The sequence below is a fragment of the Athene noctua genome, chromosome 6 (assembly GCF_965140245.1).
Source record: "Athene noctua chromosome 6, bAthNoc1.hap1.1, whole genome shotgun sequence".
In the NCBI taxonomy this organism is placed as follows: domain Eukaryota; kingdom Metazoa; phylum Chordata; class Aves; order Strigiformes; family Strigidae; genus Athene; species Athene noctua.
Genome location: NC_134042.1, coordinates 10,967,472 through 11,084,494, shown reverse-complemented (window position 1 = coordinate 11,084,494; position 117,023 = coordinate 10,967,472). Strand labels below are relative to the sequence as shown.

At 40.1% G+C, this 117,023-nt stretch overlaps 3 protein-coding genes across 14 annotated transcripts; 2 read left to right on the top strand and 1 right to left on the bottom strand.

The window, feature by feature from the left end:
- Positions 1 to 889: 889 nt before the first annotated feature.
- Positions 890 to 19,734, bottom strand: CHP1 (calcineurin like EF-hand protein 1). The gene is made up of 7 exons (XM_074909552.1): positions 19,494 to 19,734; positions 13,502 to 13,574; positions 5,890 to 5,970; positions 4,467 to 4,594; positions 3,693 to 3,754; positions 2,511 to 2,633; positions 890 to 1,265 (listed from the first exon to the last, which is right to left on the bottom strand). The coding sequence occupies exons 1-7, from the start codon at positions 19,558 to 19,560 to the stop codon at positions 1,212 to 1,214; spliced, it is 588 nt and encodes a 195-aa protein (XP_074765653.1). The 5' UTR covers positions 19,561 to 19,734; the 3' UTR covers positions 890 to 1,211.
- A 147-nt stretch (positions 19,735 to 19,881) lies between these two features.
- EXD1 (exonuclease 3'-5' domain containing 1) lies at positions 19,882 to 43,526 on the top strand. Of its 8 annotated transcripts, XR_012633851.1 has the most exons (12): positions 19,882 to 20,143; positions 20,713 to 20,781; positions 21,770 to 21,821; positions 23,316 to 23,446; positions 24,670 to 24,737; positions 25,931 to 26,017; positions 27,111 to 27,215; positions 27,341 to 27,421; positions 31,489 to 31,632; positions 34,360 to 34,551; positions 37,982 to 38,129; positions 41,560 to 41,674. XR_012633851.1 is itself a non-coding variant. In XM_074909544.1 (11 exons), exons 1-11 carry the CDS (start codon positions 20,017 to 20,019, stop codon positions 41,875 to 41,877), a joined length of 1,374 nt encoding a protein of 457 aa, XP_074765645.1. In that variant the 5' UTR covers positions 19,882 to 20,016; the 3' UTR covers positions 41,878 to 43,526. The 8 variants fall into 8 exon arrangements, 7 of the variants coding, with proteins under 7 accessions (XP_074765645.1, XP_074765646.1, XP_074765650.1 ...); XM_074909544.1 differs by lacking the exon at positions 37,982 to 38,129 and having other exon boundaries at positions 41,560 to 43,526; XM_074909545.1 differs by lacking the exon at positions 37,982 to 38,129 and having other exon boundaries at positions 23,316 to 23,451; positions 24,675 to 24,737; positions 41,560 to 43,526.
- A 1,825-nt stretch (positions 43,527 to 45,351) lies between these two features.
- On the top strand, positions 45,352 to 115,238 carry INO80 (INO80 complex ATPase subunit). 5 transcript variants are annotated; one of them, XM_074909540.1, is made up of 36 exons: positions 45,352 to 45,688; positions 53,727 to 53,912; positions 54,704 to 54,870; positions 54,966 to 55,033; positions 56,443 to 56,604; positions 58,431 to 58,551; positions 59,823 to 60,037; positions 61,721 to 61,774; positions 63,294 to 63,497; positions 65,498 to 65,693; positions 65,884 to 65,951; positions 66,266 to 66,475; positions 67,063 to 67,143; positions 68,286 to 68,381; positions 71,005 to 71,064; positions 71,671 to 71,813; positions 72,896 to 72,980; positions 73,501 to 73,618; positions 74,621 to 74,706; positions 75,689 to 75,856; positions 76,306 to 76,439; positions 77,246 to 77,313; positions 78,774 to 78,867; positions 79,983 to 80,160; positions 85,685 to 85,825; positions 90,787 to 91,012; positions 96,658 to 96,785; positions 101,232 to 101,326; positions 106,004 to 106,076; positions 107,728 to 107,886; positions 108,552 to 108,654; positions 109,212 to 109,300; positions 110,139 to 110,294; positions 111,387 to 111,546; positions 112,363 to 112,581; positions 113,206 to 115,238. In XM_074909540.1, the coding sequence occupies exons 2-36, from the start codon at positions 53,770 to 53,772 to the stop codon at positions 113,421 to 113,423; spliced, it is 4,686 nt and encodes a 1,561-aa protein (XP_074765641.1). In that variant the 5' UTR covers positions 45,352 to 45,688; positions 53,727 to 53,769; the 3' UTR covers positions 113,424 to 115,238. The 5 variants fall into 5 exon arrangements, with proteins under 5 accessions (XP_074765641.1, XP_074765642.1, XP_074765643.1 ...); XM_074909541.1 differs by lacking the exon at positions 45,352 to 45,688 and adding an exon at positions 46,196 to 46,704; XM_074909542.1 differs by lacking the exon at positions 45,352 to 45,688 and adding an exon at positions 46,196 to 49,568.
- The last annotated feature ends 1,785 nt before the right edge of the window (positions 115,239 to 117,023 follow it).

The window sequence follows — 117,023 nt, the reverse complement described above, 5'->3', positions numbered from 1 at the left end:
AGCTGATGGGTAAATGTACTGAATTGCATAGAAATACAGTCCGAAATATTTGGGAGAATACATACTTCCCCACATATTCTTATGCTAGAGCTTTCATAAATACAGCTACTACCCTCAACACAAGTCTAACCGACCAGGACTTCCATACTAGAAATTGAAAATAATTATCCAGGCCACTGGATTGATTATCCAGGCCCTATGATTAAAAAAAAAAAAATATCAGTACTTAGTGTCATGACACTATTACCAGGGGGCAGTAACAGAACTATAAATTCAGATTTTTGGCATGATTAGTTTCCTTGCATTATGTACACTCGTAAACAAGTTTATACTTTCAGAGGCAAAACCACCCTGATAAGAGGAGGGATCCTAGAGCAAAGCAAGCTGGAGAGGGCACTTCATGGTCCACTGGCTGTCAAGCCTGCAAACTATTCAAAGGAAAGTTTCTGCATCTGTTAGTGGAACAATTTAAGTGACTTAGTGCAGAATTCCTATTCCTTTTGAGGACACCACAGCCTGTCTCCACCACAGATTCTCCTATTGTCCCTGTGAATTCATCCCAAAGAATAAAATCTATTCACAGTACTTCAAAGTACTCTAGGCTATCATCATGCATTCAGTGCTAGTTGTACAATGAAGCCATAGAAATTGAGAAGTCCTCAAGTAAAAGGCAGATTTGGAAGCAGCAGTGAAACAAATCTGCATGTAAAGAGCCAAATGGGAAAGGGGGGGGGAAGCAGCTGTAATGTGATGTTGCTACTGGAAGCAGAAGTGAATCATTATCACCGCACCTAGTATTTGAGTAGGTGCTTGTCTCCAAAGTGTTTTCAGAGGGCGCTTCTGTGGCATGTTCCAGTTTTTCCATCCTCAGATTCAGAGCTCAGAAGAATCAGTTTGTAGATTAAACGGCAGTACATAAGGAGAGACATTTTTGCTGAAACAGCAGTGCAGGAAGGAGACAAGGGAGAGGGTAAAAAAAAAAACTGAGGGGAAAGATTTAAAAAAAATTTAAAATGCTCCTTTCCAAGTTGCATGGCAGCCATTTCCCTTTGTTCCTGATGCACAGGGAATGTTCACATTGGCAGAATAAATCAGGGAGAGGTTGGAGATGTATATGCACCAGCAGCAATGCTCTGGGGGAAGGTGCTAAGGAGAAAATGAAGTTCTATTCATTATATAGTAGGGGTAGAAAGGAATAGGTTCTCCATCCATCAGTGAAGAAATCGAATGCTCATTTTCTGCTCTACATCCACTTTCTCCAAAACCTGCAATAGAATTCAGAAACAGCTACTTAAGTTACTGTACATACTTCTCCTACAAGGTTTCTTACTCTAGTATAGAGGAAATGGGCAGGAACATGGGATGTCTTCAATTTGGCATGCCAGTCTTTCATCTAGAGACTGCTATTTTTCATTCCAGACTAAGGTCCTTCCAAGGAAAGAAACTTCAGCCATTAAAGCTGGAAGAAGGCATCAACCAAAACGTTAACTAATGCAGTTTCAGTCTGCCAACAGCCCAGAAAGGCTTGGATTCCCAAAATTAGAGTGTGTGGGAATGCACAGCCAGGAAACAGAAGGGAGAATGGAGTAGAGGAAGTGTCAGGAGCAGTCACTGAAGAGCTAAAAATCAAGACCACAGCATCACTAACACAGATAATTGTAAAACCGGGGTGGCAACTTCATTCACTGAACTACTATTAACACTGAGGTATGAAGACATTAAGCTGCTCCAGCCTGTTTCAGGCAGTAGACTTCACTGTTCCAAGATTAGAATAATTCCTATTTGAAGAGTCCTCTGGAGGTCTTTTAGTCCAACTCACAACTACAGGCTGCTCGGTGCCTTGTCTGGTTAAATCCCTCCAAGGAAGGAGGTTCTACATCTTCAGCAGCTATGATCACCCTCTTAGTTCAAACTTGTTTCTGTTGCCTCTTGTCCTGTCATTGTCCACTCCAGGATAAGCCTGATTCATCTTGTCACTACCATCTCATTAGGTAGTTTAAATTGTTCTACTATAGGACAACTTTCTCCACTGACTATGTAATGGCTCCTTACAGATACCCATTTCTGACTAACAAAAGATGTAGTTCAAAGGACTAGAGCTAGGAGCTTGAATACTGATATTAGTTGTGTCACTAAGATAAAAATCTACAACTGAAAACTGATCAGTGCAATGATAGCAAGCAAATTGCTGTGTTATAACTGTGCTAGTCAGGCTACTTGTGTAGCAAGTGGTTGCAAAGTAAAAAAAGTGAAAATTCTGCAGTATATTCAGTGCTGTAGCTTATGTAAGAGTATGAAGAAAATATGGACTAATTATTAGTACCCTGACAGTATAAAAAAAAGTCCTGATAAAGAAGGGAAGAAAAAGAACTAGCAGAAGGCTAGCTTTGCCCAAAGGCAGGCAAGACTATCTGAAAGACTTCCTCTCTGTTTCTATTTGCATTTAAGTCGGAATGACTTGCCCATTACTAAGCAGTTTCATTTAGTAAGTAGAAGTGTAGTTTACCAACCTTCACAAACTCTGCAAAGGAGATGGCACTATCTCCATCTTGATCAGCTTCCTGGATTGTCCTGTCAGCAATGCTGCCCAGCTGCTCATCTGAAATGTTGACACCAACCATCATCCGTAATACCTGTAACATACAAAAGTCCCTAGATTTATTTTTTTCAAAAACAAAATAACCATTATTGACATAGGAACAGAAGTATTCTTAGTGCTGTTTCTCATGTATACTGTCAAAATAACATCATACAAGAACAACCCTGGAGGATTTCCATGGAAGTAATTTCTAGACAGACTCCTATCTGTCCTTTGTACATCAAGGCTTTCAGGAAAGACAGCTTCCGTTTGTAGCCACCTCTGACAAAGAATCTTGCTTTTTTACTAGGCAGCAGGAAGAGGCAGAAGTATGAGAAAGCTTTTGGAACTAGGAATGAGTACCTTTTTTTCCAATGCTTTTGTCTATTTTTTCCCCCCACAAAACATACCAACATTCGATTGAGTATGTGCTGTTTGAGATACTTGCCTACAGGAATTTTGTAAGTGTATGGCCAAATTATAACTGCCACTACTCTCTACAGTTAGTGAAGCATTTTCTATGCAGATAGAAGAGGGCAGTTTCAGTCAAAAGGAAACCCTTGTCCTACATCAGGAACCACAAATTGCCATGTCTACTTCCCAGGATTAGTAGTATGTAATTACTCCCAGCTCAAGCCTAGTTTCATATATATGCAGTGTTGATGAACTTCGATTACCTTTGTTGCAATTTCAAGAATTTTATTCTATCGAGAGGATGCGCAGAGTATCAGGCAAACAACCTAAACCACCTCAAGGATTGTCCCTATGAAGTCCTGACAGAAGGACCTTTGAAAGTCATAGAAAGTACTCCTTAAGGGGCTTAGTGTATTTGTTGGATATTCAGGTATTGTTTCCAACAGGATCTGCTTAGCTTAGCACTATGCCTTAAATTTGATTCTAGCACTCCCCATGTGATAGAACAGCCTGTGCTACCAAGTGAGATTAAAGTCTCATACCATATCTAAAGTTTTAAAACAGATATAAGCAATTAACCACCAAATTCCTTCAGTTCTTTTGAGATGACTGTTGTTAACTACCCTCTTCATTCTAGATGGGTGCAAAGTCACAGAGAAAGTCATGATGGAGTCATTCAAAGAAGCCCTGTGCTACTTACCTGAAGAAGCTCATCCCTGGAAATCTTGTCATCTTTATCTAGATCATATAACCGAAAAGCAACTACAGGGAAGAAAAGAACGAACAGTTTGACTCAAGTGCCATTATTTTTCTTCATAACAATACATTTATCTAAAAAAAAAGCATTAATTATTGTCGGAGAATTAGCTTAGAGTTTTAATTCACCATTAAATTCATGTTACCACTACAATACATTTAATCCTTTAACTTCAGAGCTAATAATTTTTATATTACCATTCATTCCCTTTGACTATATTCTGGATGAGATACAACAGAAATTTTAGGTGCTCTGAGGACCTTTGCCAACTTTGATTAGTGAGCAGGAGCATTCCGCTCATATACTGTAGACAGACATCCAAATACTCAATAAAGTACTCAGCTGAAGGTGAAGAAAAAGCACTATATTATATAGAAGACTGGAGAAAGAAGCAGAAAAGACCATTCACATGTGGGATGTGGCTTCTAAATCTGAAATAACTTTGGATGCAAACCATTTTGAAACCCTTCTGTTATGATACATTTGGAAAAGCAGCTACATTACTTGAGATTCAATCAATTCCACCAAATTCCAGTACAAGAATGGGTCAACTGTTAACATTCTGAACAGGTAAGCTTGTATGTTAAAGAAAATCAGGTGTTAGAGGATATCGTCTACAGGGAATGACTGTACAGAAGATCCCAAGCCCCTTCACTCCCTTCCCAGAAAAACAGAAAAAAAAAAAATTGCTTCTATAGGAAGGTTCACATTTCTTACAATGGAGCTTGTTACTTCGGCTGTTGAGTGGTTCTGGTCCATTCTGGTCTTTGCTCTTTTCATTATCTTCTATGGGTCGGAAGTGGGCTAGTGTCCTCATGAATCCACGGAAATTCACCTGGTCCTCTCTGCATAAGCATTTCAGCAGGTCAGTTTTAGCACCGTTTATACAAGTTCTTTATTTCACTAAAGAAGAGTATGAATGTCTAAAAAGCATTAACACCATGCAGACTCTTCCAGTCCCACCTCCCCAGGGTTTGGCTGCCTATGCTCAAACCCAGCTCCCATACAGTGCAGCTGCAACTTTGGATCATGCTATTGTGAAGCATGATGTGTAAAAAAGGAAGCCATGAGAAGTCTTGTGGAGGGCTCTCCTCCCCCTGCCTGCTAACTCTATTTATGCTGAAGTTCTCACCCTTGGCCCTTGCCTGAGCTATTCTGCAGCTATGCCAGAGTCTGGTAATGTATTTTGCTGATCTGGACTCTGATTCCCTAGACACACCTAAGACTTGCTTTGCCACTGCTAACTTGTCTAGCAGCCACTGGACTGCTGGCTGATGTGACATCACTGGACCTGCTCTACATTTCCTGAAAGTTCAGGTGCTATGCCCTTTGTCAGCAAGTACATCACCCCTGCCAGCTTTGCTGTCACCTTTGCCTCCTGCTTGTGAGGCAGCCATTACCCACTGCTCTCTGACAAATAGCTCTCTTCTCTAAAGTTTGTGGGAACCAGCTACGTAAGTACTTTCTAGAACTCCTGTTCTCTATTCAGGAAACCCTGCCTGATATTAGCTGATATGACTTGATTAGACAATCCAGTCTTTGCCAATCAGTAATGACAAACGTGCTCAAGAACAGCACCAGATTCTATAGAACAATCTAGAGACGTATAACGAAGAGAGACAGTACTGAAAATTTGATCATCTCTTTGGATTTATGTTAGAAGTGCCATAAATTATATGCTAAATGTCATCAAGGACTAAACAAACAGAAAAAGCTGATCTAATAACAAATATACACTTAGACACTAAAAGGTGAAAAACAAGACTGAATTACTTAGCATAAAATAGTATTGCTATGAGTTTGCTCTAAGAACCAAAGTCCATACCTGCCCTTGACTTTCTTTAGAAGCATTCAGCAGCAGAGCAAAAAGAATGGAAAACTGTGACGTGACATGAAGTCTGAGTTTGTCAATGAATAAAGCACACAAAACTCTTGTAAGGTTGTGAAGTATTTCTCATTACAGAATGAAAACATGCTGAGGAAACAACGTACCCTCACACATTTCATAACAAGTTTGAGGTGTTCAGTTATTAGAAAATTCAAGTGCTGTGCTTTAATTATCAGCATTTCACTCCTATCAAAACTTCTGACTAACTACAAATTTTGTGCCTGCTGAAAAATTCAGTCTGTTGGAACTCACCCCTCTGGAAAGAAGGCATTGATAATTCTGTCTCCCAGTGGATTGATGGCAAGCTCTGGAATCCGCTGGAAGTCTTCACGGCTAAATAAAGCAAGAACACCAGTCTGCATAAAGTTGAAGTCAGAGGAGAAAGAGTTGCTTAAAAAGAATTCACAGTAAAACATCCGCTGGGTTCTATTTCTGCTGCAAGACACTTGGTGGTTTTTAAGATGTAGCTCTTTAAATCATGTTTTCCCTATGACTAATGGCACAAAACAAAACAAAAGACGACGCCAAGCCTGTATTACATTACAGACTAGCAGTGTTCATTTATCATGTTAACTGCACTTCTCAGATGCTAACATTGTTTGTGCTAGAAACCTTCCTGTAATGATGCCAACTAGTTTGCAATTTAAGGAAAGGAAAGCTTCTGAAATGGCTTAGAGGGGAAATATGGCTTCTAAATTATTATTTTTTAATAAACACATTTTAGATCAGTATGACATGAACATAGGGTTCTTTCTATTATTAGAGTTGCACTAATAGTTTTTTCTTTTAACCTATTACAATGTCACTAATGGGGAAGTGGGATAATCTTGGCCTGACCAAGGCAGACACACCAAGTGTGTCTTAGTGAACACTTTGGTCAACAGGTTTGGCTTTGGGTTGGGTTTTTATTTCTTCCCCACTACAACAGAACACAGCAATTTATCAGTTAGTACAAGATGTACTCCATAATCATTCAGGTTTTAAATTGCAAAGATAACAGCAATGGCATAAGGCTATAAAAAAAGAAAATCTCTCTGGATACGTAACTTGACATTTCTCACCCAATCTCCCAAAATACTGGCAATCTATTTCAAGTCAAATATAGTCCTACTGATTTTGAAATTTGGATCAAAATCTCCAACTTGGTTACTAAATGTTTGCTACTTTTGAAACCTGTGCTCACTAAATGAATCAGCAACAATTCATGATGTCATTACACCAAAAAACTGGCAGAGTAAAGGAAACACCAATGGACTTTGAGATTATTTAAATCTTTTAAATAGATTTAAACTCCTACTATGATCTTAAAGACACGGGAAAAAATGAAATAGCTAACCTTATTACTAGTCTAGCCTGGGAAAGGCACAGAAGCAAGACGTTCTAGTTTAAAATGCATTCTAAAGCACTCTTTGCACCCAGTCACACCACAGCACCATTAAAGAGTCTCAATTATAAATATGTCTGTTACAGCACAGTTAAACTCTTTGACCTTCTAATAGAACAACCTGACCATATTTTTAAGCTATCCCAGCAAACTTCTGCTCTGACCAGGTCTGAATTATTTTTAATAGGCAAAGTTAACATCTGTATAAAATCAGCTTGTCCCTTCAGGACTGCTGCACTTTAAGCTATAGCTGAAAGGCAAAGTATGCATTAGCAATTTAGACAGGAGACGCAGTGATGTGGAAAGCCTATGTCCTCATAACAAAATTTTAACAGGACTTCAGTGTCAATGCTACCATTTACAAGCTAAAAGCAGCAACTGCCCTCTCTTCCATTCAGAGAAAAATCCTAATGTTTCAGACTTTTTTTACTTGCATATCATTTTTTCTTAGTATTAACTCTCAATTTACACTCAGCATTTCAGTCTCCAGTTGTTCTGCCTTCTAACAGGAGATTAACAATTAACCACAAATAACTCTCCAGGTTTCAAATCTATTTGTCCTGTCATTATCAGAATTGCAATAGACCATTTTTGCTTATTAAGAGCACATTACTGAGTGACTGTTATAATTGAAATAGCTGCAACAGCCATAAAAGTAAATGAATGCATGATGCAGGTTATTCTCCACTTTATAAACTAAGGCTTCCTGCAGTCATTAGGGACCAACTTCACCTGGTTGAGGCTGGCACTCACAGGAAATTTGATGCCGTCTACTTCGTTCTACTGCGTTCATGTGCCGTAGCAACAAGGCTCTTTTAACATATCTTTCCAGGAACCTGGCTTCTGTTAAATCCTTGCTTAAACATAACCTTTAACTGCATGTCACCATTATGCAGGCCAACCATTTAATATATATGCCAGTGCACGCACACTTAGATGTACTTTGCAGTAAGGAATTTGTAGGTTCTAAGACAAGTATTTCTAAGCATGAGTACACCCTCCAAGGCACACAGCAGATCCCTACCATGAAGGTGGCTCTGCCTTACCCCAAAGGCTGCAAGAAACCTACTAGAGCTGGTTTTTCTTCCTTTATTTCTGGTTGTTCATCCTTCTTCTAGATAGTAGCAGAAAGTACTGTTCCCTCAACAGAGGTGAGGGGGGTAGGGATCGAGAGCTGAGAGAAGTAAAACAACAGAGAGAAAACAAACCATATGCAAAACAGAAGTGGTAGATGAAATCTATATCCTCTGGACATTTTTCATAACAAAAAATAACTTCTAAAGGAGAAATAATTAAAAGTAGTAAGGTGTATCATGCAAGATGGTCAAACAGATTTAACAGGTAACTGAAGAGGTTTCATTGCTCCCTTCCCTTGCTAACATCAGCTTTGTCATTCATCAAACCTTTTGGTGGTCTAAGTATCACATTAACCCCAAAAAAAGCGCCTTACCTTCCTCCTCTCCATCCTCCCAATTATCTTTCTGTTGAATTAGCAACTCAAAGTGGTTCAAAACACTTCAAGAATCTTAACAGCACCATGTCTGACAAAAAGGTCCCAGGAGACTGGAGAAATAACAGGGAAGAGGCTGGATATCCTCCTCTCACAGCTGTGTCAACCACCTCATCTAACTTCATCTTTACACATGCTCTACACAAATTTTAAACATTGCTTAATTATCAGAGAAGTAACTGGCTTATAAACATTAGGCTAAGTAGTACGCTAAAAGTAAAGGAAGGTGATCAGATGAGCAAGATGGGGGGGAAGCAGTGTGAACAAAGCATAGTCCAAGATGCAAGTATAGACGATTGCAGCACCCTATCATTCTCCAATCCAAACCCATATCCTGCCTATTTTGTCTGGTTTAGAGAAAGCTAAAAATCCTTTGCATTTTCTTAAGCAAAGATAGAGTCCACGTTCAGGGAGCTATGTTTTATTTTGAAATCTTGCAGTATCAGTTTGAACTAGTAAGAACAAGCCTGACACCATTCCAGACTGAGATGATTCAGTTCACTGGCAAGGACCAACAGATGGCCTGGCTAGCTTGTTACCCTTCTCTCAGGACCAGAGGCTTTCTGAAGGTCTCCAGGAGACACCATCTTGTGAACAGCTTTCATAAGCTTGAGATATGCACACACAGCTCAGTGCATCTATTCTCCTCACCTATCAGTTTTCAGAATACTTCCTTCTTACACACTCACCAGACCATACCAACTGCTGTACAGTAAAAAATACCTCTGAAATGCTTAACCTGTCATTTCCCCAGTGTAAAGGAATTACTGCATGTGGGAGGCTCCATGCAAAACTTACATGCACAAGGAGCAGTTTAGACAAGTATCTCCTTTTTATAGCTCTATTATGTGTCTGTCTAGAGGTACTTATACTAGTAGGTAAATTCTGGAGCAGATTTATTCTTGTGTGCTGTACACTTCAGTACCAGCCCAACAAGGAGACCCACCGAAGCAAGCACATAGTTATCTTGGTCATATGCTTCAATTTCCTCATCTTGAAAATCAGAATGTAAAGAAAACATGCACACTGGCTTTCTCCTAACCTATAGTTAGGATGTAGGCAAAACAAACATGCTTCCAGATTTTACAATGTAGATGTGGCTACAGATGTCCAGGGTACTAACCTTTTTTTCTGGCAACCCAGCACGTCACAATATTGAAATTAAAGATGACAAAAGAATTTTCAAAGGAACAGTGTTGTCCTGGCTTTTACAAGCGAGTTCCATTCAGATGGGGCAAGTCTGAGGGAGCTTAAACATTTTGTTTAGGAAAAGTGAAGCTAGGGAAAAATATAAATGCTTTAATAGCGTAGAAAAATGTTTTAAGAGATAAGGGAGAAAGGGGGAAGGCAAAACAAGGCACATTAAGTTTTGTCTCTAATACCCTTCTTACACCTCATTTATGTAACGTTATAAAAACAAAGTAGCTTGAAACTGCACACGGGTATACTGGTGTCCTCATTTGGGCTACGATAGAGATAATAGTTGGTACAGTGCTGTGTTTTGGATTTAGTGGGATAATAATGTTAGCAACAACATCAGTGTGTTAACAAGTAGGGCTTATCCCAATTTAACAATTTCTCAGCTTCCCCTGCTCTGCCAGCGAGCAGGCACACAAGAAGCTGGGAGGGAACGTGGCCAGGACAGCTAACACAAACTAGCCAAAAGGATATTCCATACCACAGAACATCATGCTCAGTGTATAAACTGGGGTGGGGTTGACCAGGAAGGGCAGATGGCTGCTTGGGCATCAGTCAGCAGGTGCTAAGCAACTGTGTTGTGCATCACTTGTCTTCTCTTGGGTTTTATTGCTCTCTGCCTTTTTAACTATATACCTTCTCATTACTATCATTATATTTTAGTCATTAAACCATTTTTATCTCAAACTGAGTTTTACTTTTTTTTTTCCAATTCTCCTCCCCCTCCCACTAGGAGGTAAGAGGAGTGAGCAGCTGAGTGGTGCTTAGTTGCCAGCTGAGGTTAAACCATGACAACAGAATAGAAACATCTGGCTAGGAAAGATTTCGGCTTTGGATTACAGTTTCAGAATAAACTACCTGTCTTCTCTAACCACCAGGATTAATCATCATCTCCCAGAACTTCTGTAGAAAATGCTCTTTACCTTGCCCATTTTTAATACATAGATAAGGACAACACAGCTTTTCCCCTTCAGAAGGGTGATACACATTTAAAGATTTAGTTCATGCCATAAAGAACTGCCTAACACTTTGCCTGATCATAGTCACATGAGTGATTTCTGCCATGTCTGATTTGCAAGTCAAAGGTCTAAGTCATCCTTACAGAAACAATCATTCATAGGAAACAAAGGGAAGACATGCCTTCTAAACTGCTTGGCAGTAGTAAGCAAGTGGTAATTTCATCTTGTCTCAAAGTAGCAAGTTCTCTTTAACCAGTATTTCAGAAACCAACATTTATGACCTTTTGAGCTGTAGTTCTTACTCTCTCCTCATTGTTTTTTTCAGGAAGTAGTTTTCATTACTTAATGGTTTTCACATATTGTGGGTGCCAGGACAGGTTTTAAATTTTGAACACCACTAAGTCTGCCACATTTGGGAGCAGGCTATGCTTAGAGGCCAAGACTGCAAGTTAATGGATCACAGCTTGCACAGTTGCTGGGATTTTCCAAATGAGCTTCACTTCCTTTCCCGAGTACCACATGATTATCAACAATGAAAGTCAAACTCCTCCTGGTACATAACACTATGAAACTAAGCATTGTGCAACAGACATTCATAGTATATTTAATTAATTATTCCTCTTACGTAAACCGAGTACAATCACTTTGAAGTTTATGAAAACTTTATGGACTCATTAGGTGAATTTAAAGTTGGAGGGAAGAGTTGAGGAAGAATGTGTGCTAGGTTCAAATTGTGCTAGACTGGCAGCCATCACCTGTATTCATCAGTGAAGACTAAATCCATGAGCAAAGTTTGAAAAGGCTGTTAGTGCTGTTTTTCAAGTAATATAATTTGGAGCCGTAAGTAGTATTAACCTTACCTACAATATCATCAGTTGATCTGTATGTCACAATTGCCAATTAGCCAATACCACAATTTATATGATACATAGGCTTCGGTGACAGAGCAGGCTTAAGAAGTTCCTGCCCATCCCATCCCAATTGTTTCCACACCCACAATCTGTTTTGTCATCCCTTCAGCTATGCAAGTCTGATATTTACAGTACAGCCACAGTCCAAATCACTGGAGTCCGTCAGCTTAAAAATATCTATACAAACCAAAAGGGGAGGGAGAGTATTTTTAACCAAAAATAATCACTCAGTAGTCCTGTTTACAGTACAACTCCACAACCAGTTACTTAAATGTTAACTGAGAAGTCAGCAATTTGTGGCACCAGAAGGAACTGCGTATTTCCTTCAGGAAAGGAAACGGCAGGAAGCCGGCAGTACTTCCAAAGACAGTGTATCTTACAACTTGTCACCTTCATCTTCTAAGCAGTGATTCTGGCTTTACAGTTAGGTTGGTTTATAGGTAAGTCTAGCTTTTATAGCACATCCTTAAAATCACATTTTGCAAGATCACATACAAAAACCTCAGATGATCACTGAATCCGTATTTACTGGGTTTCACTGGGATGGAGTCACTATGAAAAAAATTAACTCCCTCCCAGCCAGGGCCCATATACTATGCTACAATAAGGTCCCTTTCCCCTTCCTACTCTCTCCTGCATTCTCCCCAGCTTCCCTGTGCACTGGTTCTGGCATATGCAGCTATACAGTGAATGGGAAAAAATCCACCCCAAAACTGATCTGATTCCTTTTCTGTTGTTTTGCTTGGCAAGTTTTCAAAGCTGCAGGTTAGTTTCCAAAGATGAGCCCTAAGTACCAGCATCAACACAGAAAAGCAACGGACCTTCGTTGGCAGTATGGTCTTAGGCCAACTATGCTGGTCACAAAAATCACACCCCTGGTGCAATCATGAGCAGCTGCTCTTTGTCATACACTTGCATAATATTAATGTAATCTGTAGGCAACATCAAAAGAGAATAATAAGAAATCTAACACAATCAGAATTCATGATTAGTTCAGTACAATACCAACACAATATAACCAGAATGGGGAAGGCTAGAGAAGAAAGTAGGCAGAAACATATTTTAACAGGCAATCATCCAACTAGAGTTTACCTTTCAGTTGAGAATTTTCTTGCCAGCAGACTCAGTCCATTAAAGTGAAAAATGTTTTGCAGAAAGTTTAAACCTCATCTTTATTTCATCATAAGTTGAAAGAAACCAGTTCATGTCTGTAGCTTTCAAATTTAGACAGAAGACAAACACTTTAAAGGCCTTGGAATATCCTACCCTACTACTTTAAAGATTAAAATGTGCCTTTGTTTAGTCACAGTGACTCAGTTCCAGCTCTTTCTTTTTATTTCTGAGCATACTAATAGACATGGGTGTACAACAAGAGGTGAAGAGTTAAGTATAGTAAAGGGCTTGCAGATCAAAGTAGTGTTAGAAGACACTGAGTATCAAAAAACAGTGAAGAGCCCACACTCCCCCAAAAATAAATCATCTTTTTGTTATGAAAGCCAGGATGAAGACAACATAGTGGAACCATACTTTAATAATTATTAGAAGCAACATATAAAGAAAGGTAAGAATTAACAATCTAAAAAACATGGTTTCACATTTCTGAACATTTGTTGTAAGACCATGAATACCAAACCTGACCTTCCTTTTACTAAATGCTAGACCTTCAGCACTACAGTAAAGACAATTGGTATTTAGAGCACCTCAGTTAAACCACCAAACTTCTCCTGACCTTTCATAGAAGAGAACAAACTTGAATGTCCATGTAGACAGTAGGTATGAAAGAACCTGGTATAACAGCCTCACTGATTCACCAACCGAGGAAAACACGCAGGCATCCTGCAACAGCAAGCCACCATCACAGATATGTGTCAATGCAAGGACAACTGAACGAGTGGATACCCACCTAAGAGTGCCATTTTCTCCTTTGTCTAGGCTGGTGAAGCGACTGTACAAGCGGGTGATTTGACTGTGGGAGACTGAAGAGAAAAAACAAAGAAGAAACACAAATTAGCATGTCAATGATTTCTCATAGGGACAGACCTCATAACACTTAACTACTCTGTTGTCAGAAACTGTTCAAAAAAGATTACACAAAACAAGTTAATTTGGAAGAACATAGCAATCAGCAGTTTAGGGGCTCTGTGAGCTGTAAGTTGCATCTTAATATTCAGAAATCCACAAATAAGCCCATTCTTCAAAAATGTGGCTGCCTTCTACACATTTATATTTTTGGTCTCTAATATTCTTTGGTCATCTGGTTCAGTGAATGGCAATTAAAAATAAAACAATAGTTGATTCACAGTTCTACTGTATTTCCCTTACAGTTAGAAATGATCTGGACACAGCCAATTCCACTGATGACCTCTACATCATTCATGACACTGCAGACCTCTGCAGTAGTATCTTTCCCGCCCTCTTGCTTATCTCTACTCCTGTTGACTTTTTCCATCTAAAGATGGAAATTGCATTCAGTTTCTCTGCATACGGAAAGTAGTCGGAGAGACTTTACACCCGATCACTTTTCCTCCTTTACAGGACTGCCTGAATCTAAACAGTTTGTTCATTTTGGGGTTGGCTAAATTCCCGGGTTTCAAGGACAATGAGTTAAAAATGAAAAAGCTTATTTCTAAAGAAGTTCAGGAGGGAGTTGGGACACAAAGCAAACAGAAAGCTAATGCAGACTTTTAAAACCTGCAACTTGAAACAGAAATTCCAAAGCCAGTATTAAGCTTAGCATCATGCTGTCAACATTACCAAGATATTAGACAACCCAAGACACCAGACATCTAGATCTTCAAAACAGTCCATAATGGGAGCGGGCTAAACCTATCTAGAATAGCAACTCCTTTAACACTGAAAGAATGCCCTACAGAAGATCTTGGCTTTTCAGAGCCTCTTGAGATGAAGTTAATAAATACATGAAATAAGATTGAATTGAATTTTAACATTTACTCAGTAAAGGTGTCATTTTCTACACTGTTAAACTAGGACTTAGTGTCACTTTCAGATTCAGTTGTTTTAAAAGCCTTCACCAGGACATGTACAATGCTTTTGTTACTTGCTAAAACTTATTTGGGAACAGGTTGCACAGCAGTTGGCTGTTCTGTGACAACAGAGGCAGTATTTTTTTTTTCAGGTTTGTTCTTTGTCCATGCTATTTGTTTAGGTTAACTGTTCCCTCCTTTAGGATGACCTGCCAGCAACTGGCCTTTCTTTTCTTTCTCTCCTTGGCAACTTTCATTCTTTGTATAGGGTTGGGTAATTTGCTCAGTTCCACCTAAGAAACTTCTCTACAGTAAGACTGGGCAGCTTGCTCAATTTCAAGTTAAGCAACAAACACAGAGAAAGCAGGCACCAGTGCTTTACAGACTTTGAATTTCTGCATGTCTGATTTAGTGTTTTAGATATGATAGGCAATAACAACAACAACCAATGGTGAAAAAAGAATAGCCTGGAGTTACATATCCAGTGAGAAGCCCTGTACTCCCACTCCTGCTTGGAAAGAAAGAAGGTCATGAGAATTCTATTCAGTTACCATTTCCAAACTAGTATCAGCAACTCCATTTCTGAAACTCCTCCATAACAGCTAGTATGTAGCTATCAACAGAAGAGGTGTTTTTGTTACCATCATACTAGACAAAAAGCCTATCATAGCTGTACAGGAAAGGAAGATGATTTGGGTCCACCACTTTATTCTTTCATAATTTCCTTCTAGGCTCTCATCCCCCACAGAACCTGCATCACTAGATACTTTTCAGACCTTCTCATGCAAAATAAAGATTTTGATATTCCCTCCTGACCATTCAAGAGAACCAGAAACAAGATCTTCAATTTATGACTGCTTCTTAATATCAAAGGTTAAGGCTGAAAGCTAGATGAAATACGATTTTCCCTATGCTGCTGCCCACTAAGGTCCTTCTAAAAATTTAAGACAAGATTTCTAGAATACAAGCTGTAACCTCTATTTTACTTGTTATATTAGAAAGTTTTTTGCAATTAGACACTCAAACTCTTGTCTAAAACATTAGTATAGGCTCATATACATTTATATACTTAGAAAATACATAAATATCCATCAGAAAATCCATCACCATTTACCACTAAAATATTTTTTCTCCTAAAATACAATATGAGCATTAATTTACTATTAATCCTTAGGTAGACTGCTTCAAAGCATGGGAACAAAGGGTGTGACCCAAATAGTTTGAATACTGTTACATTCCAAAGGCTTTCCAAAAGCTTGCAACAGAATGCAGAGAAGCAACCTGGACCTCTCATCTGTTTCTTGTAGCTGTTACTGAAATACAAAAGCAATTAGGACTACTTGAAGGTTTTTTCAAACTCAAATTTTAAAATGTCGATATGCAAACGATTTCCATATATTATATAAGATTTAGGACTGTCAACTTGAGGCTTAGCACCTGTTCCTGAGAACCTGATGGAGACTTTCTGTCACTAAGCAGAGGGTTTTTTTAGCAGATGCGTTACTCCCCAGTTCTTGGAAATATTACATTTGCAGATGTTTCTGAACTTATTACAGTAAGAAGTGTTTTTCACCACAATATTAAAAAATTATAGAATTTTAATCCAAATTTAGATTTAATTCGAAATTAAATATCATTGTATGGCTTTTGAAAGACTACGCTTCAAGTCCCCTAAAAGATATCTTTATCTCTTCAGAGAAAGAACATTAACATGTGATTCATCACTCCCATTAGTATCATCAGCTATTCAGTTTTGTGCTATATAAAACTGAACAAGTTAAAAGTTGTATAATAATTCCATAGTTGCACTCAACTGAATTCGTTAAATGTTCTGTACTTCACACTTACCCCAGATGAGCTGAAGGAGTCATGTTTCACAGTTAGGAGGCCAAGAAAAGAATCCTTAGGAGCACTTACCAGAACATCAGTTCAAGGTGGACATGCAGTACTGCCAAATTTTTCCACCTCAGCAAAGTCCCTTTCTCATACTCATCAGCATCAAGTTTCTAACAAACCATGGGATACTCCGTTCAGTAACACTAACTTCACATTCTCCCCATGAACTCTGTTCCAGATAAACTAGTGTCCTGGGTTTTCCTTCCCCACCTTGTACCTTATATAAATATTTGAACCTATATGAAGTGCTAAGGGCTTGGTGGAATTTTCCATCTACCTAGAGAAGTTTAAAAGCAGAGGAAAAAAATCACATTCCTAGACTGTGTTACAGGCTGGGGAGGAGTTTGATAAAGTCAACGAGACATTCAAGCAAGCATGAGTCAGAAATTAGCAATGCTTGATTAACAGAGAGGCATAACTTATAAAATTGAGTAGCAAAAACACAAAGGAACTAAATTCTGGCCACAAAGCTTAAACCCACTGATGACAACCTTAGGCTCCTGTAGTGCTAGGGCCTGAATAATAGGCCCCGAAACAAAGTTGACCTCTAGATGAACCTCACAATCAAACGTTAGCCATTATTAATATCTGCTAATTAGCAAAATCTGTATTACCACTAGCATTTATTAATTAGTATCTGATCATTTACAAAATATGTATGCTCACTAGTGAAAGATGTAGCTTAGACAAAATGTAATTAGTAGTGAGGACGAAGTGCTGCGAGAGCATGTATCCAACTTCCCTTGTTGAAGGCTGAGAAGCCAAGTGTTTGGTTTCATTAGAAACTCTCTTGGTTCTCCCTCCCTGAGCCCTGGCCAAGTTTTGGGTGGAATCCAACAGTAGGATGAGCAGAAACATCTGGTTTCAAAGAAAAGTGCAGGTCATTCTGACTTGCTGATTTTTGATATGTAAGGCTGGACCCTCATGCCACGGCTTTGGAAACCTCACGTACGGGTGGATGCATCATGTCAGACTTCCTACTTGCAGGGAAAGGCTCTCCAAATCCTCACTGCAAGGAGGGGATCCCCAGCAACTGCAGACCGGGATGCTGGCAACATATGCAAGGGGTGATGTATCTTTCTTAATCACTATTCTCCCCTTCGTGTAGTAATGATTTGGTGCATTACCTTGTTTGTTCTTATTTTCTATAATTATTACTATCATGTCTGAGTTTAATCAGCATCCTCGATCAGCTAAACAGCTCCCCACTTTAAGACAGAAGAAAAGCTTTATTGCTTAGACTGCCTATATACTTAAATAAATACCATTAAGATGGCTATCATATAAGCAAAGTTCTAAGAATAAGGCATCACTGACAATAAATATTGTCATGAGGAAAAAAAAGTAAAACCTTTTAGAATAACATTCCAGATATGCAGTTTGGGTTTTGAGGCATCTTTATAAATAAGGTAAGGCTACCATTATTCTATGATCTTTGTGAATAAAAGAAAAAAAATAAAACACCAGTAAGTTCTTACTGGGTAAGTATACTTTGACATTCCTACTTGTTTATCATAGCCTTCCTGTAGGACATTCTCTTGACAGATGGAAAAAGGATCATGGAAACTATGTTAACTCACTCAGCTGTCCATTACTCCAGCCAGTACTGTCTTAATTTTCTTCCACTTCTTTCCTGTAGCCACTCATTTTCCTGACACAAATAAACTATCACCTAAAATTAACATATAACACCATTTATATTGGAAAGAAAACTGAGTAAAGTATTTGCATGTGGCAAGAAGAGATCAGCAAGCATAAGCAGGAAAAAAACATGATCTGGATAGACCTTGTTTACCTGAAGCTGGGGGGGACAGGGACAGCAGTAATACCTATCATGTTACGACCTCCCCTCTCCAAGTATTTGAGGACACCCTCCATTTACTATCATTCAGTATTTGCTAGAATTCTGAGACAAGCAACCAACCATTCTATCAGCCAAATTAATGCTGTGATCTACCTGCTCTAAGGTATTTTATCTTTATGGAGAACAACTCGATCAAATACTATAAAGTAGACATATATTATGGTCCAGTTTGAATAATGCTCTTCCATTCACTGGCTAGTACAGGAAATGCAACTTTAGTCAGATTACACAACTTCTCACATTACCTCCTTCATGTTTTAAATGCCCCTCAGCATTCATTCTGAACACCCTTAAGGCAACTTTAGCGATACCCTATGAAACAACATTTAGAAAAAATTTACTATACAAGGAGAGCTTTTTTTGGGCTAAAAACAGCTGCTGGAGAGAAACACCAGCACCAGAAACTAGATAGGCAACTCTTTGAAATCCAACTAGTTATCTCTGTGCGAATTCAATACTGCACACACCAAAAGCACCGCTCCTCTCTCTTCCCACCCAGGGCAGGGAGCGGCTTTCACTAGATGCCGTTGTACAGACGATCTTCGCCTCCTTAACCCAGAGTTAACGGCTCCCACGCGAGGTCTCTCCTGCAACCCTAGCGCGGCCAGGAGCCGAGGGCACTCGCAGATCCCGGCTCACCGGGTGACAGCTTTCGCTTTCTACTGTGCCAAGCAAGCACCAGCCCCCGCAGCTGCCCCTGTCGCGTCCCGGCCAGCCCAAAGCACAGCTCAGCTCCCAGCAGCTGTATTCACCGCCGGCGGCTGCTGCCAGCCCCGAGCGAGCGGGAGAACGGCAGAGCCCCGGCCCCCATCATCCCGGGGTCGCTCCTGCGCGGCAACCAGCGACGGGGCGGGGAGAGACACTCGGACACGGCGACGACGGCAACACGAACGAAGCGGCATTTCCCGGGTTTCCGCAGGCTTCCAGGGCATGTCCGCCCCCGGCAGCTGGGACCAGGCACTGCCCAGGCGGGAAGGCAGCGGCCGCCCTCACCCCCCGCCGCCGGAGCACGGCTCGGCGCGCAGACGCGAGGGGACAGGCGGCGGCGCGGGTGGCCGAAGCGCCTCGGCGGCCGGAGGGACAGGGCGCTGCCCCGCGCCCAGCCCCCACAGCGCTCCCCAGCCCGCCCCGCCTCAGGGCCCCGCACTCACAGCCCGTCTCCTTCTTGATCTCCTCGATCTCCTCGTCCCGCAGCAGCGTAGATGCCCGCGAACCCATCGCCGTCACTGGGCCCGAAGGGAGGGGAAGGGCCGCGCTCCGCACCGGAGAGAGCAACGCAGCTGAACGGCGACGGCGGCACCACAGCCACCCCCGGCACGGGCCCGACCGCGGCCGCCCAACCAGACTGAGGCGGAAGGCGAGCCCGCACCGGTTCTTATCGCCCGGCCCGGCCCGGCCCTGCCCCGGCCGCCCGCCTCACCCCTCCCCTCGCTGCTCGGCTGCCGCCGACCGACCCCGAGCCCGGCCGCGCATGCGCCGCCCCGCCGGCGGAGGCTGCTCCCAGCAGGCGGCGCGCAGGGCGGCGACGGCTGCCCTCCGGCTGCGGCCCTCCCTCCCGCACTCGGCTGCCCCTCCCTGATTGGGTGTGGGCTCCGCTGGTCCCGCCCCCCCGCGGTGTGGGCGGGGCCGCGGTGGCGCCTCAGCCGGGTCCGCGCGCTGTCCGGCGGGGTCGCCATGGCCCTCGGCAGTGGGCGCTTTGGGCCCCTGCTAGAGAAAACTCTGAAAATCACCTTAAAATGTGGCGTTTTCCAGGGGGTGTTGCATCACGTCAACCCCGACCGGAGCGTCCTCCTGCGGGCAGGTGAGGCCCGTCGCCGCCGAGGAGGCGGGCGGGGCCCTCAGGGCGCCCCGCACCGCCTCAGCGGGCGCGAGGGGAGGCGGAGGGGCGCAGGCGGGCCCCGCGCTGCCGGCCCGGTCGCTGAGGGAAGGGAGGGCGCTGGCGCAGGGGCGGCTGGCGCGGCAGCGGGCGCTGTGTGGCGGGTGGCGTGGGCAGCCTCCCGCGCCGAGCCTGCCTGCGGCGCCCCGCGGAGCGTCCCTGGGTGCTTCCCGGGAGCCCAGACGGGCACTGGGATGAATAAAACGTACACGAGGGTTAGAAGCTGGCCGCACCTGGCTGCGCTTTCAGCTGCGGGACCGTGTAGGTGTAGCAGCCCTGAGTCGTGTCCTGCTTGGTGCACAGCCCTCTTGGGGAAACCCTCTTCCGTAGAGGGAAAGAGCCGTCGCTTAAAACAACCCATTTGTTGATTATTTTTTCTGTAGTTAATAGTACTACCTTGTCCTGTGGTCTTGCTTTGTTTTGCAAATGATAAGCTTTCACTCCAAACGCTGGAACTTGATGTATGTCTGTATTTTTCCTCTCCCTCATTTCAGTGAAGAACTTGGAAACTGGCAGAAGCACTCCAGGAGTAAAGCTGTTTTTTGACCACGAAATAGTCAATGGTGAAGCTTTTCTCACTTTGGGGCACAGGGGTCATGCTTACTCTTCGTTCAGCACTTAAAATCCATTTTTTGGTCGCTCTGATGAATTCTTCAGTTGCACATCTTTATTTTAAAATCAGTAGGAATTAGAATATTGTATAAATCACGTGAGTTTTGTTCCTCAATTATCTATCAGTGAAATAATATTAATTCCCCACTTTGTGAAGGTCTTGCGACTGTACTGCATTAAAGCTTATTAGTTAAGTCCAATAACACCAGTAATGAAATAAATCAGAAAGTAATCAGTTGAGATAAATGTGCCTCCTGTTCACGTTCTGAAGGCAAGTTACATTCAGTGCATATGTGCAAGACTTTCACTAATTGACTCTCCTGGGAAGTTAAATTGCTTAAAGTTCTAGTTAACTTGGTTTTGCTTTTACTTGCATAGGCAAAAGCATCTCTGTTAAATGGTCTGAGCCTCTTTCCATCATACACTACTGATAAGAATATGAGATTATTTAAGAAAAGCATTTCTAGTGTATAAAGGTCTTGTGCATTTCTCTTGGCATTTGCTTTGCTTTGGGGACAAGGAGCAAAGCACTGAGGAGGGAATAGCTAAAAGGCAGCTACTGGATTTATCAAATGATAGTAACTGACTTCATTCTGCCTTTTTCCTTGCACCTGCTTTATATATAATAATCTGTAAAGTAATTAGTTGTAGTTTAATACTGACTTTGGTTTTGATGGGGTGCTAAGCCATTAGTCTTGTTTAAATGCTAGAGTTCAGAAATACACCTTATCTGCACTACCAGTGTAAGTTATTTTGTAGAGATTTGTCTATCAGAGTGGGTTTAAAAGTATTCAAACGATACTTTGAGTTCAGTTGCTTTTTTTTTTGCATGTATGGCCATGTCCATACAGTAACAGTTACGGTTCTCTTTTATGGGGGGGAGATGAGTGTCAAAAAGCTGTTGGTGCTAGAGTATAAATTGTTTTGTTTCTATTGCAGTGGAATTGCTGGATGAACCAGATTCAGGGAGGGGAACATCTATGCTCTCTGAGTACGTTAAAATGTTTCCTTTCTTTCACAGTAGGTGAAGGGATGGGATGCACTGGCTAGGGGAGCCACCACTTACATTCAGTGTAATACTGATGTTCAGGCTCAGCTGTGCCAACTTTGTATTTCTTTGCTCTAAAGAGGTGAACAAGGTGGTGAGCAGAAGACCTCCACTGTGTAAAAGGGTCTTTCAAGCCATTGCTTACAATTTCCCTCGCTCGCTTTTTTCCTTTTTTCCTTTGCACTAGTGCTCCTAGGTAGAAGAATTTGCTTGGTTTGTTTCCTTGTCAACTTGTGGTTTCAGGGGAGGTTTCCCATGAGTATTTCTTCTGTGGTGGAATAGTTCCAGGACAGTTGCACAGGGAAGATTAGGTTTATACGCATGCTATTAAAGCATATAAATGTGACTTTGGGAAGCTGGTAAAAATATGTTTCAAACTCCTGCAGACCCATGCTCCTAGATGGCTTTGCTTTGAGTCTTCTCACAAGACCACATTTAAATAGTTTATTCTTCCTCTTAAGAGAAGTAGGAATGAAGTGGTGTCTACTGAATAGTCCTTAAAATATAGTTAAGAAGCACCTAGAATTGTGATTAGCAGCAGTTGTCTTGCTTGCTGCAGTCTTGTCTTCTTTCTCCCTGTTAACTAATATGCTCACCTCGGTAGCAGATTCCTGTGTTAATCCTTTAAATATACCATATTTATATAAAAGATTCTTCAGCTACATCTAAAGGCTGATCAGAAAGGTTTTTTTTATGTTTTATTCTATTGAGATAGAGATGTAATGTACATGATGGGAGATATGTAATCATAATGGGATTTTCTATCAATACAAGAAAATTTATACTAATAAGTCATGTTTCCCAGTGAAGTATTCTTGACCTGTTGTAGAAATTAAGCATATGTGACATCTTTCAGTCAGGTGAATGTTTACTAACTATTTTTTTTTTCTTTTGTCCTGAGATGCTACCATTTTATATGATTTAATAACTTCCATTTGATTACAGTAAAGTTATAGTGGATATAACTGGTTTATGTATTGGTGATCTTGTAAAATTGCCCTCCAATTATAGTAACTAACTAATGAATCAAATATTACTGATTCAGTGTTCAGGCTTAGATATTTAAATTGCATGGTTCTTGGGCTCAGGTCAGGTACTCTATTCTTTGTACTTTGAACTCTTTCTTTCCTTGAAACCATTGCTGACCTTTGCAGTGAACAACTGCTTGGGTTCTGCTTTCACCTTTAAGAATAAGTATGAATTTTATCTGAAATAAAGGCCTTTTTGTGCAAAATAAACTTACTGTTGGGTAGCTTCAAGATCTTCTTTAAAAACCATGGACACTGGATTAGTAAGTTGCTTCACATCCAGCAGTTCATTGTTTGGACACAAGTAGATGGCATTGGATGAAATAATTTTCTCTATTAAAATGTCCATACTTGTGGAATGTGTACTGTTTTGAATTCTGTGCTATGTGTGGTTGCTTTGCTCGTGCAGGTGCACTTCAGCTATTGAAGGGAACAAACAAGCAGACACGGGACCAGAAGAATGTGGCCCCTGCAGTTCTCCTTGCATTTCCCTAGAGAGCCAGCTCAGATCCTCAGACACCTTAAAATATTCCCTCTCAGGTAACGTGGATATTAGTCGAGCAATGTAGTTAGTTTGTCAGACAGCACCTTTCCCAGAAGCTGTGATCAGGTTTGCCTGTATCAGAACAGGATGTATGCTGAAAGAAGAGTGGTCACAGAAAGATAGCTACAGAGCTCATTACCTGCAGATGTGCTCCTTGCCTGCAGATATGTACACAACATCAGAAGGAAACTCATGCTTTCTAGAATGTTTTTCCTGTAGCCCTCATCAGCTGTGAAAGTGGCTGAGCAGCACAACCAATCTTTTGGAGAAATCAAAGTGCTTCAGCCAGTGAGCATTCCTCTCTGGCGATTGTTTTAATCGTATACTTGTTCCTGAAATGCACGTGGCATGATAGATAACTCAGAGCTGAGTCAGACTTTGGTTCTGTGCTGGCTGTTACGTGCTTGCACTGATTTGGTTGTGTGGTTCCTGCTGTTTACATATACACAGGTACAGATCTAAAATGTGACGGGCTTGTTCTGTTCTTGTAGAGCCATGACAAGAGTGCAAGGCCTGTATAAGCTAAAGGAAGGTTAGCTGTGTTTACTTGGGTAGTGGGGGAGAAAATGAGCAAGGGTTCATGTGATCTGGGAGAACCTTTAAAAATTTGTTCTTACAGTCTTTCAGTTGACTGTTATTTTAGAGTTTAGAAGATTGTCTTCTGTTGTCATGGAAGCATATTATTAACATTTGCATCTTACTTGAAGAGAAGGGAGAATCTTTAAGGGAACCCTTCTTTACTTGTTCATTAGACGTTGTTAAACAAATGTTTAAAAATACTAAAATCTGGCTTAAATTCTCTTTGGCCCCTTGATCACTTAGCTGTCCATGTTCTGTTGTGTCACTTTTGTCTTTGTTATAATCATTTTCCTTCCTTGGACAAGCTTGGGAATTAGGGTGCTGCTTTTTTTTTTAATGGATGTAATTTTTTAAACTGAAACCTTTTTGTTTCTTTTATGCATCATAACAACAAAAAGTAATGTGGCAACTTGCTTTTAAACAGCCAGTTTTTCTGTTTAAGAACGGAATTTTGTGTCATGCTCTAGACTGTACACAACTGAATCAGACAGTTCAGCAATCAGTTTGGGTGTGTTCAGGAAATAGGGAAGAACTGTATAGCTAAACTAGAAGAGTAGAGTGATTGCACAACTAAAATACATATCTGTGCAAAGTTCATACAAGTAGAGGAAGTGTCTAATGACTTTTTTCTTCCTTTTAGAGGAGAAGGATGAAGAGGATGTGGAGTACACAGTTGTTGATAGTTTCCAGCAGAAATTTGACCCAGCAGTAAGTACTACAGAAAGCTTTTCTGCAGCATATGTGACTTCACAACGGCCTATGCTAGAAATCACTTTTACAAGACTGTCGTGAAATTTGAGTAATAGGTAGTAACTGACTTTTTTAATTCAAGTAGAAATGGTATCTCTGGTGGCATCAAAGTATATTTAAAGTGTGCATATATGCAGGGAAAGAGTGCAATGCACGTGAGTTTGCAGTGGGTGGATGTAAACCTGCATCAGTGTGTGTTGGTTGCTGTTTTCAGACTCCGCCACAGTAACTGAGGCGAAGGGTCAGTATTACTATTTAGTGAACATTGGTTTTTGTTTAGGAAGGGAACAACATGAGGATTTGTTGGCTTTTGGGGGGGGGAATTGATTGCGTTGGTTTTGTAGGTGTTTGGAAACTCCAGACATGCCTAGACCTTTTTCTCTTAAGTCATGTATAGTAACATAAGCAGACTTGGTAGAAAAGCTTTGTTTCAGACCTTGGAGTCAATGATAGATTTATTATTAAATTTAATAGCACTTTTTAGATCCTGAATTAGACCAGCAATACCATAGGTCCTCCATGCCATTTTGTTTTGCAGTAATATCAGTTGTGATTTGGACTCTTATGGTAAATGTATTGCACATACAGAGGAAAAAGCTTTTCCCCACAGGAAAAGATTTTGCTGCTTACAGAGGAATCTAAAGGTTACTTGAAAAAAAAGCTGTTTTTTTTTATTTCTGTTTATGCCCTCCTATGTTACATATGCACTACAGGTTACTTTGTGTTAATTGTGTGAACACTTTTTGTGTCTGAGAGCAACAGGTTTTTCTTTCTGCCTTAGAAAATGAGTTCTGCTTTTTATCTGAAAGGAACACCACCTTTATATGATCTTAAGGAAGTTCCTAAAACCTACTTAGGAGAATTTCTTGGGGAGAGATCAGGGGAGTCTATATTCTGTAGTTATCCATAATCTCTGCTAAACCTATCATTGATGTTTCTAGTTGTGGAATTTCCAGCTGTCTATTTTTAACTGGACTGATACTGTCTGTGTCTGTTCCTCTTGGATGAGTATATATCTGAGATTCATTGTGGTTTGGGTTGTATTTACCTTTTTAAACATGGATCATGACTAGAAAAATCACAGTTTACTATTTGTACTTCTGCCTATCATTCTCTGGCACTATTTCTTTTATCCTTATTTTTTCCATTAGGTGCTGCACCTAAGAGAGCAGCATGTTGTCAGTATAGCAGGAGAAGGTGTTAATTTGTGTCGTCATGGAAAACTCTCTTGGCTTGAGGTAAGAGGCAGATATTTCCCAAAATGTGCCACTAAACAGAGGCAGAACTGAGAAACATTTGGGGATTAGCCTATGTTTAAGACTCACTGATGTAACTGTTTTGGTAAGGGATATAATGTTCTTCAAGACAGATCGTAAAAGATCTGTTACAGAAAGAATTATGTCATTATAAGACAACATAATAATAATTACTGAACTTATATATAATGTATACATTTGTATATGACAATGTATTTGGTTTGACATCTTTATATACGTGTATATGGGTAGAGATACTATGCTTGTCAGCTGTTACCTATTGAAAAACTGCAAGACCTAATCACAATGCCAATATAACGGAAGGAGTAAAATCCATCTAAAGAAGATAGAGTTTCTTAATTAGCTGTGATATTATCAACATCTGAAAAGGAAGGGACAGAAAGGAGAATAGCTTAATATGTTAGCTCAAGATCATCTTAGTTAATTTTTAAATAGGTTTAGAAGTGAGTGTTTATCCGAAGCAAAAACTTGTGTGGGAGTTCATGCTTCAGTCCTAACTCACTTATGCAGAAGTAAGCGTCCACAAAATGTTTGCTTTGGTATGGCTAAATTGCTTTCAAATAACAGCTTTTGTTAAACCATAATGAATTTGAACATAGGCAAAACCTCAATTTTGTATCCTGTTTGAAATGCTAGGATGGAAAATTATGTCCTTTATTTCTTTGGTAGTAGTCCTTGACAGTGAAAGGAATGTCATGGACACAGGAATTTTGTTGGAAGTGGTTCTTTAAAAGTGGCACCATAATAAGTGTAGGAACTTATTTTAAGTACTGTGCATAGGGTTTGTTCTAGATATGTCTCAAAATCCTGTATTTAACAGTGTATAGTAGACTACTGGGTTGTTGTTTCTAATTATTGCAAGATTCTCTGAGCATCTCTGGGAAAAACAAGACTTTTTTATGAATTAGCATTAAGGAAGCTAAACCTGGTCTCCCCACCATAAGCCTGTATATAGGAGTTTATGGCTTGTGGGCAACACTGCACTCTCTCCTACTTTCAAGCCCTTTGTTCTTCTGCCCCTCACTCATTTTCTCTGCAACTGAATTTGTTGTAGATAGCAACGGAGCATCATATTTTTCTATTTGATATCTTCCTTCTGGGACCTCAGGCTTTCAAAAATGGATTACAAATGGTGCTGCAAGATAAAAACATTGTGAAGGTAAGGGTACAGGGTGTGTGTGAACATTTGTGGTGGCAGAGGTCATATACATATATAATGATCTACCTGCACAAAAAAAGCTGCAGTTGGACACAAATTTGTCTGACAGCTCTTGCTTGCTTCAGGTCATGCATGACTGCCGCTGGATCTCAGACTGCCTCTTTCACCAGTACGGTGTCCTTCTCACTAATGTCTTCGATACACAGGTACTCTTCAAATACTCTGGTTGGGACCAAAAGTTTCAACAAAAGAAACTTCAGCCTTGTTCAGGGTATTCTTTCAGAGAAGGTTTAACATTACTGGAATGTGACAGTTGTTGAATCATGTAGTGGTTTTGTTCTACCTAAAAAGAACCAGCAGGCAAGGCTGATAGTGTTCAGAGCCTTGTGTAGACTCATTTTAAAAGGTAGTAAACATCTAATATTAGAAGCAAGTTTAATGTGGTATTTTAAGATATATTAACTGGTCTTGATCAAACTTGGAACAACCTGAGGCTACTGTGACTTAAACAGTTGCCTGGGCTTTATATTCTTTGCTATTCTTTCTGCCCCTTTCACAAGTGTAGAAACAGATTCAGGCTACAGGTATCCAGCACTGGGAAGCACCTACTAATAAATGCAGTGGTGGAAATGAAAGAACAGGCCAGGTTACCACAAAAATCTGTTTTTGCTGGTGCTGGCCCAGGTAGTTGTGGTAGTTAATGTTGTGTGACTAGAAGGAGAATTAGAGCCTTTCGAGTGAGAAGAAAATAACACATTGGCTGTGATCTTTCATAATAGGCATGGATATGGTATGCATAGTTATGTATGACTTGTCCTTGCCTATATACTGACTTTTCATGTCAGATATAGACTGCCTATAGTAACTCTTCAAAGCCCTAATTTGGGTTAAGTAGTAAGTTTAATAGACAGAGGTTTCTCTCAGTCCCCTTCTGATCTTAGTTTAGCCTTTTCCTTCTAACAATTATGTTATTCCATTACAGGTCAAATGTCAGTGTTGTCTGACTTCATGCAGTCTTGACTGCATGAAAAACGTAGGGGTGAAAATTCCCACCAGTGCTCCAAACTGTACTGGCTAGAACGTGTAACTGATACAGTGGAAATAGCTAACCAGAACTATCCACCCTAGGGTCTGAGGTACACAGAATTGCACTCAACTGTTCTGTTGTCTTGGTATGAGCTGACATGCCTGCATTTCTTGCACTGATAGATCTCTGGGCTTAGATTTAATTACTCTGATTTATTGGCCTGAATCCTAGTTCTAATGTAAATAAACTGGTGAAGTAGTCTGGTTTTGGCTACCCTGTAGTGTACCTGATATTGCGGGATTAAGCTGTCTTGTATTGTATTGTCTATACTGCTGGAGCAAATAACTGCGAGATATCACTGAGCAAACTCCCATAGATGCTTTTTGTGAAGCACTTCTTAGACAGCTTCCCAGCGTTGTTAAAATTGGACCAGACCATGTGCACAAGTGCTTAAAAACACATCAATGGAATGAAGAACTCTGGCTGAGATGGGATCCCACCTGCATAATTTGGAAGGCATTACTTATCCCTGGTTTTGGCCAGTTGCTGCAACTGTTTATTCCTTGCAATAAGCAACCTAATATAATTAACACAACATGTAGAGGATGGCAGTGAAAGGTTCACTGTCTTCTCCGCTGATGTTCCTATAGTACTTAAACACCTGTTGAAGTAACCTTTAATGATAGTGTTTGTGGAAGTCTGGTACTGCTGTTTCACAACTGACTGTCTTGGGGGGACAGGGGGTGTCCCTGTTGGGCTATGGCAGCCTAAAAAGCTGTATAGTGAGTAGGCAGCTGGCTGTTGTCAGTGCTTACATCCCTGACATTGCCTTCTGGGACACTTCTGCATGCATCAGGAGGCTGGAGCATTCTCATGTTCTGAAATCCCTGCCTGCTGTAAAATGTTATCGATTGCGTATCTGTGTACTACCAAAAGAAGTAATACAATTCTTCCTAGAGGTGTGTGCTGAAAGAATAAAGAAGAATAACTGCTTGAGACTTTTCCATGAGACAGAGGTCTGTGCAAGGTTCAACCATAAAATGTTCAAGTGAAGAAGTCCCTGTTGCTGTCTGGTTCTACAGATCCATGCACATCCACTACTCTTTAGTGTGTTGCAGTTTTTCTGCCCTTGAATCCAAACCATTAGCATGCAGTGACTTTGGACAAAGATTTTCACACTGAAAACTAAAACATTGTTTTCCTTGTGGGCAAGTTTATGCTATAACTCCATTCAGACTAGACTCTTTATGAGTATTGATCACAAAGATGCTTTTATTTTTGTTTAAATATTTAAGTCTTCTCTCCTTGTTTGGAAAGCATTGCAGTTTTTTTTTTTTCGGGGAACTGCCTCTCTAGCCATCTAGAAGAATGGAATATATTTCCATAGATTTGAACATCATTCTTGTTTTGACTTTGAGTAAAAGTAACTGATTGCTTGAGAAGTTCTGTCCTGAGGTTCCACTTCATCTGCATTTGGCCACTGAGAGTGAAAAGCCAGAGAAAGTTTTAGTGGTCAGAAGTACAATACAAAGGACTGTTTAGTAATGAATGATGGGAACTTCCTCTTTACCTAGGCATTTGTGTCTATAATCTGGTGAAGGTCAGCTTTACCTGGATCTTCTCCATTTTCTTCAGTGAACTCATCAGTTTGAATTGTTGCAGTTCCTTTCTCCAGGTATGTTTCCTGCCACTTTGCAGCTGGTGGTTGTAGACTTCTTTGGACTGCAGCAAGGTAGTCAGCCTCGCAGAAGTACAGGCAGTCCTAGTTTCTCCATCTTGCTTCTGAGCATAGGAGGTCTGACATTTCTTTCCTTAGTTCAAGATTGCTTGGTTTACTTGTGCTCTAGCGTTTTGCATTTTCTTCATAATCTTTCTGTAATCTTTTATTCCTTGGAAATTCAGTAAATGGATTGGCTTGGCACTTTCTCCTGGTAGGCTTAGCAAATACATGGCTTCTGTCCCAGAGAAGGCTGCAGAGATTAGCTATTTAGCTGATGCCTTAGTGGCAGCCTTAGTCGTTAATAAATCATACCAGCTTGTTTGCCTTTGCTGTTGGTCAGGGAGAGATTTGGTTTTTTTCCCCAAAGACTTTATAGGGAAGTTAGGAATGGGGGTTTGGTCTTGGAATTTACCCTCACTATAAGAGGCCAGAAGAGGTCAGTTACAATTCTGTGGTCGCTATTGCAGGGGCTGAGCTGGTGCTGCCAAGCACTACGTGGTCTGGTCTGGGCAGCACACGGGCGGTGTGTAGCAGGACAGCTCCAACAGTGGCTTCAGCTGTAACCTTTGCAGTAAAATGGGCGGCCTGTAAGCTCATGGTTTTGTTGGTGGGATTGTGGATGCTTGTGTTGTGTGTGGCTCAGGGTTTCTCAGGAGGGAGTAGTAAGAATAAAAGAAGGGCTATGAGAGGTCAGTGGGGACTTCAGGGAACCAAAATGGGAATCTGTGCTTTTGAGTCGCAGAGGAAGTCTCAAAAGGGAAGAGAAGGGTAGGTTGTCTAATGACAGATAGCTCAGTCTCAGATTTGGAGTGTGTGGATGAAGGCTTTTTAGTTTTTCCTCTCTGTTATCCTGGTGAGTGGACTCTTTTCCAGGCTTCCCTGTTCCATGGTCTTCTCTCTGCACCTGTTGCAATAGTCCTTCTCATCTTTATGTTCCCTGGTTAGGGACAAGAGTCAGGGCTGTTCCAGCTCTTACTGTGAGAGGGATGAAACCAGGAGGAGGAATGAGCAAACACCATGCCACACGGTCACTGCTGGAGGCTGTTGTCTGCTTTCATTCTGGCTCTGTATGCTGTCAAAGATGACTCTTACCGGAAAAATCAGGTTTTAGGCACAAAGTCTTTGACAATTTACATATTCTTTTTCATGTTTTCCTTACATTGCATCACTGTTTGGGGTAAAAGGCAAAGCCATAAATATCCTGGGGAAGTATCACTGTATGTTTAGTCTCTTCTGATGCTGTTCCTAACCACCTGCTGTCTGGAGACAAGAGTACTGGGCTAAAAGGAACCTTAGCCTAACACAACGTATATAAGTCATGCTTAAAACTTAATTTAACCTTTTATGTAACTTAACAGCTTTATGGAGTCAGATTACTAGCTTTGCAACTGCATGCAGTCAAAATGAGGATTAATTTGTTTGCAGTGTACTTTACTTTTAATATGCGTTCCCACTGTCAAACCTCCACATTGTTTGCCTTGGGTTAACGGACGCTGGTCATGGCCTATCGATCCCTTCCATCACAGGTTGCTGATGCTCTGCAGTTCTCAATGGCAACAGGTGGCTTCCTTCCGCACCGTGTCTGCACGTTACAGGAGTGTTTGATGCAGCACTTGAAGATACCTTCCAAACGGGATGTCATCATGAAGCACGGGCAGCAGATGGCCTCAGTGAGTGATTCAGTGAGGCACCTTCTGAAGACTCTGTTGTGAGCTGTGCTTTGCCCATCTTGAGATGTTTCTACCAGGTTTTTTAAGAGCATGGCACTGTGCAGTCGTCAAATTCCTGTAGCTAAGGACATTTTGTAACACTGACTTGGGAAACAGATGCAAGCTTTGGTTGGCATCAGTGCTTGTCCTGGTATTTCCTAATAGCTCATTTGAAATTGGGGTTTTGAAGAACCATAAAGCTTGTACAAGAGAGGATATATATAACTCGGGTAAAAAATATTCCAGATATATTTGACTAATTCTGAAACCTAGTTCCAACGGAACAAGTTGGTTAAAATGAATTTTGAATCAAGTGGGGAAAGAGGAAACTTATTGCCAGCACTATTAGCATGAAAAAATGAGAGCAGCAATTTTTTTTTTCTTGCTTGTACAGCTCAGCAGCATTTGCCAAATCATTGTTCTCTATTGTCTTCAGTTTTGTTAATCTTTCAGATGGGGACAAGCAAGGGAAAACTTAATGGGCCAGGAGTTCCTAAAATCTGGGGAATATAAGCTTGATAAATAGATTAAGACTAGATTATTTCAGTTGCTAGGGACCTAAAATGATCATCTAGTCCAACTGCCTGACCACTTCAGGGCTGACCAAGTTAAAGCATGATATTAAGGGCATTGTCCAAGGTTTGACCACCCTCTTGGTAAAGAAATGGTTCCTGGTGTCCAGTCCAAACCTTTGAACCATTCCCGTGTGTCCTACCACTGGATCTGAGGGAGAAGAGCTCAGCACCTCCCTCTCCACTTCCCCTCCTCAGGAGGCTGTAGAGAGCCGTGAGGCCGCCCCTCAGCCTCCTTTTCTCCCAGGTAGACAAGCCCAATGTCCTTAGCGGCTCCTCACAGGACGTTCCTTCCAGCCCTTTCACCAGCTCTGTTGCCCTCCTCTGGAGCCATTCGAGGCCCTTCTTGAATTGCGGGGCCCAGCCCTGCACACAGGGCTCCAGGGGAGGCCGCGCCGCTGAATCCAGCGGGATAATCCCCACCGGGGACCGGGGGGTTCTACTGACTGTGTGTGACGCACCCCAGGGGCCTCTTTGTCCTCGTGGCTGCCGGGGCACACGGCTGCCTCCCAGTGAGCCTGCTGCCCACCAGCACCCCCAGGTCCCTTCTGCAGGGCTGCTCTCCAGCCACTCCTTTCCTAATTTATACTTGTGCCTGGTGTTACTCTGTCCCAGCTGCAGAATCTGGCATTTTATCTTGTTAAATTTCATCCTATTAATCGCAGCCCAATGCTCCAGTTTATCTAGGTCCCTCTGCAAGGTCTCTTCTCCCTTGAGAGAGTCAACAGCACCTCCCAGTTTGGTATCATCCGCAAACTTGCTAATGGTGCATCCAACTCCTGAACCCAGATTGTTGATAAATATATTGAACAGAGCTGGCCCTAGAATTGAACCCTGAGGAACACCACTGGTGACTGGTCACCGGCCAGGTGTAGCCCCATTCACTACAACCCTTTGAGCTCTACCCTTCAGCTCAGTCTTCACAGTGCGCCCCATGAACCCACTCATCCTACAGTAGGACAACTTGTCCAGAAGGTTGCTGTGAGGGACCATATCAGAAACCTTACTAAAATCCAGAAAAACTACATCCACTGCCTTCCCTTCATCCACTAGGCAGGTGACCTTATCATAGAAGGACATCAAATTATTTAAACAAATAATATATGAATATGCTAGTGCCAGTTGTGGCATATTTTTGCTGGGTTTTTAATCACCTGATTTTACTTTTTCAGGGGTGGGGGAAAAGACTTGCAAAGAAGCTATTAAATATGGGAACTAGATACTTAATGAGACCTCACTATATAGGCAGAATTTCACTACTGAATAAGAACAATCTCCTACCAGAGCATTTTCTTCTCCCTTCATACTGGTCTTATAACTTCCTGAGTAAATTTGAGTGGTTTTGCAGTGCCTGTTCATAGACTTAAAATCTTTCTCAAAAGCATGGATTAAATGTTACTTGATATTGCTATAATAGCTACTCAGTGAAACCTCTAATTTGAACACAGCTGTATTTTTATATAAGTTTTGGAATTCTAATAGTGTCTCTCAAAGTTTCAATTTAGAGAATTCTGTATGGCAAGTCTAAGCCAAGTGACACTATTCCTTCCTTAGTTTACCAGACGAAATCCTCTTGTCTGAAGACTAAAAGTAGAAAACAACTGTGTAATACGTATGTAGTAAGTATACCAGTGTAAGCCACTCTGTAGTGACAGTTTTGCTCAGGGTATCATGGTCATGCTGCTTAACTGGGGCTTATTTTCATGTTCTGGTTCCAGTTTTAATGGCTGAAGATGTTACTATTCCCAGCTGCTTCCCTGGCTCCTTTGATGGGAGGATTTTTTTCCCACTTCAGATCTTTCAGCTCAGCTGTTAAGAATCCAACCTAGTTTCAGGGATAGGTGAGAGAGAAAGTAGCATTAAATGCTGGAATAGGTGTGTGTTGGTTTTTGGTTTGTTTGGGCTTTTTGAAAATGCAGTTCCTCCTCCCAGACTCCTTCATCTTTAACATGCACGGGCTTATACACAAACGGCTTTGGAAGCTGCAAGCATTCAGTAGCACTAAAAATAGACATCAGCATTGGGAGGTATGTTGTAAACCATGGAAGAATGTGATTAAAAGCTTTGTTAACATTTTTGCTTAAATAACTGTTTTCATTTGCATTGGGATATACAGGAGAATCCTGACATATGGTTCTTGAGACCCTTTCCAGCTTCTCTGCTGAAAGCCTTTGCTCTGAAGGCTATGTATCTTCTGCTGCTCCGCCCGCCTCTAATGGATAAATTGATGTCTGACCTAACAGCTGTAGTAACTGATTATTTAAATGCTTATCAGACTAGGTCTGGAGATCACCTTGAGAGCACAAAGGTAGGTATGTCTTTGCTTGTTTTGCTGGTTAGTGATTGGATTGAAGGCTCTGATGGATAAACTCTGGAGAAGTTTATCAGCAGCTTCCTTTTCTGCAACTGTACACCCTGCTTGATGCCACGTACCTGGTTCCCTGTGTGCAGGAAGAGAAGTGTCTGTCTCTACCTGGCTGCATTTCATGTTAATCCATTAGCACAAACCCACCTCAAGCTAGTTTTGTGGATGGTGAGCTGCAGCTGTTAAGGCACAGGCACATGTGCCCTCTGTTCACTCTCATCTGAGACTGGGCTCAACAGGAGCTCTGTATGTGCAAGGGCACAAAGAGGGACAGGCAGTTGTGAAGTGTTGGTAGCTGGAGCTGCCAGAGTTGCTTTGTTTTGGTAAAAGCATTTAGTCTCCAAATCTTGTTTTATTTTTCTCCTGTCTTCACCACTGAGCTCCTTTGCATATACTGACTGTTTCCAAGTAATGTTGTCTCTTGTTGGCCAAAGATTTTTATTTCTGTAAAAGCATCTCTGAGTTAACTTATCTTCCTACGTAACAAAAAATAAATCAAGTAACATTTTTCACCTTTGCTTACACAGAATCAGTAGTATTGCATGCCCGGATATCTTGGAGTGTGGCTCTTGGATGGTGGATGCTTGTGTAATTGCTAGTTAATTTTTAAAGCAGGGGTGGGAAAATCAGATTTTTGGTTAAGGAGCTTGTCTTCCTCCAGTAGTGGAAAGAACATGTCCATTTAAATCAAACAAGCTGTGGTATTGGTGTGGTCTTTCTCTCTCTTCTCAATGAAAAAAAAACATAGGAGGGCTTGCAATAACTATGTAAGATACTGCTGGTATTTAATTCAGCTGAGAAGTGAATGGTCAAACATCTTCATCACAAAGAGACTGAACTAACATGGTTAAATCCTGTTACTGCTTTACTTTTGCAGTTGTAAATGTCTTGAAATATTTATTAGGAAAAGAAAATGCAGGTCTGTCTTCATGGAAGAAGTTGTCTTTTTCTTTGCCCTGATTTAACAAAGCACTCAAGCACAGAGTTGAATCCTTTGGGAATTACTTAAGGGCTCAGACCAGTAAATCCCATTATTGAGGATTTAGGAGATTAGTTTAGATAACCACAAGAGGTCATAGTTGCTTCACAGATGGAAGAAATGAGGTCATAGCTGAAAACCTTTTCTTTATAGAGGAGACCTGCCAAAAAAAAAGGTTGTTCGTAGTTCATGGAAAAAAAAAATGAGCTTGACTTCTGAATTTCCAGTGTGAAATGCATGTAAAGTAGGCATGACACAAAGGAAAAGAACATTCTGTTAAAGTGGAAAGAGTACAAATTCTGTTTTGCATTGGGCAATTTGTAGATTTTTATTTTTTTTTAAAGTGGTACTCAGTTTACTGAAGACAATCCTTTTGTAAATCCATTTATTCTGTAAGATTAGCCAAGGAATTAATTTGATCCTGAGCATTTCAAATGGCATTTTGAAGATTTAATATCTCATCTAATAATCATACTTCTGCATTTGCTTTAGAGATCTTGTAGTATGGACACTAAAAGTAGCTATTTTCATCATCATTTCACTGTTAATAATTTTTTATTGTTTCTATATCTTGCGAGAAGATCACACAAATGAAAGTTTCTTCTACTTTATTTAAAATTTGTTTGCAATGCATATTTAAACTCCAAATAAGTAGTTTGGTTTAGTTAAATCTGGTCTGTGACTTTGGTTTCTTCACTAAGTAAACAAAGTTAACTTTAAGGGAATCCTTTGCAAGTTGATGAGTTTCAGCTAAATCTGTATTAAGGAAAAAAAAGGCTAAAAAAATATCTTTGTGCAACTACTAGGCTTTCTGGCTAAGTCTATATTAATTCCCTGAACCAAAAAGCCTTTGTACAGATCTGATTCTCAGAATGAAGTAATAGTCAAGATACCACCCCCCCCCCCCCCCCCCCCATTTATTCTAGTGCTTTTTCATGGATATTCAGAAGTAAAATCTATCTATCACTAAGGTCTGTGTTATGCCTTCTGTGTACTTTGTGAAGCTACAGTTGAAAGTTACCTAGAAAATGCTTTTACTGGACTATTTTACTTTTTACACTGACCAGTTCCAATTTCCACTTGTATTCCACCTTTGGACCCTTGGTGAACAGCAATCTGGTACAACGGGCTTGAATTCATCTCAAAGCCAGTCTCCAACAGCTACACTGGAGTCCTGTGCTTGACAGCTGTGTTCTCCAGACAGGATCTGATGCACTTCCAACACCGCTTCAGCAGAAGTAATGGTTCTCCTTGGATTCTGAAGTAAATACATGTGACAAGGAAACATTTTGGAAACCTGAAATATGTTATCTACTGTGCTCTCTCCATGCTGGAGAACTGGAAGAGGTGCCTCTGTTGCTGAAGCAGGACTGCAGCAAAGCCAAAGACAATAAATGCTCCAGGGCTGGCTGTAAAGATACCTTGCACTACTTCCGCTTCTAAATTGGAAGGTGGACGTAATTCATGAGTGAACAGGAACCATCTGTGGTTCCTGAGTGAAGAGGAACCATCAAGCATTTACTTGAAAGTTGTGGGAGTTTCAAGTTTACTTGAAAGTTGTGGGAGTGAAAGTCACTAGACAAAGAGAGTCTTCAAGTTATCATGGCCTCTTTGATTTACAGGCACTTGGAGAAAGGTGACCTGATCTGGAAGCTGACTCACTTAGATCACTCCATGTAAGGAAGCCTCTTCTGGGCCCTACTCTGTTCTGTTTTAGTTCTTGGATTGTGCTCCCTGAACAGAACTGCCAGGTCTTCAGCCTTTTGACAAGGGAAAGTTAGTTATGCAGACATGCCTTCTGCAGTGCCTCTGGGCTACAGAGGTGTTTGAATATATCATACCTGACCAGAGCAATGAACAACGCCGTGCTTTCCTGGCTGCTCCTGTTTCCTCTGATCTTACTGAGTGACATCATGTCGCAGAAGAATGCTTTTTTTCCTTCTCTCATTCCCCCAAACTTACAGCAGTCCCATGTAAACTATACTTGCAGAACAAGTACACGGATACAGACAGTTTCAATCATGAGACTTCATTAAAAATGAAGTGCTGAAGCTGGATGGAATACATAGCCACATTCCTTCCCAGCTCCAGCTGTCACATGTTGAATCGCAGCTCCTGGATCAGGGTTTACAACACTGAACTTCAGCTTGGACTAGCACTAGTAACATCCTCCTGATCTTTCCTGGGTCTCTGCCACATTCAGAAGTTCATAGTGCTAATGGCTTTTGTGTGTAGTAACAGTATCAGGGTATACTTGGTGAAAAGATGCTTTGGCTTTCCAGTCCAAGGTTGCCTGTGGATTGAATAATGCTGAGTAATGACCAATAACGTTGAATAATGATTACTGGGTCAGTTAACTACTCTCTCATTCTCTTGTTGAATTGTGGAGTTCAGCCTCTGGGAGCAGATCCAGACCAGTATCTTCTCCTCTTGGAAACAGCAGCAAGAAAAAGTGAATACACATAATCATGGAGCAAAAGCCAAGCCTGTTTGCTTGACCTCATGGATCACTGCATCCACTGCGAGTTGAGGAAAGACAACTGTGAGTAAGGCTGATGAACGTAACTGTCGCCACCCTTCCTTGGGCTCTCTGTGCCCAGCTTCTGCAGTCAGTTTTCCATACACATCTCCTCTTCCTCAGTGAGAAGTTTCTGTGTGCTCTAGCAGGCCCCCATTAGTGGGAGAATACAGGAACCACTTTCTGCTGGCTAAATGCACAGCTCCTGCTAGGGTCATATCATCCATGCGGCCTTCAACATATTCAGAAATGCTTGATCTGAGATTTACGCATAATTACACGTGCCAGTGTCTAATTTTGCCTTGTTTGTTGAACATGCATGACTGGTGGGGGTTTTGATTTGTTCCATGGTTTTTCAACAGAAGCTTGTAGTTTCCCTTTACTTAAGACAAGTTTTCATAAATAATTTGATGGGAACAAAATCTTACGTTATCAGAGGCCATGGTTAAGCTGGCAGAAATGGAGATGAATGACAGTTCACTGCTTTCACAGCAATAAACTGGCAAGAGCTGAGCAAGCAGCAGTATTTTGTGCAAATAGTATGTTTGAGCCTTTGACTTAGATGTCATAGTTCTTGTGAGCAATTGCAGTGGTCACTAGTGGTAGTCCTGTTTTCACCTTTCAGCCATCTTTTCTTCCCCTTGATCCCTCTGAAATGGAAATGGCAAAGAAACATAGTCCTTGTGGTCACCCAGTGGGCAGCTCCTCCAGCAAGAGTTCGACCTTGCTTCTGGACAGCCAAACACATTCTTTTGTCATTTGGTAGTTGTTACAGCAGTAACAGAAGATGTACTGAGGAGCTGGCCCATGAGCTGGTACGCCAGGGAGACATGCTGTCAAGGTGGCATGATGCAACTCCATGGATTAGAGGTTCCTTCAGGAGAGGGTTGCGGCAAAGATGGGTATCATGCACCCTAGCAGTAAAGTATTGCCAGTGGTCCACAGCAGCCAAAAATTATAAAGCAACACCCTTGTTGACATAGTACTGGGAGAAGAGAATGGAGAAAAGGGTGGTGGTGGTGGTGGTAATGAAATAAAAAGAAAGGCTTCTCATCTACCTGACAGTTTTGGAAACGTATGCTGACACTTTCTGTTGTTTCTTGTGCCACTACCTGCAAGTAGTAGTTGAGTCTTCTGAATAGTGGACACTTCCTCTTAAGCAACTGGCTTTTTACCCACAAAGCAGATGCAAAACAGTAACTTCTGATCCCCAGCGCTTCATTATCAAAACCCTCAGCTTCCCTGTTCAGCATCTTTCTCAAACTGATCATCATCCTTACTGCTTTGAGGGAGAATTTGACACAAATTTCCCTCCCTGAATGTCTCTGCCGTTTCAGTGTTTTCAGCATAACTGTCTGCCAGGAGTAATTGTTCTTATGGATGCAGACATCAAGTAAAATAGGTTTCTGTGCTTCTGCAGCTCTGTCACGAGGAAGGAGCTAGTAAAGAAGCTGTATGTGCTAAATTTAAAACTCTCCTTGTAGATTCATATTGTGGTGGTGGTGGTATTGTGTTGCTAGGTACTTGGAAATGCAGCTGCGTTTTGACGTTTAGGACTTAAATTCAGAGAAGCAAGTGCAGCCTGGGAACCCATCAGTATAAAAAAGCAGATGTTCTCCTAGAAGCACAGTCCTTTCTTGTTTGGGTGGTGAGCGTTCACAAGCAGAGCTCTGCTACGGCAGGGGTGTTGCACACTCCTGTGCAGCAGAGTTGGTTTCCCAATGCACTTAAGGTAAAGGTGCAGTAGATAAGGTGCAGTGAGTGTATAATACCAGACAACGTGTTCAGGACATGTGATGGCATAACCACTGCTCTCTGTCTAAATACAACTGCATGCCTGAGCCAGAAGTTTTCCTAATTGGCAGGTGAGTTGGGACTGCACACAATGCGTATTAATCATTATGAACATACAGCCCAAATTTTCGTGCAGCTTCGCTTTAAATGGTTTAGGGTGTGGACTACCTCTCACTGTAGGATACGGTAGCAGTTAGGAAGCTGAATGTACGTTCTTCTGGTTAAACAGAACTGAAGGTAGGGTGTTTTGAAGTAAGTGCTTGCTCTGCTTTTTTTCTGTAATCCTGTCTGAATTATTTAGCCTTCCTCTGGATCTGTGCAAACTTTTAGATGTAGGTTTTTGAGGCATGGCTTCCCTTTACAGATTTCGTGGTAACTCTCTTCCAGTGCATCGCATCTGTATATCCTCTCATTCTATTCTTAGTGTTTCTACCAGTTTCTGCTCATACAGACATTTGACTTAGCAGCGTGTTCCTTCCTGTATCTTTCCTGGGACCTCCTTTAAACCATCTTCCAGTCCCTGGGTATCAAGGCAGGTTTTAAGCAAGATACTATAGTTCAGCTTTCTTCCACTGTTCAGGAATTTTGGGTCAAATCCATCTTGCTGTTTGTATTTCAAGTATTGGTATTAAGTATTTATGCAACAATCTGAAATACATTCTGGGTATATAATGAATGTTTTTGGTATGGGAATCTCCGCATTTTTTTCATGCTGAATGTAGAACAGAAAAAATGTGTAGTTTACAGTGCTGCTTTTGTATTCTGATCGCTTGGCCCTGCAGCATGGTCAACATTTTGTGCTCTTCTCATCTTTGAAATTTTTTTCTATTATTTCTGTTATATTTTTGATAAATACTAATAAAATTATTCTGGCATGCACTTTGTTTGTTCCGTAACTTCATCCTTACTGTTTTCTTCACTTGGATGTGTCTTTGCTTTCCTGAAGGATGCTTACTTCATAGTCTCTATCCCCCTAACCTGTAGTCCTGCCAATTTCCTTTCACCTTTCTGTGATCTTTTGCTGTTAAGTAATGTTTGCTCTATGCTGCTTGTATGTTGTCTTCATGCTACGTGCTAGGATTGAATTTGCTTGGCTGCCTCTTACTGCTTTCATCAAGCTTCCTTATTTGTGTATTTCTCCTTTCTACAGTTGAATGCAACTGTGGATTTTTTTGTGATGTTCCTACAAAGATGGTGGGCATTGCAGCCCCCTTTAAGGGACAGATCCTTGAATGTAGTATTTTGAACAATGTCCCATGCACTGCTCAGGACGAAATTAAGGAGTGTATCAACTTTCACATACTTCCAAAGCAACTGTTTCACTGATTTGTTAGCTATGTTGGCTTTTTCCATGTAAGTGGTTGTGGGGTTTTTTTAGCTATAAGATAGAATACCATGGTTTTAAATGAAAAGCTGTGAAAACTGCCTTTGAGTGGCTCCTACAAGCAACCATGAACTGGTTATCCCTCTTTTGGGAGTTTTCAACAACTTCATGGTGCAAAGGTTCCTCAGGAGACATCCATGAGATGATCCATGAGAGATGACTGTTCTGTTCCATTTGCTAATTACAGAGGGAGCTCTTACAAGCAAAGGTAGAGCATGTGTATACATATGTATTGATCTGATTTCTTTTCTGTTTCTTTTCTTTTTTCCTTATCAGCCCACTTGCATGGAGCTGCCACAGGAGCTGCGTCAGCTGGCAGACATCCAGAAGCTGCGAAGGGAGAAAGCAATCAAAGACTACAGAATGAATGAGGATGGTCTTCTGATCAGACCAGCCGTGGAATTAAAAGGGAGAAACGATCCACAGAAGGATGAAAACTACAGAGATAACAGGGACTGCCTTCCCACAAATAAAGCAGTGTCTCAAATGACAGCCTTCTACGATCGGGATGTAGTTCATCAAGAAAAGTCTGAAAATCAAAACCAAGTGCTGAATCTGTGGAAGAATCTTATACCAACCTCAAGCTGGCTGTAAGAATCTAATATCTGATACAGATGACTCGATAAGCTCATACTGGGTATCCAAATGAAAAAAGGGGCTATTGCCCATGCAGAAGTGTCAGACAAAAGCTCCTTTCTTTACAATAACAGGTAATCTCATTGTTGAATGGAAATAATGATGGTTTTTCTTTAGAAGGAAGTTCCTTCTGAGTCTGACTGTTCTTCTCGAGGTCTGTTTTTGAGATCCATGTTTTTCAAGAGCTATTTTTAATTTTAAAACAGTGACTGTTGTTCTTGCATCGTTATCAGACCAATGTCTTAAATTGTATTGGTTCTTTTGTTACCTGTTGCAGATACGCAAAACTCTTATTCAATATGTAAACAGGGGAGCTTATAAAATGCCTGTTCGTTGAGATTAGAACGGGTTTGCTTGGAAAAATTAATAAACCTGGCTAACCTGTATGGGCTTGGTTTATATACAGATAAGTCTCTTGGCATAGCTATACAAGTCTTTCATAGGAGAGTGAAAAAGATCACACCCTAATGAACCCCTATGCTCGCAAAAACAGCAAAGCAGTGTGCTAATAAAAAGGACTTTTCTGCCAAGTCAGAGTTACTTTAGGCTGAGAAAAGAAGCTTCCCGCTGAAAGTTGTTTGCTGCTGTTTGTCAGCACTGCTGTATCAAACTCGGGTAGCTAAGGCTGTAACACCGATGTGGTGTGTATATAGGCAAGGATGTATAAATGGGGGAAAAAACCCAGTTAAAATAGTTTAAAATGTGTATAGGAATCCTCCCACAAGCAAAATAAGATCTAAATGCAAAACCAGTTTATCTTCAGAATATGTGCTTTGGCTGATATTCACTGAAAGTAAAGCTCCTCCAACTGATAGTATTATTCTACCACATGACAAAATTAACGTAGGCCATGTCTGAGCCTTGGAACATTTTTTTTGGCCTATCTCTCTATTTAACTTGCAAGCAAAGGACTGTAGAAAATTCTTTGCTTTTGAAATTCTGAATTTGTTTCTTTAAATACATAAAAAATGCTGCATGTTTTGCCATTCAAATGCTTCAGACAGGGTGGGGAACACCTTAAGTCTATGGAAGGTTTTGTTCTCAGGGCTGTGGCTATGACTATTGGTAACTGCTGATGAACAACATGAAATAGGGAAGAATGGAAGAGATAACGGTCACTGTCCCAACCAGACTGCAGTCCAAGAACGATCTGGGCATCAGGCTGCATATTTAGTTAGTAGTAGTGTTAGTATGTGTTAGTAGTAATCCAGTAACACCACGTTGCAAGGGACAGGATGTCTCTGTGGCAGCAGGCACCAATACCTATTTGAGCTGGTTTTCTGTGGACGTAAATTGGTGTGAGTAGCTGCTTATGATTTATCTGTGTGTATTTCTTTTAAGTGGTGTTAGGGGAAATGTGCGTTGGTGTTTTGGAGTGTTTTTCCCACTCCACAAAGAGTACTAGACCAGCAGTATTTAAATAAGTCTCTTCTTTGAAACTACAGATGGGACTTGCTCGCTTCTGGGAGTGGCAGAAAAAAATCCAAGGTTTGCTCTTTGTCACTGCATTTTCTGCATTTTTTTTTTTAAACCCTTAACAGTCTTCTGTAATCAAACTGTATAGTTCCTTTTGTCTCCGTTCACTTTAGAAAAATAAAACAGGTTTGAAGCAAGTTTGTCTTACAACTTTTTATTTGGAAATGGAGCCTGTTTCATCTGGTCTGCTAGGAGATGCTGACAGCGGCCTGGGCTCCTCTCCAGCACTGGAGCTCGTGAAATTCATCGGGAGCAAGATTCTTCCAGGCAGTGATGTGTTATCAGAAATCCGTGAGGTACAATGTGGAACATGCAGGCTTTTCTAAGCCAGAGACAGCTCCAGAGTGCTTATGTTTTATTTCCACAACTGAAATAATTTGGGTCCATGCAGTTGAATTAGTAAAGGGAGAGAAAAAATGGTGCTATATCAGATCAGGGAAGGAAGGGGAGGTAGGAAGCAGAGACAATCAGGTCTCTCAGGTAGAAAGTGGTCTAGTGTCTCTCTGCAGGATATAAACTAATTGCTCAAGGCACCTTTCTCAGTAAGAGACTGAGCTGCATTCTCAGCCTCTTCTAAGAAGTAAATGTCTGGCTGGAACTGTATTACAAAGGAGTGACTATTTCCAGACAGAGACCTGACAGTGTAACTGCAGCTGTGCCACTATATTGCTTTAAGCAGCACAGCCTTCCTGGGTAAACACGGCTGCAGCTCTCCCCTCTTCTCTTTTGGGAACAGCATAAAGAAAGAAATAGATTGGAATGGAGTCATCACTCGCTGATGCTTAAGATTAAAAATGACAAATTTTTTAAAGGAGATAAAAAAGGGGTTTGTTCTTGTTTTTTATAATGGTCCGTAACACCTTGTCATGCACTTTTCCCTAAGTTTGGTAGTGATGAGTGACAAAATCCTGTACACTACTTAAACTGTGTAGTTGCTGGTTGTATTCAGGGATGCAAGGTACCGTAACTACTTAAGGAGAACTGGGTAGCAAAGTTTTACTGGGGCAGTAGCAATGGTCCTCTTTTTATTTCCTAGTAATTGCAGCACCTACTGTGTGTGGGGATGACACGGAGCTGAGTCACGAAGTGCAAATTTCTGTCTCTAGGCAATAGGTGATCTAGCTTAATCAGTCTTTAATCGTTTACCGTGAACGTACTACTTGATCTGGGAGACAGCTCATGGCCCCACCGTGTTTACATTGCAAAGTGTCTCCCCACGCTTAACTTTCAGGCCTATTTTGTCCCGAGCGCCTGTGATGCAATTCCTCCTGCCTGACAAAACCAATGTGGTAAAACGCACGTAGCTCCCAAGTACCCTCTTTTTGCCCGTAAAACAGCAAATTAACCGTGACGGTGTCCCGGTTCCCGCGCCGTCTGCGCCTCGACCCTCCCCGGGGGGCCGGGGTGGCCGGGCCGGGCCCGTGCTGCCCCCGGCGGGGTTTAGAAGGGAAGCCTCGACCAGCCGCGCCGCGCTCCGCGCCGGGGGGGGGGGGGGGGGGGGCGGCAGCTGCCTGCCTCCCCCCTCCTCCTCACACAGCGCGGGGGCCGAGAGGGGTCCGATCGCCCCCCGGCCAGGGGCGGCGGCTGGCTCGCACGGCGCGGGGGGAGCGGGAGGGCTCCGCGGCCGCCCCGCTGCCGGCGCCCCGCCGCCCTTCCGGCGGCTCAAGGGCGAGCGCGCGTCACTTCCGACACACATCCGCCTCCCGCGCGGCGCCGCGAGAGCCCGGCCCGCCTCGCGCGAGACTCGCCGGCTCACCCGGCCGCTTCGGCCGAGTCCCTTCGGCAATTTCCGTCACTGCCAGACTCTACCAATCGGCCTCGGGAGCGCATCGATGGGAGCGGGCCCCCCGCGGGCTGCGCGTGGGGACGGTGGCCGCGGTGCGGGCGCGGGGACCGTGCGGCGGCTGCGGCGACGCGAGCCGGGCGGCGGGGCCGAGGCGCGGGACCGGGGCGGCGGAGAGGTATGCGGGGCTCGATTGTTCAGGCCTGGCCATGGCGCCTCTCCTCCCCCCCGCCATGGCTCCCCGTGTCCCTGCTCCTCTCCTCTCAGTGAGCGAAAGTGGCCGCCGCCGCCGTCCCAGCGCCCGCAGCCGCCGCCTCCTCCTCAGCAGCAGCGCGGGCGCCATCTTGGCGAGGCAGGAGTCGAGAGCGCCCCGCGGCAGGACACAGGCAGCGCCAGCCCCGGCAACGCGGCGCCAGAGGCCGGGTGGAGCGAGCGGGGGAGCGAGCCCAGGAGACACCCCCAGCCCCGAACCGCCGCCGCCGCCGCGCCAGAGCCGGGCCCGCTACCCAGGTGAGCCACCGCGGCGACCGAGCAAGGACACGCTGGGCCGGGGCTACGAGAAGCGGTAGCGGGGCCCTGCCTGGGCAGGCCGCGGCTTCACCCCCACCCCCCCCGCTCCCCCGCTAAGCGGCGGCCGCAGCAGCCGGGCCTCTTCTTAAAGGGACAGGCCCCTTCCCCGCCCTGCCCGCCGGATGCGCCCCGATATACCGGCGCGGGATCCGCCTCCCCCCGCCCGCCGCGGAGCGGAGCGGCCGCCGGGCTAGACGCCGGGGGGGAGGCGGCGGCGGCGGGCCCGGGCCGGGGTTGGGGGGGTGGTGGTGGCGGCGGCGGCGGGGGGGTGTTGGCAGGGGTGCCGCCGCCGTGCACCTGCGGGCGCACGTGCGCGCGGGGGGCGGTGGCGCGTGCGCGGGGGGGGGGGGGGGGGCGCCGTGCCGCGCAGCGAGGGCGGCGGCGCGGGAGGGGCCGGGCCGGAGCCGCGTCCCGGGCAGCGCAGCCGCTTCGTGCGGGCCGGGCCGGGCCCCTCCGGCCTCCCGGGGGCGGCGCCGCCGCGCGGGTGCGGGGGCACCGTCCCCTCCCCGCCGGGGCCGGGTGTGGAGGTGTCAGGCTGCGGCCTGTAGCTGCCCCCGGCTGACAAGGGCAGGGCGGCGCGGGCAGCCCTCCGCGCCTCCCGGCCGCATGATGCAACGCTGCCCTTAGCCCGCGGAGGCTTCTCCTCGGAGCAGGCTGCTGCTTCCTGGCTGCGCCTGGCTTGGCGAGCGCCGGGGCCCGTCCCAGCAGCGACCAGCACCCGCGGGGAGGGGTCGGCGTGCCGACCCGGTGTTCTCCTTGGTGAAGAGTGTACATAAACCGTGGTTGAATGTTACGTTTGCACTGGTGTATACGTACGCTAGAAAATACCTCTTTAAAGCTGTGGCATAGTCTAATCCCGTTTCGCTGCAAATACATAGCCTAATAGAATTTCTGCTGTGAGTGGCATTATTTAACATTATCCCTTCTTTCTGTTACCCCGTTGCTGATCTTGTGTGGTAAGTTTCCCTCTCCGCAGTGTTGTAGATGATAATAAATTCCTTTAGGTTCTTTTCTTCGTTGTAGGAAGAAAATGGTGCAAGTCAAGTTCCTTTTTCGTAGTGAAATGTCTTTATGTTTGTTAATAGACTTTTAGTTTTCTTTCATACGGACAACTGTGCTGTATGGATTTGTACAGCATATCTGATATGCCTGTGTGCGACCAACTGTCAACTCTTAATTTACACGAATCGGAAATGGTATATTTGTGTTGTCATTCCTTTAACGTGTGTGTAGAAGAGTACCTCATGGCATCAGAGGTCCGTAAGATAGTGAGGGAAAAGTACAAGAAATAGGACTTTAGCTGTGAACCCTTTCCCAGTGTTTAAGGACATTTCCTGTAATTCTCTAGTCCATCTTTCACACATATATGGTTAAAGTTGCTTAAAATACTGCCTTGCGTTTCTTGATGGCTTAAATGAGCAAGTTTTGTTCCGTTTGGGTATAACGTAATAAGCTGTAAATTCTGTCATAAGCCTGCTATTTGACAAGCTAAATTACATGCTAGGAGTTGTTTTAGATGGCAAAAAGAAAAGGGTCCTCTTAGAGCTTTCTTGGACATAGTTCCCTTTTCGTGGTCTGGCTGGAGGGAGTAAAAACCAAACAAAACCAAAAACATGCATGCAGTTTGTATTTTGTGTACACAGAGAGAAGGGGTGAAGCAGCAGTGGCAATGTGTGAGGGTAACAGTTGGCGCTGTTTTGTAGAGTGGAGAGTATGGATGTGTCGTCAGAGGTGGCCATAAATACTGTTAACTGCCCTTTGGGACAAGACATACTCTAACTGAACAATTAAAGAGATTTGTTTTTCTGCTAGTTTAAACATGGAAGCAGAGCTGTGACATGCCAGCTTTTGTGTTTGCTGTGTTTTAAGGTGTTCTGGTTTCTACTTATGTACATGCTTGTAGAGCTGTATAGCTTTTTTTTATTTCTCATAATAAATTAGGCCCTATCTGTGACTATTATTTCAGCAACTCAAAAATTTGGAACCTATGCCCTACTGGTTCTTCTTCTCTGTATTTATAAGCAATTAAAAGGTGGAACAAAGATCAATGAAATGCTGTCTCATTCCTTGGAAAACAATATAAAACCTTACCACAAAAGCAAACCAGTGAAGTAAATTACTGTATATAGGACAGTATCTAGTTTTAGCTAGATTTCATTACTCAGAAAAAGTGGTCAGAATGGCTTCTTTTTAATTTCAAACTGAAATGATGTGAACTCATATTTCAGTTGTACATACCTGTCTTTTATTCAACTTGAGTGTAGTGGAGACTGAGGGCTTCAGGTTCGTATGAAAATCCTCCTATCTGCTTTTTAAAAAGCAATAATCTCTTCTGTGTCATTTATATTTAAGACAATGCCATTAAAAAGACTGTATGCAGATTATGTTTTGCTTTAAGACCTGGCATATAATGTACTCTGGAAATTGGTTGTCAGTGTAACTAACATTTATCAAAGCAAGCTAAAATTTGAGAGGGGAAAGAAGAGCGTGTAATTCTCCAAGCGAAATACCTCTTTAGGTTTTTTATGCCACCACAATTGTCTGTATTGGAGATTATATGCTTAGAAAGAAATCTGACAAAAATCTACCTGACTGGTACTACTGTACTAATGTAAGTTTTCCAAATACATTTTGACTTAATTTTCTGTGTGGATATGTATGTTTGTGTCAGGGGTTATTCTGAAGATGTTACTACAGGAAATTCTGACAGGATTCTGCTATTTTGATGAGTCGTATGTCTCAATTGTAAATTTCTTCAAGAAAAAAAAATATATTAGGTGTTTGTGTCACTTTGGAAAAGTCTCTCTTAATAAGTTGGTGCCAAAACTCAAAGCATGAAAAAAACATGTGTGGAAAAAACAGAAAACTGCTAAAATGGTGAGGGAACTAAGATAGCATAGAAGTTTGTATTCTTGCTCCCAGTTTTTAATCCTGCTTTATGGATAAAACTTTCAGTGCTGTAAATAGAGATAGGAGGAACACATACTTCCTGTGTGTCAACTGGGATTTCAGGTTTTTGTCCCCTTGAATGTTTTGTCAGTGTGCTTACACTGGTTGGATGGAGGAGAGGTAAGGACCTCTGCTTTTGTGGACTGAAACATTTGAACAAATAAGTGTGCTCACTTGTCAGCTGTAACACTTCATATACATGCACTTACTGTGTGCAGGTGAGACTGTTTGAATTAGTTTTGCCTCCCTGATTTGCCTTGCGTTTGTCATAGGCTAAGAGGAGGTACTGTGGATTAGCTGCTGTGTTGTACCTTTTACCTCCATGGCAGCTTGTGTTTGTGTGCGTGCCCTCAGCTAGGAGTGTAGTTGTTACCATTATTTACTATGATGTTAGGCATAAAGAAAAGAAAAAGTAATCCTCTGGGCCTTGCCTGAGGTGTAGAGATGCCAGCGACTGAAGGGGAAAAAAAGAAAAACAAGAAACTCCTGGAGGAAAAAGTACTGTTTCAATACAGCCATACAAAGCAAATCCTTTCTAGTTTGCAGCTAGGCACAAGTGCTGAACTGTGTGCTTGCCACTTATGGGGCTCCTGCTTTAGATTGGTATCGGTAGCAAAAACTTGTTGAACTTCATTCAGTAATAGCTACTGGCTATTTGATTAAACTGGGAGAATTTACTTTGAAAGCTAAACTGCTTCATGAGAGTGGTGTTTTTGCTGTGTGGTTGGTGCGGGTCTGTGGGTATAAAACTTAGAAACCTTGTTATAAAACATAACTCTACTCTCTGAGGACGTCCTTGGAGGATACTTCTCCAGTGCTGGGTGTTTACTTACTGACTAGACCTTGTAATGGGCAGACTTGAGAAAACAGAGTGAGTGAAGAAACCCCACCCCTACATTAACATTGAACTAAGCAATGTGATTTTAAACAGGATAAGGAAGGCTTCTTCAGAACTGAACTTAGCCCTTTAAAAATATGTATGTGATTATGAAGGTTATTTGTATGAAGTGTGTGTGTATATATATATATATAAAACCCTCTAAATTCAGATTCTGCTGATGGTATTTTATGTGTGCTTTTAATAATTCAGAGGGCCACATCGTTCAATTAAATGGCTTCAGTGTGGGCTTCTGATAAAGTAAGAATGTTACAGGGTTTAGAGAGCCAGCCAGGCAGTGCAGCAGCTATTTACTTCCAAATGCCAGTTTTCTAAACTGTTAAAACTCTAGGGGAGATGAAGGGAAAAAGCAAATAACTACTGAATTTGGTAGTGAAACAGCAAAAAATCGGAGCGTATCAGTAAGAAAGTCATGATGGCAGAAGGATTACTCTGTAGCATCCAGTCATTTTACCACCTGTAACACATGAGTAATTACCTAAATGTTACCATCAGTAAAGAAAACATTTCAAAAATGTGTATTTCTGCAATATTCCTTAAACTGAGTAGGCAGAAGGATAGATTTGTTTCAAAAATAGCAAAAAGTGGAATGAATGTAATCACCAAGTAAATCCACTGAAGCAGTGTCTTGGATTATGTCTCGAACACTGTCACCTGCTGTAGTGGATCAGGCTGTTGTGTGCCTCTCGCTTGTTCTTCTCTCACCTCTGTATTCAAGTGTTTTTTGCCATTGGAAGTCTTTATTTGTTAAAACAGAAAGTGGGAACAAAAGAATAAAGAAGTATCTGTCAGTTAGCTTTCTGTATTATTACTTTGATCAGCAGAGAAGCGCTGTGTGACTTTTAACATACAAATACATGAAAGGCTGAATTCAGTGGTTGAGCTCTTCTCTATTCAGTATGCCTGTGTAACACTTATTGAATTTGTTACATTTAAGAATATTGTTAAGCTCTCCTGTGTTTATTTGTTTATTCAGTAAGTGGGATGCAGACGAGTAACTGTTTGGAAGATGAGAGTAATTAACTTTATATGTACAGGAGCCTCATGGGACAACTGAAATAGGAAGACAAGCAAAAGCATGTAATTTTGTACAGGTGAAATGCAGAGTACTTACACTCTGTCAGCACAAGAAGGACTTTATTAAATGCAGAAATGTAAGGTTTCATGATCTGGGAAGTAATAGTTAAGAACATATACGTCTGAAACAAGTACGGATAAGACAGGTACTTAGCCTGTACACGGGCTAAATGTACACGCTTCGCGAAGTGTACACAGCAAGGGCAATTAATGTATTAAACTACGGGATGAAACCTCCTCTTCACAGTTACTGCAGTCATTGCACACAGAGGGTGTTATCACTTGTTTCCACATGGGCCTGGGAACTCTGTGCAGTAGCAATGAGCCACTTCTGCGAAAATGTCATAGTTTTTCGAACTGCTAAACACATCTGATAGCATCTTCTTTACATAGGGTCATATCTTACAAGTAAAGAAATAGTCTTCTGCTGAGTTCTCAGCAGAACTCAGAGCCAGACGAGCCCCCTTGCCTGTTGGGCAGGGGCGCTGCTCCGGTCTGGTGGATCCATGTAGACCAGCGCTTAGGCAGGTGTGTCTGGGCAGCTGGAAAAGTATCCAGTTACTCATTTTAGATCAGGAATACGATTGTGTTTGGTTTGTCTCTGGCCTGTTTGCTGTCCTGCAATTAAAAACTTGGCCTCAAATCGATCTTAATTCTTTCCCTTTTATTTTGTTGTTTAAGCTTGTATAGTTTTGTGAGGGCAAGGGTCACTGGGGTGCAAAAGAGGACATTTGGTTTGTTACCTTCCTTGGAGGCGGTGCATCCTGATAAAGTCCTGTGTGCTTCGTGCCCATTGGAGCACATTTCTTTCCTGCAGTGTCTCGAGAACAGACAGTGCCACTAAATGTTGTGTTTTGGGAAGGAGGTTTTCCACAAAGAGCAGACAGGTGCAAGATGCCTTGTGGTTGTGAGTAAAATCATTAAACGGTGGTTCCACATAACATTTTGCTTGGGAAAGTAAAATAATACCGCGTTAATGTAACACATGTTCTTGTTGACAGATACACTTTGAAATGGAGTGGTAAAAGGGATCACTGTACTTTTTCTGGCATGATACTAGGGATTGAATCTTACTCCTGTAATATAGATCATTTTTATTGGTGATCTGAAGGAAAACCACTTTCACCTTCTTGGTGTCCTTTTCTATCTCCTGAATGATTTCATTTCCTGAAGTTTCATGTTTCCTCTCATTTTCTAACCACTTTTACTTTCTTGGAAGACAGTTTTTGATTTTAGGGTGTTTTTTTTTCAGATGGCTGTTAAGCAATATGATGTATGTAAATGAAAGTTTTTTTGAAAAATTGAAATTTAATGCCCTTATCATAGGGAAAGCTTTCAGGTTCCTTGTTCTGTCTGTTAACTTCTGCTGGAAATGGGTATTCGGTAACAGAGGTCAATCATTCCATTGCTGTAAGGTGTATGAAGATCTAGCATATATAAAGTTGAATGTAGATAGCTTCAGTCTAAAAATAATTTTAAAATTAGGCCTGTTATCCCATCTAATGATTTCTGGCATGTTGTTTATTGTGTATGGGTAAAGATGTTAATTCAAGGCTAGGTGTTCCTTAAGAAATAATAAAATTTGTTCTTGTTCAAGCACAGCCGTTAGTCTCAAGGTGATGATCACTTATAGTTTTTTGTAACTTCAGAAGTTCTGAATCTGTTCTGTAATTTTTGAGGGTAAAAGACTTAGAAAAAGTTACCTCCTGGTTTTCGGACTGTATACGTGAAGAGAACAATCTGAAGACCAGATACTCAATCTGTGTTTTCACTTACATAAGCCTAAAACAATTCAGTCATTAACAATTTAATAATTGAACAAATATAAAATGTGTTGCAGTAAATTAATGAGAAGCTTGCTTCAGGTTTTGTAGTATTTTTAAGAAGTGATAGAAACCAGAGAATCCTTCAGCGGAACAGTTAGTCTAAGTCTTTTAAAAACTGACTGGTTTTATTTTTGTCCTCCACCAGAAGCAAAAGCTTTACGCATTTATTTATCAGTAAGTATTATCATATTCAGGGTATTAACAGCACTTCATACAGTGACAACTGTGGCTTTGGAAATAGTTTTAAATTATCTTTATAATTATAACAATGATGGCATCCTTTATAATCGAAGAAAAACAGAATTCCAGTTGACAGAGGTATGACTGTTACAGCTGTTAGGACATCTTTTGTAGTTGAAGGAAAATAAAATGGCAGTTGGCAGAACAATAAAATGTTTTGATAGCTTTGTTATTAAAGTACATATTAGGCAAATATTGGGGTTTTTTTTAAGAATGTAAATTCTGATAATATAATAAATTAAAATATTCTGATAATAAATTAAAATCAGGCAGGCTGTTTTTACTAGTTGAAAAAATCAAGCTAGACTATACTTTAAATTTGTAAATATAAAAAGTATCTAGATTGCTAATTATGTGTTACTTCTTCAATAAAGATAACGAATTTGAGAATGGAAGTGGTTTTGGTCAGGTGTTTGCAGCTTGTTTGTCAACAGGTAACAGTATGTCTGAGTGCTGTAAGAGTAGCATTGCTTTAAAGTAAATGAAAAGTCTTACAGCTATCCTGCAGACTACAGGTGGGAACTGAGTGGGAAGACCAGAATATTTTCAGGAGTTCTTCCTTCTTGGACTAAGTTTATATAGATGATTCAACTTAAGAATGATAATTTAATTATTTCCATTCAAGTTTCATGGTGCACAGCTGCCCTCTGTTCAGAGCTAAACATGTTATCTTTAGAGTTGAAATTACTTTAGATGTTCAAGGACTGGCTTCATTGTAGTTTGCATTTCTCTGTCATCACTTGGTTTATCATACTACGTCAGTGCAGTGCTCATTCCTATCAAACAGCATCCACCAAATCATAAAACAGAAAACCAAGCTATGGTAATATTTTGGTGTTTAGTGTGAATTTCTGTTTGTTTGTTTAATATACTTACTAACTGCAGCCTAAGCTTTTTGCCCAGAACTGCCTCAGTTACGTGTTCTGTGAAATAGTAACATTTGGTGTAGGGTGCCGATTTGGTGGTGACTGTTGTTTCTTTTTAACAGCTGTGTGTTCAGAGGCACCTGTGCATGAGGAGAAGTTTGTTCTATGGCCTCAGAGCTGGGTGCCAGGGAGGATGGCAGCTGCTCAGAGCTGGCAAAACCCCTTTATCTTCAATATCTGGAGAAAGCTCTGCAACTGGATCAGTTTCTACGACAGACATCTGCCATCTTTAACAGGAGTATATCCAGGTACCAAAACCTTTTCCATTTTCCCTTGAGAATGCAAAAAAAAGATGCATTTTTATTATGTTGTTCCCAGTCAACATCATATTAAGGATTTAGTAGCAACTTACTCATTGTAAACTGTTCTCTTCAGATTTTGGGCTGTGCTTCTCTTAGCTCACACTGAAAATTCAGTGTGTACACACAAATTAGCATGATGTTTGAAAGGTCTTTTTTGTAGCTGAGTGGCCAAAACTTTTTTTGTCTGTAAAAAGTAGAATGAAGAAGCATAAGTTGATTTTTTCAGGGATATAGTCAGTAAATTAAATGCAAAGATTGTTGTCAGATGCAGAATGTATATGTAAGTAAGGTGTAGCAATGAAAAGTGAGTCATCAAGGTCCATTTCTGTCCAAAACCAATTTGCATTTACTTTCATCAGTGTTTTGGAATTGTAGAGTTACAGAACTGATAACTGTATGGTTAATAGATAATACGTATATTTACAAGCATGTAGTAAGATCCACACAAGGTGTAGAAAATGTATAGCTTGTACATGCACGGTAGTGCTGAGGATGATGGTAATTTGCTTTAGTTTGACTTGATACTAGTTTCTTGCTTGGTTCATACTTCTCAGATACTTGCTGAGGAGTTAACAGGAAAGTATTAACAGCAATATTTCTACTGTGTAAAATTACATCTAAAGCTGTCTCAATTCTCAAACATTTAGGCAAATGACCACATGTAAGAAAGTTGCATGGGCATCTCCTCTTCCGAATATTTTAATTTCACCGTCACTATATTATGTATCTTCTTGCAGCGATGAAAGTGAAGATGGATTGGATGACAATCCTTTGCTGCCTCAGTCTGGGGATCCCCTGATGCAAGTTAAGGAAGAACCTCCAAACTCTTTGCTTGGGGAGTCTTCTGGAGCAGGGAATTCTGGGATGCTGAACACGCATTCCCTGAATGGAGTACTGGAGCCAGGTAGGCATGCGCTAGGTTGAATCTCTGCTTTCTTTGGGAAAAGCTGGAAAAAGTATTATTTCTTGAGAGGTTGTCTTTTTTTTTCTTCTAAACAGAACCAAAGTCTGAAAAAGGGAGCATGTATAACTTTTCCAAACTGAAGAAGAGCAGAAAGTGGCTGAAGGTAAGAATATTGGAAAGAAATACAGCCATTATGAAGTTCCATTAGATACCCTGTAGATGGTGGTGAGCGATTCCATCTTGTCATCTGGTGTAGATCATGGTGTAGAAACATGGAAGGAAGCGGGTGGCAAGAAGAAAATAAGTTGAGCGCCAGTCAGAGCATTATCACAAATTATCACAAATACAATTCCCAAATACACTGTTTACAGTAAATTTGTCATCTCAGTAGTCTTGTTTAATTCTGCTTTACGTGTACTACCGAAAGCTCAGAAAGCTAGACTATGTGTTTTAAGTGCTGCCCTAAATAATGTGATGCAATTTGATTGATACAAAATCTTACACTGAAAAAGAGACATAAGGTGATACAGAGATGTGGTAATATCTTGTGTTGCTGAAAAGAGGGCTCCAGATGAATCCTTCAGTCTTGTTCTATATTGGCTCGCTGTTTGCTGCACTTTTCTTTTGAGGTAACTTGAGCTAGTGTCCCTTGTGAAGAAGAAAAGGAATGGGGTTTTTTTGGGATTTTCTTTTTTGCATTAAGAAAAAACACTTAGCAGAGGAAAAAAAACACATTCTACAGAGGCTTCTCATCTTGGAAATGGAAAGAAGGAAGAGTATGTGATAGTTGATAATGAATATTATATTAGACTTTGGGTAGAATAAAGTAGAATTTTGTATCTTTCATTTTCATGTAGCAAAATGGACAAGTAGGTGTTTCAGTTTTGGTGAGCAGCAGCATTTTAGTTAAATTTCACAATTAATATACATTCAGAAACTTGAAGTAATTTTAGTACACTGTCCAAGTTAAAATGATGTATTATGAAATATATTAAATGGACATTTGGGTCTTAGCTGAAAATTTCTGTCTGAGCGCATTACAAGGTCCAAATGAGGATGGAAGGAGAGAGTGGAATGGTGGCTTTATGCCATCTTTGCATTTTTATTGTACTGTAGCTTTCTCTACTTAGTAAAAGCAGGTTGCCGAGAGGTCAGACGAGCCCAACCTGCTGCAGCTGATGCAAGTGGAAGTGGTAGAATAGCAGGATGAACTATAAATGGGATAGGAAAGCACCTGCAACCATACATCACAGAATTCCCCTGATGGTATCCTGGATTTTCTCACTGCTGGATTCCAAAGTGACTTAACTATCACCAAACTAACAGAAAACTGCCTCCTCCCAAATCAGAAAGCGTTTATTGCATTCAGTACTGCACAGCACTGTACCTCAGAAAACTTGTTTTCCATTTGAGGAGTTTCAGATGGAAGACACTTTGTAAATGCTAAGTATTGTAGTTGGGCCAGTCCCACAGTCCTTTAATAGGTAAAGGTTAAAGAGTGCTTTGAGCAAATAAGCAATTCAGTATAGGGACTTGAGATTGTTAAATGAGTTTCCATTTATTCTTGTTAAGAGTATCCTCCTGAGTGATGACTCCAGTGACACAGATTCGCCAAGTGATGAGGATGGAGAGGAGGAAGAAGAATTTTCTCTTTCAAGGGAGGAACTTCACAATATGCTGCGATTACACAAATATAAGAAACTGCATCAAAGTAAATATAGCAAAGACAAAGAGGTAAAAATCCAGAGTTTTTACATCACCGTAATTTTTATTCTTTCTTTTAACTCTCTTAACTGCTCTTCCATTTTTATCAAAAACCATAATATTTTGTGGACTCAAAAGTATTCTATTGTTTGGTAGACGTAGAACAATCTTAACATCAGTTTCAGACAAGGGTTACATAATTACATTCAGACTGAAAAGCTGTTGATGTGTAATGTTGAGAATCTGTCAATAATTTATGTAGCTGGTACTGGCACATGTGTTATATATGGCTTCCACAACACTGTCCCAGTCATTAGAGCAACTATAGGGTGCTAGAGTGCAAGATTTGGGTAATATATATGAAAAATAAGGTGCTGTGGATTAAATTCTAATACAGGCAGTAGCTGCTGTTTAAGACTAAAACTGTATTATTTAAACCTAAAGCAGTATATTTGCATCATCATTGAGGTGACAAGTAGTAAGATGATGTTTACTTCTTGAAAGTTCCTAGTTTTCTTCCTTGTCATTTTCTGTCATTCTTTGGGGTTTTACTTGACTTCCTTTTTTCCTTTCTTACCTTTCTTTTTTTTTTTTTAATTTTCTTCTAATCTCTTTTTTTTCCTTCTCATAAGAAAATAGTCTGCCACATTTCTGCATTTTTCTTAATGTTAGACCAAATTCAATTACTGTTTTGATTCTGCTAATAATATATTTCTTCAAATTATAAGGGATTTTGGAGAAATTTTCATTGCTGTTTTGAATTGTACCAGAAAGTAGTCTCAGATGAAGGAAGTCATCCTATTCTGCTATCAGAGGATGGGTCTGAAATTAAAATTTGTCTTCTTGTTTCATATGCCTTTGAAATTTCTCCAGAAGAGTGAAGAAATATTTTCGCACCCAGGTCTTTGCTTCTGTTCACTTCTTTCCTTTGTTTACTTGTTAGGTTCTAAACTGAGATTGTGTTAGCTTCTTGAAATATTACATAACTACACAAATATTCATACACCAAATTTTTTACACAGATCATAACTTCAGTTAGAATTTACACAAATATTTATTTTCAGACTAGTAAGAAATAATATCCAGTGAAAATAACCAGGGTATTGTCAGATCAGCAGTACACAGTTATGAGGGGGGAAACACATCTGTCCAAAAAAACTTGTTTATGCTGATGTTCTTACCTTTCAGAAATCTTTTATTAACTTATTAGTGTGCATAGGTTTTAAAAAGTTGATTTCTGCCCTGTACTATCTTTAATTTGCCTGTTTATACATAATCTGTATATAGTTCTTTAATATTTCAGTTGAATAATGCTTGGAATGTACTGACTTTTTTGGTAATTTGGGGAAAAAGTGCAGAGGCCGCTATATTTTTACTTGACAATCTGAATGTTCCAAGTTGTTTGTCCTTGTGGAAATCTTTTAAACGCCTTTTATCTAAACCCATCCTTTTACATCCTTTGGAATGATACGATAAAACACGCGTGTAATTTGGGAATGCAAGCAAAATAAATAGGAGGTCTGTAATTGGACCACTTCATGTAAAGCGCTGTCTGTCTGGGCAGCACCCCTATGGAAGAGATAGAGCAGTGTGTTTTGAAACTGTAAGCTTCACTGCCTGCTCTTCCCATCTTCCTTAACCAGGTGGGCTTGGCTCCCTGTGTAGAACTTGGAGGCCACCTCTGGGAGCAGTGGTTTCACTTTGGACGCTATGATCCTTAATAACTATGCTAAATATGGAGAAGTGCATGTTTTCTGATATCTTACTTATGATCAAGATCTGAACTTGTTTACTGCTATCTCTGTTATCTGCTCTCTCTGTTTTCCTGTACCTGTGCTCATTTGTGTCCACTCCAGTTGCAGCAGTATCAGTACTACAGTGCAGGACTGCTGTCTACACACGATCCTTACTACGAGCAGCAGCGCCACCTGCTAGGGCCCAAGAAAAAGAAGTTTAAAGAAGAGAAAAAATTAAAAGGTAAAGTCACTTGCCTTGTGTTTTTAAATGGCTGCTGTGATTAAACTTCTTTCCTACATTATTTCCTTTGAATAAACATAAATATTCAGAACTTTTGGGTTTTTCGTAGAAATACCCGGTTCTGTCAAAGAAAAAATCTTCAGAAAATATTGTGTTTTATCTTCTGGCTTCTAGAAAGCTAGAGTGAAAAAAAGGTGTGTGAATTGAGAGTTCGTGGCTTTAGATTTTCTTTGTGGACCTCTGAATCTAGAAGTTAGAGTTATGCAGTAAGTACCTTGTAGCTTTAATCATTGCTTCAGAATCCATAAATACCATTGCATATCATGGTCCATTTACTCGGAGTTTTTTGAAAACATGGTAGTTCCTTGAAAAATGTAAGAACTTGTCTGGTACCTGCTGCACTTAACTCCTGCATATGTAATTGTAGTGAACAAGAAATGATAGGGAGTGAAAATGTTTTCTGGAAATTAGAGTGAACTCAGAATTGATGTCCAATGTGAGTTAAAATAGAATTACTTCTGTAACCTCTCAGCTGGAGTTTCTCAGATGCATGTTTGCCAGGAAGTACAGTTTCCTTTCTTGATTGAGCTGGCAGCAGCTGTAAATCTGTAAGGAAGCAGGAAGAGAAGTGTATGAACTGTCAGCATAAGGTGAATTCTCTCTAGTGCAAGTACTTAAGTTTGAGCTGTGTTTTAAGGGGGCTATTTTGGGCTTCCTTCCTTCCTATCTTTCTGCAAGTTCCTTTAACAGTGTATTTTTTTTCTCCACTAATCTTGCAGCATCCATGATTTTGTGTACTCACAAAGAATATTTTTAATATCTGATACGAGTGTCAGTTTCCTCTGAAAGCTAGTATCTGTAATACATGATAATATGCCAATCTTTTTCAACTGCTGAGAAGTTTGGTTTGAGACTTACCCTACCAAATGCTAATGTAGTTACCTTTAAATGTCTTACCTTTACATGTCTTTAAGTAGATTTTTACCACAGAGCAACAAACATCACACCAAGTCCCAGACATTATAATTCCGAAGACATGTTTCCCTGGGTGGAAAAATTAAATAGGAAAATATTTCTGTTATAAAGTAATGAGGGAATATGTAAAATGATAAACAGGTGGTACCAGAACTGGCAAACATGGATGAGTTTGACTTTTTTGTTGGTTCCACACATAAATTGACTAGGATATTTTACTCAGGAAAGATACCTGACTAAATGTATCCCAAAAATAAAAAAATAAATTGACTTTTATTATCATTGTTGCCATGCAGGCAAGTTGAAAAAAGTAAAGAAAAAGAGGAGACGGGATGAAGAACTCTCTTCAGAGGAGTCACCACGACGCCACCATCACCAGACCAAAGTTTTTGCCAAGTTTTCTCATGATACACCACCACCTGGGTCCAAGAAAAAGCATTTGACTATTGAGCAACTTAATGCACGTCGGCGGAAAGTGTGGCTTAGCATTGTTAAAAAGGAGTTGCCAAAGGTGAGCTTGGTTAATAGCCCTGGATCTATGATGACAGCAAGAAAGTGAAATAGAAAATTAACTTGGTGGGGAGTTGACACTTGACAGAACATAGTGAAATAAGATTTTTCTGGTGGTCATTAACAACCAAACTGATATTATCAGAGAGGGACCTGGGGTGTTGACTGACAGCCAGCTGAACAGGAGCCAGCAGTGTGCCCAGGTGGCCGAGAAGGCCAATGGCATCCTGGCTTGTGTCAGCAATAGCGTGGCCAGCAGGGACAGGGAAGGGATCTGACCCCTGTACTCGGCACTGGTGAGGCCGCCCCTCGATTCCTGGGTTCAGTTTTGGGCCCCTCACTACAAAAAGGACATTGAATGACTCGAGCGTGTCCAGAGAAGGGCAACGGAGCTGGTGCAGGGTCTGGAGCACAGGTCGTACAGGGAGCGGCTGAGGGAACTGGGGGGGGTTTAGTCTGGAGAAGAGGAGGCTGAGGGGAGACCTCATCGCCCTCTACAGCTCCCTGACAGGAGGGTGCAGAGAGCTGGGGATGAGTCTCTTTAACCAAGTAACAAGCGAGAGGACAAGAGCTAATGGCCTCAAGTTGCACCAGGGCAGGTTTAGACTGGATATTAGGAAGCATTTCTTTACAGAAGGGGTTGTTGGGCTGCCCAGGGAGGTGGTAGGGTCCCTGCTCCTGGAGAGGTTTAAGAGTTGGGTCGACATAGTACTGAGGGATATGGTGTAGTTGGGAACTGTCAGTGTTAGGTTAATGGTTGGACAAGATGATCTTCAAGGTCTTTTACAACCTAGATGATTCTGTAATATTCTGTAATCTGTAAGTAAAGTGTAGGTTGAATTTCTTATCACCAGTGATATCTAAGTGGATCAGTGCAGTGCTTTGCCACTGTTTTCATTTGGCTATCCCACCCTTTTCTATGAATAGTACAGTAAACTCTAGCAGATACTCCTTCCAATCTACAGGATAACAATGCAGAGCAAACCAGTATCTAGGTTTTACATAAAGTTCAGGAAATGAGTGTTTCGATTATGATAGCATGTGTGTTTTTTGAAACATATTTCAGAAACTCTCTGGGGAAGCATGTTTGTATCATATAGAACGTTTGAAATAGGCAGCTGGGTTCACTGTTGCTAGTTTTCTGAGATGTGATCAGAGTGGACCTTACAACCTGCTTCGTGGAGTTCACAGTTAAGAGGTTTTGAATTCTAGGCAGTTCAATATGAGTGATGGCTGTATCATCCTTTATAAGCTTAAAAGCCAGGCAAAGAGTATGTGCAGTGTGATAAAAACTGTTTTGATCACATAAAGAACATGATCTACATTAATTCTTAACATTTTTGGGGAACAGTGGAAATTTTTGTTGTTCACTTCAGTGATAATAGTGGAATAGGAGAACCCTGCTTTGTGATAGTAGTAATTACAAGAAACAATCATGAAAAAGGAGTTGGTTTATATGCTTCCTTCGGGAGTTGGAATACATTTGTGTATGCCTTCAATAATTAAGGATGAAAAGCTGTTTTGGTCAAAATAAAAAATACTTACAAATACTTGTACCCAGTTATACAGTAGTGTGCATGACTGAAATTGGCACATGTATCTGCTGAGGACTGGACAGTGATCTTTTGAAGTACTGTGAAACCATTACCCTTGTAACTAATTTTAAGATAATATTCTTTTGTAGGCATATAAACAAAAAGCCTCGGCCCGCAACCTTTTCCTAACCAACAGCAAAAAGGTAAGTTGCTTTGTTTTACACTGTTAACGTGTCCTGGATGTAAATAAGTAAACTGTAACCTCTTTATGTTTCTTCTGTGTCTTACAATACTTGACTATGCTAGCAGGGTGGTATAGGAGAAGTAATTTGTGATTTAGTATAAGGCTTCTCATTTTTTAGATGTGTCATTTTGGTGTGTTTTATAAGGAACAGATGAGCGTCATGAACTTTTCTCGTGAGATCTTTTTGACTTTCGTAAGATTTAGTTTGTGTATTTTTAATTTACTGATCTTTGATACAATAAATTAATGACTTTGGTACACTTTGTTGGCTTTTGAACTGCCCATCTATCCACTAACTAGAATTTGCTGGTTTAAGCATCCTTGCTTAAATAAAGGAGCTCTTGGAATATTAAATGTGTTCATTTACATAAATATGTATAGGAGCTGAGATTGAAAATCTTTGTTTTCTGCTTAAGTGATTGAAAAAGGAGTTCATGTCATCAGAGTCTTCTCTAAGAAGTGCCATTGTCTCTACCTAGAAGGCTTTACTTTAGGAACAGGTGGTAATGGCTTTCTGAGCATTTTTTCAGGTGTTACGCTCAAGTGTCTAATTCATTTATAAGGTTAATGTAAAGGTAATAAGGTATAGGGCTTCATCAGAGACAAGGTGATGTAGGAAATTTTCCATTCTGTCTATGCATTATGAAGAAAGGGAGCATTTTCTGTGTAAGGAATGCAGTAAACAGGACCCACATTTATATATTTAAGAAACTTTGCTGTAGGTAGTTCTTTCCTGTGGTACTCCTTAGCTAGCAGAGACTGGATTTCTTTCTGATGTCTGGACAAATAGCCTGTGTTTACTGTGTTTGTAGGTATCACAAGTTGCATTTTAGCAAGTGAGTGATGCAGCAGACTTAGAGGTTTGGAAATTTTCTTTTTTTTTTGTTTTGATCATTTGAAATCTGTGTTAGAGTTGTTGACATGCAGATTTTAGTGGAGGAAAACAACCTGTCACAAACATCAAACACAGCAATTTTGACCGTTATGACAGTGGCATTAATATATTTATACTAGAATGAAAAAATTATGTTGTATTATCCTTCTTGAGATGGTAGAAAAATCATAGGATACTCCTTTGCTTTTCAGTGTATTTAACATGAATGGGACTGTGTTCCACCAATACTGCTATTGCAGCAGCCTTATTAAAGCAGTGAGTAAAGAACCCCAGAAAAGTGTCTAGAATAGGTGAATCAGAGCTGCAGTCTGGCCTTGAGCTGTGATCTCCTGAGTCCCTTTCAAGGATCTCCCCACCAGAGCAATGCTTTTAAGTACCATGCCATGCTGAAACTTTCTTCAGGTTTTGTCTTCACCATCTCAGGAGGTTTTTGGAAGTTCACATTCTATTACACCATTTCAGAAACATTACTGCTGAGTAAAGTTTTTCTTCTTCTGAAGGATCAGACTTGGTTATAATTAAATTTGGTGTTGTTTAAAATCTGCCATTTTACCACTGTTTCCAAAACCTTACTTCTCTCTAGCTTGCCCATCAGTGTATGAGGGAGGTCCGTCGAGCTGCTATCCAGGCCCAGAAAAACTGTAAGGAAACTCTACCACGGGCACGTCGTCTTACCAAGGAGATGCTTCTCTATTGGAAAAAGTATGAAAAAGTGGAGAAAGAACATCGCAAACGAGCTGAGAAGGAGGCTCTGGAGCAACGCAAGCTGGATGAGGAGATGAGAGAGGTACAGCAAAAACACAGATAGCTGATAATTAATCTGTTGAGGAGACACAGAAGTGACCAGATGAGTTTCTAAATCCAAGCCATGAAATTCAGTCATGTGTTCTGTTCCAGCAGTAATTCATGTCTTCCTTCTGCTATCTTAAAATTCTTTACGTAATTCTTCAAATGTTAGCTAGAGGTTATAAAAAAAGCCTTCAAACTGTGTGAATTGTTTATAAGTGACTAAAATGGAGGAAGGGCTTAGAGAAGCAGCATGTGTCTCAAAGACATAACTCAGTATTGATAAGGGCCAACCTTCTGTGATGGTTTGTACATTGTTCTCAGTCTAGAAGGCAAGCCACCTTTCCATTCATACTGAATTTTCCTCTTTTTCTTCCCCCCGCCTTCTTTTCCCCTGCTGTAAAAAGATATTGTATGTATGAGGCACAGAATTTTTCTGTGATTGCTTTTTTTGTTGGCCAAGTGACAGCTTCATGGACTCCCTTACAGAGTAATAGGGGTTGAATTTAAGAAAAAGCTTCCTTGTCAAAGCTCTGTAGTGGATTTGTGGTTGTTAACCTTACATGTGTGGTAATGAGCTAAGGTTGAATCTTTAGAATACCTTATGTTTAGCTTTATGCTTAAATTATGCTTTTGTTTATTGTGTCCCTCTCGTGGGTGGGCCCATATAAACCTCATGGAAGTTCAACAAGACCAAGTGCAAGGTCCTGCACATGGGTCAGGGCAATCCCAAGCACAAATAAAGGCTGGGTGATGTGTGGATTGAGAGCAGCTCTGGGGAGAAGGATTTGGGGGTATCAGTGGATGGAAAACTGACTGTGAGCCAGGAATGTGTGCTCACAGCCAGAAAGCCAACCATGTCCTGGGCAGCAGGTTGAGGGAGGGGATTTTTCCCCTCTACTCTGCTCTTGTGAGAACCCCCTGCAGTGCTGTGTCCAGCTCTGGGGGCCCCAATGTATAAAGGACACGGACCTACTCAGGCAGGTCCAGAGGAGGCCACAAACGTGATCAGGGGGCTGGAGCACCTCCCCTGTGAGGACAGGCTGAGATAGTTCGGGGGGTTCAGCCTGGAGAAGAGAAGGCTCTGGGGAGACCTTATAATGGCCTTCCAGTACTTAAAGGGGCTACAGGAAAGGTGGGGAGGGACTCTTGATCAGGGGGTATAGGGATAGGATGAGGGGTAACAGTTTTAAACTGACAGAGGGCAGATTTAGTGAGACACTGGCACAGGTTGCCCAGAGAAGCTGTGGCTGCCCCCTCCCTGGCAGTGTTCCAGGCCAGGTTGGACGGGGCTTTGGGCAACCTGGGCTAGTGGAAGGTGTCCCTGCCCGTGGCAGGGGGGTGGGACTAGATGATCTCTAAGGTCCCTTCCAACCCCAACGATTCTGTGATTCTGTAATTCTTGGAAATTCATAAGCATTTTGTGAAGGTTTTGGCTGACTTAGATTAATAGACAACTTAAAGCATTTTTTTAAACGAGAACCTAAAAATTAACAGAATTTCTCCAATGTCTTGCTGAATGCCAAACAGTATCTCAGCCGTATTACCTAGTGATGTATTTCACGTATTCTGCCATAATTCTCTTCACTAGTAAATAACAGAGCGTTGGAGTTAGGTAATTGCGAGAACGTTTTTGTAACTGTTCCGTGCTTTTACTGTAGATGACTAAAATCCTGTTTATTTTTTTCAACCTTTTAATTTTTTCACTGTAAACAAAACCTCTGAACTTTCTTTTATTAGATTATAGTGTTCTTTGCCATGATACCTGGATTTAAAAGAACTTTTAATTTACAACAATTTTATATTTTAATATAGAAGTTTATGGTCATGGTCAGTGTTCTTATGTGCAACTAATATTCTAGCATTTTCATATCGGTGATGTGCATAACAATCTAGATTAGTTATTGATATATTATGATATTTAATGATATTTTAGACATGAAAATTTTGTCCTGGTTTTTTTCCCTCTTTATCTGTTTTCTGTTAATGCTCTTCTCTTAGGCTAAGAGACAGCAGCGAAAACTGAACTTCCTGATCACACAAACTGAATTATATGCCCATTTTATGAGTCGTAAACGAGATATTGGGCATGATGGAATACAGGAGGAAATCCTACGCAAACTGGAAGACAGTTCTACCCAAAGGCAGATTGATATTGGCGGAGGAGTAGTGGTCAACATCACCCAAGAAGATTACGGTAAACAATTAATCTACAGTCCTTCCCATGCACTTTTTTTTAAATTTACTGTACTCCACACATTATCATGCAATTTAGAATTTCAAGCACAGAATCCTTCTGTGTAAAAAGCACTGCTATAATTACTGGAATTTATGTTAACTTGGGTGGTTACTGCTGCGGAGCTCTAACATGGAGATGTTGTTTTCAGATAGTAACTATTACAAGGCCCAAGCTCTGAAGAATGCTGAGGATGCGTACCAGATTCATCAAGCCCGGGTATGTATTTTTTGTATCCATGAAGTAGAAGAGAAAGCAGAGTCATTTTAGAGGCCACAGAACAAAGATCTTTCATAGCAGCCAAGTCAAGTATTTCGGTTTAATCCTGGATGCCAGATGTGAATTTAATTTCATTGCCACTTTCTGTGCTAAACAGGTAGAAATTCAGAATAGAAAGAGGAATAGGCTTGTTTTCTCTTAGTTTCTGGCTGAGATGCTATGTTTTCATGTGAAATGTAAGGCCTTTTACTATGCAGTTTCTCGATAAGTTAATATGTTCATCATCTTATGCATACTTTCCTCTTCCTGTTTAGACCAGATCATTTGATGAAGACGCAAAGGAGAGTCGGGCAGCTGCTTTACGGGCTGCTAACAAGTCCGGTACTGGCTTTGGAGAGAGTTACAGTTTAGCAAACCCATCTATCCGAGCAGGAGAAGATATTCCACAGCCTACCATTTTCAATGGAAAACTGAAAGGTTACCAACTGAAAGGCATGAATTGGCTGGCCAACCTATATGAGCAGGTATCTTAGTACATCTTGAAAAATTTTAAAACTTCTAGGATTATTTAAGTCATTAGAGTAAACTTGGTAAAAAAATTACTAGTTGTAAAAATAGACTGCATGTACTCAATCTGTAATATCTTCAGAAGAAAGGAAAATATTTTGTAAGACACATATTGGTGTTTTCGATTATTTAAGAAAGAACAACTTTGAATGGGGCATTAAGTTCAAGGTTCTTAGTGGATGTTTATACAACTGTATCACTTGGATTATGTGATGAGCGGTCTTTTGCTGCTCGGAGCTGCATACTGTTTCAGGCTTGGGTCAGCTGGTGAACTGCAGGCAGCCTTGTCCTTGTGTGTGTAACCCAGTTTGCAATGTGATAGTGAAGTGCAGACAGGCTGAGGGGAAAAAAAAATCACACTGAGAAATGAATGAAAGTGCAGCTGAGATAAATTATCTCTTACGAGAAGTTTTAAGAGACAGTAAAGTGTTTCTGAGTTGTTGCAGTGGGGCTGCTCACCCTAAATTTACTGGCAACCGTTCTGGTAATCCTATATGGATTAAAAGGAGTAAGGTGAAAGTGTTCATTTATGGATCTTTTTCAGGGCATCAATGGAATCCTGGCAGATGAAATGGGTTTGGGTAAAACAGTACAAAGTATTGCTCTCCTTGCACATCTGGCTGAGGTAGGTGAATTATATCTTATTCCTGGTCAGTACACTCGATAGAAGATGCATGCTTTTCACATGTTGAAAATTAATTCTATTTTATAAAGCTTAAATGTCTTTAAAGGCATTTTGCCCTTTGTTTTAAAGCAGAGCCTTTGAAATGGGTGTGGGGATGTGTGTTCATGTATATAAAAATAACCCGAATTTTCATTTATTTATAGAATAACAACTTCTCACTTGCACTGAATGTGAAAGCCTGATGAGAGCACAAGTTGTACACTTCAGGGTTCGCTGAGTTTTACAAATCAGACTTGTAGAAATGAAGCACAGATTCTGAGCTTCATGACAATCATTGTGGATTTCCATATTTTGGCAGGGTATTTTTAGGAAGCATAGCGATTCTTCTGTGCCAAGGCAGACAGACAAAACAGAAAAAGCAACAGGAACTTCTTCATACAGAAATGGATTATTTTTATTTTTTAAAAAAAGGCTCGATTGGCATCCAGACACTTGCCTTAAATAGGGGGTATCAACCAAGTGATATTGAGAGCAGAATTAACTGCAGTAGTGACCAAATGACAATTATGTGCATTTGTTTATGTTCCTTTTGATACCGGTCCACTGGCACTATCAACCACAACACTGGAAGGGTGTGCAGTGCTGAAGGCTCTTGAGCTAATCTGTATAGAAGGGATAACAGATAGGCTTGTCTCCCTGCTGCACTGCAACTTGAGATTTTTGGAAGCCTGCACAGGGCTTTTACTTTTTCCGGCTCTTCATTATGCAAGCCAGCTTGTAACTACTAATACACCAATGGATCAACTTAGTTATGTGATGGAGCAAAGCTTTCCAGTGCCACCTGAAGTTCTTTTCCTCCCCAAAATGATAGGGCTGTTAGTACTTGAAGGTGGCAACTTTCAGAAACAAAGGGGATTGTTCTGGGAACAACTTTGCTGTTATGAAATTAAGTCTTATTTGAGCATTAGATCTACTCTATTTGATACTGTTTGACATCCTGCTGTGCTGGGAGGATTTGCTATGTTGGATATCGTTTGCTCATTTAGTAGTTGTAAAGCTGTATCAAACTGTCTCTGTATCCCTTTCCCTTAATTATTTTGTGGGTCTCTTTTTAATTTTTATTTTTAATGTGTGTATTCCAGAGAGAGAACATCTGGGGACCTTTTTTAATAATTTCACCTGCCTCTACTCTTAACAACTGGCATCAGGAGTTTGCCAGATTTGTACCTAAATTTAAGGTAATAATCATGTGCAAGAAAGTTCTGTTTTCTCAGAAGCAACTGCTTTGTTCTCCTGAGTTCTTTGCCGCATGTGGGTGCCTAATGACCTTGGAATTTGAAACTCTGTAATGAGCCTGAGTCTGATACTTTTCCATTATCTGTTTTTTCTGGAGCCTTCAGTTATCTAGGGTTTACAAATGTTCTTACTCTAGTCACATGATTTTCATTTTGCATCAGCTTAAAGATACCTTCTTGTGTCTTTAAGCTGATGTGTGTGAGGAATTGAAGTGGGTCAGGGAGATGATGTTCACTTCTAATGTGTGGACCTGGCAGTAAATTCAGGAATAACATTTCAGTCTTACATAATGTCTTTAGGGTTAGAGCAGTATTTCCAGTCATTTGTATCAATTTGAGTAAGATAAAGATTGTATGTGAACAAAACTGAACTCTAAACAGATTAGAGGGAGAGGGTATGCAGTTATTATTGCAGAAAATAGAAGAACCATAGACATGCAACCAGTAATCAAGAAAAGATGTGAAGCATAAATAGATAAGAACAAAAATATTAGAAGAAAATAAATTGAGTTCTTCAGGTATATTGTAAATGTGAAAGCATAGTAAGTAGAAAGCAAGGAACAATCAGTTACTGAAAAACGAGCTGCCTATCTGTTCCCCAGTGGAAAACATTGGACTGTTGCAAAGGAAGATTTGGAAAGAATGTGTACTGCTGAAACAGTGTTGAAATTTTAGAATGAAAGATAGGCAAAAGTGTCAGAGGCTTGCAGTTATATCTGCAAAGCAGAATATAGTTTAAATAGTTGAGTTGTTAACGTAGTAACCTTTGATATGAAGAGGTCTTGATAATTTTTTTTTTAAGCATCTGATTTTCTTTTTTACAGAGGACAGTAAAAGACACCTAGTTATAAGTAACCAGTATACCAGTAACATTCAGGCTAATTGTTTGAATGTCTTGGTTACTTGATAAGGTGGAGGAAAATACTTTCGAAGTACTACTTTAAGTAATACTTGATTTCTTGGTGTGGGGTAGGGCAGTATTAAAGGACTTCGCTTTTACCAGATAGCTTGCTCTGCAGATCCCTGGTGAGACTGTATGTGGGTTATGGTGGTGTATAGTTTGAGGTATCTATATGAGGAGAAGTTGTGCTAGAACATAGTTCAATACTGGATGATTTGAGTATTTTGGGATAAAATGGGATGTGTATAATTTTGGGATATACTTTGGGATAAATTGGGATTACTGAGACTTCAAAGAAACCGATGAAGAAATAGAAATGCTTAAATTAGTGAGGAATTAATTAAAAAAAACCTAAAAATAATCCATCTATGTATTTGCATGGTCCAAAATAATAAGGGCCCTGATGAAAAACCCTGGAGTAGAAAACATTAGAGCAATTGGCCATTCTACCTACTTACTTACCTCTTGTATCAGTTTATTGTATAGAATAGGCAAGCAACTGTTAATTTCTCGTTCTTATAAATGAAATACAGAAAAAGTTTTAAAAATGCAGTTAGGATGCTTGTGAAAAGATAATTTTCCCTTTTGTGACTTGAAAAGAAAAAAGTTTCTGTCATTATATAGCTGTTCTTTGGGTTTATTGCATAGTAATGTTTACCTCATCTGTGGAACAGAACTTGTTGTAAAAAGTTTCCTAAACTTATGATTGTCACATGTTTACAACTTTAATCAATCTTTTTCAACCAGTTTTGTTCCTGCTTCTAATCATACAGAAATGTGTAGTCAGTCATGCTTGTAGTAAACCACAGTGAATTCATTTCTTCAGGTCCATGGCAGAAAATGTAAACTCAGAGGCAAATCACTTTTTTTATTAGCCTGTTTTTTCACTAGTATCCTTATTTCAGAAAAGTTTGAACAATATTCGACTAAAGGCACTTTGAAATTTGGAGCTTGTCAGTTGACGCATGGAGGCGTTTAAGATTTCACAACCTCAGAAATCAGCATTCCTCGCTTTGTCTCTAGTTGTGTGTAGTCCTCTCGTCAGACAGAAGATGGCAGTACAATATTATTAACCAATAACTCTGCTTTCCGTGCAGGGCAGAGATCTGTCCTGAGTAATGGAACCCATGAAATTCTGAGCTATAAATGGATTAACAGATTCCTCTGGCAGCAGTGCTTGCTGTTTAAAACTCTTATATTAAATATGTCCAGACCAGATGTTTTAACTTTAGCTCAGATTTTGGGGTGCAGTTCTGAAATACAGGGAATATTAAACAGGAGAAAATCCACTAGTCCTGTAGGGTTAACTGTGGCGGTGGAGGAAAAACCTCTTTCTGCCATAAGCAAAGTATCATTTTTAATTTTTAGAAAAAAATTACTATAAGGTGTAACGTGCTACTGGGCATTTTTGCAATTCTCAGCATAACTTGATCTAATCTTTATACTAGACATAAGTTGTTTGATATCTTTGCCTGCAATGCTCTGTTTGTAAATGGTTTTAAGTGCTTTCTGATTTTTCTTTCTGTTAAGAAAGATAATTTCCCTTTTCATTGTTTTTGAGAAAGACATCTGTCTTTCTCGTTTTGTAGAATATATAGTATAAAATTCTAGAGCAGGTATGTCTTTATTTGAAAATAATACCTTTCTACTTCTTTACTGTTCCAGGTGCTACCTTACTGGGGAAATCCCCATGATAGAAAGGTGATCAGGAAGTTCTGGAGTCAGGTAACAGTAGCACGCTCGTGCGCTTTGACCATCTTTGTTATTTGTGCAGAAACTGTTGCTACAAGCCACCAAGCTAAGCAGCTTGTGGAGACAGAGTTCTGTTTCTTCATCCATGTAGTAGCGTTTTCATTAAGATAATGAGGTAGAAGGCTTCTCTTGTGCTGGAGAGCAATCCAGTACAGGGCAATTTAGGGCAGTATGGAGTTCAGCGGAAGAAACCAGAGCTCTGTAAATAAAGCAGGAAGTTTCATTGTCAAGGACTGTTTATTCTATTTGGGTAACCTAACCCAGGATGCCCAAGTCTAGCATCCCTGCAGGCCTGTCAGATTGTTCCTGATTTATCAACAGCATCTTGCAGGGTTCAATGCCTGAGTCTTGTCTGGCACATTAAGAAACATCTGAAGTTGTTCAAGGACTAATGGGCTGAAGTCCAGATCCACCAGTTGAATAACTGTGCTGTAATTAATTTTAAAAGTAGCTGAGGAAAAATGCAGTAATAATGAAAAAAGATTGTGAAACAGAGTCTGAAATTACAGTATACACAAGTGAACTCTTCACGATGTATTTACATAATGTGGACATTTGTTTCTTATTTTGTGGTTGTAGAAGACATTGTATACTCAGGATGCTCCTTTCCACGTGGTGATTACCAGTTACCAGCTAGTAGTACAGGATGTGAAGTATTTCCAGCGAGTGAAGTGGCAATATATGGTGCTGGATGAAGCGCAAGCACTAAAGAGTAGCTCCAGGTAATAAATTAACTGGAAAGAAAAACTTCCCTCTCTGTCAACCTCATGAAAACATCAGGATTACATAAATTGATAGAAGTAAAAATTGACATATATAAGACCCTAGTGTCTAACCTAGTTAAGTATCTAACTTAGTTAAATATGTGTATAACTCTGTGACACTGGATTGATCCACTAGATTTTCCTTCTCCAAATATGTAAAATGTAATTTAAAAGTAATTAAATTTAAAAGTAATTGTGGAGCAGAAACTTCCATGGAGTACAGAACAGTTAAACAAAACAGTCTGAAATGCTGTTCATCTTCTTTCCTGGCTACTCACAGAATTCTGCCTGGTGAATACTCTGTAGTCTTTAGCATATATTGCTTATATTGGCTCCATTAAATGCACTATTTTGATTCCTCCTTCAGTGGCACTTCCAGACACGAATGAAGGTCAGAACCTTGTGAATATTCTTGGCTGCAGTAAAGCCCAATCTTTGCCATAAGACTCAGTGCCAGAAAACTTTCTGTTTGTTTTCAAATAATGGATTGGTCCGTCTTTATTTCTGTAATTGCTTTCCCATAACCTTTGTCCGGGTTATCACTGTACACAGTAAGTTGGACTGCTTTAGGTGCAGACTCATTCTGACCAAAGTCTGTCTCTTCAGTGTTCCTTGGAAACTGCCCCTCTTAAGTGTGTATATATATATGTATAGCTCAGCACTCCTGCCACAGTAGCCCATACAGTTAGTGTTGTAAAGTCTGAAAAATAAATAACATTCTGGTTCATAAAAATTTTCTTTCAGGAAGTTAATCTAATAATGAGATTTTATTAGTGTCCAAGCATTTGTATTAAAAATGAGTAAAAAAATACTTAGAAAAATAAAATAATTTATGCACGTTTCTTTGTAATTTGTAAAAGGCTACTTCTTCCTGTAATTGTCTTTTGAAAGACTGGAGAGTAGCTGTGATAGTTTAACTCAGTGACCTCCAAAAATTATTTGGGAAGGTCACTGGAAGCAATTGGTCTTAAAATTCCTTTTGTTTCATATCCTTCTACAAAAAAACAGTTTTAATGATTTTTCTTAATTTTTTTCATCAGTGTTCGCTGGAAGATTCTACTACAGTTCCAGTGTCGAAACAGATTGTTGTTAACTGGGACCCCAATCCAGAACACCATGGCTGAGGTATTTGGGAGCTCACAAGAGTGGACATTTCTTTATAAATAACAAGAATATATACTAAATAGATGCGAACAGTTGCGAAACCTGTTGTATTTCTGTGGTTGTGGAATCATGCTTGTAGCAAACGGCTGGCAAACAAACATGGGGTCAGCTCTGGAAGGGGAAAATTGGGAAATGTGTCACACATTCAAATAAAAATAAACTGAAGATACCTAATGAATAGTAATACCTAGATCACAGGACGAAATCTAATTCTTAGGGCTTTTCCTTCTGCTGGCTGTAGTCATTGTGCTGTGTTGCTCACTGCTTTCTAATGGTGTTTTGCTAAGGTGATATATCTGGCATTTTTCTGGGTGGCAGGGTGGGGAGGAGGAAGAGGATGCAGCTGGGTTTTGTTTAATTTTGCCATGTCTCATGATCTAGTAAAGTGATTTTGCTCATAAAGAGCTGCAAGGGCTTGGGATCCCCAATTATCTTGTCCACAGTAGGACAGTTTTGCTGATCTACTGTTTTCTCCTTTTAGCTGTGGGCCCTGCTGCATTTTATCATGCCAACGCTGTTTGATTCCCATGAAGAGTTCAATGAGTGGTTTTCTAAGGACATTGAGAGCCATGCGGAGAACAAATCTGCCATTGATGAGAGTGAGTGCAGTGTGTAACTACAGTAGTTTTTATATTAAAAATATGTTGCCTTTTCTAACTACTAATGGATAAACTTTATATTTCTTTTTTTTGTATGAGAAACGTCCTCTAAAGCACAGGGTGCATAATGTGATTGAAATGTTACGGTTTGTTGTCTACAGTTTATGTCAGTTTGTGTTTCTGACTGTAATGTAGCATGTGTAATGAATAGAAAAGCATGTAGTGAAAATGTTGATTTGCTATTTGTTTCCAGTCCTCCTCCTTCCCAAACACAGGAAAACAAATATTTTAAGTGTTTCTTAAGTTTCTACAGAGCACATGATCTTGGAAATGATCTGAGTCTTTTGCAAGCTCTAGACATAAAAATTATGAAGTGAAGCCCTAAACACCTTTTGAGCTCCAGAAGAGAAGCATAAAAATTCTTTAAAAAAAAAAAAATTGTTCACAGTAAATTTTAGGACATAACTTAGGTAGATTTTCTACATAACTAAGTAGCTAATTGGAGTAGAACACAGCACAGTTGGAACCTGTCACAAAAATTAAGGCTTTAAGAGTTCTCAAATACCCAGAACTTTGTTTTTACAGGTTATCATAAAGAGTGCAGTTGTCTGTCAGTGCACTATGCCCTTGTGATGCTATAATTTGGGGGCGTAAGACTTTAAACTGTAATGATCTCTTTTCATGAATTAGCACTGTCTCATCTGAAACTTTATTCTTCACTAATAGTGATAAGTTTAAGCCCATATTGTTCAGCCCAGAGGAATATAGAACACATAAAATGCTGTAGAAGTTTATTTTTTGAAGTATATCTTTAGATTCATAAGTTAAACAGTGGAGCTCGGCACTCATTTAAAAAAAAGAAAAATCAACAGAGAAATATGTTGTAAGAACTCATATGGGGGGAAATGGCTGAGCAGTAAGGGACTTAATTTGTAGTACAACACCATATAGTTTTCTTTGATGAAGTAATAGTTAGTTACTTCCCCCTTCCCTGTGTTTCAGACCAGCTATCCCGCTTGCACATGATCCTGAAGCCTTTCATGTTGAGAAGGATCAAGAAGGATGTGGAGAATGAGCTATCAGATAAGGTGAGCAAAAATATTTATCTGGAATGAGTATTTCAACTTTATTGTCATAGCTCTGTTCTCTAATCTGGTTTTTGCAAATTCATTTGTCAGTCTGCAAACCTTAAATTTCATTGTAGACCTTTCATGGACCTTCAGTTTCTGTCACCATGACCCAGCAGTCTCATTAGGTGTGAATGTAACTGAAGAACCCCTAATTAATAAACTTTTCTAGGGAAAACATTTTGTTAAGTTACAAATAAAAACATCTTTAAGCCTGATTAAGTTGACAGAAATACCACTAATTGAAGTGAAGGAGATTGATACAGCAGTGATTTGGTAATAAACATCTACAGTTGCCTTTGTGAAGTATGTGGTGTAGATTTATGATTCTTTTTGCTTGCTTGTACAGAGCAAGAAATGCATAGTGGCAACATCTTACTCTTGTTAGTCTCCTAATTTCATGTGGATGTTAGCTATACTGGATGATCTTGTGGTCAGCAGGTCCCCAGGTTTTGGGACCACTGGCTAAGAGACATCTACTTTGTTCTGATGTACTTATCCTTTTCAAAACTAGAACTTCCCACAGACACTGTTACATGATGCACCTGGCATTATCATGGGCTCCTGACACCTGTTTAAGATGGTTCTAAATGGGTAGCATTTTAACAGTAGGATAGTAGAATTGAGGTCAGATTTTAAGCTGATCAGCTGCAGATAGGATGTTTTCAGAGCTTCTTAAGAATCTGTTTGCTTAGTTTTGCTCATATACTTTTAAAGGTCTGTCTCCTACATCATTACCAAAGCCTTCTGAAACACACCTATGGGTTAAGTCCTTCCTGGCTGGATCCGGAAATACAGATATGAATGCAACTGCCTATGTATATTTTTTCTTGAGAAAGTTATGTTTTCCTTAAGATATGTTTCTCTCTGCTTTTTGTATACTGATATGGTCATCCTCCCTTTCAGAGATAGAAAAGGCTAAATCTTCATTACTATTTTGCAGATTGAAATTCTTATGTACTGCCAGCAGACAAGTCGACAGAAGCTGTTGTACCAAGCTCTGAAAAACAAAATCTCTATTGATGATCTCCTGCAGTCCTCAATGGGCACTACTCAGCAAGCACAGACCACCACTAGTAGTCTCATGAATCTAGTCATGCAGTTCAGGAAGGTAAGGCTATTTTAAGTAATAATTTTAAAAAAACATAATCATTCATTAGTGCAGAACTAAAATGTGGCTTCTAGAAAACATCATATAACAAAAGTTCTGGCATAGGCAAGCAAATCTGCATGCAGTTCAGTTGTGTTTCCGATGCAGTGTAGCATGATGTTGGGGTAGAAGAGCTTTAGCCAAATGGTGCCTGCATCTGCTAACTGGTTTGGTTTCAAATGGGTTGTTGAAGGAAATCATTCATGTGGGAAGAAGAGGCAATAGCTGTTATATGAATAGGAAAAGGTAAGATGTAGTGTTCAAATTTGAGCGAATGTACTAAAATAGCTGTGACATACTAGTCAGTATTAAAGTTTTAGTGATTAATTGTCATATCTGATTTGGGATGTAAGTGCTGCATCAGACTAAATTAATTCGTCGCAGTGTTTGACATGCTCTCTTTCTTACAGGTGTGCAATCACCCAGAGCTGTTTGAGCGACAAGAAACTTGGTCTCCATTTCACATCTCCCTAAAGCCATACCAGATTTCAAAGTTCATCTACCGTCATGGACAGATCAGGGTCTTTAACCACTCACGGGACAGGCAAGCCTTCTCCACTTTCTCTCCAGCTTAGCATATTTAGTATCATTACTTAGACTTATTTGAGCTTTGTAAGTGCTAATTAACTGCCTTGCCTGATGTGCTTAAATGACATCGGCCAAGCGACGCATTCCTAGTTTTCTTTCATTCATTCAGCTGTTAAGAATCTGATATGTGATGCTGTTTCTTGGTGGAATCCTGATCACCAAATATCCCTTTGATTGAATAAGAAAGTCAGGAAAAGGAATTTAGAGTTGTTGCTGATGACGTGTAATAGAATTAAACTTTAATAGAATTATTAAAAAAAAAAAAAATACCAAAAACCCCCTAGTTTCCCTTCAGTGAGTTTTCATGTTTAAGGAAGCTATTATCTGTCTGTTGTGACATGGTGTATCGTGAGCATCTACTAGTGCCTTGACAGCTTTTAATGCTTACCTTGGATGAATAAAAGCTGCCTGAGTGTAGTTTTCTCTGACTGTGGGAATTCTTGATTAATTTTGTTTGCATTCAGTTATGAGAAATGCTCAGGGCAGAGATGAGAAAGCCATGTTTGAAGGTAAGACTAGCAGTTCTACAGCATCAGATGCAATTCCAGAACAATGGTGTGTTCCAGTATCAAATGAACAATAATGCATGTGGACTGATGATGCTTTTCTCTTACTGCCATGCAATTCCAGATACCCAGAGTGCTGAAATACTTACAATGAAGAACTGAATGGTTACTCTGCATTTTCTGTTGATTATGTGATTGAACATTGTAAGTGTTAACACCTTAGTGATTTTATTTGGTTTGTTGCTTTCATTTTCAGGTGGTTACGGGTTTTACTTTCGCCATTTGCACCAGACCACATCCAGCAGTCTCTCTTCCATAGGAAGGGTAGGTTTACAGTCCTCAGAAGCAAGTTGGCGTTGAACGCTTGCATGTGATGTTGTGTAATACGTCTTATTCAGGGGGAAAGACTGAGACGCATATCAGTCCTCTGAGATAATCTGATTAGAACCTTTTAGAATTCTGTTATCATTTGTTCTTGTACATATATTTAATTTGCTCAGTGAGGTAGAGGAGGGAAGCAGCTTGAAAAATAATCTATGGACAACTCGTTACGTAATTACTGCAGTCTCTTGTTCCGCTCCTCCTGTCTTGTTTTAACCTGCTTCAAGGGGTTAATGCTACCTTTTTAGTCTAATGTGAATTTTTCACAGATGCAATTCAGAGAAATCCTGGATGAATTTCAGAACATGCTGTATTGTATGTTAACCTGCTAACTTCTCGTTCAGCTACAAAGTAGATGAGATGCAAGTGACCCAGCATCTAATCAATAAACAAAAAACCCACATAAGCTGTTTATATTAACAAATACAATTTATTATTATAGAAATTTTTTTTTCACTAAAAATAGCTAATTAGATTGCTCAGCTACTTGGGTAGGGAAAACTCGGGGAGAAAAAAGCCAGAGAGATACTGTCTGCATTACTATGCTGAAATCTCTTAACATGGACCTGTTCAGCTCTGCAAAACTCTTTTCGAGTAAGAAGAACCAGATGCAGCTACAGGAGTCTGCAGTAGTCTGTAATGCTCTTAACTTCTGTATGTCTCACTAATTTTTCTGGTTGCTGTTTGGTTTGGTATTCGTAATAGACTCTTTTCTTGGGGACATTTTTTGGCATACCATAAAAAGAAAATAGTTTTGGGAATATAATTTTTGTGTAGAAGTTAAAAGGTAAAAAGATATGAATGGTATTTGGGATATGCAGTGCACATGGGTAGGCCTGAAAGACTTTCTCCACTGACACGGAACATAATCTCTTCTGCTCCTCACCCTTCACTGCAACGTATCCATCATCCTCTCTGTATCCTTTGCATCCTTATCCCCACACTTACATTCCCCTACCATTTCCTACATCTCCTTCCAATCAATTCGACTGACTGGTTGGATGAGAGTGAGGATGTTTGGCATGCGTGTTCTGGTCAGCTGTCTGGCAGATACGTGTTTTGATTCACAAATGTGCATGCTGGCTATCGATTCTTAGTAAATTAAATCGATGTCCTTGCTGGATGCATGATTTTCAGGCCTAGAACATGGTTGTCTGTCTTGGTAAACGCCCTTCTCTTGCCCAGACTGGAAAATGAACTGGAACTTGGTGTCAGGCAACAGCAGTTCAGATTAAATTTTCAGTATTTCTAAAAGATCTAGGTTAAATTAGGATCTCCTGTTTATTCACCTAGATTTGTCATATGTCAGACAATGTGTACCTTGAACTGATTAAGTTTATTGTTTTCAGATACAAGTGTCTTGTGAAATGCGTTGGCCTAACTTCAGTATTTCTTTGACATAGGCATCAATGAAGAAAGCTGTTTTTCTTTCCTCCGGTTTATTGATGTCTCTCCAGCGGAAATGGCAAACCTCATGAATCAGGGACATTTAGCCAGGTGAGGACAACTGGGGTTATTTTCCTCTGTGTTAGTAATTATAGGAAAAATACAGGTGATGTTGGAGGCATCTCTCTGTAAACCTGTGTTTTCTATGCCTCCTAATATTATAATTTGTCTATCATTATCTAATATTACAGGTATAGGGCACCATTATGCAAGGCAATTTTTATGCTTCTGTCAAAGGAAAACCTCTGTCACAAAGATCTGACGTTGTAAATACACAAGATGGTCAAAGGGCAACAGAAGAGTTTGCTTAGGATCACATTGTAGGTTGCTGGCATTATCAAGCATGAAATCCAGACTTTTGAAGGCCAGTTTATTGCAATGCTTAGCAGTTGCAATTGAGTGTATGTTTTAACACGTGTGGAATAAGCTTCTGTGGTGATAGTTTTCTTCAGCTCCGAGCCATATTGTCTACTTTCCACATGTCCTGTTTTTAATATGGAATGGAATTCCAAGGTGTAGGCTTAGTATAATGGATTTTTAGTATCCTGAACTGCATTAGCTAGGAAAGGGAGGTGATCTATTTTAAGTTATGGTGTACTCTGCAACGGACAGTACTCTGATTAAAGTTAAATAGTAACTGTAAGAAATTTGAGATTAAAGGCAAGTCTTTATTAATAAATAAAGGTGTTTTGTTTAGGGTTTTGTAAGTGAAATATTGTTGGGATTTTGGACTGTTTCATTTCTATGTGTTTCAGTAGCATAATACAAATTTCTCTTGATCTGTCTGAATGATCTTTATGATAAATTCTGCATTCATTGTGCAGGTTGTTATAATTTATTTATAGAGCAATTTACAGAGAAGCCAGAGTGCAATTCCAAGTAGTAGTGGCTAACTCTGTCTGGACCCTTTTAAACGAAGTGCTTCAAAGTGTATTCAGATTTAACTAGATTCAAAGTGTATTCAGATTTAACTAGATTCAGTTAAGCCACCTTAGGAAAAAAAAAAAAAAAAAGAGTAATATAATTGGTAGATGTCCGTTTCCTTTAAGTCAGGACGCTGTAAGCCTGAAATCCTGAAAAAACATTTGTGTCAAATAATTATGTTGTAACTCACACCTTTCGTTCCCAAAGCGGTGATTAAGTCTATCTACTGTGTTTTGTTTCAGATGGTTAGCTCTTTTCCTGTCTCTGAAGGCGTCCTACAGGCTCCATCACATGCGTTCCTGGATGGAGACCAATGGGGAGAAACAGCGGGGGTCACATTTTCTGGGGAACAGGGATTTCTTGCTTGATGTAAATTTCCCGCTGTCTTTCCCTAACTTGCACAGCTGCACTTTGCTGCAGGTAAGGAAAATTTCTGTGATAAGGAGACCGTAACAAAGCCTCATCAGTGAGAAATTAGGAAAACCGTACTATCCTTATAAAACAGAGGAAAACAAACTTGGAAACAGGATGACTTTATTATCTGCTTTATTAGATAAAGTTAATAATGTTCAGAGTGCTGAATAAAAAAATAGTTTAAGTGCTATCTTCCTCCCATGTGGTGATACATTTCAAAACTTGCTATAAAAAATAAATCAGTTGAATTAGAAGTCTTAAAAATATTGCTGGAGCAATATCAGTAGAGTCATGATTTGTCGGGGATGGATTCTACATGCAAGTTTAAGAGTTTTGTAATGTTTTTCTACATGCAAGATGATTGTTTTCTGCCGGAAACAAACTCTTTTCTTCTCAAATTCAGTATGTTGTTGCAGCAACTGGGGAAAGCAGAGACTTCAGCCTAGCAGCGTTTCAGAGTTGATGGACATGCATTGTCAATGGTGTCTTTCTACTCAGAAATTTAGTTCTGCTGCTGTCTGGTAGACTCCAAATGCATTCATCTTACTGTGTAATGGAAAGTAATTTTCTCTAATCTTTTGCCTGTGATGTGTGTGAAGGTTTTGTCTTTTTATGACTAAATTGCTGTTGTTAGGTTATACCTCCATTGATTCGTTCAACTGGGAAGTAAGTTCACAAAAGTGGTAACATAGAGTCAGGAAAGCTTCTAGGTCAGTTAGCAGATATGCAGTAAAAAAAATATTTTCTGAAACAGTGAGATCGTGCCAAATTTCTCTAGGGAATATTGCTTCTGTTCACGAGTCTGGAAGGGGAAAGGAGATAGCCAGAATTCAATTGAATAGCATGTAGAGGAAGTTGAAATTGAAGATGCATAAGCAGTAGGAAACCAACTTTGGACTTGGTGTCATGTTTTGCAGTGTTAACAGCAAAGCCAACAAAATGAGTCGTCCTAGTTATCAAACAAAGAGCAAGCCAACTGAGTGTGTATGCCAGTTAACTCTGGCTGTGCTGGTCTTCTGTGTTTCCATGTCTAGCTTGATAAAATGTCTATGCTATATGGATTTGCTGTCAGGTGTGGGTTTTTTGTGATACATTCAGCTGTTTGTATACTGACAGTGCAATGCCTATCTCTGAAACTATACTGCAGCTCTGTCCTCTCATTGGTATGGTTAAGGAAAACTTGTGTGGTGTCAAATGTTGCAGCCTAATAGTAAAGGTGTAGATGGTATCAGAAGTTGTATGCACTTACAGAAGGTGGCATTTATTTTTACATGTGTAGAAAGACAATCTAGATCTTTATATAACCTTCGGGTTAGTGTGTATATTAAAATGAAAGTCGATATATTTTCTTATGGAACAAAAGGTGAAATAACATAGATACTAAATATGAGGTGTGAAATATGCACATGTAGGTTTTAATACTAACAATGAACTGTAAAACATTTGGACAGGCTACAAACCCACCTGTACCGCAACCTGTCAAGACCTGAACATGTAATTTGCTTTCTCCAAATAATTTTTGTTCTTTGAGGAAGTCATTACTTGTGTCTCAGGGGGTCCCAGTGCTGTGACTGGTGTAACTAGTGACTGGTATAACTAGTACCTTTTACACAGAAAACAGCCAGCTGAGGAGCAAAGTTCATCAGTGTGTGCAGTACAGCGCATTTGTGATAACCCCAGTATATCTAAAGGAAGTTTAGCCCTACAGTTGAGACAGATTCTTTAGAACTGTTTTCTAACCTGCATGTTAGACAAATTGCCACCTGGAGTCACTTCGAAATAAGCTATGTTTGCAGAATTTTGTTTGCACAGCTTAGATATAGAACATCTTTTTTTAAAAGAAAAAACAAACGGGGAGCAAAACCAAAAAAAAACAACCACAAAAACCTTGCAAAACCAAAGGGAGAGTTGGAAAACAAACTGCCCTTTACATGCCTGACTTTTAGCAGCATGCGTCACTGTGAGTGAAAATGAACTCACTTTTTTTATCTTAGCCCAAATTTCAGAAATTTTCAATGTAAAATCCCCTGAGGGCTTCCTTTGGGGTTTCACAAGATAGTAACATGAAGGGGAGTGAGGAGGGGGAGAAACAGAGGAAAAAGGAAATGGTATAAATCTGGAAAGGCTTTTCTTAACTGCTTAGATCAGCATTTCCGATAGGAGAGACAAAATATGAAAAGAAGTCAGTAGACAAAAATCACATTTATTTTTAATAGATGTTTCTGAAATTGAGGTAACACCTGTCTAAAGATAGTATGAGTTTCTTCATGTAAACACAGAAATCCCTTGCAGTGTGAGGTCTCTTCATTCCCTTTACTCAGCACCTCCACAACATGTGTATTATTTTGTATACATTGATTTAAATTAATATAAAATCTGATCTGTTGAAATGAATCCTTCTCTCCTTTGCTTTCCTAATTTTCTTTATAAAAAAAAAAAAGAGTGTTAATGAGCTTAAGGTGCTGGTAGCAATCACCCATATTTATCTGCAGCTCTGTCTGCCATATAGGAAAGCCTCTTTCAACACTTACTTTGGACTGCATAGTTGCAGTAGATGTGTACATTCTAATTTTTTAACAGTCCTCCTCTTCAGTTCTTGAGTTTGTTGTAGTAAGGTATAGGAGCCCTTTCGGAGCTGTGGCTGTGTTCAGTTCTGTAACCTTACCCGGTCTTTTCCATGTGTGACTGATGGGAAGCTGGTTTCTGCTGTCCCTGTTATATCTGGTGTCTGCTCTGTCCATGAATGCTTAATGGCTGTGTATGTCAGAGAATTCAGAGAGGGATGTTTCTTAAGTAACCTGCTCATAATTCATACACAGGAAGCATGGTGCTGAACACCAGGTTAATGCCAGTGTACAAGACCTACTTCTAATACTGTGTGTATACAAAAATATTTTTTTTCTCTTATTTTGGATACTTTCTTGGAAGTTTTCCTTTATGTTTCTTCCCGGGTACTTCTAATTGGGTTAAAGCCAGCTTTGATGGCTCTTTGATATTGCCTGCTAAAAGGGAATTAAATAACAAACTTGCATAGGTTTGGAATTACAGTTTGTTAGCTTCCTCTCTATCCGCTTCTTGTATTCTCACTTTCCAGGAAATAAAGTTACCAAGCCCCTCTAATGACCAGGCCCACAATTAGTATGCCAGTGCTTGCTGTCATAAGACTTACCGGAGAGCTCTTGTGACTGCATGCAGTGCTCGTTCCTCTTTGTAAAATCAGTTGTACAATCAGTGTGTGGGCCAGGGGTGGAGGAGAGAGGGGCTTTGAGCTTAAAGCAGTTGTTGGGAGTCTGTCTAGTAGCCTGCTGTTGCTGAGAAGGGAAGTCACTCTTTGCCTCTGTCTCTTGCTGTCCTTTCTTTACTCCCAGCCTCTGAATCCTGCCTCTGCTCACGTGGGCTTGCAGTGTCACATCCTCATGGGAGCCAACTGCAGAAAACTTCCTATTTTCATGGCTGCTGAATTTGTTCTTTGATTAGATGTGTAGCTAAATAGGCTTCTAGAGGGGTGTGACAGGTGATAAAAGTAGCACAAGAAGTGGCACAGATATGGGAAGAGACTCCCCCTTCTCAGCAGCAGTGCTGGTGCTTTGTTGCCACCGTTTCTGGTTCTCAAATGAGTAAGCCAGCGTTCACACTGGTTGTCCACAGCCATGTACTCCCACCTGCGTGCTTCCTACTCTGCTGTTTCAGCACACGGCCTGTTTTACCAGGTGGTGAAACAGATCACAAAGCTAACTTGGAGTGAAAGGGCAAGCGTTTGTTTTCATCTTGATCAACATCTTATGAGTACAGACAGCTAGGCCAACAAGAAGGGACTCTGCGGGGACAGGAGTGAACATGTGAAGCAATTGTTACTTAAGCCAGCATTACTGATGAACTATTGCCAGCTGAGTAAGAGCCTGGTTGAGGGATCATCTCGCATTATTCAGTGTGTCCCAAGCTTTGACCTATGATTTTTAACCCTGCTAAGTGTCAGTGAAAGGCTATTGTCAGCTCTTTCTGCTCTCACCTTTTACATAGAGAAGCAGATGCTCAGTCAGAGATTATAAACTTTCTTTTTCCATCTCCAGACCATGAGTCACACTGGTTGCAGCTGAAAGACTCACATGCTAGGATTGACTGATTGTGTTTCTTAAGTGGTACTAGCACGTATGTACAGTAAGACTATTTTTCTCCCTTGTCAGCAGGTTCCAAATTACATGTGCCAACCATCTGTATCTTACCCAGTGCATCTATATGTGGAAATAGAAAGGGCCCAGAATGCATGATCTGTAATAGACTACTGCTGTGGATGTTTTCTAGCGTTTTTTGACATACATGGGAATGCATATATCCAGTGTATGACATGATATACAGAGTATCTGCTTCTATCATGTGCCCTGATGTTTAGAACTTAAAACACCGTGTTTTTAGAAAATTGGGAGGTTCTCATGCAATTCATTTTGGTGCATTGGGATGCAATTAATATTGGTGTTAGGAACTGAGGCAGAACAATGCCAAAGCTTTACATGCTCTTCAGATTTTACTGAAGTGAACTGCTGGAATTGTCAGGAGGGCACATCTTGTGATCTTACAGCAGTGAGAGGTATACATCTTAATGTTTCTAAAACTGTTACTTTTTCCTATAGTATGCAGAGTAATGCTCTGCATACTATAGGAAATGATTATACATAACCATAACAATTGATTGCTATGAATATAGAAGTGTCAGAATAAAAACTAAGTAGCAAAAATGGCTTCGTCTATAAGCAGTTTATTTCATTGATGCAGACATTATAATAAAAAAGTAAATATAATAACTGATGCAAATGAATAAAATTTAGTTTTCTGTTATTTTTTGTGTAGAGTTGAGCACCTTCGAAAATCTATCCTTTCTTTAAACTGCAACGTCATCTCAGTGCCCCCACTTTTGACTCAATATATTTTTCTCTATCAAAAGGTTGTTGATACATTTGTGGCAAAATCCAGGTTTTATACATGGGTGTGTTTATGTGTGTGAGTAGCCATGCTAGCACCTTAAAAGTCTTTGGGATAAAATTAAGAGCCATTTTGCACAGAAAAGGAAGAAGAGGTTCGAAAAGATGAAAGTCCAGAGATACCAGTCCAATCTCATTTAGAGTCTTAATTTTTTTCTCTGCCAAATTTCATTTTATCCCTGCTTCAGAAAAGATAAAGGAGTAGCTAGAAACCAACTTGAGGGTCAGGCCTCTAGAATATTCCCATACTTCCTTCATTATAAAAGCTAAGGTCAAAAGGTTCAAAGAAAGAATAACTTGTTTCTGGTGCCAGCTGAGTGTAAAGGCAAGTATTGATGGGAGCTGTGCTCATATCAGTCATTTCAGGATTCGAATGTTCTGAGAATTACACAATGATCCTGTACATTGTCACTGCAGAAGATGTGTAGAAGCTTCCTTTTTCAATGAGAAATATTTAGTGAATGTCCTCTGTCCTTCTCATGGGTGGTTACAAGATTTAAGAGGAGGGGGTTTTTATAGCCATAGTAACTTCTTAATTTTAATTTTGTTTTCAGAACCTTGTGTTCAGTAGCCACTGTAAAGCAGTTACTGGCTATTCAGATCATGTCATACATCGAAGGAGATCAGCTACCTCATGTGTACGGTGCTGCCAGGTAACTGAGCTGCCGTCCTTCCTGTGCATAGCCAGTCCGCGGGTAAGTCAAAGTTAAGTTGTAAATTATGTATTTTCTATTGTGTTTTAAATCTTGTTAGAATTGTGTCTTAAGAACAGGATGATCTATTAGTTTCTTGTGGTTGGGTAAAACTGTTGTGAGGATATCCGTTTGCTACTGTACTCAATAGTGCATTTTTTCATAGAGGAAGTGACTGTAATGTGTACTGAAGGAAAAAGGAAAGTTGTAAGAAGCACCCAACAGGAGTTATGCTGAGATACGTAGACTTCACTTTCTCTCCTAATATGCAAAATTATAGAAGAGATTGTCAGGTAGATTCCCCAGTAATCTGAGGGGCAGATATAGGTATGACATGAACAGAATGGGTTGATTGATTGGTCAACTCTGATGACAAAAGGGGGCTGAGGAGCAATGCTTTTTTGAAAAGGATGTTCATTTTCTCTCATTGTGTCAGCTTATGCTCCTGAAAAGAAACACCAAATTGCAATATACAAGAATTACTTGAGTTTGCATTTTTTAAATCATTTGGATATTAAGCGGTACTGCTTGGGGTTGTCCATCAACTATTAACTGAATTTTGAAATTACTTTAGCTGAAGCTTCCTGGGCTGACATGAGAGCTTCCTAAGTCTGTAGCTGTTGCTTTCATTCCATGTTGTTGGACCTTGCCAAAGCTGGACAAAATGTAGTTATATTAGCAGGCTATCCAGATTACATATTCTTCAGTTACTGTTGATATTATTGCTGTAGTCTTGATCAAATGGGGCTGCATGTGCAATTATACATTGGCATCTGGAGAAGACATGATGGCAAGTAAGACTCTGCTTCTCACCTACGTGCTGCTCCTCAAGCTGACTTCATCCATGCCTGCAGCTCTAGGGGCCAGGGATCCAACTGAATATTCTAGGTCACGTATCGCCTCCTAGTCACAACATACTACCTGGTTCAAGAACGAGAAGTTATTCTGAGAGTAAATCGTGAAAACCACTTCTCCTTCAGATTCCTTTGATTTGTTGCCCTTTGCACTTAAATTTGCATTGCAGATGAATATGTTGAATACTTACTGTACATTAGGAAGGGAGGAGAGGGGCTCAGAAGGCTACATGGGAAGGGGAAAGAAATGATGAGGAGAGATCATATCTGACATACATTCTGGTGAATACAGATTGCTTGTTTTGGCTTGGCTGGTGTATAAAAATGATTAAGTGGAGGCATGGATTTTTGTTTCTAGGAATACAAAGGCTTAATTTTACGCTTGTTAGAAACTTTTGGCAGGAGTGTAGAAGACCTGAAACAGCAGAAAGAGCACATATGTTCTCAGAAACGATAGCCTTCTGTTGTTGTTTGACCTGTGATGAATTTTGGGAAGTTAATGGAGCGAATCATAGAAACAGGAGTGTATGTTTATGTAGCAGCTGGGGGAGTAGTGGCGAGGGGGGGGTTTCAGTGTTGTAGTTTTCTTTCCGTATCGGCAGTTTTCCTGAGTACAGAGAGGCCTCAGTCACCAAAAAAGAAGTAACTGGAGGATGGATCTTGTATTCATTAAGAAAAGAAGCTGATCAATTCAGTTTAGAGTAATACTGTTTATTTTAATTTAGCAGTTCAGTAAAGTAGTGTGTCAGAGTTATTGTGGTCAGAAGTGGGTTTGGGCATCTCACAAAGTCTGAAAGGTTAACTTTGCATGGAGATAAATGCATTTTACAATTTTACAATTACCCTAACTAAACTAAGTTACTGAATTTAAGGTGGCAGTGCATTCATATATCCCTACCACTGTATTTTTTTGGATGTGTTTCTGAACCTTGACTGTTACATTCAGTCAGTTTGACAAGAATGTGTTGACATAGGAGCGTTTACCACAGAGGACTACCCTACCTTTTGTTATGAGTAAAACCACAAAAACAAACCTGGAATAAAAAAACCTTAAAAACTGTGCCATGGCAAAAAGGAGAGAGGGGAAGCATGAACAAGCCTGAACGGGAGGTATTTTGGATCTGTTTCAGAAATGTGTCATTTTTTCTTGTAAGGCCTTGTAAAAGATGCACATCTCTGCCCTAGTGTGTGTATGCATGTAAAGAAGTGTGGAGCTGACATTAAAGATAGTCTTATGTCCCCAGATGTCAGTCAGTGTTACACAGGCATGCTTCCTACATGGGAATATTTGTTGTTCTTAATGTAGAAATTGCAGTGAGGCACACACAGTTTGTCTCAAGATCATCTCCTAGCTCTTCCTTTAGGTGAGGTATTACTTGTGAGGAGTTACTAGCTTGTAGAATTTTATGATGTGACTTTATTTTTCTTTTGAAAATCCTAGTGTACAAATCTCCATGTTGATTTCAGTAGATAAGCCATGTTTCTGTGTCAGAAATTAGTCTGTTTGGTTTTGTGTGTAGTTGCTGCTGGTCCTAGGTGTCCTGGAAATAAATAAGATGGGTTGTCTGTGCCCGAAAGACTATTTGTTCCAGTCTGTCCAGTGTAGAAATATGAACTGAAATGTGATGGTTAGTAGTGTCCTTTAAAAGAAACAACCGAAGTCTGTATCATCATTGTGGTGTACATCAGTGTTCAGGCAACAAGACTTGAATTGTGAGAGGTCTTGCGCTCTCCCACAAGAGGCAGTCGTATGCTTTGACTGCAGATGGCAGTACAAGATAGCATCAACTCTTCTAGTAAGTAGTGGGAAAGTATACAAAGTCTAACTTAACACAGTCTCTTTCAGTTTGCAGTGTTTCATGTGACTGTGTGACCTATAAGCCAGTCTCATTTTAAAATAGCTCTTGGCATCTTGCAAAACAATACCTTTACCATGATTGCTAAGATTTTGTATGCTTTTTTGATTTTATTTTGGTATGTACTATAATTGTGCTTATGAATCTGTTTAAACAATTGATTTGCCCTTCCAAAAATACATCTCTGTGAGGTTAATTTCTTCCTATGAGAAGAGCTCCTGTAAAACAGGAGTGGACCACCAAGAAGATCTTGCTTGATAGCTTTTACTTTACTCTGAACAACACAGAGTATTGTGTAGAATGTTCAGAGAGGAGCAACCAGCATCTAAGATATCAGACAGTCTGTCCTGAGGTACGGGTTGCTTACTTCATCTTAGACTTCTAAAGTACATTATTGAAAACTTGATATTTAAATAACTTTATTGCTTATCGTTTAGTTAAACCATTCAAGTATTTTCATTTGCATGATACTCTGTTACATATGTTATTCTCAGTATGTAGCAGTTAATTACATCATGCCAGAGTAAACTGGGACAAAAAATTCATCCTCTTTCAAATACATAAAAGTTTTTTGGCTGCAATACAAAGATAGTTCTTTTACTCCCTTTAATGTTTCAGTTGTCCCATTTTCAAACCAATTCCCATCCTTTCTCAATTCACCAGAAACTTCAGTTACTGTTTGCTATCAAACCCTATACTGTTTCTTCCTATGCAGCGCTCTCCTTTTCACAAGCTTTCACAAGTTTGATTTCCTTCGTGTTCCTTTTCATTTGTTATTTTTTTTATAGTCTCCTAGGCATTGTGTTCATTTTGCATGTTAAGATTTGTGACACAATGTTTTTTAACTTACATGAATCTACATGGATGATTAAAAATTAAAAATTGTAATTCTGAAATAAAAGCACAATGACTGCTAAAGTAGTTATTTATTTGCTTCCTGTATTGGTGGAGAAACCAATTGAAAATTTATAACTTTTCTGTGTTTTAAGTCCATACTGTAAGGTTGTCTAATATTAATTTTTAGTCTCATTGTTAAGTGAGTTTACAATATGTTATTAAGCCTGTCAATGGTATGTGAAAGTTTCTACTAGCTTTCTTTTGTAAATTAGGTTATAAATAGCTTTGTAAATGCTTACCCCAGAATGTTGGCCCCAAACAGACTTACATTTAGAAAAAATAGGAGGAAGAACTTGGTGGTCTGCATTTTCATTGGAAGGATTGTAGTGCTAGATAGGGAATTGTTGTGTATATTTGAGTGAAAGTAGTGTAATTGTTGTATTTGTTTTGGATCATGTGGTTTAACTCTTGGTGAAGCATCTTAAGAAAAACCCAGCAGAATAGGCTGTCCTGGTACGTACCGTGGCTCAGTTATGCTTTGGGGTTTTATTATTTCAGTATCTTGAAGTTGTCCTATGAAGGACAGCCTTGTCTGCTGGGATGAACTCTTCACTCAAGGACCTGACAGCCACTGGGCATACAGCTGTTTGGCTAACGTGGCTCTTCAACACTCTGTCCAGATTTGGGTGGACGGAGCAGAGCAGGGTAGTTGAAGGGATGAAGCTGTGCCAGAATAGCTCACATAGCATGAAATCAAGAACTCCTGCGTTTGCAACACTGGTCTGTCCAGCTGGGTTGTATGTACTGAAGCAGGTAATAGGGCAAGGGATTCATAGAACGGCCAGAGGAAGATGGTCACCTTGTGCTTGTTTGCACTGTTTCTGTGGTCCACTTCTGTTCAAATCAACTGTCAAGCTCAAGAAATGTGTTGTTCCAAAATGGGGCTGGTTTTATGTTCATTTTTTTCATTTCTAATTTATGTATCTTCCCCATTTTAAATTATCACATGAATTTCTGTTAAGGACGATATGTAAATCTCATCTCTGCTAGGTAAATACTTGATTGTGGAGGGCAAAAATAAAAATTTTAAAAATGAAGAAGAAATCAGTCAAAATGAGACATGCAGCAAGGATATTATGCTTTTACTCTCAGCTTTGCTATCAGTTGTGTAGCAATTGGCACAAGGCGTTGTTTATCAAAAGGCAAGTAGGCCATGCTTGGTTATTCATAGGACTTTTTTTGTGGTGTGGGAAGATGTTGCATCTTTGCTTATTTTAAGCCAGTCTAAGATTGTTTTCCATTTGTACATGTAATGATTTGACTTTTAAAATTTGATCCTGTGGGAAGGTGTCTGAACCAGGGATTTGGGGATGAGAGGAAATCTGAACAAGAGTATTGATTATTATTTTACTTGTAGGTAACAGCTGTGCCACTGGAGTTCTACTGCAATGACCGAAGTGCAGAATACGAGCGCAGGGCACTAAAGGAAGGAGGAAGCCTGGAAGCAAAGCAGTGTGTACTCAATGGAGCCCCTGAGCTAGCAGCTGACTGGCTGAAGCAATGCTCCCAGTTCTTCCCAGAGTATCCAGGAGGGCTGTTAGGGATCAGGCCTCAGAACGGCTGGTCTTTTATCAGGATACCAGGTAAGTTTGGAGGTTGTCATGGAACAGAGATGAGATAAGTAAGGACATCTGCTCTTTGGTGGTAATTATGCTTGGTTATGGGCTTTTTGAGGGGGTGGTAGTAGTTGTGTGTTTGTTTTTCCTCCCACATGAAAGTTAACTCTGGTATCTTAAAATACACTGATTTCATATCCTCTGTCTGGAGTAAAGCTGTCAGTGGATACTGAACAAGTCTAATACAAACTTTTCTAATGCTTACAAACCCCTCTTAGCATGTCAGCGCTCCACATGACTGTAAAGAGATGGACTTGCTTACTAAAGCACAGTCTGCTCTCACAACCAAATAGTATTTTGAGGTTGGAGATAGGAAGATTGCAGGAAAAGTCAGTCATACCTTGCCACCTAGTGTATTGGAAGACCTTTGTAATGACCTAAGGGATCTTTTCTTGGTCTTCCTAGTGAAAGAATAAACATTACTGGTAGCAGTCTGCCATGAGAAGAACGGGTTTGGGGACCAAGTTCAGAGGAAACTGGCCTGTAAAACAAAGCATGAGGGATTTACTTTCAGTTGGAATAAAGAAGACTTACTCATATTTCCCAGTAAAGCGGGAAAGGTACCAGTATACTAGTAAAGTAAATGCACTTCATTTTTTGCTAGAATTAGACAAAAGTAATCCAAGATTTGCTAAAATTTGATTGCCAATACTTCATTGACTTTCATGGGCCAGACATGCTCTTGCTGTCAGAAGATGGTCCGGAGCAGTGAGCTGAGTTGTGCAGAAAAGTACTAGAGATCAGAGAGATAGCCAAGAGGAAAAACAGCTTACACTGCCAGATGCTAAGTTATTCCCAGACCCTTTTGGGTCAAGGATGTTTGGCAGGGGAAGTTAGTGCAGTAAAAGGAAAATGGCCTTTTGCTTGCTGTAGTCCGGTTTAAGAAGGTACCTCATAAGTACTTAGGGTCATTTGCACATTTGTATCTGTGTAATGGAGAAACCATTTTTCATGAGCTTGCACTAGATTAGTATTCAATGACAGCTGATGAGTTTATAGTTTCTTCAGTAATTCATTGAATTGTGTATCAATTATTTGGAAACAGAAAATGAATTGTTGTAGCAGAAAGTAGGGAAATAGTGAAGGGATTAGTTAATGTAAAAGACATGCATAGAGAAGTGAAGAAAAGTGGATGACGTTGAATAGGGAGAGGGCTGCATTCTCCTGAAAAGACTTCCGTTTTAAGCTGATGACCTTGTCATCAGCAAAAATTTGTAGGGGAGTAAAGGTGGGGTACAAGAAGCTTACAGGAGTGAGTGAATAGGTGCAGGGTTAGACAAATTGTTAAAGCGCAGCAAAGAATTTAGTTGAGAAGGTGGCTGAGATTAGTGCGTTATGTAAAGCTGGGTTAATTTAGGAGGTCTTAGAGCAAAAAGTGGATTAAAAAAAAAAAAAGTAGTTTCATACAGCTGTGTTTTAGTTAGGTAGAAAGCAGCATTCAAAACCTAAACTTAAGTGTAAGAGGAGAGGGCACATGCCACAATGGGACAGTTGTGTTATATGTGCAGGAGCAGGCACAGTGTATTACGGTAGGTGACTGATGTGTTGAAGGAGCCATTTACAAGGCTGAAGTCTAGCAAGTGTCAAATGTAATGGTGGGTGTGAAGGTCTGTGGTAAATAGGTGGCAAGAAGAAAAGGGGATACCACTCTCTCCTAACCCTGATCTATCCTCTTCCAGTCTCAGCGTTCCCAGTACCCTGGCAGCAGGCTCAGCTGCGATCACTGTGGGAATCTCTTGAGGCTTTTCCTGTTCTTTGAAAGAAAAATGGTCCTGGATTAAATGGCAGGAAGTGTCTGAGTCCTTTTAGCATCGATAAAAAGCACCGGCCTCACTGGCTGTTTACTGTGAGAGCCAGCTAGCTCCTCACTGACCCCATTGTGCCGTGCAGACTGTCGGGAGGGGAACCAGGGGTGTCAACTGGAACCCAGACTTTATCTCTCTTTCCTCTGCTTTTTGCATGTCCAGAAGCACTTTTTCTCATTCTCCAGAGAGCGGTGAGCCCAGCTATGGTCATCAGCCAGAGCTCCTGACAAGGGTTATTTTGAGTCATAATCATTTATAACTATTCTTCCCAGGCCATAGGATCCCACTGTATCCCCTTGTAGATAATTTATGTTTGTATCCCTGTGTGGCTGGAGGCAGGGACTTTTTTTTTCAGACTGAAAGCCATACAACGTGAGTTGACAGTGACTTTCTTGTTTATTTCATACAGTACTGAAGAACACAAAAATTGTGTCCTGGGAAGAATTCTTTGACATGCAGTTCAGGACCTCTATCTCCTGACTTGCTTAAAATTTCAAAAGTTCCTTTAATGCTATGAAAAAAAAAATAAAATCCGAAGATATTGTGATTGCAAATTTTCACCGATCATTAAAAATGGAAAATGTGGAATTGCAAATTTTGGAAATCCCATTTAAAAAAGAAATAAACTACCTTTTTCTTCCCCAGGGTAAAAGGGAATGAGAAATAGAGGTGAGAGAAACTAGAGTAGAGGTGGAAGACACTTTCTGTTTTGAATAATTGTGGTGTTTGCTGAAGATGACATGAATGAAGTAGTACATTTTGTTACTGCCTTCCAGAATTTGTCCATTGAAGCACTAGGTGGCAGGCTTTAAGCATGCAAAAATATTCGATCTTGGAAAACACAATGGTGTCAAGATATCAGCTTAAAGATGCCAGGTTAAAGTCAAATGGTTTTCTCTTCCAGAGATGATAAATCTTTTTTTCTTAATTTTGTTTTGCTTTCCTGAAAAAAAAACCCACCACTTTCTCACCAATGCAGTCTGCTCTGATGCTGAGATATTGGGCAAATTATGAACTGTTAACAAGTTAGTAACTTTTCAGGCTGTAAGACCATCTTTTTCAGATAAGTTCTTTACTTGTAATTTGCATTTTACTGCTATTTAAAAATAGTAACTTACACAATGGAGACCTAAGGAGTCAGCAGCAAAGGACGCGCATCATTTCCAGTTACCATAACTTAATTCTACCTATTCATGCCTGTGTGAGAAAAAACAGTAGCATTTTGCTTTTGGAAGCTTGCTAATGTATTAATCTGAGTCAGTCGAGGTTGACTTTTGAACAGACCCTGTTTGTTCTCTCAGTTTCCTTCCAGTCAGATGGCTTTTGGTTAATAATCATAGTAGTTTGTATATCTAGAACTTTCATGTTGCTTCATTCAATTTAACTAATTCTGTAATAGCAAGCTGACCAATGAGAATAAAAGCAGAATGTCATGGCTGTATGGACTTAAAGGAAAGAATAACATTTTGTATAAAGAGTAAACATCCCTACTGTGCAGAGTTTTTGACTTAAATAGATGTATTTTAAAACCAAATGACCGTAAGTCATTTCCATTTTTACTTAATTGCCAAAGTTCAAAGTTTGGTTTCCCTTAGAAGAATGCATGAAACTATTAACTATTTGTATGTAATTGAGACTGAATTCTGCTCTAGAGATGAGTGTGTCATCATACATTATGTTGCACTTAGAAGCAATGCCAGCCTGAGCTGTGGTCTTGAGTTTTCCTTGCAGTATCTCCTTGTCTTGGCTCCCTAGTTGATGGATTCCCTAAGGTAGTTGCTAATGATTCAAGCAATGATGTGGCACTTGCTTCTGACAAAGCAACAAGACCACCATCAAAAAGGAGAGCAAATGGGAGAAAAAAAGTGACTAGGTAGGCAGACAAGCAAAGAGCAGAGCACTCTCTTGGATTCTTAGCCTAGTGAATTGCGGGAACGTCGCTCTAAACTTATGAAAGGAGAGAGAATTCACAACAATGGCTTACAGTGTAAATATAATAGCTAATAATTTTAAACAATATTGACAACTCAGAATTTTTTGAATTTCAGAAAGCGGAGCTGCATCTTCTGATGTTCTAATGTAGATCTCACTAATGCCAGCATCAAATCCATGTTTATATTTAAGCTAAAGGATGTTTTTGAAAGAGATCTTGATTGACATACTAAAGCAATGAAGAATCTACCATGTTTCTGGATAAAAGTATTGCTGACTTGCTTTTCCTCACCATTGGAAGGATAAGAGGGAAGCATGCCTTGTTTTTACAGTTTTAACAAGTCACTGGATACTGTGCCTTTTGCTGATAGTATGAAGTTCTGTTGTTTAAAACCTTTGTCCAAAAGGAGAACCATGAATAGTGCCAGTTGCTTTTTGAAATGGATCAAGTTTCTGAACTCCATCACTGCTCAAAAAGTTTTTTACCACGCTGAAATCTTGGAGACTTTTCCTGATCACTTTCTGTTTTTAACAACTTTTTTGAAAGACGTACTAAATCTAGGCATATTATTTCAAAATTATTTTTTGAATTAAGTCTAGAACAACAACTACACTCCTGCTTTTCTCAGCAAACCCCTGGTTGTACGTGCAAAAATCAAACTTAGCCCTTTGTGCCACATCACTGCACTTGGGCACTCACAGACTGTGTTGCCTGCTGTGCTCATAAGATCTTTTTAGGAGCACTATTGTGTGATCCACACTCCTCTGTTCCACTAGTATGAACTTGGTTTTAGCTATATTAAATGCATGGTGCTCAAATGAATGAATTGATTTTTGTATATACTCTTTTTTTTTAAAATTGGAATGTTGTGCAGGAAGCTGGTTTTTCTTCAGTCCATCAGCTAATTCATTCTGTGCAGCGAGAAGCCTGCAGAAGTGTTACCTGCTAGACATTAGAGAATGGTACCTGCTAGACGTGTTGAAAATATTTGGATCCTGTACTAGCCTACACCATCTGCAGTTGTCGACTTTCCGTTTTGGCTGTAAACCTAAATTCAGACATCCCAAAGAATAAAGAATCATCAGTAGCCTTTCCAACAGATAAATTTTTTGGAAGAAAATTTCTCTTCATCCTCTTTCAACAGTAATGTATTGTTTACTGAAGTTTATGTACAGAATGTACAAACAGGAAGATCTCCTTCCTGAAAAATACTTCATGAGCAGTGCTGAAATAGAGAGGACATGAAGTATAAAATCTGAAGTGACTTAAAAGATTGCCATCTGGAAACATTTCTTAAACAAAACAAAAAAAAAAAAAAGAAGTGGAGGGCAAGGAAGAAAAAGAAAAGTTAAGGCAGTGCTGTGAAGGGGCTGTTACTTTAGAATGACCTAGAGAACTTCCTCACTTTCCATGTTGGTGAGGGGTTTGGTCTTGATACTAAAGCCGTGGAGAATAAGTATAAAGCTCAGCAGCAGGTAGCAGCAAATGTCCAAAAGACATTAATGTGTGCAGTAGAAAATACTTTCTTCAACTGTCAGGGCATGTTATGGTTGTTGATTTGGTCAGCATGAATCCTTACATGAAGGAAAATGCTGTCCAAAAAAGGATTAAGTCCATCCTCGTGAGGAGATCAATCGGTGATGAGATTTTGCCAAGTGGGTATATTCATATACTCTTGTCCCAGCAAACAAATGGTATTGTTAGCAGTGTGATTGTAAGTGTCAGCCAGAAGGGATGTTTCAGTTTCTTCCATCACAGCTTGTTACTTTAGAGATTATAATGCAGTGAAGTGCTACGAAAACTTAGAAGTGAACTTGTTGCGTGTAGTTGTTTTGGCTTTATTAGTTACCTGCTTTTGTTCCATTTCTTTTTAGACAAAGAGAGTCTGATCACTGACAGTGGAAAACTTCATGCTCTTGATCTTCTGTTGACACGTCTGAAATCTCAAGGACACAGAGTTCTCATCTACTCCCAGATGACCCGGATGATTGACTTACTGGAGGTAGGAGAGCTATAGCCTACAGAAGGCAAATTCCGAAGATGCAGATTTAGCAACAAGTGTTTGAGGAAAATACTATAATTTGGATGCAGCAAACCTGGTGTAAATGCATTAATGTGCAATATAAGAGCTGCCATCCAAAGATAGGCTTAAGGTCCAGCCTGGTGTCATGCTTCCCCCAGTCTGCAACAGCCGATGGTATGAGGAAGATGGACAAGAATAGTGATGCTTCACAATTAGTCTCTCAGTGTCCCGCAGCTTGCAGCTCAAGGCCTTTCTGAGCCAGATGTGCCTTCTGTATATTCAGTTATCCTAAATGGATTCTCCTTCCATGAAATAGTTCACTTGCATCTTGAGTCTTCCTAAGTTTTTGTCATCTGCACTGCCCTGTGGCAAGGGGTTCCATGGCTTAATTAGCCTCTTTTGCTGGTTTTGAACTACTTCCTTCTATTTTCATTTGATGCCCATGTGTCCTTTTATTGGAAGGAAGAGTGAGAACAGTGATGAACTCTATGTTGTTTGCGTTGCTTGTAATTTCACAGACTTTTACTGTTTCCCTCTATCATCTTATTCCTGTGCAGAAGTTTGCTAGACATTAATAATGAAAGGTTCTCTGCCATATATGATAGGAAAGAAATTAGGAATTAAGTCATTACTCATTATTTAAATACAGTCAGTCTGCCTCAGAAGAAAAAAATCAGTGTTTGATTAGCAACCATGTCACCAAAAGAACTAGTCTGAAGAGACATTAGTAGGAGAGCTATTAATTTGGTTTCCTATTGGTAATACTTACAACAATTAAAAAGAGAAATACTTCTGTTTTTCTGAGGTTGTGTTGAAGACAGCAAAGTTGGAATTTTTGGTTAGATCTGAAAAAAGGAGTGTCTTGTGTCACAATGTCTCTGTCCCTGATCAGTGAAGGATTAGTAATAATAACTTATGTCTACCTAATTCTCAGTAATAAGATAGGTGGCTTGATGTTCATTAATTTCAAAGAGGCGATCCTGATAAAGTTTTCTGGCTGGTGGGAAAATATTTGCATTGGGCAGTATAATTTCAATACTGCTAAAACATCAAGATTCTGTGATCCTTCAGCCATCAGTCCTGGGTGTCCATGGGCTCCCTCAGCAGTGTTTGACATGTGATGCCATCTTCTCCACAATAAAGCAAAGAGAAAAAGTGAGAAGCATGAATCAATAGCTGCCTAATCTTGAGTCCTGTATGAGCAGGAGTGCATTTTAAGGTCAGCACTTAATAGTTCAGCAACAAATCACAAGCTGAATTTTGTTTTTACTGCTGTGAGGAAAAACAGAACTTGTATGGTTGTAATTCTGTGTTTTGGCTCTTTGCCCAGCATTGCTTCCTATGTCTCTTTTTTTGGCAAACACTGGACATGGTGCAGGTTTGTTGACACCCTACATTACACCAAGAAGCTCATAAAGCTGAGTGTTTAGCGCGTCTGTTTTCTGTTAGCATTCCATTTTAAAGGCTTGGGAGCACACCATTTTGCTACTTCACCTCCTAAAGGCTCAACTTTACTTGTTGAGTTTTATTACCCAAACAAGCCACCTACTAAGTTCTCTGTTTTTCCTACTCCACACCCGTGTAACAGAAGCTTGAGTTAAGCAAGCTAAAAATCAAGCAGTTACTGAGTTTATAAGAAAATCCTTGTAAAAAGTTGTGTAGCGGTAGATTTTTATTTTTTTTTTTCCTGTCCGGAGAGATCAAAATGGGTCCCCTCTGTCTACTTCAATATTAAAGAACATAAGATGTCCTATTTCCTTTACTAGTATTTTGACAGTGTAACTGCTACGGTATCATACTAACCTAATTATGCAGAGCAGAGAGCACAAAACACAGTGTTTGCAAAGTTATAAAACCGTGTTTGTTTCACTTAGCTTGGGCTGAAGAACTGCTGCTTAATTCAGCCATTATAAAATGGCAGATACAAATAGAGGAAAATTATCCTTCCAACAGAAGGGGATAAATTAGAAGTTCAGTACTTCTATTTCATGCAGATAATTTTAAAATCGTGATGTTTGTTTTTCTCAGCGTGTTTGCTTTCTCTTCTGTGGGAGAGTAATTGTCCATTATTTCAGTGGGAATCTCATTCACGTGATGAGGGTTCAAATTATATTCTGCATGAAGTCAAATGTCTTAGTTACAGTCTACCAAAAGTTTATTAATTGTATCAAAACATAAGACTACTCAATTTGAACTATGAAATAAGATGAAGGGAAAAAAATTTGTAATTTTTGAAATATCAGTGTCAAAGCCTAGAAGAGCACTGACTTTAATGGCAACTGCGTTCTTACCATACTCAAGGCATTGTGTGTTTTTCCTGTGTAGGTACTCTGTTGCCAGGGCCACTTTTGTTATTTGCCCTAGATTGATATTTTTGGTGGCTTGGTGACCGCTTATACTAAACAAGATTGGCAGATATATTTTTTTCAGGCAGGTCTAGTGTAAGTGTCTCCATTGAGATTAAAGCCTCCCCATGAGGCTTTTCCCATCCTACCCCATCACTCCTTGTGGGAACTATAAGAATGAGCAGTCATCAAGTGTCTTCCACAGTTACTATTTAAACAGTTTATTTGCCATCAGAGTGCTCCTTTTCTGTTCTTATGGTTGGGTTTTGTTTTTTTTCTAAACGCATGCCTTGATCAAAGGAAGGTGATGGAGGCGGAGCAGAACCTGTTAAGCAGTGTTGAACAGACATGGAGCTGAAAGCTCATGCACTAAGCTGGTTTGCAGGGCAGGGGAACAACCCATGAATGCCAGTATCCCAGGTGCAGAATAGCTTATTCTTTTGTAGTTTGTGCTTCAGTGGAAATGTCTTCAGTCTGGGATAAGGATAAATGGAATGAAAATTGTTTTCTATTTATGCTAAAGTTTGTTTGGAAGATGCTAATGGAGAGATTGTTACTAGTGAGATGAGAGATGACTAGATCAAGATGTTGAAAGGTTGAATCATCATAAAAGCAGATTAAAAAATGGAAGGCCTTTGTGATAATAGAAAAAGGATCAATCAAACCTGGAGAAAGATTGCATAGTGCCTAACAGACAACTGTATCTCTCTGGTTTTAGTTGGTGACAGAAATTTGTCATAGAAATGGAAGAAATCAGTAGTAGATTAGGGCTTGAGTGTCCGTTTGGTGAAGTAGCTGTTCTCTGCTTGAAACTTCTATTGTACTCCTGAAATCATACTAGCCATGAGCTCTTGTTTTGTGTAGGTAGACCAAGATTTTAGCCATTTCTACATTGTTAATTTTATTTACCTATTTTTCACTTTCATCTGCCATACATCGAAGCTTTTTTTCCAGTACAGCAGTCTTTTTCTCAGGTTCCTTATAGTAGGGCAGCTCTTTCACCTTTTCCACAGTAGCAAAGTGTAACAAAAAGGAAGAGGAGTCCTGAAGAATAGGTAAAAAGAAGAACTGAGCGGTACTGTCAGAAGGCTCATTAGAGTGCAAGCACTGCCACGTCTTCTTGCAGCACATCAGTTCTGTATCTTCTGAACACTGCAGCTTGGAGCAAGATGCATCCAATAGTTCTTGCTGCTTAAGCACCATCTGTTTCCTTTCTGTCTTCATTTGCAGTCACAGCATCTCAAAAAGGCACATGCACCAGTAGGGTTAAATCTAACGAATGTAACTAGTAGGATTTACATCTCATCAGCCAAGGATCACATTGTTAAAATATCACAGGGTATCTTTCCAAAGAAGTTCTATGGATATCTGTATAGCCTGAAGAGCTTTCTAAGTAATTCAGATTCTATTGATAGTTGCACAGGTATCAGAAAATGCTGAGTGCCTTAGAGCATGAAAAATGTGTCTGGCTGGAAAAAGCCTTTGCCTACAGCATTCCTGGTTGATGCCATTTGATTTGTGTCCCAGTCAGTGGTTTCAGTTCTGTTGCTTGACATGAGCTGTGGGCTGACACACCAATGTAATGTTCAAAGTGTTCTTGTACGCAGTGAGATTCATGGGCTCTTTACTAGGTGAGATAAAGCCTGGACAGACACTAGTGTAGAGTACTGGGTTTCTAAAACCACTAGTCAGGGTTTGAAATCATCAGGGAGCAGATACAATTGGTTTGTTAGGAAAGGTTCTCGTACACAGTGAAAGCTCAGGATTTAGTAAAAATTTAGTCTTTGTGAAAACAAACTTCCTATTTTAGTGATTTTATTTACCTATTTGTTTACAGAAAAAGGCACAGTACCATAACATTGTCTGCAGTGCAGCAAATGCATCCCCAACTCTGAGCTACATTATTTCTCTCCTATGTGAAATGCAAAACCCGACATGATTGAGTAGATTAATTTCTGAATTTCTATTATAAAGTATTGCTTACATAAGATTGCCTATAGCATATTCATTGATGACATTTAGGGATTTTTTTTTATTTTTTTTGGTAAATTGAAATTCTGCTTTTATTTTTTCTTTGCAGGAATACATGGTTTACAGGAAACATACATACATGAGATTGGATGGTTCTTCTAAGATTTCTGAACGAAGGGACATGGTAGCAGATTTTCAGAACAGGTAATGTATTTTACAAGGTGTTTCTGTGCTAAATAGTGTGTACATAGAGAGTTGGTGTAAGATGTAATGGAAATAAATGAAATTTACACTTAGTCACTTAATAACACTTTTCTGATATCATATGGACCTCATTTATCTAAAAGTTTCTAGGTGGTTTGCTGACCAGGAGTCACTGGTGTTGATACTGAATGCAATTGTATTTAGGAATTTATCTGTGAAACAGTATTGGAAGGAGTTTTAGTGCACCCACCTATTGTACTTCTTGCCTTTCCAAATATGCTATTGCTTATAAAGAAGCTGAGTAGAAAGGCAGCAAATGTTTATTGGTTATTATGTGCTCTGACAGTTGACACTCTGAAGATGAGATTGAAAATGTTGCCTATGCTAGAGCTTTGAAAGTGACCTAGTTTTCTGCAAAACAATCCATTTAAGCATGTTATATTAAGAAACCTTAAACTAATATACGATAAAATGGGTATATTATTAGATAGTAAGATACACTAACCCATTTCATTTAGTAAAACAAACTGGATTCTTGTAATTTTTACAAGCACATCAAGAAAGAAGATTATGTAGTCATTTTACTATAAGTTAATATATTTTAGTATACCTTTGTCTCCATTAGGGTGCATTATTTATAATGATTGAATTTATGGTTATTAAGTTTCCTTTTAATCATGAAATATGGCTTGATGTCAATTTGATATGGTAGTTCAAGGTAAGGTTACCCTTCCCAGATGTTGATGTGAGCTTGTAAGGAGGTCACTTTTCTTTTTCAGAGGAGTTAGGTTCATAGATTGTTGATGTTTATTGCAGGATGAAAGCAGCATTCTAGACTAGAGAATAGTCCTTGTGTTAGCGGTCCCAAGGTAGCTGGGTCTCTTCATAGCTGAAGATAGGAGGGGAAGCCATATACAGCCTGTCAGGCCACTGGTTCATGAGGCTTAAAGACGTGAAGGACTGTGTTGCAATGATGAGTCTTATATAAAGCAATAAAACTTGAAAAGAATGTATGCCAAATACTGGAAGTGAGAGGAGCATGCAGTACTTTTCTCCATGTTTCCAGGTGTCAGAAACAGATTCCTTGCAGGTTATGATGTCCTCCTGGAATCTTGACTCTTCTTCCTGTAAGGTTCTTTAACTAAAAGAAATGGAGAAATTTTTAGTGAACAGAATTTGGTTTTATTAATGAATAGAACAACTGAAGAAAAATAATCATTTCAGCAGGATATCCCTTTGAGATCTAGGTCAGCCAGTCTAAACAAGAATTCCTATTAAAATGTTAGCTGAGTTCCTCTTACACATGATTTACTTATGAGAAATATTTCCAGGAAAAAAAGCCTGATGGAGACTAAACTATCCTGCAGGATATCCTAGCAGGGTGCTGCAAATATATAGCTATGGAATTATAATTTGTTCCTGTAGTCTGTGGCACTGTCCACTTTCTTCCCTTCCCATATGGCATTTCCAGAAGCATTTCACAGCTGGATGTTAAGGTGACTGTCTATATGCACGTTCCACTATTGTTAGAAGAGTGAAAAGATTTCCTGGCCAAGGATTACCTACATTGCAAACAGGCGCTTGCTAACTCCTTTGGCTTTGTACCTGCAAGATAATGTTGAGAGATTGACAGCTTGGCTTCAGTTCCTCCCAGCTGCCCATAGCTCTGGATGGATTTTTATACTCTTAGATTTTGGACTGCCAGAAAACTTTCTAGTTTTAGAGTTCTTGGTGCTTTTTTTGGTGTGTGTTAATTCATAGTTTTCATAATCATTTCTGTTGTGTATTGGTAATTTCTTTAGGGGGATGGTGAAATCTTACCTTGGGCCAAAGAATGGGTTCTTTGAGAGTCTGGTTTTTATGATACAGCCTTGCCCGGTACTTGTGAATGTCTTGAAGTTTGAGTCCTGAGCAAATAGTTCTGCTTGACCTTCAAGGATATGGATTCCAAAGCCCTTAGTTTTTTACATTTGTTTTGTAGTGCTAGCATGTGCGTAATAGCCTGCAGTACACCTAGACTTCCTCCAGGAAGGGCAAGAAAGAGCTTTTAGATTTGATGCGTGGACTTTCAAGGGCAGAGTGCCTACACATAGTTAGTCAAGAAGGAAATGTCCGGTGCTGCTCATTCAACAATAGTTTCTGGTGCATTACTAATTTTGCACTAGTGTACAGACAGTGTGGTACCAAAAGAACATTGGCAATGCAGAGTCTTTGCTTAAGCAGAGGGCTTTGCTCTGTCACTGTCAAAGTACAGCATGTGAACCTCTTTGGAGTCCTTAACTGGTACTGTCTGCTTTGTTTGCGTCAACTTATTCACAGATCCATATGGTGTTAAACACTTTTAAATACTGCTGACACCTCAGTGGCGCTAGTGAGGTTCACAGCCTAAAACAGAAATCCTCATTTCACTGTTACTGCTTGTTGCGGATTAAAATATTTGACACTGTTATGATTTAGCAGTAATTCAAGGTTTATGAATGGTATGAGGAGGATCAAAAGGTTGAATTTTAACAGCACTTAATGATTCACCTATTTAAAGATTAACAAGGTGATTTGGTAGAATACGTTATAATTAAAACAGGGACTTAATTACAGATTCGAGAATGACAAGATTCATACTAACTTACTACATGGTACCCTAAATCAAAGTATATATGTATGAACACAAAACATACACATGCAGACAGTCAAAAATACTTGGATTTGGTGACACTCATGGAGGCAAATGTGCATATTCAAACACATAGATGGGTGGAGAGTTGGATGGAAGAGACTAGTCTGTAGTTAAAATTTCCCTCCTCTTGAGACTGGAGCAGTACTCACAATGCATAGGCACTCCTCAACACGCCATAACTGAGCCTCGAGAAGTCTGGCTTCACCCTGGCCTTTCATCAGGTTTGTGGGCAGAAAATCTTCAGACCTTGATGATTCTGTGCCTGAGAGGCATCCCAGCTCAGGGGGGATGCTGGTCACAGCCTGCTGTGATCCAGGAGAGCTCAAAGGGTCTTGCTTAGGATCACTGATTATAGGGTCTAAGGTAATTGACTTTTATCAAGTACTCTTCCACTTCAGCTCAACTCAGAGGAGAGAATATTCTGGTACTTTCTACCAGTTGCACAGGCCTAGAACTTGCTAGATCTTGAAGTTCTGGTGTCACCCCCTTTGGGCCATGACCCAGGTACAGATGTACTGGGCTGTTGGGAGATGATTGATTATCATTACGGTTCACAGACAGGAGGGAAGGCAGGAGCCAGGTGTGCTAAGGGGGTGCCACAAATGCTCTGATCCACTACCTTTTCCAGTTCATCTTGGGTTGGCCCATGGCTCGAGGAGGAGGGGAGTTGCACCACCACACCACTTGAGTTGTCATCAGTACTGGTCATCCTATGTATAGGCCCGTCTCCTTTGTCTTCTGCGTGCACAGTGTTAGAACTGCCATTGAATCTCGATAACCATTGTCCATTTTGTCTGCCTCCTCAAATGGTAGCTACAGCCTAATGCACTGTTACAGGTACTTGTCTAGTGTGCCCCACCTTCCTCAGTTATATAAAGGATTATTAGGCTTAGAGGATTATTTCCAGTCAGGTTTTGGGATGCCTCATGTCTCTCTTAACAGCCAGCACCCTAAATCTGGTGCCAGCAAGTCTGACCCTTGGGACTAGTATGACTGTATTAGGGTTTGTGGATCTCCCAAGGAGGTGTTCAGAGATGGCTTTCATGAAGTGTCTTGTGGAGTGATGATCCATATTCTGCTAGGGCGTCTGAGGAATCCCGAGGAACGTAAATCTAATACAGTTAAAGCAAACTGAAAATTCTCCTAGGTGGAAAGGACAGCATTTGTACAGTATTAATGGCATTCACTTACAGACTGTGTTTCAAGGAATTTTAGAGTGAAATGAATTGCTTGCTTTTGTGTGATATCTCATCATTAGTGCTGTCTACATAATCATCCTTGAAACACTTTACGGTAAATCACAACTGAATGATATTACTATCTTGAGAGTAATCAATTTATCCTCATTTTACAGATAAGAAAAGTGGACAAAAGAGATTGGAACTTTTAATGTGAATCAGCAATGCAATTAGGACTAGAGTGGAGAAGTTCTTAGACTGAATGATTTCTGTTTGTGGCAGTGGACCCTTGTCCTTTTCTCATGTACTTCTATATTTGCCAGTTTGCCTTTGTGTTAAGATTATTCTCCCCCCTGCCTCCTCCCCGAGTTGTTTGTTCTGTTCAAAGCACTGAATTTAGAACAAAGCTTGCATCTACAGTTTCAACATTTATTTTTGTTTCTTTATCAATTGAGCACTGTTAAGGAAAGATTTTTTTAAAAATTTTTTTTAACATCAATCAGTTTTGTGAAACAATAAATTGTTCTTTGTCCATATGAAATCTTAATTTCCAATGAGGGCAAGATAAGCAAGCCCTAGTTTGTTTTGATAGAGATTAATAAGCTGCTATTGCAAACTGAATGTTTGCATGTTCTGGCAGTCCTGATTTGTAGATTAACTTCTCTCACTCATTCATATGGAGTTTTTTTGACCATGAGCAGCACAAAATGTTCTGAAGTGTTCAAATAATGGAAATAACCCTGATCACTTTATATGGGCCAAAAAAACTACTTATGTGGTTATTCCTTGTTCATCATGCATGTTTTTGATCTCTTTCCTCTACAGGAATGATATTTTTGTGTTCCTCTTAAGCACAAGAGCTGGAGGCTTGGGCATTAACCTTACAGCTGCAGATACGGTAGGTGAAGTTTGGTAAAGTAATAGAGAATAAAAAATCAGATGTTTAAGTTTCAGTATAAATATTTCTTTGCTTTTCCTGCCTCATCTGACTCCAACCGCAGTTTTTCCCAAGATGCTCATCTCCTGCCTCCCAGCCTTATGATTTATGTAGGAAAATTGGTCTTTCTGTGTGAAAGCTGGCACTCTTTTAGCCATGCTAGTCAGCATTTTTTAGTACTGCCATTCACATCGTGAAATTTCATAAACTTGTTTACTTCGCTCATATTTACAATATAGTATTATCTTGATGATAAAGTTGTAGAATACTGGACACTTGGTACGCGGTTTTTGGTTACAGTTGGAAATATTTTCCTTCTCCCCACATACTTCAGTAGCAGAGTCTAGAAAGAAGTTGCATGACTGAAGGTGTCTACAGATGCAAATGACACTTTCATACAGTGAATGCTGGTTTGTGTATGACTCTTTGCTCTTAAGGTTCAGTTGCAAATGAATCAGGAGGACATGTACCTTTTTTCTGTGCACAGAAGAATGAAGCAATGCCTCTAAAAGTACAAAGTGATTTGTAGTTGAATATTGGCTTGTCAGGACTGATAAATCAGTTCCTTCCCTACTCATCCAAGGTGTAAAGGCATTCTGATTTAGGTGAATTGCAAGGATTTGCACTCTGGAGCGGCTGCCACTAATCACTAGGGAAGGAATACTGACCTACATGAACCATTTATCTCTTCAATAACAGCTATTCTTGTGCATCTAACCCAATACCTTGTGTGTATGCACATTTGACCCCAAGACAGACTGTAATCCTTAGCCACACAAAGCCAAAGATCTCTGAATCAAAAATATTACATAATTTATTTATTATTTTAAATACCCCATCATATCTTGCTGTCACTTTAAAGAAATTAGAAGAAAGCAAGTATCTGAGGCTTTCCAGGGTTGAAAAGTTCTCTTGATTGAAATTGCTTCAACAGAGGAAATAAACAGATGGAAGCACAGGCATGCTTCTGCAGGCTCCTAACATGAGCATTTTTAGTTCTGTGTTTTTGCAACTTTCTGAATACTTTGCTGTCTAAAATTTTTTTAAATGGTTTTGTATGCTTACTGTGCACAAAGTACTGTTGGAATGATAGGGCAATATGAATGTAATGTGGCATTTCAGGTTTTTGTAGTAAAAGCACTAGAAGTGTTAGACCAGACTAGACTTTATCCAGGTTTGAAAGAAAATAAAATTGGAGTATTACTTTAAATGTGAAATTCTGATTTGATGGGCTTTTTCTTCTTAAGGTAAACACTAAAATGGCTCCATGTTGTGGTTAACCTATAATTAATTACATGATAGTGACTTAATGTGGTGACAGACTTAGGAATTTTGTGCCTCTAAAGCAGATCTGTTGAAGAAGATATTAAAGGCATTTTATGGAAGTTGAAACATTCTCAGTGTCAATTAGTTTGAATTGATCTGAAATGCAATGGAAAAAAATACACAGGACTAGGCAAAGCTAGGTTAATACAGCCTGTAGTGGGGCAGTAATTCTGTGGGTGTATAGCAGAACTTTTATCAGCATGTTGGATTTTTTGCTTGTTCAATCACCAGGTGCTCTAAACATATGGTTTTATTTAATCCTTTCTGTTCTGGTGTTCTTTTGCAGGTAATTTTCTATGACAGTGACTGGAACCCAACAGTAGACCAGCAAGCCATGGACCGGGCACACAGGCTGGGTCAAACAAAACAAGTCACTGTGTACCGGTTGATATGTAAAGGCACCATTGAGGAGCGCATCTTACAGAGGGCTAAAGAAAAGAGTGAGGTAGGAATAAAGAAATCGTCTGGAACAAGAAGTTACAGAAGTATCAGAAAACACATATCAAAATGAGTAAAGAAACAGGAAAAGCATCTGCAGGGAGACAGATAAACAAATCTCTGTCCCTCACACAGCAACATTACAGCTGCATTATACGGACTAGGAAGACGCTAATTATTTACACTATGACTTCATGAAAACTATTCCTTATGATGCAATGAAACTACTCAGGTCCTGCACTTAGGCCACAACAACCCCATGCATCTGCATAATCCTCTGTGCAGATTACTTGAAAAATTGGACTGATATTTTATACCTGACAGGAGTACTGCTGTATTTGCTTTTTGTTCAGCAGCATATTAATACCGTTATCGTACGTTGTTTGTTACATGGTGCTTTAGAAGAAGTGCAACTTTGCAAAAGGGATGGCAGTTTTCTGCTTTTTAGCTCAGTTGCTTCTCATATTTTATACCCTTAATTATACTCTTAATAAACCTTCCCTGAAATTTTGCCACTAACTTTGGTATGATAGCGAAGTTGAGTCAATTCTGGCTTACACAGATGCGCTGGCATCTTTTTTTGGCTGACTTTCACTGAAGAGTAGTGAGAATGGTTCATGGCTGCTTTGAGTAATTTTTCCTTTTTTTCTTTCTTGGTTTTTTTCCTTCTAGATCCAACGAATGGTGATTTCAGGTGGCAATTTCAAACCTGACACCTTGAAGCCAAAAGAGGTGGTCAGCCTTCTGCTGGATGATGAGGAACTAGAAAAGAAATGTATGTGAAATTCATGTTGCAGCATTCTCCCCATCTTCTACTTCAGCTTATGAAATCTGTGTTTTTATCTCTACAAACACATGTATTGCTGATAACAACTTCTGTTTCCTGGCTCTTTTTGTATTGCCAACTCTTGTTAGTACAAGCTGGTTTCATATCACTGCTGAGCTGAAAGATGAAGTTGTGCAAGAGAGACATGATGATGTGATAAAGTTTTTATTGGCACTCATTCAGGATCATTATATTGTTGCTGAATGACAAAGCTTTATCAAGATTTATGTAGGTCATGACAAGAAAAGTATTAGTAAAAATGCTGTATACTTTTGAAGCTGTATTAGAGGTATAGGTTTTTATAGTTAAATTCTTCTTTCAAGCAACATAAGACTTTTTAGCGATTTGGATACAAATAGTTTTAATAAGTAGCATTTTCAATGTGATTTAGTTTTACTACGGCTGACTTTTCTTCACAGTTCTGTTAGAACTAGAATTTCTTGTAAGATTCACAAAAGGTATGAAATCTTTCCAGTGGTGACAACTTTGTATTTCTTTTCTCGCAGTGCGTCAGCGTCAAGAAGAGAAGCGACAGCAAGAAGAAACAAATCGTGTGAAGGAACGTAAACGTAAAAGGGAAAAATACGCTGAAAAGGTACTTTGATGCAAAGAGGCTGTCTGTGTCAGTGATAGAGCCGGAAGAGCTCAGGCTCACTATTATGCAGTGTGGAAACATTTTATGCAAAAGCAGTCTAACAAGTAAAGCCTTCTTCCCCTTACCATTGAACATCAGTCTATGGCACTTCCTTACACAGAAGAAGGATATTACAAAATACCCAATGCATAGTTATCTGTATTTAAGTACGATATAAGTACCGCACATCCAAACAAGACTGTAGATCACCAGTAGTCTACAGACAGCAATTTGAGGACTTGTGCTTGAAAAAAATAAAATGATCAACTGATTGTTCCGTGACATAAAAAATGGTGACTTAATCGAGATTTTGTTCTGCAAGGACAAAAGGGAGTGTAAACAAAGCACCAAAAAGAGATAAAACCCATATAGCTGTGTGGCTTCTGTGAAACATAGGAAGATCAGTTTGTTTTAAAAAGATAATTAAAACTAGTTTATGAAAATTATGAATTCTTGTGACAGGGAGACTTTGCATTAATTAACTGGAATTTTGTGTAATGGTGAAGAATTTCAAGCTCACTCTAAAAGGCCATGGAAACCAAAATAATTCTGTAAGAGTAATTCTCCATCATTCCAGCTATTTTAGGAAGAAAAAATACCAAACCCTACTTAAAAATCTAAAGAAGGAGCCTTTAAAGAACCTGTTACTGTGTCCTTCAAAAACTTGTTCGGGGAAATTCTGGGCATGGCATTCCTTGAGTTATAATACTGCATTAGATGTTAAGATTCTGAGTTGCTTATTCCCTTTCTTCTGTTTTATCATCTTTTTTCATTCCTGGTATTGTTTTATTTATTTCAGAAGAAGAAGGAAGACGAATTGGATGGGAAGAGAAAGAAAGAGGGCATGAACCTTGTGATCCCATTTGTTCCCTCAGCTGATAACTCCAACCTGTCTGCTGATGGGGACGACTCCTTCATTAGTGTAGACTCTGCCATGCCCAGCCCTTTCAGTGAGGTAGGACTCACTGCTGCTTTAAAATAGATACTGTTTGATTGTGGCCTTACATCTTGTAGGATTCTTGTTTCCTATTATTTTAGCTAGTATAGAACTTTGAGTATGTGGGGAAGTGAGATGTCTTAAAGGTGAACCATAGAAATTAAAATAATTTACTGAAAACAACAGCTACTAATAAGCTGCCTTACAGCTCCTTATGTTATTGGACTTTCCATTATTCCCCTCTTTGCTCTCTGCCTCCCTTTCTTACAGTGAGTTCATGCCTTGTCTCTCCTCCCTTTCAGCCCCTGAAATTTTTCCATTCCTGCCTGCAGTCCCACTTACTTTCTTCCTACTTTCTTCTCCCTTTTTCCTGCCTTTGTCATGCTCACATTTATAACTGTGTGCCTTCTTCCATACCAATACCTTCCATAGCAAGAACAGTCTCTTTCTGCTCCTGAACCATACAGTATCCCTCAAACAGCTCCTTGACGTTCAGTTTCTTTGTAAGTACTCCTTGCTAGTCTCATCTACATCTCCGTCTCTGCTTGCTTCTGATTCTGAATTAGTGTGGGTTTTTTTCTCTGGAATTTAAATTGTAAATTCTCAGTGGCACACATCTTATTTTCCTTCCTCTTTTTGTAAAGAATTGCAAATTGGTTTTGGCAGCAAATATATTTTGTTCTGTGCTGTCTTGATTAAGATTCCTATGTTGTGTTGTTCCCCTATTGACCAAGATTTTTAGTAGCAGTAGTATTAGGTTAAGAATCCTATTGTTTTCTCTCTTACAGTTGAAGATGCACAGTTGAACAGCAGTTTTCCTAAATCTCTGCTGAGACCATTAGTCTCCTGCTTCTTAACATCTATTTTCATTAATTGAAATTAAGTAGCTCCTGGAGGTCTTTACTGCTGCTCAGCATGTAAATAGAGCATGTGGTATGATTAGGCAGATCACGTATCATGCTGCTAGTCTCACATAGAGAAAAGGAGAGAGAACAGAACAAGTACCAGTAAATTACTTGTGGTTGTATGTCTTTTAAAGATCTTCCTATGTTTGTACCCCTCCCTTTCCGAACCTGAGAAGTGAACGGCTTTGTTCTCTGTCATGTTTAGATATCCATTAGCAGTGAATTACATATGGGCTCTATCCCTCCCGATGAGAGCAGTAGCGATATGCTTGTGATTGTGGATGATCCAGCTTCTTCGGCACCTCAGTCGAGGGCAACAAACTCTCCTGCTTCCATTACTGGCTCGGTTTCAGATACCATGAACGGTCAGTACTTTTGCCTTGACTTACTACTAATATTTATTAAACATTGACTCTGTATGGCTAGGTGATACCTTTTCTGTATTTTAACCAGAGTATATGCATGGTTGGCAAGATTTGGGGAAAGAAATTGCCTTTTCATTGTGAAACTACTTCTGATTTGATAGGAAATATGTTTATAGTCTGTCGTTCACCTCACTTTCCTCTTTCCTGTGTTAGTTATTCTTAAAAAGTTTTGTCATTTGTTCCTGTGTTAGAGGTGCGTTCTGTTAGGTGCATATTACCAAATTACAGACAACCACAGAACTATTAATCTCTAAACTTTTCCTTGAATTTGCTGTTGGCCTAATAATCAGTTGTCTATTTCAAATCCGTGATTGGAGTGGCTGTAATTTTAAACAACAGCAAATATTTTTAAATACCATGGTTTTCTACACTGAAATAAGCACAGCCATAGTTCTTGACAAGTTTCTTTAGGACCAGCAAATGGAAGAAACTTCCTATCTTATCTTCAAATAAGAAAATGCTTCATCCTGAAGTAGAACATAGAATCTTCCACCTGTTTGTGGATTGGATTCATAATAATAATGACAAGTAGTTGGAGTTAATAAGGTGTGGTTAATGAAGAGTGAAGTTTTCTATACATGATTTCTTTTCATGGGACCACTGCTTGCTAACAGTGTCTGTATTAATGTAAATGAAAAGCATCAGTTAATAGGAAAGGTATTCATGTAAATGGTAGGTCGTTAGGATGCTGTATTCATTTGTGAGTCTCCTGAAATACTATAGCAGTTATTGTTTTAACATTCTTTTCTTGTTAAGGTGTTTCAATGCAAGATACACCTCTCACTGGGAGAGGCCAATCAGGTCGAAGCCGGGGTCGTCCTAAAGGTTCGGGCAGTGGATCAAAAGGCGGCACTGGGAAAGCCAGAAGCCGGAAATCAATAGCGGGGAGTGCAGCTGCAATGGCAGGTGCCAAAGCGGGGGCAGCAGCAGCCTCTGCAGCGGCGTATGCAGCCTACGGGTACAACGTCTCTAAAGGTATGTGCGGAAGGGGGGGCAGCACGCTGCCCAGAGCAGAACCAACCCCATGAGTTTGGGGGATTGTTGTTTACAGCCTGTCAAAAAATAGATACAAAGCGTTGTATTGTTAGTATTGCTTGTCCATTATATTCTGAGATCAGGCAGTACACAATGTGATGTGGTAGTGGTGTGAGAGGATAGCTGGTTTCACTGCGGATGCCCTTGAGAGGCTAGTCCTGCAGAAGTTTTGTCTGCCCTTTCTGTTAATCTCATACCATATATTTTTCCTCTTTGTTTTTTATTTTGGTGTCCCAACAAATCGGATATCGTTGTTTTGCCCATGGGTATGGCTGTGGCTTTCCTGCATTGCTGTCGTTAACAGCAATGAAGTTACAGCATTGGGTCCCAAAATCTGCTAAACTGGTGGTGATAGAGTTTCAGCTTTACACAAGCTGAAGGTGGCCCAGGGTATAACTGCGGGGTGTTTTGTATCTTAAGGACATGCCTCTTCATTAAACTCTTGTAAATCATATTGAATACAGGATGGTGTTAGGACTGATTGTTAGTACATTGTTTGTTGTTGAAGAGCCACAAGTGGAATATTATGCTCACATGGAATTTGATTCTTTTTTCCATTACTAGGCATGTCTGCAAGTAGCCCTCTACAAACAGCAATTATTCGGCCTTCTGGACTTGCAGACTTTGGACCTTCAAGCGCCTCTTCTCCCCTGAGCTCCCCTTTGAGCAAAGGAAACAGTGTTTGTGGGACCCCCAAAAGCTTAAACCTGACCAGCAGTCTCATTTCAGAAACTTCAATTCGGAAGCAAAGCAAAGGTGCCCACACCTCAGGTGGTCGGTAGTAATTTTGAACCCCCAAAGCTTGTCTGAACTGTGTTGGCTTTCAGAGTAGACCACCCTGCCAGTTGGAGGCATGCAAACAAATGCCTTGCTACTGTCTAGCACGTGTGTGAAAAGAAAATCAAAGCACAATGGGAATGGGTGGTTTATGTGAGCACTTTGATTATGTGTATTCCAAAAAAACTATCTTTGCAGACACTGCAAGAAGGAGGGAAGGGAGTCTGGGGTTACTGGGAGAGTGTCAGCTTGTGTTTTATTGACGCATCTGACAAAGATTCCCATGAAGGCATCCAGCTACTCCATGCAATATCCTGCAGCTGCGTGTGCTTGAAGTCACACCACTATACTTTCTCTCTTGTGGCTTGAGGTGGAACCCAGAGTTAGCTTTATCCTATGAAATCAGTATCTGAACCCCAGGAGTATCCTGTAGAGTCACAAGACATTTCCCTACTGGCAGCTGGTCAGTGTACGTGCTGGGGTAATTGGAAGCTAAGCTGAAGATGATGTGCGATCAAAAAAAAAATCTTGGATTCTTCTAGCATGAGCCTCTGGGTTCTTTAAAGATTTGAAATGCAAAGGAAGGCGTCTCAGGTGGTTTCCAGGGAATGGACTCTTTTCCGCACCATTTGTTAGGAAGAGGTTCAGAGCTGCAGAACAGAGTGCTGGCAGGCCTGGTGAGAGCAGCAGCACTGCCTCTGCTTCATGCAGAGGAAGAAACCACAGGCCAGTGGTTTGGTTTCCATTTTGGAGTTATCAGCAGGAATGCTCGCTGTGTTCAGAACAATTTGTCTCACTTCTGAGGTGTGCAGAGCTCTTAAAAGCTTAGAAACAAAATAAGGCTGTAATTTGTACAAATAGCACGAAGAGGGAAAGCTGAAGTGCCGTGGAAGAGTTTGCGGCTGCTCCTCTCGCTGTGCCGTAGCAGAGTGTGGTTCTGCAGCTTGCAGTGCTGCGAGGGGAGCAACAAAAAACAGTCCTGAGAGAGAGAGAGAACTGTGCCATTCCCTCTTCCAGCCAAATCCTGGGAAAAAAAATTGTCTCGTATCCCAACCATCCATTGACTGTTCTTCCAGTGTGTTTTCCCTTCATCTTTGTGACCATCACACATACTAGCTTGGTTGAGTTCACTGCAGTGTGCAGATACCAGTGGCCGTGTCCCGTAAGGCTGACAGAAGGCAGCGCTGCCAGTGCCCGTCTGTGTTCTCATTCTCTGGTTGCTCCTTCCCCGATGCCGATGCACAACCCCCCCCGTAGCCCCTTGCTTTGCTGTAAGCGTTGTCTGCATTGCACTGAGATTTAGGTGTGGGGCAGTTCTTCTGTCTGACACATGGAATTAAAAGGCTGTTCTGCCGGGGCACTTTCATCCCTTGAGAGAGAAGCAAGTTGAGTTGCAGATCTGGGCTGTAACAGCGAAAGATGACTTTTTTTTTTTATTATTATAATTTTTTTCCAACCCCAAATCCTTTGCCTGGCGTCCTACAGTGTGGAGCGAGTGCTTCCTGTTGGCTCTGCCTCTAATTTGCACACCTGAAAATAGCAGAACTGAGCTTAGTTAGATTGATTTTTAAACAGATTTGCAGGGGATAATTGAGGGGGAGGTGGTGTTTAATTAACTCATGAAGACTTCCCCCTTCCCCTCCTATTCACATGTATATATGATATTTAGAGGGAATCAGACAAATGCCAAGCCTTTTTTTCTCTTTGAATGTGCTGTCTATTTTTATAACTGAACTTGTACATATGTATAAAGAGAGACACATCTTTCTTTTACTAACTGGAGAAGAAAATCTTAAATAAAATGGAGTGAGATAATTTTATGTAAATCAGTGTCTTTGTGTTTTTTATGCATATAGCTGTATGAATGAGAGGATTAGGGAAGAGAGCGTGGAGGGTGTGCATCTGGAAATGCATCTAGAGACATATGCTGCTCAGTGTAATGCTCTAGAGTGTCTACGCTCTTCCAAGTAGCACGTTTGTAACCTTTTTCAGTTACAACTGTACCCTTACCACGTGTCTGTGTTCACTGATTATCTCATAATCTATTTTGGAGTAGGTATGCAGCAGATCACAAGAAAGCAGAAGCAAGTATAATATGCGTAATTACATACTACTCGAACAATGGTGGTTGAATTCAATACAGTTGATTGTTCTGGGACATCATATTCTACAGTTTTTTGTTTCTTTTTTTCAGTGGGAGTGGAAAGGACTATTTTATGCATGGTCTTGATTTTCAAACTGCTGGACAGTCGTATCAATTTATAATCCAAAGTGGAGAGAAAAAAAAAATTTGTAACTTGAAAAGATTGCAAAAATGTAGTATGTACTGTTGCATGCTATACTTTTGGAAGATTAAATATTGATATTTTTAAAACTGATAATACAAAAATGTATTTAAAGTCATTTAATCTTCAGAAAGAAATACCACATGACATCACAAGTTGTGGCAAAAGTAGTGGTAGCCTATCTGCTTGCAAAACTTGCGTCAGGCTAATGTGTTCAGGAGGATCTATTGTTGAACGGCTAGATTGTATCCAGTTCAATTTCTGTAAAAAGTTAAATTTAAACACGTGCGTTCTTTGTATTATTCATCATAGAAGAATTGAGATTCTGTGATACTAATCACAAGGAATTAGGAGGAATTCATGTGATAGCTGATCCATTCAAATTTCTTGATTTGGGGAAGGAAGTAGTGCTAGAAAGACAAAGACTGGGAATTTTTTTTAAGGAGGGTGGAGGTTGTTTTGTGATCAACACTGTGGGGAACGCTTCTGTGTAATGAGTAGAATGGACATGCCCACTGAAGCTTTGTTCTTTGAAGTTTCAGTCTGAGCATCTTTTCACTCCAGCTGTGTGTTGTACACTTGTTCTGTGGATTAATGTCAGAGAAAGTCACTTTTCTGTCGGGGGATCAAGATATTTGCTACTGGCAGGAACAGAATATTGAGTGAACTGAGTTCATGTTTTAAGCTGGAATGGTGAAATAGGTGTCAGTGTGTTTTGGGGGATGTTGGGAATGCTGTGCATTGCTCATGTTATTTGATGATGACATTTTACTTACCGGTTACTACAAAACTGTTAAATACAGTTCACTGATGAATACCACTGTTGAAGACATTTAAAGGTGATAGTTTTCTTAGGTCATCTGAGAAGTTAGGACTAAAAGGTGCTGTCATGTCCCACCCTCACAGAAATTTTTGTAGTTTAGCCTACAAGGGATGTCGAGTTCAGCAGGGTCCCCAGAACACCCATTCTGCCCACTGCCATGCATGGTCAACAAAGTCTTAACAAGGAGTGACAAAATAAAGTCTTAAACACCAAAAACTGCAACTGCAGTATTCCTTTGGAAGAAAGCAAGAGTAATTGAAACCATTACCTTCTCAAAAAATATTGCAAGGGTAGTTGGAGGCAGGAGAAAGGGATTTCCTTCTGACCTCTAATGCTGAATTTAACCCTTAAGCATGGTGAGCCCCCATGCTGTTTGCTCTCTGTCTTCTCTCTGGATGTAGTTAAGCGTCAGCACCCTGAAGATGGCAAAACCAAGCAAAAAAGCTGGGGAAAAAAACAAGTCAAATGATGCATCAAAGAAGCAAGAGAAAAACTTC

Excerpts from the sequence above, each read along its gene's own strand:
- CHP1 (XM_074909552.1), bottom strand. The coding sequence starts at position 19,560 with ATGGGTTCGCGGGCATCTACGCTGCTGCGGGACGAGGAGATCGAGGAG. Across the intron at positions 4,595-5,889 it reads AATGCCTTCTTTCCAGAGGG|AGAGGACCAGGTGAATTTCC; the intron begins GTGAGTTCCAAC and ends ATGCTTATGCAG. Across the intron at positions 3,755-4,466 it reads CCGAAGTAACAAGCTCCATT|TTGCTTTTCGGTTATATGAT; the intron begins GTAAGAAATGTG and ends TCTTCCCTGTAG.
- EXD1 (XM_074909544.1), top strand. The coding sequence starts at position 20,017 with ATGGCCCTCGGCAGTGGGCGCTTTGGGCCCCTGCTAGAGAAAACTCTG. Across the intron at positions 23,447-24,669 it reads CTTAAAATATTCCCTCTCAG|AGGAGAAGGATGAAGAGGAT; the intron begins GTAACGTGGATA and ends TCTTCCTTTTAG. Across the intron at positions 27,422-31,488 it reads CTAATGTCTTCGATACACAG|GTTGCTGATGCTCTGCAGTT; the intron begins GTACTCTTCAAA and ends CTTCCATCACAG.
- INO80 (XM_074909540.1), top strand. The coding sequence starts at position 53,770 with ATGGCCTCAGAGCTGGGTGCCAGGGAGGATGGCAGCTGCTCAGAGCTG. Across the intron at positions 80,161-85,684 it reads ACAGCTGCACTTTGCTGCAG|AACCTTGTGTTCAGTAGCCA; the intron begins GTAAGGAAAATT and ends TTTTGTTTTCAG. Across the intron at positions 101,327-106,003 it reads GTAGCAGATTTTCAGAACAG|GAATGATATTTTTGTGTTCC; the intron begins GTAATGTATTTT and ends TTTCCTCTACAG.